This window comes from Crinia signifera, chromosome 1 (genome assembly GCF_055691185.1).
Source record: "Crinia signifera chromosome 1, ASM5569118v1, whole genome shotgun sequence".
NCBI classification, from domain to species: Eukaryota; Metazoa; Chordata; class Amphibia; order Anura; family Myobatrachidae; genus Crinia; species Crinia signifera.
Window position 1 is genome coordinate 31,626,674 of NC_139217.1, and position 144,179 is coordinate 31,770,852.

At 48.4% G+C, this 144,179-nt stretch overlaps 1 protein-coding gene across 1 annotated transcript; it reads left to right on the forward strand.

Annotated features, from left to right (window-relative positions):
* The first annotated feature begins 13,396 nt into the window (after positions 1–13,396).
* Positions 13,397–110,715, forward strand: SLC4A11 (solute carrier family 4 member 11). Its single transcript, XM_083185923.1, is given in 23 exon segments — positions 13,397–13,549; positions 40,793–40,843; positions 49,165–49,199; positions 49,201–49,303; positions 49,306–49,323; positions 60,408–60,454; positions 63,140–63,371; positions 65,871–65,952; positions 72,813–72,936; positions 77,327–77,530; positions 78,045–78,083; positions 80,757–80,841; positions 84,924–85,049; positions 88,568–88,681; positions 90,833–90,965; positions 91,206–91,279; positions 93,548–93,797; positions 94,771–94,877; positions 95,959–96,127; positions 96,205–96,378; positions 98,711–98,906; positions 104,591–104,760; positions 109,244–110,715. Coding segments are annotated over 23 exon segments (2,634 nt in total). The 5' UTR covers positions 13,397–13,512; the 3' UTR covers positions 109,308–110,715.
* The last annotated feature ends 33,464 nt before the right edge of the window (positions 110,716–144,179 follow it).

Here is a 144,179-nt window from a genome sequence, read left to right on the forward strand (position 1 = left end):
CTCACGGGAGAGCCGCAAGTATAAGCCACGCCCCCGAAATTTGCCCCGCAGCAGCACCGTCCCACCTCCATCAGATCAAAAGTTGGGAGGTATGCAGTAGGAGTTATATAGTGGGAGGAGCAGTCCCCAGCAGCACAGAGTATATCAGGAGAGGAGTGATGTGTCAGTGAGGACAGGGCTGCATGTGACAGGGGCAGTGACATGATTTGAGGAGGGGAATGGAGGCAGCAGGAAGCCACAGACTGAGAGTTATATAGTGGTAGTAGCAGGGACCCAGCAGCACAGAGTATATCAGGAGATGAGTGATGTGTCAGTGAGGACAGGGCTGTATGTAACATGGGCAGTGACATGATGTGAGGAGGGGAATGGAGGCAACAGGAAGCCACAGACTGAGAGTTATATAGTGGGAGGAGCAGGGTCCCAGCAGCACAGAGTATATCAGGAGATGAGTGATGTGTCAGTGAGGACAGGGCTGTATGTAACATGGGCAGTGACATGATGTGAGGAGGGGAATGGAGGCAGCAGGAAGCCACAGACTGAGAGTTATATAGTGGTAGTAGCAGGGACCCAGCAGCACAGAGTATATCAGGAGATGAGTGATGTGTCAGTGAGGACAGGGCTGCATGTGACAGGGGCAGTGACATGATGTGAGGAGGGGAATGGAGGCAACAGGAAGCCACAGACTGAGAGTTATATAGTGGGAGGAGCAGGGTCCCCAGCAGAACAGAGTATATCAGGAGATGGGTGATGTGTCAGTGAGGACAGGGCTGCATGTGACAGGGGCAATGACATAATGGGGATGATGTATTAAGCCTGGAGAAGAGATAAAGTGGATATAGCATGCAAGGAGATAAAGCACCAGCCAATCAACTCCCAACTGTCATTTTAAAACACAGTTCATTGGCTGGTGCTTTATCTCCTTTCACTTTATCTCCACTTTATCTCTTCTACAGGTTTAATACATCTGCCCCAATGTAGGAATGGAGGCAGCCGGAAGCCACAGACTGAGAGTTATATAGTGGGAGGAGCAGGGTCCCCAGCAGCACAGAGTATATCAGGGGATGTGAGGACAGGGCTGCATGTGACAAGTGCAGTGATATGATGCGAGGAGTGGTATGGAGGCAGCAATAAGACAATAGTGCAGAGAAATAAACCTTCTGTCAAACTGATGCTAGAAGAATGCAGGATGAGGTGCAGCAAGACAAAATACTTGACAAAAGTCAATGGGTGTATAATGGGTGGATCCGAACCTTCTGTATGTATCATCCTGGCAGCCAGGTGCCCACAATACAATTACTGTGCTTATAGCTGTATGCAGGGGCTTTGCACAGTAGGGTGGGGATGATTAGGTCTACAGCATGGTGGTCGACAGTCAGGTCGACACCACTAGGTCGACATGCTGAAAGGTCTACATGGGTCTAGGACGACAGGTCATCAGGTTGACATTCAAAAGATTGACATGGGGTTTTTCACTGTTTTTTTTACCCATATGTCGACACAGTCGACATGGACACTGAAACGTAGCACGGCTGCGCTCGCCATGCTTCGGGCACACTATTTTATTTGACCACCATGCACTAGTATATGGTAGGGCTCCTCTAATGCGACAGATGCCCAACGTCTCCCTGTATAGACCCAATGGCCAAGTTTAGTCTATTGCAGAAAGCATCCTATGGCTTATGGCCTATGAATTGCTTGTACGGAACACATACAGCTGTAGGTTGCCATGATATAAATGACATGTATTACACACGCCATGATTTCACGTAAATACAACTGTGTCCCCACTTCTACAACATCCCGGCAATACTATACTATGCCATGTATTCCATCACTGAAGCCTTTTCATATGTCATTATACAAGTTCCTTGTTTACATTAGTTCAGTACATTAGTGGCCAATGCTGTTTCATGACCCCCCCCCCCCCCCAATTATATTACACATGCCAGCCGCTGGAAGTGCCGTATTTCCAACACAAAGACCTCACATGAGGTCAGCAGCAGACACGACATAAGAAAATCAATAGAAATGAAGACTTGGGGCGGACAGGGGAAGGCGGCTGAGAATCCCATTACAGCCCCTTACAGATGTACCATGGGGACCCCCAGCATCAGTACGAGACCTGCAGCCGAGCGGTTCTGCAATGAGAAGGACGGCGGTGACATAATGTGCATGAAGAAAGTGCTGAGTTATGAAAAATCGATGAGCCAAGAAATGGAGAAATCATTAATAACCATGGGCCGATGAGTCACCGAAGTAATGCCTGTAACCCTTCCCATGCCTTGGGGCCAGGCCACTCTGAAGGACAGCAAGAGGTAACAATTACTGAGACGCCTGGCAATGTGCAAATAACCCGGCATGGGATTTTATGGGGTAACCGGGATCAAGCGACAGCGATAGCTTCCGGTCACCCTGATGGTGCAGGGAACTAGTGCAGGTGTTGGCCATAGCAACCAGATTCTATGATGAAGTGGAATTTGAATGGTTGCTATCGGCAACATCAACACTTGTCCTGTGTACTAATTTTCTATAATCTTCACATCTACTTTATACATTGAGATAAATACGATATCCTGGCAGTGGGCAAGGACTACCCCATCAGCCCGAAACGGAGAATTTGGACAGGGGCTTCCGATAGTAACCCAACCCACCCTCCCTTGAAGCAGCCTAACCCACCCCGCCAGTGCCTAGCTCCTATACCCCGCCCCAAAAACCTAAGACCCCCAGCCTAACCCTAAATCTCCCACTAGTGCCTTCTAGGGATAGCCATCGATCATCGATGATTCAAAATTATTGATGATTTATGGTGGATGTAGAATATTTTTGGTTTCGATGTGGGACAACCAGAAGGTTTCCCTCCATCGATGTCAAGCATAAAGGAATAGGTTTTTTCTTTTTCCCCCAAGCGGCAGGGACACGGAGCAGAGCTCCGCCCCTGACACCCACGAAGCCCCACCCCATGTTTTTATTGGCCCACCGGCCAATCAGTCAAAGAGAATGGATGACCATCGACAGATAAAAACATTGATGGTCATCCATTGCATAGTATGCCACTACCTATGGCCAGTTGGACAATTGCCGTCGATGGCAATGATGGCCATGATGGCCGTCGATGGCTTCCTTGTCCGAATGCTAGCCCGCCCCAGATACCTATTAGGAGGCCAGCGGACGGTATTCCGGCGTCAGCATCCTCATCCTTTTCAAAGTTCCAGCGGCGGTATTCTGATGGAAGCCGGGATGCCTGTATTGGTATATTGAACACCGTCCTGACGGAATTCCTATAAATCCCTCCAGTAATATCCTTACAATGTACAGAGGGCAGCACTGCACGTATATGCATGACACTTATTACCTCACAGTGGGCCTTATTCTAGTTCACTCTTTCTGACAAAATCCTTCTTAGATGGACAAAACCATGTGCACTGCAGGGGGGGCAGATGTAAAATGTGCAGAGAGAATTAGATTTGGGTGAGTTATTTTGTTTCTGTGCAGGGTAAATACTGGCTGCTTTATTTTTACACTGCAATATAGAGCTCACTTTGAAGTAAAACCCCACCCAAATGGTTACATCTGCCCCACCTGCAGTGCACATGGTTTTGTCCATCTAAGAAGGAATTGGTCAGAAAGAGTGAACCAAAATAACCCCCCCGTGTCACTGGAAGAGAACTAGTGTGGGAGAGACAAAATTTACTATTGTGTATTCTACTTCACATGTGTTGTTGCTATGGGCAACCAATCAGATCCTGTCTACTATCATCTAGAGCAGGGGTGGCCAACCAGTCAGAGGTAAAGAGCCGAAAAATATCGGTAGTCAAGCTAAAGAGCCTACATCATGCGCGCGCCGAAGACGCATGCGCCAAAAAAGGGCGTAGTCTATTTTGACCCCTTGGGTGGGTGTGATACAAATATGCCTCCAATAGTGCAGTGCCATATATACATATGCCCCCAATAGTGCCAGACACACATATGCCCCCCACACGGTGCCAGGTATGCCCCCACAGTGCCACAAACTACTATGCCCCCACAGTGCCACAAACTGCTATGCCCCCACAGTGCCACAAACTGCTATGCCCCCACAGTGCAAATTTCCCAGAAGCAGCACTCACCGTTGCTGCTGCTGCCGGGTGGGGAGAGGACAGTCTGGCATCCACCTGCAGTCCTGTGATGTCACCGAGGGGAGGAGAGCACAGCACACCGCGCGTCTCCTTCCCCCTCACTTCCCTGTGACTGAGCCGTCTACCAATCAAAGCTCGCTGGCCGGCTCCTGATTGGCTGCTGGACCGCGAGCTGCAATTGGCAGACGGCCCAGTCACAAGGATGCACAGTAAGGGGTAGGAGAGATGCGCGATGCGCACTCTCTTCCCCTCAGAAGGAGAAGGGATTCAGGGAACCGGCAACAGGGGGGACTGGGACGGATGGTGGGCGGCGGGCAGCAGTGGGAGCAGGAGCCAAACTTTACAAGGGGGAGAGCCGCATAAGACTCAAGTGCCACGGGTTGGCCACCACTGATCTAGAGGGTGCTAAATAAATAGATAATAGACTTTTAATAGAAAAGTAGATTCTGATTGGTTACCGATAGCAACATCACATGTGAAGTAGAGTACACATCTTAGTAAATTTCCCCCAAACATTGTGACTGCTGAGCGAGGGGTGGGCATGGTTACAGGACACTATCACAGCGTTTGCATACAGTTCAATGCCCGGGATTACACATTTCCTAATCCCGGATAATATGTCTAATTGACCTACTTGTTGTCTAACACCGAAGTGGCTACATTTTAGGATTATACTAATAAAACCACTGCATTATTCATAAACAGCAAGGCTGTGCGAGTCTGTGATTCCAGCCATAGATTCACTTACTCCACCAAAACCAGATACACAAAATGTGTATATACAGAGAGACATCCGGGGTGAAATGTAATAGGGTGAGAGATTCAGAAAGTGAGAGATTTGGTAAGACATCTCCATTTTTTTAAAGCGGCAATCATTTACACTGCAAAATCAAACTGGTTTTGCCAGGTAAATGATTGCCGCTTTAAAAATAATAATTGAGATTTCTTACCAAATCTCTCACTTTCTGAATCTCTCACCCTATTACATTTCACCCTAGATACAGTATATGCACACCATAGTGTATGTTGTGGTGTACAAGGCTGGAGGCCAAGTGTTTTCAGGCACCCATGGGAGAAAACATTGTTCAGATTAGGCTATTTAATGTAAATGATTTGTAATAAATAAATAGTTAACCGCATGAAAGTGTAAGATAATAGAATAGTTGACATTTTTCTGTGAGGCGGAGATGTGCTGCTGTCAGTGAGGTGGGGATGTGCTGCTGTCCTGTCTGTGAGCCGGGGATGTGCTGCTGTCAGTGAGGCGGGATGTGCTGCTGTCAGTGATGCGGAGATGTGCTGCTGTCCTGTCTGTGAGGCGGAGATGTGCTGCTGTCAGTGAGGTGGGGATGTGCTGCTGTCAGTGAGGCGGGGATGTGCTGCTGTCCTGTCTGTGAGGCGGGGATGTGCTGCTGTCAGTGAGGCGGGATGTGCTGCTGTCAGTGAGGTGGAGATGTGCTGCTGTCAGTGAGCCGGAGATGTGCTGCTCTCAGTCAGACGGGGATGTGCTGCGGTCAGTGAGGCAGGGATTCGCTGAGGTCAGTGAGGAAGGAATGTGCTGCTGTTAGTCAGGCATCGATGTGCTGCTTTCAGTCAGGCGGGGATGTGCTGCAGTCAGTAATACAGGGATGTGCTGCTGTCAGTCAGGCGGGGATGTGCTGCGGTCAGTGAGGCATGGATTCGCTGGGGTCAGTGAGGCTGGGATAGACTGCTGATTTTTGAGGAAGAGCTAAGGAGAACAGCACTTTAAACAGAAAATGGTGATGGACATTGCTTGCGCACTGGGATTTCTGTATACTTTATACAATCTATCTATATACACACAAAGTCAAAACATTGGTAGGCCCTGTGGCATGCAATGTTGTAATCTCACCTCTTCAGGCAAGCCTATCCTATTTAAGTACCACACACACAGAACCCTCTGAGGCAGTTATGTATTATATAGCTTCCCCTACTAGCGCCTGTCCTTGTGTTTCCCTCCTATGTCCCTTTATATTGTAAGCTTGCAGCAGGGCCCTCCTACCTCCAAGTCTGTCTGTTGTTACCCAGTTTGTTTTATCACTGTTTACAATTGTAAAGTGCAACGGAATCTGCCGCGCTACATCAGACGCTATAACGGAATCTGCTGCGCTATATAAGACACTGTAACGGAATCTGCTACGCTACATCAGACGCTATAACGGAATCTGCTGCGCTACATAAGACACTGTAATGGAATCTGCTACGCTACATCAGACGCTATAACGGAATCTGCTGCGCTACATAAGACACTGTAATGGAATCTTCTGCGCTATATAAGACACTGTAAAGGAATCTGCTGCGCTGTATAAGACACTGTAACAGAATCTGCTGCGCTATATAAGACACTGTAACGGAATCTGCTACGCTACATCAGACGCTATAACGGAATCTGCTGCGCTACATAAGACACTGTAATGGAATCTGCTGCGCTATATAAGACACTGTAACGGAATCTGCTGCGCTATATAAGTCACTAACGGAATCTGCTGCGCTGTATAAGACACTGTAACGGAATCTGCTGCGCTATATAAGTCACTGTAACGGAATCTGCTGCACTACATAAGACACTGTAACGGGATCTGCTTCGCCACATAAGGCGCTGTAACGGAATCTGCTGAGCTATATAAGACGCTGTAATAAGACACTGTAACGGAATCTGCTGCTCTATATAAGACACTGTAACTGTAACGGAATCTGCTGCTCTATATAAGACACTGTAACGGAATCTGCTGCGCTATATAAGACACTGTAACGGAATCTGCTGCGCTATATAAAACACTGTGACGGAACCTGCTGCACTATATAAGACACTGTGACGGAATCTGCTGCGCTATATAAGACACTGTAACGGAATCTGCTGCTCTATATAAGACACTGTAACGGAATCTGCTGCTCTATATAAGACACTGTAACGGAATCTGCTGCTCTATATAAGAAGCTGTAACGGAACCTGCTGCACTATATAAGACACTGTAACGGAATCTGCTGCACTATATAAGACACTGTAACGGAATCTGCTGCACTATATAAGACACTGTAACGGAATCTGCTGCACTATATAAGACACTGTAACGGAATCTGCTGCACTATATAAGACGCTGTAACGGAATCTGCTGCACTATATAAGACGCTGTAACGGAATCTGCTGCACTATATAAGACGCTGTAACGGAATCTGCTGCGCTATATAAGACACTGTAACGGAATCTGCTGCGCTATATAAAACACTGTGACGGAACCTGCTGCACTATATAAGACACTGTAACGGAATCTGCTGCACTATATAAGACACTGTAACGGAATCTGCTGCACTATATAAGACACTGTAACGGAATCTCATACCTCCCAACTTCTGACGTGCGCGATGCGGGACACTGCTGCCGCGCGCCGGAGGCGCGCCTTGAAATTTTGGGGGCGTGGCCTATGCTCGTGGCTCACCCGCGAGGCCACGCCCCCATTTTGCCGCTATGGGGGCATGACCCAGAGGCTCTGTGAGCCTCTAGCCATGCCCCCAGCCCCCTGGCTGCGGGAATAGACGCTGTGCGCACAGCGTTTATTCCTCGCTGCTTAGCAGCCGACAGGGGGGACTCCCAACAGCCCCCCCTCACCGCGGGACACTGCCACCCCTGCGGGTGGGACAGCGGGACAGGCCCTGATAATCGGGACTGTCCCGCTGAAATCGGGACTGTTGGGAGGTACGGAATCTGCTGCGCTATATAAGACGCTGTAACGGAATCTGCTGCGCTATATAAGACGCTGTAACGGAATCTGCTGCGCTATATAAGACACTGTAACGGAATCTGCTGCGCTATATAAGACGCTGTAACAGAATCTCCTGCACTATATAAGACACTGTAACGGAATCTGCTGCGCTATATAAGAGACTAACGGAACCTGCTGCGCAATATAAGGCACTGTAACGTAATCTGCTGAGCTATATAAGACACTGTAACGGAATCTGCTGCGCTATATAAGACACTGTAACGGAATCTGCTGCGCTATATAACACACTGTAACGGAATCTGCTGCGCTATATAAGACACTGTAATGGAATCTGCTGCTCTATATAAGACACTGTAACAGAATCTGCTGCGTTATATAAGACACTGTAACGGAATCTGCTGCGCTATATAAGACACTGTAACGGAATCTGCTGCGCTATATAACACACTGTAACGGAATCTGCTGCGCTATATAAGACACTGTAATGGAATCTGCTGCTCTATATAAGACACTGTAACAGAATCTGCTGCGTTATATAAGACACTGTAACGGAATCTGCTGCGCTATATAAGACGCTGTAATGGAATCTGCTACGCTATATAAGACGCTGTAACGGAATCTGCTGCGCTATATAAGACACTGTAACAGAATCTGCTGCGCTATATAAGACACTGTAACGGAATCTGCTGCGCTATATAAGACACTGTAACGGAATCTGCTGCGCTATATTAGACACTGCAACTGAATTTGCTGCGCTATATAAGACACTGTAACGGAATCTGCTGCGCTATATAAGACGCTGTAACAGAATCTCCTGCACTATATAAGACACTGTAACGGAATCTGCTGCGCTATATAACACACTGTAACGGAATCTGCTGCACTATATAAGACGCTGTAACGGAATCTGCTGAGCTATATAAGACTCTGTAGCGGAATCTGCTGCGCTATATAAGGCACTGTAACGGAATCTGCTGAGCTATATAAGACTCTGTAGCGGAATCTGCTGCGCTATATAAGACACTGTAACGGAATCTGCTGCGCTATATTAGACGGTGTAACGGAATCTGCTGCTCTATATAAGACACTGTAACGGAATCTGCTGAGCTATATAAGACGCTGTAACGGAATCTGCTGCGCTATATAAGACACTGTAACGGAATCTGCTGCGCTATATAAGACACTGTAACGGAATCTGCTGCGCTATATAAGACACTGTAACGGAATCTGCTGCGCTGTATAAGACACTGTAACGGAATAATCCGGACACAGTGTATGCAGGTGACTCCTCGTGTTTACTAAACACACGTTAACTGTGCAATGTATTACTAGTTTGTTGGCCCAACAGTGTGTAACTGCTGGCAAACTGCTCCAATCATTGTCAGAGTGCGATAAGACTGACTGGAGGAGAGATAAGAGTCAGGTTTATCAGGCTATTAAGCTGCCATTCATGCTGCCCATACACATGTGAGATATTGCATGCAATCATTCGATTTCGGCCACATCTGTCCGATAAATCAAATGATTGCATGCATTTTTAAGCTGACATTCGACGCGATGCGCAGGCACGCCGTCAAATGTCGCATCGATAGATATTATGAGCTGCATATAATATTTATCGAATTGCATGAGCAATCGCATGTGGTTTTTAACCACATGCGATTGCTCGAATGCAATCAGCGGCGGGGTCGGGATGGGTACGCTGGTGGGGAGCTGGTACCTTAATGCTGGGGACCGGAGGGACTCAGCAGCAGCAGGGGAGGCATGGCGGTTGTGTAGCATGGAGCTTTCAGGAGGCAGGATGCAGCAGCAGATGAGAGAGTTCTCTCAGCCAATCAGCAGCCGCCTGAATGTGAGGCTGATTGGCTGAGAGAGCGCTATCTCAGCGGCCTCAACCCAATCAGAGGGCCGTCCCAGTGTTTCAAAGTCAACTGCTGCTGCTAACAAGTCCCGCCGCCTGAAAGCTCCACCGCTATGGTCCCCAGCTCCGGTCCCGCCTACACAGCCACACACCACCGCTCTTCCAGCACCCGATGTCCATCGCACGATGGCATGCGACATTGGGTGCTGCACTGGGCACCACTTGATGCGATGGGACATTGCATTGCGATGGCGAATCGCATCTGATCGCACATATGTATGGGCAGCATTACTCCTGCATTGTTCAGGATTAAGTGGCGGGTTTCAGGGGCAGAGCGCTGGCTTAGGTGGAGCGGGACGGATCGCTGGCTGAGGTGGAGCAGGGTCCGGAGAGGTGGAGCGCATCGCTGTGAAGGACCGCTGGCGGGGTTCAGCAGCGGTGGCAGAATTTAAAAAAATCTATTTAAAACACTGGGTGGCCCTCTGATTGGCTGAGAGGGCTCTCTCAGCCAATAAGAGGGCTGCCAGTGTTTTAAATAGTTTTTTCTAAATCTGTCGCCGCTGCTGAGCCGCACTGGGCACCACAAGATGTCCCATCTCATCCGATCGCATATGTGTATGGGCACCATTAAGGTTAGGCTGCGGAGTAGGATGGTTAGTCACTAGTGGGGAGGGTTAGGATGCGGCGTAGGATGGTTAGTCACTAGTGGGGAGGGTTAGGCTGCGGAGTAGGATGGTTAGTCACTAGTGGGGAGGGTTAGGCTGCGGAGCAGGATGGTTAGTCACTAGTGGGGAGGGTTAGGCTGCGAAGTAGGATGGTTAGTCACTAGTGGGGAGGGTTAGGCTGCAGAATAGGATAGTTAGTCACTAGTGGGGAGGGTTAAGCTGCGGAGTAGGATGGTTAGTCACTAGTGGGGAGGGTTAGGCTGCGGAGTAGGATGGTTAGTCACTAGTGGGGAGGGTTAGGCTGCGGAGTAGGATGGTTAGTCACCAGTGGGGAGGGTTAGGATGCGGCGTAGGATGTTAGTCACTAGTGGGGAGGGTTAGGCTGCAGAATAGGATGGTTAGTCACTAGTGGGGAGGGTTAGGCTGCGGAGTAGGATGGTTAGTCACTAGTGGGGAGGGTTAGGCTGCGGAGTAGGATTGTTAGTCACTAGGGGGGAGGGTTAGGCTGCGGAGTAGGATGGTTAGTCACTAGTGGGGAGGGTTAGGCTGCGGAGTAGGATGGTTAGTCACCAGTGGGGAGGGTTAGGCTGCGGAGTAGGATGGTTAGTCACCAGTGGGGAGGGTTAGGCTGCGGAGTAGGATGGTTAGTCACCAGTGGGGAGGGTTAGGCTGCGGAGTAGGATGGTTAGTCACTAGTGGGGAGGGTTAGGCTGCGGAGTAGGATGGTTAGTCACTAGTGGGGAGGGTTAGGCTGCGGAGTAGGATGGTTAGTCACTAGTGGGGAGGGTTACGCTGCAGGGGTGGGGGAGGTTTAGCTGCAGAGGTGGGGGAGGTTTAGCTGCAGAGGTGGGGAGAGTAAGACTGCGGGTGGGAGGGTATGTATACTTACAGGATCCCTGCTGGAACCTCCTGCATTGGGATGGGTACGTGGAAAGTAAAAAGGTTGACATATGACAAGGGTTGACATGCATTAGTTCAACACAAGCAAAAGGTTGACATGAAATTTTTTTTCCAGATTTTTTTTCAACCGACTTTACCATCCAACTAGGTATATAATATAATAGTGCGCCATGTGCAGCGAGACACCGTGCGTGAAGCATGGCAATACACTTATACCATGTCCATGTCGACCTAGACACCCCAAAAACATGAAAAACTAAATTCGACCTTTTGGCCATGTCGACCGAATGCTAACCATGTGTCAACCTTTTTATTGTAGATCAAATAATCTGCACCCTCGGGATGTCGGTGTTGCGGCTTTTACCACCTGCATCCCCAATGTCTTCTGTATGTATTCCTGCAGGTGCCCAGGATGTATAACAGGCAGTATGACCAATCCTCCCCACAGGGCCTGGTGCCCGCGCTGCATACCAGGCAGTATAAGCCGTGGCTCCTCTATCCTCAGGGCCGGGATCCGGACTGTATACCAGGCAGTATGAGCAATTCCCCCTCCTCTCCTCAGGGCCTGGTGCCCGGGCTGCATACCAGGCAGTATAAGCCGTGGCTCCTCTATCCTCAGGGCCAGGTTCCGGACTGTATACCAGGCAGTATGAGCAATTCCCCCTCCTCTCCTCAGGGCCTGGTGCCCGGGCTGCATACCAGGCAGTATAAGCCATGGCCCCTCCTCTCCTCGGTGCCGAGTGCCCTGGTATACAGCCTGGGCACCCGGACCCCTCCTCTCCTCAGGGCTGTATACCAGGCAGTAGGACCGGAGCCCCCTCGTCTCCTCAGGGCTGTATACCTGGCAGTAGGACCGATGCCCCCTGCTCTCCTCAGGGCTGTATACCAGGCAGTAGGACTGGTGCCCCCTCCTCTCCTCAGGGCTGTATACCAGGCAGTAGGACCAATGCCCCTTCCTCTCCTCAGGGCTGTATACCAGGCAGTAGGACCGATGCCCCCTCCTCTCCTCAGGGCTGTATACCAGGCAGTAGGACCGGTGCCCCCTCCTCTCCTCAGGGCAGTATACCAGGCAGTAGGACCGGAGCCCCCTCCTCTCCTCAGGGCTGTATACCAGGCAGTAGGACCGGAGCCCTCCCCTCTCCTCAGGGCTGTATACCAGGCAGTAGGACCGGAGCCCCTCCTCTCCTCTGGGCTGTATACCAGGCAATAGGACCCATGCCCCCCCTCTGGGCTGTATACCAGGCAGTAGGACCGGTGCCCCCCCCTCTGGACTGTATACCAGGCAGTAGGACAGGTGCCCCCTCCTCAGGGTTGTATACCAGGCAGTAGGACCGGTGCCCCCCCCTCTGGGCTGTATACCAGGCAGTAGGACCGGTGCCCCCCTCGCTCTGGGCTGTATACCAGGCAGTAGGACCGGTGCCCCCCCTCGCTCTGGGCTGTATGCCCCCCTCGCTCTGGGCTGTATACCAGGCAGTAGGACCGGTGCTCCCCTCAGGGCTTTATACCAGGCAGTAGGACCGGTGCCCCCCCCTCGCTCTGGGCTGTATAGCAGGCAGTAGGACCAGTGCACCCCCCTCGCTCTGGGCTGTATAGCAGGCAGTAGGACCGGTGCACCCCCCTCGCTCTGGGCTGTATAGCAGGCAGTCGGACCGGTGCCCCCCCCCTCGCTCTGGGCTGTATAGCAGGCAGTAGGACCAGTGCACCCCCCTCGCTCTGGGCTGTATAACAGGCAGTCGGACCGGTGCCCCCTTGCTCTGGGCTGTATAGCAGGCAGTCGGACCTGTGCCCCCCTTGCTCTGGGCTGTATAGCAGGCAGTAGGACCGGTGCCCCCCTTGCTCTGGGCTGTATAGCAGGCAGTAGGACCAGTGCACCCCCCTCGCTCTGGGCTGTATAGCAGGCAGTAGGACCGGTGCACCCCCCTCGCTCTGGGCTGTATACCAGGCAGTAGGACCGGTGCACCCCCCTCGCTCTGGGCTGTGCGGTGCCCCCTCCCGAGTCCCCAGTCTCCGGGCGGCACACACACACACACACACACACACAGGCGGCTCCGGGTGGCGGGGGGAGGGTGAGCCGGGGGAGGGGCGGGGGAGCCGGGGGAGGGAGGAGGGGGAGAGCTGGGTTTGGCTGATGAGCGGATCCTCCTGCGAAAGAAAAAAAAAAAAACTTAAAAGTAAGAAGATGGTGAAGATGGGGTGAGAGCGCGAGAGAGCGGGCGCAGCGGGCGGCAGAGATGGCAGCGAGACGGGTGTTCCACCTCCAGCCATGCGGTGAGTGTGAGTGCGGGGCCCCGGGCCCCTTCCGCCCGCCGTGCCGGGGCTCCTGCTGCTGCCGGGATGAGAGTCTCCTATTGCATCAGATTCCAGCCCAAGTCACTGGCATGTACCGGGAGCCCCACAGCACACATGTGTCACTGGCATGTACCGGGAGCCCCACAGCACACATGTGTCACTGGCATGTACCGGGAGCCCCACAGCACACATGTGTCACTGACATGTACCGGGAGCCCCACAGCACACATGTGTCACTGGCATGTACCGGGAGCCCCACAGCACACATGTGTCACTGGCATGTACCGGGAGCCCCACAGCACACATGTGTCACTGGCATGTACCGGGAGCCCCACAGCACACATGTGTCACTGGCATGTACCGGGAGCCCCACAGCACACATGTGTCACTGGCATGTACAGGGAGCCCCACAGCACACATGTGTCACTGGCATGTACCGGGAGCCCCACAGCACACATGTGTCACTGGCATGTACCAGGAGCCCCACAGCACACATGTGTCACTGGCATGTACCGGGAGCCCTACAGCACACATCTGTCACTGCCATGTAGCATGGGTGTATCTTGTAGAGTATTACACATGTAACATGTGTTGGAGGTATAAAGTATTACCAGTACATGTATGTAGCATGTGTTGGAGGTAATGGTATAGTCTGTATAAAGTATTACCAGTACCTGTATGTAGCATGTGTTGAAAGTAAGGGGATAGTCTGTATATAATATGACCAGTACATGTATGTAGCTAGTGTTGGAGGTAAGGGTATAGTCTGCATTAATTATACATACACTACATGTATGTAAATGGCATGTAGGATTAGCTGAGACTAAAAGTTAGGGTATAGTTTACATACAGTAAAGGTATATGTATTTAGCATGTCTTGGATGTCCAGGGGATTATTTTACAGGAAATATTAGCAGTTCATACATGTAACACACATGTAGTATGTGCCAGGGGCTGGGACTGATTGTGTACTGTATTAGCGGTGTATGTATGTAGCGGGCATGCAGTATGTGCCATGACTGACAGTACTGGGATGGTATACATACTGTATTATACGTATATGTGTGTAACGCTTGCTGGAGATTATGGCATGACATTAGCAGTGCAAATATGTAGTGTGTGGGGTGCACTGGCATAATCTGCACACACGGGTACCGCAGACTGTTACTGGAAGCATGTGCTGGATGTGTATACTGCGTTCCCCCACACATGCCCTGTGTATGTGGTCTTCATACCGCGGGATGCTGTATACAGTATATAGTAGTGTATGTGTATATGTCTGTAGTTACAGAATGCATGCCCTGTGTATGTGGTCTTCATACCGCGGGATGCTGTATACAGTATATAGTAGTGTATGTGTATATGTCTGTAGTTACAGAATGCATGCCCTGTGTATGTGGTCTTCATACCGCGGGATGCTGTATACAGTATATAGTAGTGTATGTGTATATGTCTGTAGTTACAGAATGCATGCCCTGTGTATGTGGTCTTCATACCGCGGGATGCTGTATACAGTATATAGTAGTGTATGTGTATATGTCTGTAGTTACAGAATGCATGCCCTGTGTATGTGGTCTTCATACCGCGGGATGCTGTATACAGTATATAGTAGTGTATGTGTATATGTCTGTAGTTACAGAATGCATGCCCTGTGTATGTGGTCTTCATACCGCGGGATGCTGTATACAGTATATAGTAGTGTATGTGTATATGTCTGTAGTTACAGAATGCATGCCCTCGTTGTGCACTGGAATCTGCTTCTTGTTATCATAGATCATGTTTCCTGGTTCCGTGCCCTGTGCCCGTGACCAATCGGTGGGTCAATGCATAGATATTCTGTGCCCATCAGTCAGTGCATAGATATTCTGTGCCCATCAGTCAGTGGGTCAGTGCATAGATATTCTGTGCCCATCAGTCAGTGCATAGATATTCTGTGCCCATCAGTCAGTGGGTCAGTGCATAGATATTCTGTGCCCATCAGTCAGTGGGTCAGTGCATAGATATTCTGTGCCCATCAGTCAGTGCATAGATATTCTGTGCCCATCAGTCAGTGCATAGATATTCTGTGCCCATCAGTCAGTGGGTCAGTGCATAGATATTCTGTGCCCATCAGTCAGTGCATAGATATTCTGTGCCCATCAGTCAGTGGGTCAGTGCATAGATATTCTGTGCCCATCAGTCAGTGCATAGATATTCTGTGCCCATCACTCAGTGGGTCAGTGCATAGATATTCTGTGCCCATCACTCAGTGGGTCAGTGCATAGATATTCTGTGCCCATCACTCAGTGGGTCAGTGCATAGATATTCTGTGCCCATCACTCAGTGGGTCAGTGCATAGATATTCTGTGCCCATCACTCAGTGGGTCAGTGCATAGATATTCTGTGCCCATCGGTCAGTGCATAGATATTCTGTGCCCATCGGTCAGTGCATAGATATTCTGTGCCCATTAGTCGGTGGGTCAGTGCATAGATATTCTGTGCCCATCGGTCAGTGCATAGATATTCTGTGCCCATCAGCCAGTGGGTCAGTGCATAGATATTCTGTGCCCATCAGTCAGTGGGTCAGTGTATAGATATTCTGTGCCCATCGGTCAGTGCATAGATATTCTGTGCCCATCAGCCAGTGGGTCAGTGCATAGATATTCTGTGCCCATCGGTCAGTGCATAGATCTTCTGTGCCCATCACTCAGTGGGTCAGTGCATAGATATTCTGTGCCCATCAGTCAGTGCATAGATCTTCTGTGCCCATCGGTCAGTGCATAGATATTCTGTGCCCATCAGCCAGTGGGTCAGTGCATAGATTCTGTGCCCGTGAGCTCCATCAGGAGCGATTCTGTATTTGTGTGACCTTGTTTCTGTGGTTGTGCGGCAGCCAGATAGTAATACTCGAATCCGTATCCTTTGCCCTTATCAGCATTAGATTCCGTGGATGGGAACATCTCGTTGAGTCATACATCTATGTCTTGTGCTGGTATTGCCACAGCAGCATATTACACAGCCCCAGCAATCCCTCGCTGCTGGACGGAATATTCTAGTGCCAGTTATGAATACCAAGCTGCTTATAATGCACAGGTGTGGGACCTGTTATCCGGAATGCGCTGTTCTGGATGAGAGCTCTTTCTGCAATGTGAAACTTTAAAATGAGCTAAATTGCCCCTGGCATTCCCTTCCTCGTTATATTATTAAGAATAATGCAGATTTCCTCCAGGAACCAGCTGGGTCAGAGATTGTGCAAATAGCGCCCATTATCTATCTCCCAGGAGGTGATGGGTGGCAGCATTAGAGGGATGGAGTCGCCAGCCTCTATATAATTGTGTCAACGTTTTCTGAGTTGACCTTATGCATGTTGAAAGTACAGTAGGCAAGTGCAAGATATGGGCGGGAGGTTATAGTTGTATTAACGTATATACAGTGGGTACCCCTGAGAGATGCCAGCAATGTCTTTGCCAGGGTACTGTACGAGCGTGTGATGGTCTGGGGAGATGGGCACCACAGGGTGAGCGCAATATCTCTCCATGACCTTTGTGTGCTGCTATGTGGTAAAGTTGGCAGAACTTAGAATGTACTAGGTCTGTTTACACGTGTGCCGAGGTCGCGAGCCTGTAGATGTATTTTTTAAATGAGCGATATGTTATCTAATTTCTGTCCAGTGTGCAGGGAAAGTGATATTTCCTGTTACAGACATTGACTTGTAAGGAAGAGCTGCCAAAGAGGATCCAACGTAAACATGTTTGTCACATGTTTGAGAGGGTGGGGGTGTAGGGTCAGGGTCCCCAGGGGGAAACCTTTCATGGTCCGTGCATGCTAAGAGGCTAAGGCATGGGTCCTCAAACTGCGGCCCTCCAGATGTTGTGAAACTACAAATCCCAGCATGCCTTGCCACAGTTTTAACACTCCCTTATAGCAAAACTGTGGCAAGGCATGCTGGGATTTGTAGCTTCACAACATCTGGTGGGCCGCAGTTTGAGGACCCATGGGCTAAGGTGTTAAAATCTGTACTGGACAGCTGTATAGATCAGGTGTATCAAGCCTCGCTCATACCGACCGATCTGATTGTCAGACGCCATTAAAGTTGGGTGCACTTTAAACGGAGGTGTATCGACACATCTGGCCGTATGTGTGGGCAGCCCGCCGACTGACTTTACACCCCCTGTAATGACCGCTGACACAGCTGGACTGGGCAAGCTTAAATTCCTGCCAAGCTGTGACGTAAGGGCGGCATATTGATTGGCCGAACGGTAAAAACTGCGTATAATTGCCTGAATCGGCGGTTCTGACGACATGACGGCGGGCCTGCTGACATGTCGTCCTTGCATGTACCCAACATTAGAAGCTTATTATTCAATAGGGGCAGCTTCTCCGCTCTCTCTCCAAGTTTTGATAAATATCCTAAATGATTGTTATTATTTTTTATTGATATAACTCTTTTGTCCTTCTTGGAGTTGTAGTCCAGCCTTAATGGGACACTGGAAAAATGTTTTCCTGGGCTATTCCGTAGCTTTTAAAATGTAAAGCGCCTGTCTCCTTAATCACCGCTCTATACCCCATAGTGCTGAACTCCAGCGTCCCCTGTGGATGAAACAGAAATAGAACACAATTTGCAAACAACATACATTGGGCTTGGCCCTGAGCCAGTAATAGTGACAGTGATGCTTGTGCACATACTTGTGTTCTGCATGTGGTGGTATGTGGTACCTTTTTTAGGGTGCGCTTTTGACATGATTTGTCAAAGAGTATTCTGCTTTAATCCAGAAAAGTAGCCCTGGACAATTAGGAACCAGAACAGACTGGCCAGAGATGGGGCTCCTAGCACGTTCGTCCCCATTTCTGATAAACTTTACCAGACAGACAGGAAAATCAGAATCTTTACTGCAGCCATGCACAGCTCGGCAGTGCAATCTGTCCTCCCCGTCCAGCGAGCTTCTACTGGAAACCCGTTCGGTAGGTACATTGTCTGCGATCTCTGCAGACTGGCTGCAGTTGATCAATTGGTTTGCAGCTTCAGATACAGACCTGTTGGGTGTATCTGGTGGGTGTTCACATTCGTTTTAACATTATATAATTTGTTTTTTTTATTTATCTGGCAGTAACTGACCAGTTCCATTAGTTGCAGCGACACTGCTGTAGTGTTGCTATTCCCTGGAGAAATAATCATAGTGCATATATATTACACTGCATATTCCTGCGACAGTATATGGGACATTGTGGATATCGCTGAAGAAAGAATTCCGTCTCTGGAACGTTGGGACACAAACGCTGACTCATCCATTTCACAGGCTCCCTCAGTGCCAGCACTGGCTTCAGGATGCTATTTACTATTGCATGAGAGCTTCTGGGCAAGTCCCTGTTTACGGAGGAATGACAGCGAGAGACTGATTATTTGCATTTCCCCTGCCATGCAAATTCATGGCCGGCTTACAGCATATAGGTTGTGGTTAGAGGTGAGGTACATACAGGTATGCATATATAGGGCGCAGACCTGTAAGGGACCGTGACCTGTGGTAGCGCGATTCTCCTGAATGCCAGGTACTGTGCAATTTGGCCACTTTTCACCCAATTGAATTTGATTACTATGATTGGATGGGATGTCGCCCATAACAACTAATGAGATTCTACTTGAATAGGTAACATCTGATTGGTTGCTGTCATCCCATCTCCAATAGAACTTGGGAATTCAATTTTCCTAAACTTTTTAACTTAAAAAGGAAGAGGGAAGGAATTGCTCTTAGCAACCAATGCGGATCTAGATTCTATTCTTTTTGAGACTGTATTATATATCTGATAGCTACAATGTGATTTGTCACTATAATCGTCCCCTGTAATTGTAGTATTATTATTTATATATTCTTATTTTTGTATTTATTTTTTAGATTTTAGTAAATCGATCTTCACTAGTCTCTGCTGATTTGGAAGCCCAGTCCTGATTTACAGGAATTTGCTGTTTTTGAGTTTTTGTATCCAGTAGGTAAGATTTATCATGCTTATAGATAGCTAAAGTACCAGCCAAATGGCCCCTAACTGTCATGAAAAACCACAAGCGGACAGTTGGGGGCCACTACTTCATTTCTCTCCCACTTTAACGGTTGGTGCATCTGCTCCCACAGAGTGTAACATGGTCCTTAGGAGCTGATTGGTTGGTACTTTATCTCTCTTAAGTACATCTGCTCTTACAGCCTGTGACATGACGGTTAGGAGCTAATTGACGGGTACTTTGTCTTTTCCCACTTTTACATTTTAAAGCTTAGTAAATCTGCTTCCACGGCCTCTACCATGGCAGTTAGGAGCTAATTAGTTTTTTTTAATGTGTCTCCAAGTTTTGATAAAAACCCCACAATAAGCCTGCTAAAGTGATAAAGTGAGAGGTTACAACAAACCACCAATCAATCAGTTTTCAAACAGCTGATTGGCTGGTGCATTATCACCTCCCACTTTATCATCACTGTACCAGGCTTAATACATCTGCCCCAATGTCTCTTATGTCCTCAGGCCCTGCAGCCTTAGGGGACTAGTCAGTTGTTATCTTGCCCGCTGGTAGTTATTCCATTACCTCTGCCGGGGAGCACGCTTACATTATTTCTGTTTTTCATTTCCTGTAGTGGCAGACAGAAATGTGCGAAACGTGACCCTTTGTGCCACCCGAACGGTACTTTTTGTGTCATCCCCAGAACTTTAGGGTGCGTTAAAACAATTTGCACCCAAGTTGAAATGCCAACTGGCCCCCTAGTCAGAGATGGGGCTCCCTCCACATCATCAGTCACCAGTCTGTACCCAGGAGGACGGCGCGCTGTACCAATCGCATTACTAGCGGTCTGACACATTCGTCTGAATGATATAATCATTGCATCCTAATTGTTTGCCAAATCTCATTACCGCCTGGACAAGTTTGTTATGGAGCCGTCTCAGTCTTGTCCTACGAAGGACGTTTTCTCTGCTTGTGGGAAATGATTCTGTGTCCTCATCACACAGGCGGCTACGGCAGTAATGACGGCGTTGCCACCAAACTTTTGTGGAACTATTTAAAAAAATTAGAAAAATAATGCGATGGGTTTACTGAAGGAGAACATTGTCCGTCGTCAGCATAATCACTTAATTAAGTTATGCTGTGACTTCAAACATCTTCCGCCGCTCCTCTTGATACAGGGGGGGGGGGTCCGCTTGTTCTGTAGGCTGTGAGCTGACGTTAAGGGTTAATAATTGGTTTATTTACAGACTAGTGATGATCAGGCTGTTGTTGTTGATCTGTTGGGATTTAATTCTCCATTGTTGCAATGGGTTGCAGGTACCGATAGACGTCCAGTTTTGCAAAATATGCACCTTTTCCTGTCATTACTGGTTAGGGTGTACATGGGGTATAAATAGTGGCATATAAATTGTGGGTAGGGAAGCGTATAGATTATGGGTATGGTGTGTTTATAATGGGTCGTTCCTGTATGCTGGTCCTGCCTTGCCACAATTGTGAGAGCCGCAATGGTTACACAATAGAGTTCAGTATTATTATTATTTTATTTATAAGGCGCCACAAGTGTTTTGCAGCGCCGTACAAAGGAACAGTACAGGGAGACAAAAACTTAACATTACAGTAAATAACAGAAATAGAGTACAGGTAAAATTAATGCCACGGTTCAATACACATTACAGCTTAAGTGTAAGTAGTACGGACTCGACCAACGTACTACTAGGGGCTGGTGGCCAAAGATGGTCACTGAGTGATTGAGTTTGGGAGAGTGTGAAGAGAAGAGGGCTTAGACGGCAGGAGGGAAGAGGGCCCACCTTTGATCGAGCGTCAGCATTTTAAACATGTCTGTATTTTGATCGGCAGTCATTGGTGGGTGGCGTTTTGACCATCTATGTTTTGGCTGTAGGTAAATTGACTGCATCGCGATTAAAATGAGCATAATTTAGTATAGGCTGGGACATGAAAGAGAAGCAGCCATGAATTGTGTATGGGACAGACCGGATTTACCTGCTGCTAATCTGCAGATTTATCCTACGCAGTGATCTGTGACTGTCTGTAACTTGGGGACATGTGCATATCTCCCAACATGACCCTCTCCAGGAGGGACACCATGCTCTGCTCCTGGACTTTCCTCCTAATTAATGATTGCCATCACCTGTGGTGCAGCACCTTTCTTATTAGTTAACCTGTTCAAAAACAGCTGATGGCAATCGTACATGAAGAGGAAAGTCCAGGAGCAGAGCATAGTGTCCCTCCTGGCCATGGGTCATGTTGGGAGGAATGCATAAGCCAGGATGCCTTGTACCTGAGGAGTTGGGAATGAAGATGGGATAGATAGTCCGATTGTTATTGCTGACCGGGCCAATGGATTGTTGGGTGACTTGTAGAGATGTTCAGACTTTTAACATACCCTGTAAATCATTGGCCCTTATTCAGATCTGATCGCAGTACAAACTTGGTCTCAAAATGGGCAAAACCATGTGCACTGCAGGTGGGGCAGATGTAACGTGCAGAGAGCGTTAAATTTGGGTGGGGTGTGTTGAAATTGCAGTGTAAACCTAATGCAGCCAGTATTTACCCTGCACAGAAACAAAATAACTCACACAGATCTAACTCCACGTTATTTAGCCTCCAGGCAGTCCCAGTGCCTGATGAGACCTAGTAGTTCTCACTTTGTGCATGTGTAATGAGTGCACGTGCATAATAAAGAGCCGCTCATTACATATGCGCAAATGTAATGAGCGGCTCATTAGTATGCACGTGTACTCATTACATATGCGCAAAGTGAGAACTACTAGTTCTCATCAGGCACTGGGACTGCCTGTACCCTGCATGGACCCCCGCTGCCTCCCCGCTGCCCTGCATCCCCGTGCAGGTAAGTACAAGGGGAGGGGAGGTGGGGGCACAGGGCAGGTACGGGGGTTAGGCACTCTTTACACTTGGGGGGGGGGGAGGGATTAGGCACTCTTTACACTTGGGGGGGGGGGGGGTTAGGCACTCTACATTTTACACGGTTCACTGCAGTGGGAATGGTACTTAAATGGTATTTAAAATTGTAATCTGCTGCAGTGGGAATGCTAATACCGTTTTAAATACCATTTAAGATTACCAGTACTTTAAACTGGTCTGCAGTGGGAAAGCAGCATCAGTGTGCTCTGGAAAGTTTTTTACCCAAACATTACACTAACAAGTGAAGTCTGCCTTAGTCCTGCAAATTTGCGTAATGGGTTTAAAGCATTTTATTCCAGGAAGAGTCTGTAAGATTGTTCTCCTAAAGATATTTTGCAGCCTGTTGACAGATTCTGGTGTCCCGCGGGGGTCTGAATCCCAAGTGAGCGTCTGTAATAGCACACAGTGTGTCTGCGTGTTACACTTACCTGCCTGACATGCTCACCTGGTGACCATGGTAACCGTCCCTGAAGACGGCGGCCTATGAAGCTTTCTATCACATATTATTTTCTTACATCATGGAGTCACACTTTGCTGTATTTTCAGAATTCTCACCCCCAGCCAGAATGCCCTGGTGGGAATTCATTGAGGCATGTGCTGTCGTATAAGAAAATGAATCCAATACTCTGTGCGAGACACTCTGGGGCAATTCACCCTGGAGAAAGCGCCCTGCCCACATGCGCATTAAGCCAATATGCTGTGAGCATTATTGAAGACTTAGCTCATCTTGACTTTGAGTGTTCCTTGGTTTTCATGATGAAGCTCTTTCGTATGAAGAGGGCTAAGTGCGCGGGCCATCTAAAGACAGTGGATTGCCCCAATCATTAGTGTGAGGGCGTGGGTTTAACATTCCTTTCTTACAATGTGGAGGACATTAGTGCAATTCCTTGTCATGTTTGGAGTTTGTATGTTCTCCCCGTGTTTGTACAGGTGTTCTGCCAAGCTCCAAAAAAAACTTACTGGTAGGATTGATTGGCTTCTTCCAAAAAATTGGCAATAGTGTGTATGCGCCCGTTTAATAGGGGATATAGTGGGGTATATGTATGAAGCAGTGATAAGGGAGAAGTGAGCCAGAGGAGGAGTGGCCCATGGCAACCAATCAGCTGCTCTAATTTTATATTATGCAAATGATAGATGTTACTGCAGTGCTGATTGGTTGCCATGGGCCACTTCTCCTCTGGCAACCAATCAGCTGCTCTATATAATGTTATATTATGCAAATGATAGATGTTAGCTGATTGGTTGCCATGGGCCACTTCTCCTCTGGCTCTCTTCTCACTGCTTCATACATCTACCCCTGTGTTCTGAGCCGTGGAAGGAGATAAGGTAGCATCCAGTCATCTCCTAACTGGCATTTTCCAATAATAATCTGGTTGCTAATTGCAACATCCCCATCTTCAATAGAACTCTCATTTTAGTAAATATAGCCCTACTAGACGTTCTGACCATCTTTTCTATTCATTTTGTCGCTAGAACATTTATTACATGGTTTCTCAGGCTATGCGCCTTCAGACATCTTTAATCTGGAAGCACGCCTTCTTGTGACTTTTTTACTGCATACGTGGCTACTACGGTGCCAGTGGCTTTATATGGTGCCTACATGTTACACAGAACTTTCCAGAAAGTACTTCTTATTTAGCACCCTCTAGAACCTTTCTTGGCTAACCTTGACACTCTAGCTGTTGTTGAACTACACATCCCAGCATGCTCTGCATCAGATTTGGCATGGCCAAAATAGTTTCTGAAGCAGAGCATGCTGGGATGTGTAGTTTTAAAAACATCTGGAGTGTCCAGGTCAGCCATCGAGGCTCTAGAAGATATTAGACAGGATTCTGATTGTTTGCAATAGCAACCAATCATAGAATACACATCCAGTGTCTTTCCCATTGTCCGCCCCTGTAACACACTGGCACAGCGTATGGTCACGGTGCCCCCTGAGCTGATGCAGCAATAACAGGGAGGTGAATTGGAGTTTCTTATAAACAGAGCGCCCATTCATCCGGCCGGCCGGCTGCAGCAATAAAGGGGTCTCAGTTCCCCTGGACGGCAAACACCTAGCCACCAAACGAGGCCACGGGTTTGTGTGTTCGCTGCAGTTGCAAACACTCGCTCCGGGCCCGACATTCTGTGGTGATCTCCCTCACTGCAGCCATTCTGATGTTTCTGTGTATCATCCCACGTATTTATCTGTGCGCTTTATGTGTACAATAATAGGTGTCGTGTGTCCCCCCCCCCCCCCCCCCTTAGTATAAGAATCTGGGGGGGGGGGGACACGACACACACCTGCAGAAATCCCCAGCAATGGTGCACGTGTGGCCTTTACCGTCTGTCACGGACTACAGGCTGCAGCATTTCAACACCGGTAATCCACTATTTATTCAATTGTCTTGTTATTGGTCCCACAATTGGTCATATATTTTAGGCCTGATTCAGAATAATTGTTTTGCTCGAACGTTGAACCTTAAGACGTTTTCTGCCTGGAAAAAAAAAAATATATATATATATATATATATATATATATATATATATATATATATATATATATATATATATATATATATATATATATATATATACACACACACACACTTATGTATTATCTGGGCCCCCATGTTAAATGCACCCCATTTTTTCATACCCCTACTATCCAACTACGCATGGAGTTGATTTTATATAGTGTGGCGAGTCACCATGCCCGAAGCATGGCGAGCAGACGCGGTCTCACAACATACTCACCTGATCCCCTGGCCGTCCACAGTGTTCCCTGGTGTCCGTGACGGTCATCGGATTCCTCTTTAGTGGCATCCCCCATCCCAAGGATGCATTGCACGGGTGGTAAAGGTGAGGGAGAACGGGTGGGAACAAAAAAAAACAACCCAAAACCCGATATATTCTGAAAACCTAATTTTTTTTTTTTTTTTTATATTTTGGTTTTGGGATTCCTGTACTTTGTTTTTTATCTTGGATGGAGATGGCCGAAAAGGGGGTACGCACATGCACATATTCACCCATGCGCAAACCCCAAACGTCGGACAGGGGAGCAAATTCGGGCCGCTACGAGCTGGTCTGAATTGCCCCCTTTGTGTGTACATCTAGAACAAATGTGTTCTCTACAGGACCGATGTTTGTTTTGTACTAACTTGGGGGTAGCTTTTAACGGGCGCACTCCTTGAAAGGGCGTGGCCAGCAAAGAATGGTGCTTGTCCCCAATTTGTCACTCTTGGGGACAAGCCCAGCACGTCTGTGCTCTACCCTGAATGGGCATGGATGCGCACAGCATCTGTTTTCCCTGCTGGCATGTGATAGGCTGCGTTAGCAGGACGGCCTGATTAGTTCAGGGCCCATTTCACCACTTTACAACCGTGCAGGGTGCAGCGCCGTGCCGGAACAGCCAAACGTGACCACTAGATTTATTGAGCGAGAATGTGTAAAGTACCAGCCAATCAGGTCCTGTCATTTTTTGAACACTGCCCATAACATGGCAGTTAGGAGTTATTATATACTAATGTATCTGTTAGCAGTCATAGGCCTGTATTTACTGAGATGGGAGTTCTAGTTCTATTGGGGCACACAAAACGTTTCCAGATAAGTGCCCTTGTGCGTTGTGTGAGGACTGTGCGGCGGAGAGTGGGTACGTGCCCACCATCCTATGCCAGGCATGACGTGCTGTGTAACTGGGCAGCTGGGAGGGCATTGTATACATGATTGCAGTGTAGTCTTGTGTCCTTTTTGTGGATCCGTCACTGCAGGCTTGCCGGCCTTTGTAATAACGGGAAGTGTGGTATAAACATCAGAGGAAGCATGCTGGGAGATGTAGTTCCACAACAGCTAGAGATGTGCATGCATAATATATGTGTGTACTGCAATGTAAGTGTGCTTGAGCTGAATCCACCCGCTGGCAGCCGTGGCAGAGCCCAAACCTTGTCACCATTGTGTAGGAGGAAGGGAAAGTCACCCGGGCATGTGCATAGATGTCAGGTGTGTGCATAGGGTCAGAGATGGCAGGCTCTGGTGCACACACAGGATGTGTTCTGTGCCCATGGGCCGCACTACGCCCGTGTCTCCTAGGTGTATACAGACTGGGGCAGCAGCTTGTGCCATGGCTGATGCTGATATCCTGGATTTATCGGTGGGACTAGTCTGACGTTTCTGGGCGCACACACAACATCTTTACACCTCTCTACTGTATCTCTCTCTAAGGTTTGATACCTCTCCCATCTGGTGCCAAGCAGTATAGAATGGCAGCCTGGCACTTTATCATTCAGGGAGGTGTCACATTAGGGATTCGGGGCCAGATGCACCAACCAATCAGCTCCTACCTGCCATGTTACAGGCTGGGTTTGAAAAATGTCAGACAGGAGCTGATTGGCTGGTTGTTTATCACTCTCATTATTATCACTTTTGAAGCTTAGTGCATCTGACCCTCGGTCTTAAGGTTGACACGTGTAGCCCCCCCCCCCCCCCGCCACGTCCACCTACCTGCTCTTTGCTGATACCTCCACCTGCCTGCTCCACTGTATCCTCTCGCCGAAGGACGCTTTTTCAATCCTGAAACCCTGAATTGATAAAAATAGCCTGGGATTGGCCTCCCTAGTGATGTCCATCAAAGATTGTACCATCGATGTCAATGGTTTATAACTATTGCGCAAACCACAGCCATGGTGATGGCTTTTCTCTGTATCGGTGCCTCGGGATACGGTTATTAGGTCTACAGTTATTAGTTCAACAGTTATTAGGTTGACATGCTCAAAGGTCGACATAGGACACGGTCGACACAAGCATTAGGTTGACATGTGTTTTTTTTGAGCCGACATGTGTCGACAGGCAGTATTTAATGACCTACCATCCACTAGGGCTTGGTGGGAGAATAAAATAGTGCCCGAAGCATTGCGAGTGAAGCAGTGTGCTTTATCCTGTGCCCATGTCAACTGTGTCGACATTTGGGTCAAAACAGTGAAAAACTCCATGTCGACCTAGACCCATGTCGACCAATTTATGGTCAACCAAATGATCTATACCCAGTGCCTCCCATTGATGACATCCCACATGCAATCACTCACTGGCCATCCCTAGTGAATATAAATATATTGTTTTGCATGCAGGGCAACAACTGTCTGCTTTTGCATGCAGCCCACCCCTTCCGGGCAGCTCCCATTTTTACACAGCCATTTAGTTTTGAGTTTGGACACTGCCCAGCCAAATCTCTCTGCACATGTTACATCTGCCCCATCTGCAGCGCAGCCTGGTATTACCAAGGTGCACAGTCACTTTCTCTCTTTTTGGCTTTGCTTCTAACCCAGAATAATCCCCTGTGTGCTTTGTGCATATCTGCTCCGTCCAGTGAAACCCAGCACAGGAAGTGTTGCATCTTTAAATAGCCCAGCTCTGTATGCTGTGGTGTGCTGCTGATTTGCAGAGAGAACGGAGTGCTGTGGGCCCGGTGCACGTGTAGTAGAACCAGAGAGACGGGGGAACAGAAAAGGGTTATGTCAAAGGGAAGCTGACAGGAAGATCCGGCCTCCATAACCTCAGCAGGCAGCACGACCCTGACATCTGGGGTGTCAAAACAATCCTGTCATCTGTCATCCCTGTGTGCTGTGTTGTGGCACTACACATCCCAGCATGCATTGCCATAGTTTTAGCATTGCCTTATAGCAAAACTGTGGCAAGGCATAATGTGACTTGTAGTTTTACAACAGCTGGATGGGCCATAGTTTGCCCATGCCTGGCATAGGGGCACCCAGGGTGTTTCCGTGGCAGAATGAAGAACCTCCAACCTTGCTATATAATCTGTCCCGTCCCATTAAGACGGATCTATAATTTATTTACAGTGCATGCTCGAGAACTGATCAGGCTGGCAGGGCATGCTGGCGTTTGTAGTCCCAGCTGGTTAGAAAACGTCATCCCAGACCGCTGGGCACACAATGAGCCACATTGTCTCCCAAGACTGTCATGTTCCATGGAGGTAACCCATCTCTCTGTGCACTGTGGCTAATTACAGGCCCCACGCGAGATGTACTGAAATAGATCTGTGTCCTCCACACACCCCAATTACACTATACCGCCGCACTGACCCGCATTGCGCGCTGCCCTGCCCTGCAAGGGCCGAGCGCCCATTTCTTGGTCATTTTGCAGCTGTCCGTTTATCGACACCTTGATCTAATTACCGGCCACATCTGCACAATGTATATTTTTATCTTTACTTACTCGCAGCTACACTCACGCCCGAGCACGGCCCTTATATTGCAGGACCCCCTGCGGGCGCTCCTGTTTTTTGTGGCTGCAGATCAAGCCCCCCTTCTCTCCTCCTCCTCCTCACACCCCTCTGTGTTGTAGTTCTGGAACTTATCCGCGCAGGGAACTGGTGTCAGAGCATAAAACTAGCTGTGAAGTAATCCTTTTGGGTCAACTAGTGAGGTCACTGAGGTTTGAGGCACTTTGTAGCTGCTTGGAGGGGCTGAGGGTGGTGCCTCCTGCTTCCCCGGTCGTTCCCTAGTTCCGTGCAAAGTTCCTGGGATCTACTGGCTAAACCAGTTATGGTTAACTTGACACTCCAGCTGTTGTTGAACTACATATCCCAGCATGCTCTGCTTCAGTCTGACCATGCTCAATCTGATTCAGAGCGTGCTGGGATGTGTAGTTTAACAACAGCTGGAGTGTCAAGGTTAGTTATCACTGGGTTAAACCAATCTTAGCTCCCAGGTGCATTGCTGAACCTGCAGATTGGGCATGACTTTGCCGGCATTTCTGCTGCCCCCCCCCCCCCCCCCATTGTGTCCGTTCTGTAGAGGACAGCGCTATAATCCGTGCCTATGGGGGCAGCCCCTCGCTGTCTGTGTCTTTATGCTTCGGTCCGAGAGGTTTTTTTATTTTAAGCATATTCTTGTTTTTAGGTTAGTAAATTATGCCAACCTCTCCCTGGTCTCTTTCATGCCAATGCACACAAACACTGGCAAAGGTTCCCCTCCGTTATACCTGTGGGGAGGCAGAAATCTTCCTAAAGAGCCCATAGAAAAATGTTCTGCTAGACAAATCCTATAGATTGTAAGCTTGCGAGCAGGGCCCTCCTACCTCCATGTCAGTTTGTGTCTACCCAGTTTGTTTAATCACTGTTGTCTCCAATTGTAAAGCGCAATATAAGAAACTGTAAATAAATAAATAGACAAAACAGAAAGGTTTCCAAAAAACATTGAAAAGTCAGTGAAATAAATAAAGCCATGCGGGTAAATAAGAGTTGCCTGTTTTGGGGTACCTGCCTGTACCTGTGCCCTGCGAGCACCTGTCTGGGGCAGGTAATGTGTTATGAAGCTAGATGCCAACAGCGCTGCTGCAACACGGTGACTGCCATCTATTAGGCCTCTGGGATTTGTCCCCTGCTGTCCCTATTATACCAGCATGCCGATAGCACGCCAATGGCTCCGCTCTGTGATGTGTACTCTAGGTCTGGTTACCTGCGATGCTGCCAGTCTCCCCTGTGCACAGCAATGGGCAGCTCCATCTTTCCGTGGTGTAGCCGTCTGTCACTGTGCTGCCCCTCCCCGCAGGCTGGGGTGCCCGTACCCCCTGGTAACAGCCTGCTGCCTCTGCTCCTCTCCGTACTCACGCACTCTGCGGGCACACGACTCGCCTGGCTCCTGCTCTCTCCCGCATCCTCTGTGGAAGCCGCGACAGTCAGACGAGCTGTCCCTGGAATGTGCCTTTCTCTGAGTTCCTGGCTCTGACTGCTCCAATGTGTTTTTATTATTCTATATTGTCACCGTATCCCCAGCCCTCCCTCCCCTTCTTCCTGGTCACTGGTCGGGGCTGGCAACAGACGCGTGTTATTCCCTGCTCTGACTCCACCTCATCTCCCTGCACACCAATGGAGCGCTGGTCAGGGACGCCCCCCCACCCCAGCACCACTGTGGACCCTTAATTTCAAGTGTTCTTTTCCATCCACCAAGTTTTTTACTTGTCTGTGGCAGCCGGCGTAACCTATACCGTCGCTACCATTCTCCTGCGCCGCCTCCTCCCTCCGGGCCGGCTCACTGTCCAGAAAGGTGAGTTAACTATATTTATATTTATTTATTTAATATGCAACAATTGCATTGGTGGGTTGCAGAGAATATTTGCAGATGGGTCCTAATTATAATTGTTGCAACACCTTGCGCGGAGACCTTGGTGCTTTGCATCGTGATCCGAGAGGCGAGCGCAACACATTGGTCCGGTGAGCGATGAGGGTTCCTGCCACGCAGGGGACGAACGGGTAGACCGGCGGTTGCGGTGTTTGGTAGCATGAGATGATGATGATGATTTTCGGAGCCAGCTCCTGCTCCCAGCCTTGCAGTATTCCTCCATTGACTATGATTATTAATAGCACCAGGCTCCGCAGCCTTGGAAGCACATCGCTTTCGGAGTGTGCACTTGTTCTTTAATTGGATTCCTTTGATCTTTGGATTATTTGAGATGGCCGAGGGAACAAAATCCCTGTTCTCCGACTCCCTCGTTGTGTATTTAGTTGCTGGGTATTGGTGTTATTGTATAATGCAAGGCAGCGCTCCAAAAGTAATGGGCTCTGTGCTGAGATCCTGCCGGGGAGATAGCGGTGGCAGGCACAGAGTTCATAGCTGTTTGGCTTATTGCTGCAGGGTTGATGGGCAGGTGACACGTGCCTGCCACCCCACCCCCTATTGCCAGCACCCTGGCGTGCTTGTAATCGGTAGTGCTGCGTTAATAATACATTGGCATAATGGATGCATAATGCATCTGACAGGTCGGGATTAAGTGTACCTGTGAAGGATCAGGAAGTTCTTACTGTACCGGTCACTCAGGGTTACAGAGCACAGAGAGGGCACGAGATGTGTGGGTGCTGATACAGACAGCGGCGGCTTCCCTCTGTGTGTGTCTGCAGTGCTGCTGTGTCCCGCACGCTGCTTCCCACCAAGCCTCTGTAACACAGGAGGGAGACATTGTCTCTGGGAACAGCTGTGCTGCTGGAACACAGGGCTGCCCGCTCCGTGCAGCACAGATCAGTGGTACCTTGGGGCAGATGGATTAAGCCTGGTGAAGTGATATTGCAGCAGCCAGTCAGCCCCCAACCATCATTTTTCAAACCCAGACTGCAATGCGATAGTTAGGAGCTGATTGGTTGGTGTGTTATTACCTTCCACTTTGTCACTCCACCAGGATATAATACATCTGTCCCCTCTCATCCTACAACCACCTCACCGTAGCCTGGGGCTAAGTGTAGGTGGACGTAATGCTGCAGCCAGGATGTCCCAGGATCCTGGAGTTACACAGATAGAAAACTTTGTGGGACCAAATGCTGCGGTCACTAGTAGCTGTCTATACAGAGCGCGCCTGGTGACGCGTCCATTCCCGGTACGTTTTGACACCGGGAGCGGATAACTTACTGCAGGCAGTCCCTGTTTCTGCTTTGTGAAACTACACGTCTCACCCCCCCCGCACTACACTCTGGGTGCACTTTGTGGGGATTAAGAACAGTGCGATGGGGATGTTAACGTTTTAGAATTTGGAATTTAGAAAAAATGGGCGACCTGTTAAACTGACTTTGGAACATACTGTATATACTCGAGTATAAGTCGACCCGAGTATAAGCCAAGGCACCGAATTTTACAACTAAAAACTGGGAAAACTTATTGATGCAAGTGGGACCCTCACTCGAGTATAAGCCGAGGGGGGGCTTTTTCGGCATAAAAAATGTAGAGTAGGCTTATACTCGAGTTTATATGGTAACCACCATTATTCCACTGCCGGGTGTTGTAGCCTTATACATCACTGTGTAAGTTTCCAAGATATTTGTGTGACAGGGGAACCCCCCCCCCAATTTAAGGCCCCCATACACTACAGTGACTTGGGACGATTTCACACATTCCTGACGTATCGGGCAGAGAAATCGTCCCAAATCGGATGAGTGTGATGTTCCATCGGGTCTGATGCTCGGTTCCGTGTGTGTTGGACTTCCGACTCGGACCCCCACCCCGGCCACGGGGAAACAGGGATCGTATGCTGTACATCACATGACCAAGGACAGCAAGCTTCCTGGGCGGTTAGTGGGGGATCGGATGGCCATACACCGCTGCGATTCATCGCAGTAGTGTATGGCCAGCATAAAGCAACGGCAGATTTGACGCTGTGAGGAGCACCCGCCACTTAACAATGAGACGTGGGAGGGTATAGGTGCAAACTGGGGACTTTCCCAATGACATTATGCAGAATGTATAGAATCCCCAAGCGCCATGCATTCTACTTAGTAGATCACATGTCTGTATATTGTAATATTACATAACCCGAAACTCTCCGAAGTTCCAAGTTTCTTGTTCTGCTGTGAGCAGCGAGTGAGCTCTGTGAATGTCTGCATTGTACCGACGCGTGAAATAAACGGACATCCAGGGAATGATTACCTCACGTCCAGAGCTGTACCAGCAACGAGGGAGTGCCACTGTACCTACAGTATGACCAGGAGATCCCTCACTGGTACACGTGCTAATGGATGCATTCATGTTTGTCACATACTGTGATCTGTTTTACATCATCTGATCACACTTATCACCGATCTGAAAATATCCCATCCAGTACCCCATTATGTGATGATTTATTTTCCCATAACATTCAATAGTCCAGTCTAATACAATACTGGAAGTCCCAGAGAAAATTACCACTAATACCACTTTCACACTACCTAAACGTTTTAAAAACCGGTATTTTTAAACGGTATTTAAAACTGGCCTGAGCCTTCACATTGCAGTAGATTACCGTTTTAAATACCGTTCACATCAGTCAACCCGTTTAATCCCCTGAACACATTTCAAGGCAGCGAGCCTATCACAGGTCTGTAATCTGTTGATTTTGCTAAATACCGTTTCAGAGCCATTCTCACTGCATAAAAAACGGCTCTGAAACGTGTAGGACTCTGCTTTTTAAACGTTTTGAAATACCCACTGCAGCATTAAACGTGTTGAAATGGAAAAAAACGGCAATATACCGTTCAACAAGTGCAGTGTGAAAGGGGTATAAATAAAAAGCAATGGATCTGAAGATTTAAGCTATATCACAACATGCCTGTATATATCTAATGCTGTGTACACACAGGGAGAGTCGGAGCACCTAGTGAGGGCGTATTGTGGCTGCCAGAAGTGGAACCTCTATTCTCTTACTACGCCTTCCCTGCGGTGACAGAAGCCCTTTAATATTAATTTACACTGCATTATTTTTCAATTTTGTTGTGTTCTATATTACACTAGTTAAAAGCCTGTCATAATGACGGCTTCGGCGATGTCAATTTCACTTTCAGCTGTGACAGTTTTTAGCCCACAAACTTTCCAAATGTAATCCAAAATCTCCCGCTCTGCAGCACATTGGAGTAAGTACGGGAGTCTGGGGGAGTCGGTATCAGCCCTGAATATTGGTCATTTTATACACTGGACACTGTATGGAATACAATATTAACATTTAACAGTACAAATGGTTTATAGTACAGGCTATTTCAAACATTAAATTTCGATAAGTGATCAGGAAAAGGTTAAACATATAATAAATACACAAACATAATCGAAACAGTACTGCACTTTCTGAGCTCACAATCTCCCACTTCATGGTGAGGCTCCTGTCTCTTCCTCCTGGCAGCTGCTCTCTGGTCCATTGCGATGTTTGAGGGCTCAGATCCACACATACAGTAAATGTGGTAGAAGAAGTTGGTAAACTGGGCATGAGCAGTAGCCCAGTGTACCACTTGGCACATGCCAAGATGAAGGGGGTTTCTGGTCAACCAGAACCCCCCCTACCTGCGTTTACCTATGCCCAGTCCCTATCTTCTCCTACCCCCAATCTCTCTCATTACAGCTCCCTCTCTCCATATCCAACAAGTCTGGAACAAATCAGTGTCTCAGCAAAAATTGCAAAGTAATTTTGGTCTGTCGAGTGGCCTCTAGTGGTCATTTTCTGTACTTCACCTCATAGAGGTGAGGAGTAGTTAGACTTTATATATAGTCCGTGTGTTAGGCAGCGGAGCTTTTGGAGTGCTGACTTCCATTATGGCTTATCGCATTCTATAAAGACTTTATCCTCAGAAGAATGTTAGATAAGTTCTATCATCTAACGTTGGATGATGGAACTTACAAGTCCCCGGCTTTACTCTCCTGACGATTAATCATCCATCTGCCGTTCCTTTTCTCTGCGTGGCGCGATGTCGAGATCGCGCAATTCCCTGCCGTCTCCTAGATGCCAGACTCATTCATTCATTCACTTCTCTATAATTGCAATCAGGTTCCAAGCAACATCATTCACTCGACTTAATGATATTTTAAATAAACCTGTTACCAAGTGCACGTTAGCCTATTACCTTAGCAATACTCCTTACCGAGCCTCATCTGGTAATGAATACGGAATTGGAATATTCAGATTTATCTATGGAGTGTTGCAGAAGTGAGAGGCGAGGAAAAGGGACAATGTAGCGGCTTCCCGTTCTGTACGTCAGTGTTATATTATCACTTCTGAATGCTGCTAATAACAGGAGGGTCAGAGTAATGTTCCTACCCCCCCCCCCCCCCCCCCTCCTCTCCCACCCCAAGCAGACTGAACACTCTCCCCATCCCAGCATTAGTGATCATTTTAGCCCCCTGCATCTTTAAAAACCTGTGCGGTTCCTCTTCCCTGCCTGGGGGCGTTGCTCTCTGCTGTCGTGACTTCTAGCACAGTGTGGACTGTATTTCAGCATTGATGCAGGGTGTTAGAATGAGCACAACAGTGCTATTCATAGAAGGATGCATCTAGGTAGCAAAGTAAACCTGGTCTTCTCCTGGCTGTGTATTGTGACCCTTCCCCTGATATGTTTGTGTTATTTTGAGTCTGTCCAGCTAATTACCCAGTTATTAGTTGTCTTTTATGATGAGGCCGCCTCCCCAGGCTGTTATGTGACACTTAGCTTTTGGGAACACTTAACCCCCCCTGTGATCTACCTTGATTGATAGCCAGGTTCGGGGCACAACAGGTTCTTTGTACTTGACGTTGCTCTTTGCCAAAACTTCTCCTATCTTGTCAGCGCCACTTGAGAAACTTTATACCTGCAATAATTTAATCATTGGAAGTCAACAAAGCCTAATTAATTCCGTGCCTGTGACGTCGCCTCACAGCACAGCAGCAGGTGGATAAGCAGGGAGATTGCAGGTTAATTGTAGGGTGAGCGGTTCTCAGACTTCCTGTGTACCGCGAGGCCAGAAGCTGCGGCAGAAATGTGCACTAAAGTTTCCTTTATTATTTTCCTGTGTAATGCGGCTGAGTGGGGTCATCTTGGTTGTGTGTTTTTTTTTAATTTAGAATATCAATAACCAGCATGAACTAGTAATCAGAATTTTAATTTAACATTGAGTAAAATGAGTTTCTCAGCATAATTTTTGGCCTAAAAATATGGGTCTGCCCGCCACGGCCAGGTGACCTCTTCAGGTGGGTCTCCAACATTCCTAAGGTTCATGTTGGAAGCATATGACCCCCCGGGCCAGCACAACCCCGCCACCCCAAGGTGAGAAGTAGCAGCAGCAGCAAGGGGGGGGGGGGGTAGACTATATACTGTAGTACAGATCTGTACTATACAGTGTTGCCTGCCAAGACCATTTTTCTATTCAATTTACACTACACAGGAGCACGTATTGGGATTGAAGCTGCATCGAATGTAGAAAAACCATTCCATGCCCATTCGATTTTCTATTCTATTTACTTCTATAAGGAGAATCGAATAGAAAAATAGTGCGTAACTCACCGTGTGTACCCTGTATTTATTTACCTGAATTTTGCGTCACCTGCTTATCGAGGCTACTTGGGTAACCCTAGGCGATTACCTGTGATCAGTGAGCGCAGGTAATTGGATACCACTCTCTCTCTTGTGTTTTAAAATGTGTTGCAATAATAAGAAGCAGCATCTCAGTGTGCAAAGTGTTACATATGTGAGAAGTGCACTCGCTGTCGCTGTGTTAACGGACTTGACAATGCTGGATCGCCTCACTAACGAGGTTGTGTTGGGTACACATTGTCTAGTGCAGGGGTTCTCAAACGCGGTCCTCAGGACCCCACACAGTTCCCGTTTTCCAGGTCACCCAGAAGGTACACAGGTGCACTCATTACTGACTGACACATTTTAATAGATCCACAGGTGGAGCTAATGACTTCACTTGTGATTATGTGAGGAGACCTGCAATACATGCACTGTGTGGGGTCCTGGGGACCGAGTTTGAGAACCCGTGGTCTAGTTATGCAGAAAATAACCACGGACGAGCGTATCGGCCGGGAACGTTCCATAACCTGATAGTAGGTGGATCTCTGTACATGAGCTGGGACAACGTGGCCTCATACCGGCATCGTGTGCAGGAAGTTTTGTCTCTTACACAAAGTAGAAATGCAGAACTGCAACCAATCCCTGTACAATGACGTTACTGCGAGTCTCAATAGGAGAAGTCCCGGCTCTGGGTTTTGTCAGCAGTTGCAGTTCTGCCCCCATTGCCGGGTACTTCCTCCATCACGTTCACATTATGACTCCATATTCTCCTGAGATGGGGAAGACGTGGGTCTTGTATGTGGGAGAGCAGTCCAGATTGCTGCGCAGGCTGTTCCTTAGCAAAGGATGTCCGGAACAAAAGTAAGGACCGAGCAAGTCCTGGTTCCCTCCTGCAACTAGTGTCCTGCTGTGATTGCGAAGGAGTCCTTCTGTACCGACTGTGAAACCAATCGGCACAGCGGCAAGTGGTAATAAAGTTCCCCTCCAGGCACGCTTTCTGGAGAGCAATTGCGGAAGTGCTGTCGGCGGTCAGAGACTGCAGAATCACTTCAGGGTTAATTGAATACCATGGGTATCGGGAGCGGAACACGGTCATTTGGTCTACAGTATGTTGGTCAACAAGCATTGGGTCGACATGGGTGTAGATCTGCATGGGTTTTGGTCGACAGGACATTAGGTCGACACAAGCCCTAGGTTGGCTGTGTCTAGGTCGACAGTCAAAAGGTCAACATGGGGGTTTTCACTGGTTTTTGACCCGAATGTCGACACAGTCGACATGGACACAGTTTGAAGTGCACCGCAGTCCCTTGCTATGCTTCCGGCACGGTGCCACGCTGCACTCGGCACACTATTTTATTCTCCCACCGCGCCCTAGTGGATGGTAGGGCATGAAATACAGCCTGTCGGCACATGTCGGCTCAAAAAACAGTGAAAAAACCCATGTCGACCTTTTGACTGTCAACCTAATGCTTGTGTCGACCTACACCCATGTCGACCTAGATGCATGTCGACCTAGTGGTGTCCTGTAGGCCAAACGATCCCAACCCTCGGGAGCTCACATCTTAATCCAAAATTGGGCATAAGGACCGCAAGTTTTTGCAGGTGAAACCTCATGCCCAATTTAATTTCTCTATTAGAGCACAAAATGTAGAGGAGAGTGCAGAAGGTGTATAATCCTTTCTGTATGCGCAGCCATGGTCTCCTCTGTCTTAGCAATACCATCCTTTTGTATATGGTGCCACAAGGGGTCTGCAGCGCCTTCCAAAGTCCAGAACGGGAAGGAAAAACTGTGCGAGGGAAGAGGGCCCTGCTTGTGAGCGCTTCTAGTCTACACTAAGGGTGATGTTAGTTTTTTCTTTGATTGGGGGGGGGGGGAGGGGAGACAGAGACGGTGCCAGCCTGCTACAGCAGCTCCTCAGTGTACAATAGCGACTATGCCCAGACCGCGTCTTCCCAATTAAACGCCTGCGGCCCATCATCTGGTTCCAGCTCCGAAGCATCCGGGGAATGTGTGTATTTTTTTGTTTTGTTGTTTTTTTGGGGGGCACCGCCTGTGATCTGTAATCCAGGAATAAATGTCTGCTGGTGGGTTTATTACAAGCCTTCAAGCATATGAATTTAATAAGTCTATCTGAGTACGAGTGCCGCTCGTGGAGGAATGCAGCCAGCTCGTATAAATGATTTGCTGGAGTTTCCTGTAAGCGCTGAGGCCGTATCCCATTAAAAACAACCAGCGTTCTGGAGGGAGCTCGAGGAGATCTGCGTCTCGCTTGTCGCGTACAAGATGTTTGCGAAGTTACCAGGATTTTTTTTTATAAATCTCTTTGCAAATGAATGGACCGTTAACATTTTATCGTTAATCGGTTTTTGTAGCCATGGTATTGCCCAGCCCAGGGTTTCTCCTCCGCCCTTTGACCTCATTGTTTGGCCCGATGGTCTGTGGACAGATTTTTGGTGAACATTGCGCCCAGCCGGCAAGCAATTGGGACCCTCAGCAGAGCATGGGGATGGGGGCAGAGCAGAGGGCGGAGACCCACGGAAATAACCCAAACAGTTTATTTTATTGTAAGGGGTTAGAAAAAAAAAAATGAAATGATATTTTACTTCAATATCCAAATATTTTAATCCCTGAAATCCATCATGGAGTCCGGTGCGCTTTTGGGGTGTGTGTGTGGAGAAATCTTCGAGGATAATAGGCGGAGATTGAGCAAACGTAAATGGCAGGTGGAGAAGTTGGGCCATCGCAACTAAATGGATTCTAGTTATCATTTTCTAGAATGATAAATGGTTGCTATTGGCAACACCACTACTTGCGGTCCTAATGCCCCTCATCTATCTACCGCCACCTCTTGGAGGCTCTCGCTTTTGTCTCCTGTTCTGGGATCATTTAACCCCAAGCTGACCTTTTGCACCTTTCTTGTGTTTGAGTGCAGGCTCTGGCTGCAGGGGGCGCTGTACTCTGCCTCTAGCTGTAAAAGAGACTATAGACCAGGCATGTCCAAACTGTGGCCCTCCAGCTGTTGTGATACTACACATCCCAGCATGCCTTGCTACAGTTTTAGCATTCCCACCAAAACTGTGGCAAGGCATGATGGGACTTTCACAACAGCTGGAGGGCCATAGTTTAGGCATGCCTGCTATAGACCCTGACACGGGATGCCTGAGATAGGAAGTAACTGTAGGCTGAGGGGCAAGATCCGACTGAGAGCTACACATGGCCCCTGGCACGGGGAGCATACTAGTTCTGACTGCAGGGGTGATGTGGAACTACTGATCCCAGCAAGGAGTGTCCCTAATGTATATGAGATACCAATGTTTCTCTAGGATCACTTGTTGTAGGAGACCTACATTTTATTGTAAATATAACCGAAGTAGTCCTGACCGATGAGAGAAGCTGGAGGGGCTGATTTGCATTTTGGTCTGACTCAGAAGGGTTGTGCCTTGTCCTGCATGACCATACACCACAGTGACCGGTTCTGTGCCCGGCTGGAAGCGTGGGCTCTCTGGCTGCAGTTCACCTGTGTTACCAGTCACCAGAGGGCGTGCGGCTGTGGCCCTGAGTGCTAGGGGGTGTGCTTGGCTCTACGGCAAAGGTACGCAGGGTGGTTGGTGGTGGCTGGTGCACAGGGTGATAGTGCTGTCTGTGGTTTCTCTGGCACAAGGTGCTAGGGTGAAGGTGGCAACTGTGGCACTAGGGGGTTTTCCCTGTTGTGATGCGGTATGATAAGTGGTTCAGGGTGCTAGGGATGTCTGTGGTACTGGGGGTGGCAGCTGTGGCGCAGGGTGCTAGGGATGTCAGTGGGTACTGTGGCGCAGGGTGCTAGGGGGTGTCTGTGGTGACTGTTGCTCATAGTGGGGGCAGATGTATGAAGCAGTGAGGAGAAGTGAACCAAAGGAGAAGTGGCCCATGGCAACCAATCAGCACTGAAGTAACATTTATCATTTGCATAATATAAAATTATACAGAGCAGCTGATTGGTTGCCATGGGCCACTTCTCCTCTGGCTCGCTTCTCCTCACTGCTTCATACATCTACCCCAGTGTGCGGACGTTGGTGGTAGCAGAGGGCATATGGGTGCTGGCTATAGCATATATCAGTCTTAATAAGGTCATAACAGTCAGAGAAGGGGCCAGATGCACCAAGCTTCAAAAGTGATAAAATGGAGAGTGATAAACAGCCAGCCAATCAGCTTCTACCTGCCATGTCACAGGCTGTGTTAGAAAAATGTCAGACAGGAGCTGATTGGTTGGTTATTTATCACTGTCCACTCTCTCACTTTTGAAGCTTAGTGCATCTGGCCCAAGGTGAGAAAGGGGTGACCGGGGACTTGCAGGTACCACCTGGTATTCTTTTTCTGGGAAAAAAACATTCTATTATTTGACACCCTATTGAAGGATAACTATTATACTGTATGCTGGTTACAGAATGATATACCCGGTCAGGTCCTGCGCAGGACATAACACTTGCAGATAAACCTACAAAATAGAACATCTTGGCATATTTTTAAGCAAATAACCAACGTCTTACTCCCTGTCTCCTCTCATTTCCGCAGAGTCCCCCCCGGCAGCGATGTCCAGGAATGGATACTTTTTTGAAGAAACCGGTAAGTCCTCTGCCACCTGTTATTATATATAATAATAGGGGTTATTGTAACTGGCCGCAGACAATGCAAAATAAACTGCTGGTGCCAGACTGTTCCTGGTCCTCTCTGGACCATCAGTGCGGGCACCAGGTACCTGTAGTCGTATGGGCTGCAGCTCTGCATCCGCAATGTCTCCAACTCCTCTGCAGAGTCTCCTCCATCTGTTCTTCAGACTAGTAATCTGTATTAATCACTAGAATATGGTTAACACAGACCCATTCGTGACCGATGAAGTTCACGGTTTCTGTTCCCGTTTCCTAAAATAGTGACAATTGACCGCAAGCGCTGTAAAAGCGATTACTGATGAGAGCGTAAACTGTTGGCGGGAGCTTTCCCGTCTTTATGTGGTGTGAGAGTTTGCTTTGATATGGAAATAGCTCAGCCGTCGCGCTGCGTCTCCCAAGCTTTCTCCTCCGTGCTTTTTCCATGTAACGTCTGTGAGAGTTTCTGCACGGGACGAAGACGGGAGATGAATGCCGACCGCCGGCCTTTTCAAGTTGGCCGAGCGAGCTGTAAAGTGTCTCACTAATTATAAATAAAGGCTGAGACTTTCGCCAGGCCCATCAACTGACGACAGATCAAAGCCCATGACAGCATAGACAGATACTTTTAAATGTTGGCTTGAAAACAAATTTATACAGTTTGTCTCCCTCACACAAACCATCTTCCTGGAACAAGTAAACCCACCATAGGTCATTGTTTTTATTCGTAGAGGAGATAACTGTTATAAGTAGAGAAAAGTGTTTCATTTCACTGAGTAACGCAGCTTTTTTTCATTAGCAGCGTCGGAGTGCTCGGCTTGCAGTCTCCTAGGTAACCCAATAGTCAGTTGGAGTGTTTAAATTATTATTATTTTTTTAAACACTCTTTTGGCAATGTTCAGTGGTTTGTGCCGGTGGGCACAAGTAACTGGCCGCCCCTTAACGTTCACACGCCGCACCCAAATGCAGCGGGCTTAGTCGCGTAAATTGGCTAAACTCATCTAAAACACCGGGCAAGCTGCATTTGGGTGCCAAAAAGTCAGATTTTTCACACATTTCTCTTCCTGTGAGTGTATGAAAAGATCCTCAGAACAACTAAATTGTACCGTTGTATCTAAAAATGCCTTTTAATTTAGACTTTTCCATGGCTGGTGATAACTGGCATGCCATACTTGGGGATTTTAGCTTTTTATTCGGATGCAGAAAGGTCATGGGGCCCTGCTGGCAAGCACACATTGTATAGGCATTGTGTAAGAGATGAAAAAGGCTCTCATAATTTTATCTTACATTTACATACAAAGTAATTACAGGCTCTGCCCCTGTCTGTGATTGCACTAGCCCGCACGGTGCTATCTGTAGCATAGGACTGGTATGTCGCTGACACACTGCTGGGTCTGTTATACCCCTTTCACACTCAAAATATCCCGGGTTTTTGCACATGAACGCGCATCAACCCGGGATTTAGCTCAGTGTGAAAGGGTCTTGAAAGAATATCCCGGGATGAACATCCCGGGATTGCTACCTAGGTCCTGACCTGGGTAGATTCCTTAATCGACCCGGGATGCGGTCAGTGTGAATGGTCCTGTACCTGGGATTGGGTACACGGGACTTTAAAAAGCTGCTGATTGGAGCTTTCTTGGGCTCACAAATGGTGATGTCATCTTTCAGAGCGCTGGAGTCCATCCCGGGATCAGTGTGAATAGGGCTGTCCCGGGTCGATCCCAGGTCTGAGTGCAGTGTGAAAGGGTACATTCCCGGGTAGAGTCCCGGGAAGCTTCCGGGAACACATTGCCGGGTATGACCTGGCTCTGCGAGTGTGAAAGGGGTATTAGAGATGTGAATCCTGGCTTCACTTCCTATTTCAGTTATTTAATGACATTTGTCGTTATTTAATGCTCTGAAGACGCAGGGAAGGTCTTGGTTCTGCGAGGCCCCGGGTTTGCCTCTGTACCACATTTACAAGAAGAGTTCAGTTTAACCATTTGAGTGCCAACATCTGAGAGCTATTCCAAATGTCTGCTTAAAATGCCAGTGTCCCTCACATTTGTTATATAAATTCAAATATGAGGGACACGCATATAAGTACTGGACAGCTGACGGCGCTTTCAAATTGTTTTGGCACGATTGTTTTACTGATCTTAATTGTTGCGGCCAAAATGCATCCTCCTTAGATGTGTTAAATTGCTAAAGCTGTGCAATTAATTGGGCATAGTATAATCCAATAATTCTTAAAAAAGGAGATTTATTACCATATAATACAGTGGCCCTTGATTCCAACATTTCGGGGGTCATCAGGGACATTTTTTTGTCACGGTAGACCCACAAAAACCGCTGGCGTGAAGGAGCACTGGGGCAGATGTATTAAGACTGACGAAGAGATAAAGTGGATGGAGATAACGCAGCAGCCAATCAACTCCCAACTGTCATATTTCTAACACAGCTGATTGGCCGGTGCGTTATCTCCTTTCAATTTATCTCTTCGCCATGCTTAATACATCTGCCCCTCTGTGTTATTTGGTAATGGGTAATGGGTCTCCTGAGCGTGGAACTTTTACAATGGGGCATTGCAAGTTACCGGGTAACCAGACTGCCGTATACCGATCCTGTGTTCTATGACTCTCCTGGAATCGTAATAGATTTATGCTGCAAATAACTTTCATCCTCATTTACCTTCTGGCGTTTTGTGTGATTACAGAATGTTTTTATTTTTCACCTCTTATATTTCCACGTTTTTACACCGGCGTGGAACCCTTCCAACATCATGTAAGGACTCCGTCACAACACTCTGACTAATGCCAGCAATGCCCTTTGCTCTATTTAATAATTGCTCTGTAAGCGTACACACAGCTCATGTGGGTGCAGCCGCGCTGAGGCCCGTCCTATGTACTTGTACACGGAACTTCCTATTTTATCATCCATGCGTCTCTGCAAACAGGTGGAGCGGGTTTTTCATCAGCGTTGCAGCATCATTCTCTAAATTTAGATTACTATATGCAAAGCATTCCTTGGAATGTCTCGGCTGCGTTCCTCTGCTGCCTAAAGGGGTGTTAAAACCGCAGCGGGAGTGTGCTTATTGTGTACCCAAGCAAATTGTGAAGAACTGAATGGAAGCCAAATGATTATTTCTGATCATTTTAACATGAAGTGTAAGATGTGGTTTCATTAGGAGCATTGCTGGAGGTCTCTAGCGCTTTGTGTGAAAAACAGTTTGATTATGGGGCGAAACGCGCGTGAGGGAGCGAAACGCGTCTGACAACATTCTTGCCTTTGTTTAGGGAATGATTGCAATTTATATTTGATAAGTATCACGCGGATTGTTAGAATATCGCGCTCTGCTAAAATTACGTTTTGAGATGCCGCCTATTGGCATTTTCACTAAATACTTCCAGAAATGGGTCGACGGTGTGTCGGCCGACAGTCACTAGGTTGGTCGACACATAAAAAGGTCAACATAAGTTTTTCACAGTTTATTTTCTTTCTTTGGACTTTTTTCATTCTTTACGATCCACGTAGACTACGATTGGGTAAACCAGGGGTGGGGAACATTTGGCCCTCGAGCTGTTGAACTACACATCCCAGCATGCCCTTCTACAGTTTTGCCATACGACCATGCTAAAACTGTTGCAGGGCATGCTGGGATTTGTAGTTCTAAAATACCTGGAGGGCCAAAGGTTCCCCATCTCTAGGGTAAACCGTAAAGCACGCCGAGCGTACGTGCTACACTAACTGGGGACCCGACATCTGTCCTCTCTAATATTGCCAGCAGTAACTGCGCTCCGAGCATCAGGGAATATATTTCAGCATTTCTCACTGCCCCCAGGTCTGCACTTTGCCTCCTTGTCCCAGAGAGCTGCCAGCGGAGGACATAGCCCTGCAGTATCCCGGCTAGTGTCGCTACGTGCACCAGGCTCTAAGCCTGCTATTATACTACCTCGGGTTCTGGCAGACAGCTGTACTTGAGTCTCTTCCAGCTATGTCTTCATTGTTCATAGCACTTAAAGTACACCCCCCTCCCCCCCACTCGGTGTCTCCCTGCAGTCTTCCCTGCTGGGCCGCACTACACCACACGCAGTCACAGCTGGTGCAGGGGAGGGAGATCTCTCGCTGACTATTGGTCTGCACAGACATGTGGCAGAGCTGGTTTGGCGTCGGTCGCTACTGTAATGCTGTCCTACAGGATGACAGTGGATTCTGATTTTATTTATTATTTCCAACCCTTCTATTTTTGCTTCTCTCCAGCGCCACGGCAGAGTTCAGGTGCGACTCTCCTGGGGGCTATCTCTCAGGCAGCCTGCAGCATATTGCATAGAGAATCAGCCTCCTGCTGTAACGTGCTGTCAGGGAAGGGGGACATGTGCAGGGAGGATGCCGGCTGCGTCTCTGTTCTCTGGAACGATCCTTCCTGCATCAATGACCTGCTCGGTTCTTAAGAGCCCTGTCACTCATATCATCACCTGTGCTGGTATCCATACAGGTGAAGCAATGCCAGGGGAATTCCGATGGGCCACAGTGTAATGCCAAGTCAGGTATCCCTTCTGACCACTCCCACAATGCCAAGGTGTTGATTTAAAAAATCGGTACTTGTGTATTTTAGCGGCGCCCATCGCATCGCATACCAAAAGGCATGCGATGTTGTACAATGTCATACAATTTTAAAATTGTATGACATTGTATATGGCATACAATGCCATACAATGCAATGCGATTAAACATTGTATAAGCACCCAAATGGGTGCTTACAATGTTAAATGCACCCCCCACGCCACCCCCCCACTATAAACGTGAACCCGAAGCCTGGCGAGTGCAGCGGTACGCGTCCTACGACCTTTTCATACCCCCACTATCCACGTCGGCGTGGAGTTGAGAATTGAATTTGTGGCGAGCGCCGTGAGGGGACGCGGATACCTGTGAAGCCCGCGAAGGGACGCGGATACCTGTGAAGGTATCCGCTGCGCTCGCCATGCTTCGGGCTCGGTGGCTCGCTTCGATCGCCACACTTTCTATTCTCAACTCCACGCCGACGTGGATAGTGGGGGTACGAAAAGGTCGTAGGACGCGTACCGCTGCCCCTCGTGGGATCGCTGCGCTCGCCACGCTTCGGGTTCACGTTTATAGTGGGGGGTTGGCGTGGAGCTGCATTTAACATCGTAAGCACCCATTTGGGTGTTTAAAAGCACCCTTTAGGGTGCTTATACAATTTTTAATCATATAGGGGGCCAAAATCGTGTTGCATCGCATGGCATGCCATCTGGTACACGAGATCGGGCACAGTCGCCTGGTTGCACGAGATCGGGCACTGTCACCTGGTTACAGGAGATCGGGCACCGTCGCCTGGTTGCACGAGATCGGGCACCGTCGCCTGGTTGCACGAGATCGGGCACCGTCGCCTGGTTGCACGAGATCGGGCACCGTCGCCTGGTTGCACGAGATCGGGCACCGTCGCCTGGTTGCACGAGATCGGGCACCGTCGCCTGGTTGCACGAGATCGGGCACCGTCGACTGGTTGCACGAGATCGGGCACCGTCGCCTGGTTGCACGAGATCGGGCACAGTCGCCTGACTGCACGAGATCGGGCACTGTCACCTGGTTACAGGAGATCGGTCACTGTCGCCTGGTTACAATGTGAGGGGGTCTATGTTCTAAGCATTGGAGAGAGATAAAGGGTTTTATGTACTAAGCTGTGAAGAGATAGAGCACCAGCCAACCAGCTCATAACTGTCATGTTACAGGCTGTTTGAAAAAAATGACAATTAGGAGCTGATTGGCTGGTACTGGGGGGGGGGGGGGGTGATTTTGATGCCGCCGTCTGTTGTTCTGTTTTTGCAGAACATCACATCAGATTACACAAGTCTGGAAAGCAAAAGCTGTACGACACCACCCTTCTATTTATATCCTAACCTAGTGGCTCACTCATTTGCACATTGTATGTCATGCAAATTATAGGAGCGCCCTGAGTCGTTAAAACAACATTCTGGAGCCTACATGTATGTCGCTCAGTAACGATCCCTAGTAGCACTTCTCCAGGTTCCCCCTTATCCTGTTAGGGTTAATGCTTGCTCCAGATTTATCATAATCCAATCAGCACAGTGCTGCCTCTCCAGCAACCAGCTCATCCCACCTGCCAATCAGCACAGTGCTTCCTCTCCAGCAACCAGCTCATCCCGGCTGCCAATCAGCACAGTGCTGCCTCTCCAGCAACCAGCTCATCCTACCTGCCAATCAGCACAGTGCTTCCTCTCCAGCAACCAGCTCATCCCGGCTGCCAATCAGCACAGTGCTGCCTCTCCAGCAACCAGCTCATCCCGGCTGCCAATCAGCACAGTGCTGCCTCTCCAGCAACCAGCTCATCCCGGCTACCAATCAGCATAGTGCTGCCTCTCTAGCAACCAGCTCATCCCGGCTACCAATCAGCACAGTGCTGCCTCTCCAGCAACTAGCTCATCCCTGCTGCCAATCAGTACGGTGCTGCCTCTCCAGCATCTAGCTCTTCCCAGCTGCCAATCAGCATGGTGCTGCCTCTCCAGCAACCAGCTCATCCCGGCTGCCAATCAGCATGGTGCTGCCTCTCCAGCAACCAGCTCATCCCGGCTGCCAATCAGCACGGTGCTGCCTCTCCAGCAACCAGCTCATCCCGGCTGCCAATCAGCACGGTGCTGCCTCTACAGCAACCAGTTTATCCCGGCTGCCAATCACTACGGTGCTGCCTCTCCAGCACCCAGCTCATCCCGGCTGCCAATCAGCACAGTGCTGCCTCTCCAGCAACCAGCTCATCCCGGCTGCCAATCAGCACAGTGCTTTGAGAGCTCTTACCATGAAGATTCCACGCAAGGCTGTGCGTAAAGGAACATATTCAGACCATGCAGGGTTAATACGAGAGCTGAATAAATATGAATATTAATTTCCCTAAGAAAATTGAATAGATGCAGTATACAAACACAGAACTCCCTGCACTGGGAATACCTCCTACGCTGTGACTTCTCTCCCCCCCCCCCCCCCCCCCAGCACCTTCAAAGCGCCCAGATCTCACATGTTACTGCAGTTCTGCCCATATTTGGCCCACTTGCTTTCCTTTCCGCTGTGCTATTCATATTAATTGCACACAAGCTCCTTTGATCGCCTAACAGCCAGCCTCATTAGAGGACTCCACACTATTCCCCCAAATAAGAGGCCGTCGCTGAACGCGACACTGAATATTGCACTAATGAATGCAGGCTGCGGTCTAACGTCCCGCTCTCCTCCTACAGTTTCATTATGGTGTCATTAAAACGGTGATTCTGGGTGGAAGGAAATAGGATTACCCTAATAGAGGAACAAAGTAAGAGGGGGGATGAGACACTTGTATAATAAAGGGGAAAACAAACATTAGAAAAGCCATTTTCGGGGCAGAACTATACACTTGCGACAATGCCAGCGCTGCGTCTAATTAGTTCCTATCGGGCTGTTCGGTGAATGGTTCTGGCTACTGGTTCATTGCACAGAGATGGCGCCAGATTCTGTTAAGTGAAGGGGCGGTGCCGATTGGTTCAGCATTTGTTTCCCGTGTTCTCCTCATTCAGAAATTGACTCCGTGCAAGGGTTAAAGTCTCTCGCGTGGCCTGTGTTTCTCTTTTGGCCGGCAGCCACATCTTGACATGATGAAGTGAGCAAACCATTGCTATAGTAAAAGGGGGGGGGGGGGGGGGGGCGCTGAGATGCGGATGCTCGCTCACTGGTATCGTTGGAGCATTTCAGCTGGTGGGGGGAACAAATGGCCAGATTCGGTAAAGCAAAAAGGCAAGTCATGTTGTGTCTGCTCCAAACCATGTTGCTATGCAAGGGAAGTAATTATTGTTCCTGTGCGGGGTAAATACGGGCGCTTTTGCATTTAGCTCACAGATGTTATACATCCCCTTTTTTCTTTTCTTTACAGTGCAATTTAGATTTAATTTGGACCCCCCCTCCACTAAATCTGAACTCTCTGCACAACGTTACATCTGCCCCACCTGCTGTGCAACATAGTTATGCCCAATTCCGTGCTTTTTTTTTTTTGCTTTTCCAACAAAGTTTAAAATCAGGCTCAGTTCGGATCTTCCGGCAGTTCGAGAATTCGGATGCATGTACAGTGCATGATGTATCGCGCAGCTCCTGCTTAGCGCCAGGTATATTGGCAGCACAAAGTATCTCGTACAGCACACCTCGCTATACAGCGCACCCAGCCTGTGGCGGGAGGAGGTGTTCTAAAGAGAGGCGTCATGTAAAGGACTGATCTGTAATCCCCTTCCGAGCACCACACCCAACCTAACCCATGTGCTTCACTTGCAGGTTACCTTAAGTGCGACACTGACGATGGCTGTGACCCCCAAAGAGGAGGAAGGAGGAGGAGGCGAGGAGCTGTTTGATACTGTCCACTCCTCCATCGTGTCTGGGGAGAGCATCCGCTTCTTTGTAAACGTCAACCTAGAGGGCCGCAGAGCACCACAGGTGGGTGGCTGTCGTCATGCTGGTACTGTGTGTGTGTGTGTGTGTGTGTGTGTGTGTGTGGGTGTTCACATGGGTACACGGACGGGGCGCACACTGCAAATGTAGGCCGTCAGGGCTGACTTATTTTTGGGAGAAATCATTTGATGGATGTGTACGCTAAGCATCCATTCACAATGCAGCAGGGGCGTTGCCATGGCGGCGGGGGCTGCGATGCTGCATACCAAGATGGCCTGTGAATCAGGCCCATAGTGCGCTCATATCGGTTCTCTGTAGCCACTGCAGATACAGGCTGAGTATCCCTTATCCGAACGCTCGGGGGCCGCGAGTATTTTGGAGAAGGGATATTTTTTGGATTTTGGTATATATTTTTTTCATGCTTACCTGGTCCCCTGATGGTCCCCCGACGTCCACGGCAGCCTTCAGTATCCTCTTCAGCGGCATCTCCGGTCTTAGGGGAGCATTGCGCGGGTGTGCGTGCACGCTGGTGACGTCACCACCGCGCCCGCGCATTCACGCAATGCACCCCTGGGACCGGAGATGGCGCTGAAGAGTGGGAACATTCATGTAAAACATTTAGTTAAGAACTGTCCTTTGTGTGTCCCCCCCCCCCCCCACGCCTAATCTACCACCCGGCTCCGTCATCAGGTTCCCGAGCGGTACCACTCTCGGAGTCCTCGCCGCAGCTCGCTGGCATTTATTTATTCCTTTGTGCTGTTTACCCTTGGCACTGATCAGCAGTATAAATAATGCAGTAATCCTGCGTAGTGGCAGATGGAGAACACATGCAGACAGCAGGCTGAGATATGTGTCTGTGTGTCTGCTTTCACCCTATCCCGAGAACCACGCTGGAGGTAACGCTGATGCCGCGTTCTGGGAAGGAGCGTGGGTGCGGTGTAGCATTACCGCGCGGCGCAGGCTTTCCTTATTACCGGTAGGCCGGCGGTGTCCTGTGTACAGCGATTGCTCGCTGGTACCTAGCACAGAGACCGGCAGCAGCTTCACTGCACGGGCAATAACCCTGTGAATAACAACCCGTCCTTCTCACAGACTTCGTGTATTAATATGTATTGCGCTCCAGTCTACACCGACATGCACAGCACAGAGATGTTCCACCGCTCAGTGTGCAGGAGACTGCTCTATTCCTCCGAGACCGCTGACTAGCGGCAGGAGGTCTGGGGCTGGTGGAGACACACTCAGCACACAATAGATTGGCCGCTTCCTCACATGAATGCTGTTTATGAACCAGGAGACAATGAAAGCCGCGGCCTCACCTCTGGCTGCTGCCGCACAAGGGGCTCGCTCTGTATGTCTTCCTGTACTGATAAGGCACCGCGCTGGCAAGCCTGCAAGACGGCATGCCTCTCCTATGTAACATGCATTATTGTGTGTGTGTGTGGGTTTCATTCAAACTGTAGGGTCGCACTGTTCCTCTGCGTTATACACGTACAGTTTATATGGCTGCTGTAGGGTCAGGACTGTTCCTCTGCGTTATACACGTACAGTTATATGGCTGCTGTAGGGTCAGACTGTTCCTCTGCGTTATACACGTACAGTTATATGGCTGCTGTAGGGTCGCACTGTTCCCCTGCGTTATACATGTACAGTTATATGGCTGCTGTAGGGTCAGACTGTTCCTCTGCGTTATACATGTACAGTTATATGGCTGCTGTAGGGTCGCACTGCTCCTCTGCGTTATACATGTACAGTTATATGGCTGCTGTAGGGTCAGACTGCTCCTCTGCGTTATACATGTACAGTTATATGGCTGCTGTAGGGTCAGACTGTTCCTCTGCGTTATACATGTACATGTTATATGGCTGCTGTAGGGTCAGACTGTTCCTCTGCATTACACGCGTACAGTTATATGGCTGCTGTAGGGTCGCACTGTTCCTCTGCGTTATACATGTACAGTTATATGGCTGCTGTAGGGTCGCACTGTTCCTCTGCGTTATACACGTACAGTTATATGGCTGCTGTAGTGTCAGACTGTTCCCCTGCCCTATACACGTACAGTTATATGGCTGCTGTAAGGTCAGACTGTTCCTCAGTGTTATACACGTACAGTTATATGGCTGCTGTAGGGTCACACTGTTCCTCTGCGTTATACATGTACAGTTATATGGCTGCTGTAGGGTCAGACTGTTCCTCTGCGTTATACGCGTACAGTTATATGGCTGCTGTAGGGTCGCACTGTACCCCTGCGTTATACACGTACATGTTATATGGCTGCTGTAGGGTCAGACTGTTCCCCTGCGTTATACACATACAGTTATATGGCTGCTGTAGGGTCAGACTGTTCCCCTGCGTTATATACGTACAGTTATATGGCTGCTGTAGGGTCAGACTGTTCCTCTGCGTTATACACGTACAGTTATATGGCTGCTGTAGGGTCAGACTGTTCATCTGCGTTATACACGTACAGTTATATGGCTGCTGTAGGGTCAGACTGTTCCCCTGCGTTATACACGTACAGTTATATGGCTGCTGTAGGGTCACACTGTTCCTCTGCGTTATACACGTACAGTTATATATCTGCTGTAGGGTCAGACTGTTCCTCTGCGTTTATACACGTACAGTTATATGGCTGCTGTAGGGTCAGACTGTTCCTCAGTGTTATACACGTACAGTTATATGGCTGCTGTAGGGTCAGACTGTTCCTCTGCGTTATACACGTACAGTTATATGGCTGCTGTAGGGTCAGACTGTTCCTCTGCGTTATACACGTACAGTTATATGGCGGCTGCAGGGTCGCACTGTTCCTCTGCATTATACACGTACAGTTATATGGCTGCTGTAGGGTCAGACTGTTCCTCTGCGTTATACACGTACAGTTATATGGCGGCTGCAGGGTCGCACTGTTCCTCTGCGTTATACACGTACAGTTATATGGCTGCTGTAGGGTCACACTGTTCCTCTGCGTTATACACGTACAGTTATATGGCTGCTGTAGGGTCAGACTGCTCCTCTGCGTTATACACGTACAGTTATATGGCTGCTGTAGGGTCAGACTGCTCCTCTGCGTTATACACGTACAGTTATATGGTTGCTGTAGGGTCAGACTGTTCCCCTGCGTTATACACGTACAGTTATATGGCTGCTGTAGGGTCAGACTGTTCCTCTGCGTTATACACGTACAGTTATATGGCTGCTGTAGGGTCAGACTGTTCCTCTGCGTTATACACGTACAGTTATATGGCTACTGTAGGGTCGCACTGTTCCTCTGCGTTATACACGTACATGTTATATGGCGGCTGTAGGGTCGCACTGTTCCTCTGCGTTATACACGTACAGTTATATGGCTGCTGTAGGGTCGCACTGTTTCTCCGCGTTATACACGTACAGTTATATGGCTGCTGTAGGGTCAGACTGTTCCTCTGCGTTATACACGTACAGTTATATGGCTGCTGTAGGGTCGCACTGTTCCTCTGCGTTATACACGTACATGTTATATGGCTGCTGTAGGGTCAGAGTGTTCCCCTGCGTTATACACGTACAGTTATATGGCTGCTGTAGGGTCAGACTGTTCCTCTGCGTTATACACGTACAGTTATATGGCTGCTGTAGGGTCAGACTGTTCCTCTGCGTTATACACGTACAGTTATATGGCTGCTGTAGGGTCAGACTGTTCCTCTGCTTTATACACGTACAGTTATGGCTGCTGTAGGGTCACACTGTTCCTCTGCGTTATACACGTACAGTTATATGGCGGCTGTAGGGTCAGACTGTTCCTCTGCGTTATACACGTACAGTTAAATGGCGGCTGTAGGGTCACACTGTTCCTCTGCGTTATACACGTACAGTTATATGGCTGCTGTAGGGTCAGACTGTTCCTCTGCGTTATACACGTACAGTTATATGGCTGCTGTAGGGTCAGACTGCTCCTCTGCGTTATAAACGTACAGTTATATGGCTGCTGTAGGGTCAGACTGTTCCTCTGCGTTATACACGTACAGTTATATGGCTGCTGTAGGGTCACACTGTTCCTCTGCGTTATACACGTACAGTTATATGGCTGCTGTAGGGTCAGACTGTTCCTCTGCGTTATACACGTACAGTTATATGGCTGCTGTAGGGTCGCACTGTTCCTCTGCGTTATACACGTACAGTTATATGGCTGCTGTAGGGTCAGACTGTTCCTCTGCGTTATACATGTACAGTTATATGGCGGCTGTAGGGTCGCACTGTTCCTCTGCGTTATACACGTACAGTTATATGGCTGCTGTAGGGTCAGACTGTTCCCCTGCGTTATACACGTACAGTTATATGGCTGCTGTAGGGTCAGGCTGTTCCTCTGCGTTATACACGTACAGTTATATGGCTGCTGTAGGGTCGCGCTGTTCCTCTGCGTTATACACGTACAGTTATATGGCTGCTGTAGGGTCAGACTGTTCCTCTGCGTTATACACGTACAGTTATATGGCTGCTCTAGGGTCAGACTGTTCCCCTGCGTTATACACGTACAGTTATATGGCTGCTGTAGGGTCAGACTGTTCCCCTGCGTTATACACGTACAGTTATATGGCTGCTGTAGGGTCAGGCTGTTCCTCTGCGTTATACACGTACAGTTATATGGCTGCTGTAGGGTCGCACTGTTCCTCTGCGTTATACACGTACAGTTATATGGCTGCTGTAGGGTCAGACTGTTCCTCTGCGTTATACACGTACAGTTATATGGCTGCTCTAGGGTCAGACTGTTCCCCTGCGTTATACACGTACAGTTATATGGCTGCTGTAGGGTCAGACTGTTCCTCTGTGTTATACACGTACAGTTATATGGCTGCTGTAGGGTCGCACTGTTCCTCTGCGTTATTCATGTACAGTTATATGGCTGCTGTAGGGTCAGACTGTTCCTCTGCGTTATACACGTACAGTTATATGGCTGCTGTAGGGTCGCACTGTTCCTCTGCGTTATACACGTACAGTTATATGGCTGCTGTAGGGTCGCACTGTTCCTCTGCGTTATACACGTACAGTTATATTCAGTGATGTTACTGAATACTGTATTGTTCTAGCTCCTTTCCATTATGATTTTTGCACCTTTTTGAATAAAGCAGGAATCCTATATCCGTTACATAATGGAGGCCGCGTGTGTCTGACTGATGGGGTGTTGGATAGCTGTCCGTGTCCTTTATTCTAATAATTGTACCATGAAATGGGCCATTTGCGTTAAACATCTCTTTATGGGGTGCACCGAGCCTACCTAACTGCCGCCATACATTATTAGTAACCAGCCGCAGATGGAGCGCAGTAATCCACCTGTATCCTCCGTGCCCGGATACGCTGCCTGTAATCGCCTTTGTGTATACTAGCTCTTATCGCGCCAGCCATCGGAGATTCCTGCGCCGCTCTGTGAGTGTGGTTTCTGGCGCTCTTACCTACCTGCCAAGCCAGTGTGACAAATACGATGCACATTCTGTGATTGCCTGCGGTGATGTGGATGAGACGGGTTCAGCGAGGTCTCGCTGCTAATCCACACAGGAATTCTCAATTGTGTGTGTCCTGGGAGGGCTGCGGAGGTTCTCTCGTCTGCGGAATGTGCTAGGAATGCTGCGATTGTGTTGTGTGACAATGTGTCAGCAGGCAGAGATCTGTACAACTTGCTTAACTATTACTAAGTACATTGTTTGTGCTCCGCACTGGCAGTGTACCACCCCAGTTATACAGCGTCACTTGCTCCGCACTGACAGTGTACCACCCCAGTTATACAGCGTTACTTGCTCCGCACTGACAGTGTACCACCCCAGTTATACAGCGTCACTTGCTCCGCACTGACAGTGTACCTTACCAGTTTTACAGCGTCACGTGCTCCGCACTGGCAATGTACCTCCCCAGTTATACGGCGTCACTTCCTCTGCACTGACGGTGTACCTCCCCAGTTATACGGCGTCACTTCCTCTGCACTGACAGTGTACCTCCCCAGTTATACGGCGTCACTTCCTCTGCACTGATGGTGTACCTCCCCAGTTATACAGCGTCACTTGCTCCGCACTGGCGGTGTACCTCCCCAGTTATACAGCGTCACTTGCTCCGCACTGGTAGTGTACCTCCTCATTTCTACAGCGTCACTTCCTCTGCACTGACGGTGTACCTCCCCAGTTATACAGCGTCACTTGCTCCGCACTGGTAGTGTACCTCCCCAGTTATACAGCGTCACTTCCTCTGCACTGACTGTGTACCTCCCCAATTATACAGCGTCACTTGCTCCGCACTGGCAGTGTACCTCCCCAGTTATACAGCGTCACTCCCTCTGCACTGATGGTGTACCACCCCAGTTATACAGCATCACTTGCTCCGCACTGACAGTGTACCTCCCCAATTATACAGCATCACTTGCTCCGCACTGACAGTGTACCTCCCCAGTTATACAGCGTCACTTGCTCCGCACTGACAGTGTACCTCCCCAGTTATACAGCGTCACTTCCTCTGCACTGACAGTGTACCTCCCCAGTTATACAGCATCACTTGCTCCGCACTGACAGTGTACCTCCCCAGTTATACAGCGTCACTTCCTCTGCACTGACGGTGTACCTCCCCAGTTATACAGCGTCACTTGCTCTGCACTGACAGTGTACCTCCCCAGTTATACAGCGTCACTTGCTCCGCACTGGTAGTGTACCTCCCCAGTTATATGGCGTCACTTCCTCTGCACTGACTGTGTACCTCCCCAGTTATACAGCGTCACTTGCTCTGCACTGGCAGTGTACCTCCCCAGTTATACAGTGTCACTCCCTCTGCACTGATGGTGTACCTCCCCAGTTATACAGCATCACTTGCTCCGCACTGACAGTGTACCTCCCCAGTTATACAGCATCACTTGCTCCGCACTGACAATGTACCTCCCCAGTTATACAGCATCACTTGCTCCGCATTGACAGTATACCTCACCAGTTATACAGCATCACTTGCTCCACACTGACAGTGTACCTCCCCAGTTATACAGCATCACTTGCTCCGCACTGACAGTGTACCTCCAGCGTTACTTCCTCTGCACTGACAGTGTACCTCCCCAGTTATACAGCATCACTTGCTCCGCACTGACCGTGTACCTCCCCATTTTATACAGCGTCACTTGCTCCGCACTGACAGTGTACCTCCCCAGTTATACAGCATCACTTGCTCCGCACTGACAGTATACCTCCCCAGTTATACAGCGTCACTTGCTCCGCACTGACAGTGTACCTCACCAGTTATACAGCATCACTTGCTCCGCACTGACAGTGTACCTCACCAGTTATACAGCATCACTTGCTCCGCACTGACAGTGTACCTCCCCAGTTATACAGCATCACTTGCTCCGCACTGACAGTGTACCTCCCCAGTTATACAGCATCACTTGCTCCGCACTGACAGTGTACCTCCAGCGTTACTTCCTCTGCACTGACAGTGTACCTCCCCAGTTATACAGCATCACTTGCTCCGCACTGACCGTGTACCTCCCCAGTTATACAGCATCACTTGCTCCGCACTGACAGTGTACCTCCCCAGTTATACAGCATCACTTGCTCCGCACTGACAGTATACCTCCCCAGTTATACAGCGTCACTTGCTCCGCACTGACAGTGTACCTCCCCAGTTATACAGCATCACTTGCTCCGCACTGACAGTGTACCTCCCCAGTTATACAGCATCACTTGCTCCGTACTGACAGTGTACCTCACCAGTTATACAGCATCACGTGCTCTGCACTGACAGTGTACCTCCCCAGTTATACAGCGTCACTTCCTCTGCACTGACGGTGTACCTCCCCAGTTATACAGCATCACTTGCTCCGCACTGACAGTGTACCTCACCAGTTATACAGCATCACTTGCTCTGCACTGACAGTATACCTCACCAGTTATACAGCATCACTTGCTCCGCACTGACAGTGTACCTCCCCAGTTATACTGCGTCACTTCCTCTGCACTGACAGTATACCTCACCAGTTATACAGCATCACTTGCTCCGCACTGACAGTGTACCTCCCCACTTATACAGCGCCACTTCCTCTGCACTGACGGTGTACCTCCCCAGTTATACAGCATCACTTGCTCTGCACTGACAGTGTACCTCACCAGTTATACAGCATCACTTGCTCTGCACTGACAGTGTACCTCCCCAGTTATACAGCGTCACTTGCTCCGCACTGACAGTGTACCTCCCCAGTTATACAGCGTCACTTGCTCCGCACTGACAGTATACCTCACCAGTTATACAGCGTCACTTCCTCTGCACTGACAGTATACCTCACCAGTTATACAGCGTCACTTGCTCCGCACTGACAGTGTACCTCCCCACTTATACAGCGCCACTTCCTCTGCACTGACGGTGTACCTCCCCAGTTATACAGCATCACTTGCTCTGCACTGACGGTGTACCTCACCAGTTATACAGCATCACTTGCTCTGCACTGACAGTGTACCTCACCAGTTATACAGCGTCACTTGCTCCGCACTGACAGTGCACCTCACCAGTTATACAGCGTCACTTCCTCTGCACTGACAGTGTACCTCACCAGTTATACAGCGTCACTTCCTCCGAACTGACAGTGTACCTCCCCAGTTATACAGCGTCACTTCCTCTGCACTGACAGTGTACCTCCCCAGTTATACAGCGTCACTTGCTCTGCACTGACAGTGTACCTCCCCAGTTATACAGCGTCACTTGCTCCGCACTGACAGTGTACCTCCCCAGTTATACAGCATCACTTGCTCCGCACTGACAGTGTACCTCCCCAGTTATACAGCATCACTTGCTCCGTACTGACAGTGTACCTCACCAGTTATACAGCATCACGTGCTCTGCACTGACAGTGTACCTCCCCAGTTATACAGCGTCACTTCCTCTGCACTGACGGTGTACCTCCCCAGTTATACAGCATCACTTGCTCCGCACTGACAGTGTACCTCACCAGTTATACAGCATCACTTGCTCTGCACTGACAGTATACCTCACCAGTTATACAGCATCACTTGCTCCGCACTGACAGTGTACCTCCCCAGTTATACTGCGTCACTTCCTCTGCACTGACAGTATACCTCACCAGTTATACAGCATCACTTGCTCCGCACTGACAGTGTACCTCCCCACTTATACAGCGCCACTTCCTCTGCACTGACGGTGTACCTCCCCAGTTATACAGCATCACTTGCTCTGCACTGACAGTGTACCTCACCAGTTATACAGCATCACTTGCTCTGCACTGACAGTGTACCTCCCCAGTTATACAGCGTCACTTGCTCCGCACTGACAGTGTACCTCCCCAGTTATACAGCGTCACTTGCTCCGCACTGACAGTATACCTCACCAGTTATACAGCGTCACTTCCTCTGCACTGACAGTATACCTCACCAGTTATACAGCGTCACTTGCTCCGCACTGACAGTGTACCTCCCCACTTATACAGCGCCACTTCCTCTGCACTGACGGTGTACCTCCCCAGTTATACAGCATCACTTGCTCTGCACTGACGGTGTACCTCACCAGTTATACAGCATCACTTGCTCTGCACTGACAGTGTACCTCACCAGTTATACAGCGTCACTTGCTCCGCACTGACAGTGCACCTCACCAGTTATACAGCGTCACTTCCTCTGCACTGACAGTGTACCTCCCCAGTTATACAGCGTCACTTGCTCTGCACTGACAGTGTACCTCCCCAGTTATACAGCGTCACTTGCTCCGCACTGACAGTGTACCTCCCCAGTTATACAGCGTCACTTCCTCTGCACTGACAGTGTACCTCCCCAGTTATACAGCGTCACTTGCTCTGCACTGACAGTGTACCTCCCCAGTTATACAGCGTCACTTGCTCCGCACTGACAGTGTACCTCCCCAGTTATACAGCGTCACTTCCTCTGCACTGACAGTGTACCTCCCCAGTTATACAGCGTCACTTGCTCTGCACTGACAGTGTACCTCCCCAGTTATACAGCGTCACTTGCTCTGCACTGACGGTGTACCTCCCCAGTTATACAGTGTATACAGTGAACCATGCAACAGTACACTAATTGGGGTCGGCATGCTCAGATGTCAACACTGACACCCAAAAAAACTAAAAATACTCATGTCTGCCTTTACATGTGTTGACATTTTCTGTGTCGACCTTGTGCATGTCACAGTTTCGCTGTTGACCTAGACATTGTCCCCAGACTCTACCATACCTGTTGCTAAGGTATAGGGTATGTGTACAGATGATCCAATATTAAGGACACTTCCCAAGTATCCGGTTAGTAAGACACCTATGGTCAGACCTCCAGAAAATGGGGATTATCCTGCAAGAACCACCCAATCTGATTTCTTAAATTGGAAACGCGTAATATTGTAATTGCGCTATTTCACTCTGTTAAATGACTGCATACATGCCGGCATGTGTGTGTATATAGGAAATATGCAGATCATTGGTTGTATGAGGTCTAACACAGGGTTGAGCCAATGTCCTTGCACTGAAAGCCACGGTTGCTAAGCAGCGCTTGACAACCTGGAGTAAACATGGCTGCAGCATTGCAGTTGCCTAGCAACATAAGCCTTGATGTGCATGCTCGCACTGGAATTAAACCAAGAGTGGCGGTGTATAACAAAAAGCACCTCTATGGGTATTGGTGTCACCTTATCTGGCTGACTTGAGCTGGAATACATTACATTATTATTTTATTCTGTGAAATGATATCGGTAATGACTATTCCTAATGCATCTGTGAAACGGCTGGCTCCATTGCTAATTTTTATAGCCCAAAATAATCTATTGCACCTACCCTTTGCTTGGTGGAACAGTCCCGCCTGAAATGTACATGTGTTTGCATCTGTGCATCTCAGAATAGGACCCGGCATTGGATGCGAGCCCACGCCACTCCCAGCACACAGCACCCACCCAGTTGACAACCAGAAACACCCTTTCACTCATATGGGGGGGGGGGGGGATTGCACGAGATCTGTCCCAATCGCCCATACGCAAGGATGTGTATGTTCACTATGGCTAGATCTCTTTGGTTGTGGCCATATTTTGAGCTGCGTTGCATTTCCGAATCTGCCTGAATTGAGAGAGATTGCCCCACAAGTGTTTCTGAAATTTTGCAAGTTCTTATTTGGTTTCTTGTTTTGTTTCAGCAGAAAATGAAAGCGCTGGCTGCGTATTACTGCATACTTCAAGGAAAGTAAGTCATGTTTTATTACGTTAATAGCACAAAGATAGTACATTATTCATTTGGATTTAATAAGATAGAAAGTCACAAAGTTTGCTTTAATAAAAATTGTGTCAACAAATTGTCACCCGAAGATCTATTATACAGAACCTTTTATTATAATAGTTCAACAAAAACCTAGAAATGGAAATGCCATGCTCATTCAATCTTCTATGCAGTCTACGGCTATGCAGAATGCTTAAGTGTGGACTGAACCGCACCTACCTGATATCTGTACTCTTGTCTGGACTGTCCAATCTCTATGCCAACCCTACCTGATCTCGCTGCTCTTGTCCTTGGACTATCCCATCCCCACCTGATCTGTGTTCTTGTCTGTGGACTGCCCTAACCCTACATGATCTCTGTGCTCTTTTTGTGGACTTTCTCATCCCTTCCAGATTTCTGTGCTTTTGTCTGGGGACTGTCCCATCCCTACCTGATCTCTATGCTCTTGTTCATGGACTGTCCTATCCCTACCTGATCTCTATGCTCTTGTTCATGAACTATCCCATCCCTACCTGATCTCTATGCTCTTGTCTCTGGACTGTCCCATTCGTACCTGATCTCTGTGCTCTTGTCCGTGGACTGTCCCATCCCTACCTGGTCCCTGCTTTTGTCCATGGACTAACCCATCCCTACCTGATCTCTATGCTCTTGTCTCTGGACTGTCCCATTCATACCTGATCTCTGTGCTCTTGTCCGTGGACTGTCCCATCCCTACCTGGTCCCTGCTCTTGTCCATGGACTAACCCATTCCTACCTGATCTCTATGCTCTTGTCTCTGGACTGTCCCATTCGTACCTGATCTCTGTGCTCTTGTCCGGGGACTGTCCCATCCCTACCTGATCGCTATTCTCTTTTCTCTGGACTATCTCATCCCTAACTGATCTCTGTGCTCTTGTCTGTGGACTGTCCCATCCCTACCTGATATCGGTGCTCTTTTATCTGGACTATCCCATCCCTACCTGATATCTGTGCTCTTGACCATGGACTATCTTATCCCGGTACTTGTGTAGTTGCGGGTCTCGCTTCGCTCGCCCACGCTGCGGGCTCAGTGGCTCGCTACGCTCGCCACGCTATTTGCAATCAACTCCATGCCAACATGGATAGTGGAGGCATGAACTATCCATGTTGGCATGGAGTTACGTTAGTTTATTTGACATATTTAGTGGCGAGCATACACCCGGAAGTAGCACGGCGCCATGCTGGCGCCGTGAAACTACACAAGTGCCCTTATCCCTACCTGATCGCTATGCTCTTTTCCCTGGACTATCCCATCCTTACCAGATTTCTATGCTCTTGTCCATGGACTATCCCATCCCTACCTGATATCTGTGCTCTTGTCTCTGGACTGTCCCATTCGTACCTGATCTCTCTGCTCTTGTCCGGGGACTGTCCCATCCCTACCTGATCTCTGTGCTCTTGTCCGTGGACTATCCCATCCCTACCTGGTATCGGTGCTCTTTTCTCTGGACTATCCCATCCCTACCTGATAGTCCATGGTCAAGAGCACAGATATCTTATCCCTACCTGATCTCTGTGCTCTTGTCCGTGGACTATCCCATCCCTACTTGATCGCTATGCTCTTTTCCCTGGACTATCCCATCCCTACCTGATCTCTGTGCTCTTGTCCGTGGACTATCCCATTCCTACCTGATCTCTGTGCTCTTGTCCGTGGACTGTCCCATCCCTACTTGATCGCTATGCTCTTTTCCCTGGACTATCCCATCCCTACCTGATCTCTGTGCTCTTGTCCGTGGACTATCCCATTCCTACCTGATCTCTGTGCTCTTGTCTCTGGACTGTCCCATTCGTACCTGATCTCTGTGCTCTTGTCCGTGGACTATCCCATGTTCTCATGTGTGTGGACTATTCTATCTGATAAATGAAAAAGCGAGGCACGTGCATAAAATACCTTAATATTAGGTCATGTTTGCTAACAATTTAAATCCATTAAGCCACATTGGAAAACCTTTATTTGTAGTATCTGTGGTGGCCCCTTTCGGTCAGTGTTCCCGTCTCGCTGGGTACTGTGTACGAACGCTGAACAAAACACATCTCTGGCTCGTACTAAGACTGGCCCCTGTTTGAGTGACATGTCTAATGAGCGCAGCAGTGTTCCTGCTCTTCATTAACTTGTTGATGTTACAGCGCAGACCACAAGTCGCGGAGAATTTATTTGTTTCTTACTCCAGTTGTTCTCTCTGGTCAGTTGCCCTCAGGACGTGTAATCTGCAGAATGTGGAATTCGTTTTAATTAAACCCATTTACATATACCAAGGAAACGAAGGCGGCGCTTAACTCCCCGCGAAACCGCATTTATCCATCTGCTAGATGCCTGACGCTATAAAAATTCATATATTCAGACTCAAAGGGGTTTACTTACTAAGATGGCAGTTGCCCATAGCAACACACCAGATTCTACTTTTATTTATTTCTAGAAGGTAATAGATAGTCTAGTCACCCATAGCAGCATCCCATATTCAATAGAACTCCCATCTAAGTAAATATATCCCAAAGTTTGTTTATATAGTCCTTCGGCAGAACATGGCGGCTTCCCCCTAATACATGTTTGGGAAGATCTCTGTATACGTCCTGCACCTCTGACGGTAACGTAGCATAAATGCTCTCTAAAATCTCCGTCTTTGTTTTACTCAGTACCTAAAATTAAAGAACTTTGAGGAGGAGGTGAGAGCTCACCGCGACCTGGACGGTTTCCTGGCCAAAGCCAGCATTATCCTGGACGAGGCGGCCACCTCCCTGGACGACGTTCTCCGGGATATGCTCAAGCACTTTGTGGAAGACCCAGAGAACGCTGAGCCCAGCTGCAACTTTGACAAAATCATGAGCACTTTATTCACGGACTCCGGCGCACCGAGGGAAGGCAACGGTGAGAATGTGTGGCGCACGCTTTGGTGCAATGGTTAGCATTGGGTGTCACAGTCTTTTCCCATGAGGCCCTTACAATGGGGAGTTTGTACCTTCTCCCCACATTTGCGCGAGGTTCCTCTGAGGGTGCCGTAATGTACTTTGGCGTGGGCGCAGTTTGACTGAGACAGATGTACAGTCGGATATTGGAGGTGATTCTGGCCCTGTCCTGATGTTTTGGGGACTGCGCATGGTCTATTACATGCATGTGCAGCTCCCCTTTGAGAATGGCTCACAAGCAATTAGGCGGGCCGGGGGGGTTCCCTTAAATGGGGGGGGGGTCCCATTAATTGGCTCTTCTGCCATAACATTGGCATCGCGTTCAGCTATGAATTGGGCCCTTGTTCTGTAAGCTCCAACTGGTTCACATGGACTGACACAAATGGTCACATATTCTCTGTAAAACGCGATGTAATATGTGTGTGCTGTAGAAATAACGCCAGGAATGATCAGCACTCTTAGCTTATGCCATTGCTGGTAACCTGCGAAATGCAGCCATGTACTGGGGAACATTGTGACTGCATACTGTCTGACTATACGAGGGCTCGGCAGGGGGCCGGGACAGACCAGGACAGTACGCTCACGTGTCGCGCTTCCAGGAGCGCGACTCCTGCAGGGCTTGCTAGCAGCGACATTGCACAACATCATATTGCTGTATAATGGTTCCCCATGCAATAATCTACTACTCTCGCAGTTTTTTGTGTTAAGACCTGTTTGGGAGAAATAAGAGAGACAGCCGCGCGGACAGATTATTTTTTTTTAAAGCAATAATAAATATGCAGCGTTCCCTTGTTTACGCTGTCGTATTGGCACCACGGAGCGTGCTTGGCATGGAGACGGGCTGCAGGATCTCCTACCAATTACCCTCTTGTTTTCTCCCTTCATAAATATTTCTGAGGTGACTCATACGCTTTTGGAGACGGGAACATAATTCCTTCCAGCGCTGGCTGAGGTAAAGCAGCTGTTGCAGTACATCTGACTAGGCAATAACCCTATTTACATATAGGAGCTTCAGCACGTGTCCTGCTGGATGCAGCGCTCCCTGTCATGTATCTGCAGCGGAGGGACTTGTGACTTGCTTTGCGGGGGTGTAGTGTCCCCCCGCCGCCCCCTGTTTTATGCCTATTGGAGGCAGGGGACAGAGTGGTTCGGTTAACCCCTTGTTTTCTTTGAGGAGCCAATACAATGAATAATATTTCCGCTTACACATTATATGAGCCGCGATCGCCAGACACAGGACTTTATGTGAAAATCAAAGCAATAAAACTGAATAAACATGAGGAAAAAATATGGAAATCCAACTAGGCCTAGGCTTATATAGGCTTTTACTTGACTCTAAACAGATGATACCACATGGATTCTCAAATATGACCTTCCTATGAGGGGGAAAAAAATATATATGTTCTGTGTCTGGAGATTGCAGACAAAATGGCTGCCATCCGTGCTCTTGTGCTGATTACCCAGCCAAGCGGGCGTGATCCGCCGACCAGATGCGCCAATCGGTGAGAACCGATGATCGCCGATCCGTCAGTTTATCAGAGAAATTAGTCATGTAAAAAAGTCTAGATTACACGATCCGCCAGGTCAGGGGGATTTGGATTTGTACACAGATTAAATATCCACGATCCCGCTATGTGACCTTCAGGAGATCAGGGATTGCCCCAGTACATATATCGCTGGTGTATGGGCCCCTTTAGACATGGAAACCTCTGGTATCATTGAAATTTTGGAAGCTGTATCTAAGTATTATTAAAGGGACATGGGTTTATGTATATGTTTTTAGTTTTCAGAACGCGAGCATGCAGATAAGTTCCGGATTTTGGTGCAAATAGTGTCCAGTGGGGTTTTGTGTGGCCCGGTCCTCCAATGAATCCCCCCCCCCCCCCTCCCCCAGACCCAGCTCTGCGTGCATGAGAGCCGATGGTGTGCTTTCATTTCGGCAGAATCTGTAGTCCTTTTCATGATTTTTAGCTAAATACCTGCATACATAAGCTGCACTGTCAGACTGAGAGAGAGTTTATACTGCTTACTGCCCTTGGAAAAGGCTTGGGAGAGGAACAGACTTTTTTTTTGTTGTTTACTTTTAAACCAGAATGTCTTGTTTTGTGCAGACGCATTCTCCTCTAGGATGCACCGCTCTGCCACAGATTCCCCCGCGCCCTGGAGTATAGTTACATGAATCCCATCCAGTAATATTACATAATACAGTTGTGTGTCAGTGCTGCGTTATATCTTGGCCTGTTGCAGCTTGTACAGTATAGTAAGAGATTGTGCTGCTAGGCTGAGCAATGCTCCCAGATACTCTGCTGGGGATCAACTGCTTCTGTCTGTAGCGCAAAGCTTTTAGCCAGTCGCTAGGCCTCTGGCTTGCCCAATCATATTCAAAGGCTCCCATCATATAAAGGAACGACGCATTGTTTTGTTACTTGAACCTAAACCTGTGCATTTTGTTGTCTTCCAGTTCATCTTCTTTCTGATACAATTCAAGGGGTCACAGCCACAGCAATGGGGGTTCAGTACCAGCAATCCTGGCTCTGTATAATGTGAGTATGTATGGATGCAAATGCCCAGTAATTCTGTTTTTGTGTACATTTTCTCCTGCGCCTGTTAGTACATACTGTTTATTCTTTCTGCAATTATTAGACAGCTCTGATGTTCCTGGCTGAGTGAATATTTGCAGCAGGTGTATAAAATGCAGCGGGAGTGTAGCTACTGCCGCAAGTGCCTTTGCATGCGACTTGTGTGGTTGGCTGGGGCTCCGTGTATACTGTCCCCTTGGATTTGACACAGGACCGCTCTATGCATCCAACTTCATCTGTTGTTCGAAAAAATAAAATGCTTTCTTCTGGTAATAGGTAAATAACGGCTAAAGCTGAATTTCATAAAAGTTTCAGCTGCCCATAATTTTTTCAACTTCACGAATAAAAAAACTTTTTAATGAATTCAGTGAAAGTTTAAAGAACCCAATAAAGCACGGTAGTTTCCTGTCCCGTGGGAGTGGGGGAAACCCTTCCTGATTCCATACTGGCAACCAGACAACTTCCTTCATCAAAGCACCAGAACAATCGCTGTGCAGCTACAGACAGCCCCCTGTCACTTTCTCATACAGATGTGTCCTCGTGCAATATCCCTGCAGCTGCGCCAAACCTATTTTCTGAGGAAGCCTGCTTCTGGCAACAAGGTTTGCACCGAGCGTCTCTTAAACAGTGCAATTGCTACAGATTGTACATCTGTGGGCAACGGAGCCTGAATCCGTCAGTACAGTCCCAGCCACAGGGTTTTTTATGCCGAGTTCCGTTGTATCATATTTAGGGGCTCATTTGTCAATGAGCAATTAAAACCCACTGTAAAGGATAAAACTCGATACATAAGATAAATGGTGCCCAGCTAATCAGTTCCTTCATTTTTCAAACTCATGGCATTTGGGAGCTATATGCTGATTTCCTGCCAGTTGGGAGTTGTACACGTGACTGTTGGGAGTTGTTCACGTGACTGTTTGGAGTTGTTCACGTGACTGTTTGGAGTTGTTCACGTGACTGTTTGGAGTTGTTCACGTGACTGTTTGGAGTTGTTCACGTGACTGTTTGGAGTTGTTCACGTGACTGTTTGGAGTTGTTCACGTGACTGTTTGGAGTTGTTCACGTGACTGTTTGGAGTTGTACACGTGACTGTTTGGAGTTGTTCACGTGACTGTTTGGAGTTGTTCACGTGGCTGTTTGGAGTTGTTCACGTGGCTGTTTGGAGTTGTTCACGTGGCTGTTTGGAGTTGTTCACGTGACTGTTGGGAGTTGTTCACGTGACTGTTTGGAGTTGTTCACGTGACCATTTAGAGCTGTATGCTAATCTCCTGCCAGTTGGGAGCTGTACACATGACCATTGGGACCTGCATGCTAATCTCCTGCCAGTTGGGAGCTGTACACATGACCATTGGGACCTGCATGCTGATCTCATACCAGTTGTACACATGACCTTTGGGAGCTATACGCTGATCTCATACCAGTTGTACACATGACCTTTGGGAGCTATACGCTGATCTCATACCAGTTGGGAGCTGGACGCAGAACTCCTGACCTCTGGGAGTGGAACTCCTTACTACTGGGAGAGGAACGCCTGACCACTGTGGGAGCCGATTGGCTGGAGTAACATTTATCGCACGCAACACATTATTTTTTGCATTCACAGTGAGTTTTGTTGAGCTCCTATATATGGTATCCGTTGCCTGCTAGTTATACTGTGTCCCAATAGGAGAAAAACATTTTGCTAAATTCCTCATGTATATGTCAATAAATGGAGATGTAATACCTGCAATTTTAGGATAATGCGTGTTTGCTGGACATCACCCTGTGTATGAGGAGGTGACAGACAGCAGTAGCTGACTCCTCCCACATCCTAGTACTGAGAAGGTGACCAACAGCAGTAGCTGACTCCTCCCACATCCTAGTACTGAGGAGGTGACCGACAGCAGTAGCTGACTCCTCCCACATCCTAGTACTGAGGAGGTGACAGACAGCAGTAGCTGACTCCTCCCACATCCTAGTACTAAGTACTGTAAATACATTTCCATTAAGATCTGCTTTACAGCTTCTGCTCTAAGCTGTGAGTAATGTTTGAGGTTTAATCTGCGAGGCAGAGATAAGAGCTGAACACGTCCGTGATCATTATTCTCCCTGATACGTCAGTAAACAAATTCAGATTAAATGGCACGCCAAATAGCTCATCCCGTGTAACGGCGCCCGTACAAGTACCCAGGCATTTCTCCTGGACAATGCTCACGCACGAAGTATCACCTTTCTCCCCGGAATTCTTATACGCTGCAAACCGAGACCTTGGTAGCATCTACTGCAAATAACAGCTGGCTTATAACAATGGGTAGCGGCTTTGTATCTGGGGCAACGATGTCACAATGCAAGATAAGAAGATGGAGAACAAATAGGAGCGGGGAGACGCTTTTTATAGGTGCTATTCGCTTCTCCGAAACTGGTGTCGTAAAGGAAATCTAAAGCTAAATAGTAAATAAAGAAGGATTGGAAGCCACCCACAACCTCGCTTTCTGCTTCCTCTCTCCCATTGTGGATCTAGCTCTCCTGTTTGTCCTCTCCTTGCTGAATAAATGGCATTCCCCGATCCGCCACTGCCAGTGTAGAGGACAATGCTGGTTTTTACTGGCCATTCTCCCTTTTGTGTTTTCCCACTCTTCCTCTCCCATCCATTAGATATCTTTGTTATCTCATCCACTCCGCGAGCAGATCTTTGAAGCGGAGCTAAAGTTTGGAACGAGTCGTTAGGAGTCATTGTTGCAGTTGCTGGTGGAAAGGTTTCCATCCTCCGACATGGGGCAGAATGGTCGGCGTTGTTGTTTAGACCTGGGGCAGCCAACTCCCAGTCCTCGGGATCTACAGTACCAACAGTTAATGTTTTCCAGGTCTCCTCACAGAATCACACGTGAAGTAATTAGCTCCACCTGTGGATCTTTTAAAATGTGTCAGTGAGTAATGAGTGCCCCTGTGCAGCAGCTAGGTGGTCTGGAAAATGTGAACTGTTGGTAGCGCTCAAGGACTGGAGCTGGCTACCCCTGGTTTAGACGATAGGTTTTGCACTTTGTGACACCGATGCCTGCTGCTGTAGGTTATGTGCCGCGTTGCACAGCAGGGGTGAGCTGTGTGCTTCGTCAGGGGTTTATTCTGTGTTGCGCTGATGAAGCAGAACATTTTTGGGGACAGTCGCTCTTAGAATCCCCTGTGCCTTACTGCTTAATGTGGCAGTAGTTCTATGGAATAATAATGAGCTATTATTCATAATATAAGGCAAACTGTCCCTACAGCAGTTAAGGGGCACATGGGCTTGCTGAGACTTGTAGTCCGCTTTGGACTCATTGCATCTCCCCCTTGCTTTCTAATAGGGTCGTGGCCTATATTATTACCGGCATTCCTCTATCACCGTCTTGCCTGACCACCGCTCCATCCACCTCTGAGTACATTGTGGTATATCAAGGCACAATGGGGATCCTTATATTTGCATATTATCAGAAGATTATCTATCTATCGTTGTGAAATGTTGACTGCTCACGTATATAAAACCCTCAACTTTAAAAAAAAAAAAAAAGTTCTGCTGCTTCTTGTCCCACGCTCAACTCTGCTTTGGACATTGGAAACAATCTAGCACTTTGTATAATATATATATATATATATATATATATATATCTAGCACTTTGTATAATATATTAAGAGCTCATTAATAATACTGGTGCAATAGGAAGGCATCACCGAGGTCTTTTCACGATGTATTTCTAAAAACCATAATCTACTACAACAAAGCCACAGCCGAACTCCACCGTGCTGGTCTAAATGACAAAACCTGCAGAATCTCAGTGACCGAAGCTTGGGAGGTACCAGCGCGTTTCGCCGCTGGCACTTGAGGGGTTGTGGCTCCCTGATGAAGCCCAGGTGACGAAACACGCCGAGTAATGTGAGGGTCTGTAGCCAGTGTCAGATTTGCTAGTATTTTGTAAACTGTGCTAGAGCGATGTGGCGGAATCGGATTGGACGGGTTACATCCTGTGTCTGTGTATGGTTACCGGTTTGTCTGATTATATACATTAATGTTCAATGTTTTACAGCTGTGAATTATTTATTACTCTGCTTTTAGCCTATCTCCCGACGTAATGACTGCAAAATAGAAGGTGTCTGGGTGTTTGTTACATTCTTAGGGAAATAAATCGCCCTGTCCTCCTTGAACCATTCTTCCGCCATGCTTGAATGCCACCTGATATCTTCCATTGTGCGCTCCACTGGGTCTTTAACGAGCCCCCCTGTCCTCTGTGCATGTAGTCAAATCATGACTATGGGGGTTACATTACTGCTTACTAAGCAGTGGTCCTTCGCTGCTTAGCAAGCGGCTTAACCCCTTCAGTGGCGTTTTTTTTAATTTTAGCGCTCCCTACTGGGCAAGGTTTGGAGGAGCGCTCCATAAGCACCCCCCCCCCCCCACATACTGCGTTTCCCAGGGCCGAACACCGCCGCTGAGCACTCCATCAGCCGCTGCCTGGCCCTGGTCCAGGCAACCCGGCTGTGTGCGGCATGACGTTAGCAAGGCACACAGCCAGGGGAAGGAGGCAGGGCCAGGCAGCAGGAGCCAGATTCCCCTTAGTAACATGTGAGGGGATGTCTTTGCAAATAAGTCAGTCTCAACCGACGTATTTACATGCGCTAGGACGAAGACGGGGTGGATGCCTGTTGTCCTGTGACGTCCGCCCCGGCAGACATCGGCCCATCAGCATACCCATGGGAAAGCCCAGCGTTTTCATGGGTGAGCCCCATTTTTGCCCCCGTCGCTCTCTCCCCGCAGCGAACATCCCAGCGAGTCTGTAACTTGCTGAAGCCGCTCGCTGTCGGCGTTTGCCCATGCGCAGAAATGCACACATGCGCAAACCCCGACCATCCGGGCAGGGGCAAATCCGGATCGCAGCAAGCGATCTTGAATCGGCCCACTATATGGGCATTGACACCATGTGCGGAGCCGTGTCAGGATGACGTCACTGAATGGTATCGTTTGCCCAAATGACGTTGCTCTACGGAGCCCAGCCATCAGGTAAACCCCGCCCCGTCACAGTGGCTGCCCGTCCCTGGGCTCACAGCCGTGCAAACGGGGAAATCCATTCGCAATCGCTCACCATTGAATGGATTTCTCCCTGTTCGCAGCTGCTGAGTTAGTGTAGTCCTGCGACGGCCATGGGGAGCTGGAGAATGCTGCTGATGTCGGTGGCCACAAAAGGACCCCAACTGTCAATTCTCTTGTGAACGGCTCGCTGGGAGAACCGCGTGCAAGTGTACTGTGTAATGTGCGCATTCGCGGTCGTGTCAGGGTTGTGAATGGGTCTTAAGTCTCTGCTTGTGTGTGTGTGTGTGTGTGTGTGTGGGCCCTTTTCTGTTCACCCTGGATGAGCCGATATCTACAGCTCGGTCGCTATCAGCCTGGAAGGAAACAGGACGCGTAGAAAGTAACGTTTCTGAAAACAAAGTGGAATAATGTGTTGGCGCTCGGGGAGTTCCAAATGGATTACAGATAACAGCGGAATAAACATGTTACATCGCAGCGAGCAAAGTCTCCGGGCTTTCCGTCTGTTTGCCAAAAGCGTTCAGTTGCATAAACCTGGCAATTTAACTATCGGAGGGTCCATCAAACAGATCCGTTCACAAGTAAAATCCCCCATATGGATCTGCTTACCGGCTAATTGTTTAGGCCTGCACAGAACAATGCGTTCATTCATATCCCCCCCCCCCCCCCCCTCGTGTGCCGTCTTCTGCTCTGCACAGGCATATATGCCCTGTGCAGGCTGGTGTCTTAATTATGATGGCTTCTACAGGTCCATGAGGATGACACCCTATTAGGTAAGTACCACGTAACAGCATTGTCCCAGAAGAGGCAGAACTCCTGTGAGTCTTATTTTAGAAATGTTCTATTTCCTATGGGTTAATCGCTACAAACTAGGGATAAGCCATCAATGGATAACAACCATCGATGGTTAGCCACTGATGGTTTATGGTTTCACCATCGATGGCACAAAGACCCCAGTGTTTTCTTGTTCTATCCCCTTTGTGCATGGGACACAGCCTACCTCTGCCACAGATGCGACACCACCACACCTCTGATTGGTAGTAGAGCAGGGATGACCATTGGTGGGTGTAAGTATCGATGTTTCCCTTACTGATGGTTTCATACTATCAATAGCTGTACCCACCGATATCCATACTACAAAGTCTATCCCGCAGGCCTGGCTAACCTGTGGATCTCTAGCTGTTAAATGAAACTACAAGACCCAGCATGCCTTGCCACAGTATTGCTATGAAGGGATTCTAAAACGGTGTCAGGGCATGCTGGGATGTTTAGTTTTAGAATCGGAGAGCCACAGGCCTGCTATATAGCGACATTAGGTAATGGTGCACAGGACTAATGTCGCTGTAACGTATAGCAACCAGTTGCCATTTTTAGGCATGATTTAATTGCATCAGGGCAACTATTGCAGTCGTTCTGCCTCGTAGGATGACCTGGATATTAATGCTTTTATGTGCTGGTACAGTTCATATGTCTCTGTGCTAATACTGTGCAAGACTAGCATTAGTACAGTATCTAAGCAGGCGGTGCTGGAACGTCATGTAGAAAACCAATTTGTTAAATTGTAAACTGCAGCACAGAGTGTTTTCAGCCAAGCCAAACGTAAGTGTGTCCATCGTTCTTATGTAATTCTGCTGAACTGAGGCAGTAACAGAAATATATACATTTGTGGTAAGGCTGCAGGAGTCTGGGAAGGTGCAGACATAGCCAGGAGTGTGCCAGTGTATTTTGTACCACGGTTGCTGTGCACTGTTGGGAACCAGCGGTGATGCCATCTCTGTATTATCCACAGTTGCACTATAAAGTCCCTTCAGCGACGGCACGTTTGTATCAGCCGTTTGGAGAGGCCGCAGAATTGGGGGGAAAACTCCTGCGAAGTCCGGTTCGTCATCCTGGTTCTAGCGCCGCCAAAAATGGTGAGTACACAATACTTTTGCCACGTACAGACGATAGGTCTTGTTCCCAAGAACCGCCCTTATAGCTGTACGGTTGATTAACCCTTCGAATTTAGTCACTCACATTTGTTATATAAATTCAAATACAAAATGTTGTGGGAAAAAAAAAAAGATTATTTTTCCTATATAAAGTAAACATGGCAGCGCATTATAATAATAAGAATGTTTGTTTGGCAAATGTCACACCTATTTTGAAAAATTCACTTGGCACTCAAAGGGTTAAAGTATTATATTACACTTAAAGAACCGGTCGCATTCACCGATTTCACTTTTTGTTCCTTTTTCATGGGACTGCCCGGTATACGTCAAATCACTAACGATAATGGCGATTAATTATTAATTTCATAGTAATGAAATTGGTTGGAACTGCCATAATGACGCGTTCCGGGGTAGATTTGTATGCGTAAGTCTGTCACATAGCTCCTCGCTGGTCATGTGACTGCAGAGGGTGTTGGAATGCTGTGTACATTCTAAAGCTCCATGTCATGTGATCGGGAGACTAAGGGAATCACATGACACGGAAGCGGTCATCTATTAGAATGAACTTTGGTCTACAGTCATTAGGTCGACCCCACTAGGTCGACTGGCAGGAAGGTCGACCTGACTTAAGGTCGAATTTGCATAAAGGTCGACATGAGGAAGGTCGACTGGTCATAAGGTCGACATGGGTTTTTCACTGTTTTTTGAGTCGACATGTGCCGACAGGCGGTATTTCATGCCCTACCATCCACTAGGGCGTGGTGGGAGAATAAAATAGTGTGCCGAGCGCAGCGAGGCACCGTGCCCGAAGCATTGCGAGCGAAGCGAGCGATGCGAGGGTCCGATTCTCATTGCCAACTGTGTCCATGTCGACTGTGTCGACATTCGGATCAAAAAACAGTGAAAAACCCATGTCGACCTTATGACCAGTCGTCCTTCCTCATGTCGACCTTTATGCAAATTCGACCTTAAGTCATGTCGACCTTGGCCCATGTCGACCTTAAGTCAGGTCGACCTTCCTGCCAGTCGACCTAGTGGGGTCGACCTAATGACTGTAGACCTAAGTTCATTCTGACAGATGTACCGATTCCCATGACACTTAGGCCCTTATTCTGGTTGGTGCGGCCAGAGCCGCACACGGGGCTCCGGCCGCACAAACCAATCCCCGCCCACCCTACGGATCGCCACGGCCGTCCGTACACGGACGGCTGGCGATCCGCATTAAAATGGTGGAGGCTACGCCTCCACCATGGTGGGAGCTGCCCCCTGCATTCGATGGTCGTCGACCATCGAAGGCAGGTCCGCACGCCGCGGCAGCTCCCGCAAGCTAAGACCACACGGACAATCGTCCGTGTGGTAGCTTGTATGGGGGCTGAAAGCTGACATCCGGCGACGTCAGCTTTCCGCCCCCATGAGTGGCGTCATGCCCTCATTACCATGCATACGCCCCGCGTTTGCATGGGAACGCCCATGAAACGCGGGGCGTACACATAGGGAAATGAGGGCATGATGCCTCTCACGCCCCTATCCGCCCCCTTTGCGGCGGACGAAATCCGTCTGCGGCGAAGGGGGCTGCACATGCGCAGATTCACCTCTGCGCATGTGCAGACCAAAAACATCGGCGGTACGGCCGCACGCGGGCCGTACCGTTCCGATCTGAATAAGGGCCTTAGTAAGATGCAAATCGTTGATCGCAACCGGAGGGACAAATTCATGATGTGTTGTTTTTTTTTAAAGCAAACTAAAGTCATTTATGTTAATGATCGGCAGTGAAGTAACGGGACTGTCCCTTTTATAAAATGTATTTTGTCGTGTAACTGGATTAAATGTGAGGGTTATATAGTCTTTATCTTGTTTCCGCATATGTGATTAATCCATATGAATGTTTTGTTTTGGTACTTGTTTCCTAGCACGGCCACACCGATTTGCATCGGGGTGATCGTGTCGGAAAAATTGCGTCGGTCGCATCACATGCGACCAAATTGCATGCGATGCGATCGACCCGATTTTTACATTGAATCAAATGTAAATAGGGTCCCTGGGATTCAATGTAATTGGATTCAATGTAAACTATTCCACAGACCCCCAATTTTAGCCCCTGAACGCCACCCCACGATTGACGCCAACCCGAAGCGTGGCGAGCCCGCGAGGGGCGGCAGTGCGCGTCCTCTGACCTTTTCATACCCCTACTATCCACGTCGGCGTGGAGTTGAGAATATAAAGTGTGGCGAGCGCAGCGAGGGGACGCGTATAACTTCACAGGTATACGCGTCCCCTCGTGGGGCTCGCCACGCTTTGGGCTCGGTGGCTCGCTGCGCTCGCCACACTTTATATTCTCAACTCCACGCCGACGTGGATAGTAGGGGTATGAAAAGGTCGGAGGATGCGCACCGCCGCCCCTCGCGGGCTCGCTGCGCTCGCCACGCTTCGGGTTGGCGTCAATCATGGGGTGGCGACGGGGCCATATACAATGTGAAATGGGTCATATTGGCCCATTTCACATTGTTTCCTATGTGAGATGGACTTAATCAAGTCCATCTCATCTTGTGCCATTATAATGGCACAAGACCGACGCGATGCTCCCGATTTCAATGTTAAAAATATTTTAACATCGAAGCCTATGGCAAAATCGCGGACATCGCTTTGGGGGCCATGTTAATGCATGCGACCGACGTGATTTGCCTTTGCCGGCAAAATGGACCAGATTTCAAAGGAAATCGGGTCCATCGCGGGCATCGTGTACCTTAACTTTAAGGTACACGATGCCCGCGATTGTGGCCGTTCTAGGAAACAAGTACCTTTTTGTTTTTTTTTTTGCCTAATTTATATCCTACTTATTGCCTTTAGTGAAGTAATAATATTGTAGGCAATCTTTTAATTAAAAATAGAAGCCATTAAAAACATATTGTGGAACTACAAGTGTCAGAACACCCTAGCAGTCAGTCTGCTGGGTCATGGAGCGAAGTGGTGGAGTGTAGCCGGGCGGCTGGGCCGTGCAGCGTATACAGTGACATCAATTATCAATATCATTGTGGGCAACATAGCACGTGTATACAAAACATTAGGAAAACACTGGCGCTGTGTTTGACACTTAAATATGTAGGAGTTCTCTGACTTTCTACTTGGGTGTCGGTCAGCAATCAATCAAATGAAGGTGATTCTCAAAACTCGCAGGCGGACAGACACTTACTTATAAGTTCTGACCCGCGTGCACATAAAGGTATTTTTTACCGGCTTCTACTGCATACAAGTGTAAGGGAAACACTAACACTTACTTAATGGTTCAGTCTCGCGTTCATGTAGCAGGTCCTTTAAATCCACCGACACGATGACTCTTAGTCAGGGGGAACAGGTTTATTCATACACGGTAAAAGCACCACACGGGGATATGTACAGACGGTAAACAGAAAAAGGCACTTGCAGACGAGGAACTCCAGGATTTATCAGATGACCCGGCAGACAGACGCTGCAGACGTGATGCTGCGAATGGAGAAATCCTTAGAGATAAGCAGGTATCCTCGCTGCTGGTGCGCTGTCCTAGTGAAACGACAGGGGGGCGGCGATCAACGCGTTTCGGAACAGCTGTTCCTTTTTCAAGATCTCGGGATCTTGAAAAAGGAACAGCTGTTCCGAAACGCGTTGATCGCCGCCCCCCTGTCGTTTCACTAGGACAGCGCACCAGCAGCGAGGATACCTGCTTATCTCTAAGGATTTCTCCATTCGCAGCATCACGTCTGCAGCGTCTGTCTGCCGGGTCATCTGATAAATCCTGGAGTTCCTCGTCTGCAAGTGCCTTTTTCTGTTTACCGTCTGTACATATCCCCGTGTGGTGCTTTTACCGTGTATGAATAAACCTGTTCCCCCTGACTGAGAGTCATCGTGTCGGTGGATTTAAAGGACCTGCTACATGAACGCAAGACTGAACCATTAAGTAAGTGTCAGCGTTCCCCTCATACTTGTATGCAGTAGAAGCCGGTAAAAGATACCTTTATGTGCACGCGGGTCAGAACTTATAAGTAAGTGTCTGTCCGCCTGCGAGTTTTGAGAATCACCTTCATTTGATTGATTGCTGACCGACACCCAAGTAGAAAGTCAGAGAACTCCTACATATTTAAGTGTCAAACACAGCGCCAGTGTTTTCCTAATGTTTTGTATTCTGTGCCTTATCGTTTGAGGAGGTTGATGGTCTCCTAGGAATTCACAGGCTGCCCACCCCTTTTTGCGCCAGTTCATAATACTGTGTTTTTTGTAACATAGCACGTGTGTACGTGTGTGAGTGTGTGTGTATAAATGCCCCATGAACAGAGGGCAGCATGGTCTGTACTGGGCACTCTCTCTCACCGCCACCTCTATTCTTCTGCCCTTTGCCCAGAAAAGTACCAAAACTGCCTCAGAAGTCGGGAGGACGTTCGCAACAATGTTCTCGGACATAGCGTTCCGGCAGAAGCTCTTAGAAACCAAAACTGAAGAGGAGTTCAAGGAGGCTCTGGTACATCAGCGACACCTCCTCACCATAGTCAACAGGCATTCCTCCTTGAATGACGGGCACAAAGTCAATAGCCACAAACCATTAAAGGTAAGTGTCACAGTCCACTGCGAATGTCCTGTCGTCTGATGTGCGCCTCCTCATGTTCTGCGCTCTGAAATAAACAGCGCCTCCTGCCCACTGGGGTTTTTAATGGCCGATTGGGTATCCGACAAAAAGCAACACCCTAAACAGCTTTGAATGTGTCCCCATTGCCCACCAGATATTCTTTTTTTCCTGTCCTGGCCCATAGGTCCACACCCACACAGTTGTCCCCAGGTATAATAAAGACACACCCACCAACCGCCTGTTTCACCAGGCCACACCCACAATTGTCTTCGGGCATAATAGTGACAAACCCCCTGAAAGTCTGCCCCTTATTCCTTTAACACCAGGCCACACTTACCAGGTATAATGCATAATCAACTTTTTAGGTTGAAATGTGAATCAAAAAACTCTTTAGCCTTTAATTTATTTATTATTTTCATTTTGGGTTATTTTTGTACTGTGTATTATCGCTGGTTTATGTCTATTTTCTTTTTGCTCCTTGCCTCTGCCTCTGGAGGATCTGCTACTGTTCCCAAGGGCTGGGCCTCCCAGGCAGGTCTGCCACAACTCCTTCTTCTGTCTGCTGGTCTGTGTCCGAGATCCGTGGGCCGGCCTATCTGCGCTAGTGACCGGGGGCCGTCTGGCAGCCGCACCTGGGGGCATCACATCATGGGCTTCTCGCTCTATATTTCTACTGTAAAAAAGGCAGTCGGCAGTGGGGAAGCAGAATTCTGTGCGCTCAAGGTAGACGAACGCCTGTGGGTGACCAGGTTGTTGAAGGCTCCTTGGGAAGGGGACGGTCAGTCTCCTGGTGAGCACCACTGGGGTTCACAGGTCTCCAGTGGTGGAGTGACGTACATAAAAAAAAATATATCTAATCGCTCTGTATAAACCAGCCGGCCCCCGGCACTAGCAGCGGATAAGCCGTAGTAACCTGTTTTACCTTTCTGACCTGTTGTGCTTCATTTCACTCCGTTTCCGCTAAGTTCCATGCAAGCCGCCTGCACATCGGATAACTTCCTGCGATTATACCGCTATCCTCACATAATACCTGTAATATCCAATCTAGCAGTGTTTGGACAGGACTCTGCCAAAGCCTCAGAATACTCACGTTGATGACCTGTCTGATTACAAATGTACAGTGCTATGCATGTAATATAACATATGTAGCGTCCATCCTAGCACCCTGCACCGGTCACATCCCCTGCAGTTCCTCTCTCCTGCTGTGCTGCTGACCAGAGTGTGCTAGAAGCACCAGAGCAGCGAGCCACACCCCCAAGGATCTGAGCGGTGCAGGGTTCTAGATTGAACACGAGTATGTATATTTTGTTTGTAGCTCTTATCACACCCATAAGCTCTCCATTATTGGCTTGTATGAGGTATTTGCATGTTGATTGCGCATAGTCCATCCGTGTTTGCCATCCATAAGCTGTGCTGCTGTGTTTGACACACCAGGTTATGTGTTCTCTTGCCATGAGGTGCAGCAGTGCCACACAACCAATGAGAAGTTTGCATTCACTCTTTAATCTGTACTAGATAAAGGCTCTTCGCTGATTGGCCGCCGTTGTCCTGCGATGCCTTGCACCATTGGGCAATGTTAGTGTATTACGCTCAGCCGGTGGGTTTGCGGTCAGGGCATCATATTAACTGACTTTTACTGTATGTCCGTGGATGAGGGATTTCTGCAGTGACATACATTCACATGGTGTTCCTGTAACACTGTCTCCGTAACTAGAGGACTGATCATAAAAATCAAAAACCACAAAGACTGGCGAGAAGTATTTCACCATAGCATTCAGCACGTATCACGTGTTCCGTATCAGCACTTTCTATAACAAGCTTAGAGAGAGATAAAGTACCGAGAGACACAGGGACAGTTGTACTAAGCGTTATAAAGTGGAGAGAGTGAGATAAAGTACCAAGCAGCCAGCTCCGGTCATTTTCGAAACCCTTCCTGCAACATGGCAGCTAGGAGCTAATTGGCTGCTACTTTGTCCCTCTCTGCCGTATCACTCTCCGTGTAATCCCTTTTTCAAGGCTTAGTACATCTGGCCCAAAGTACCAACCAACCTAACATTTTTTTTCAAGCAAAAGCCTGTAGTGTGTCAGTTAAAGCTGATTGTTGTATACTTTATCTCTCCCTAAACTTTGACATATCACCAATTTGATCAGACGCTATACATTTTTTGTGAATAAATAGTATGGGATAGTAAGCCGTGGCAAGCACAGTGGTAGCAGGGCGTGCCAATTTGCCCTATGTGGTTTGTATATGTCAACCTAATGCGTCGACTATATATTGACGGTCTACCTAGGCATTATATATGCAGTATACCACGTTTCTCATAGCTGCCCTGCTGTTTCGTGCGTTATGTGACTCCTATTGTACTGAGCGCAACCGCGTCTGAATGCTGCCGGTAATGTGTAAAGAAACGGAGCCATGTTTACCAGGAAGCGTCCGTACACCTGATACTTCGGGGTATTGGAGGTAGAGCACTGAGAAGAAGCGTATAGCACATAAACTGTGCGAGGCCTCATTTCCTGAGGTGCAGATGTTAGATTTGGTGCGTTTGCGACGGCGCTCCTGGGTACTCCTGTGCGTCATTTGCCGCACTAAGGGCCTAACTCGGACCTGATCGCAGGGCAAATTTGTTCTCAAAATGGGTAAAACTATGCTGCGCTGCAGGTGGGGCAGATGCAGCATGTGCAGAGAGAGTAAGATTTGGTTCAGAAGGAAATATGTTTGGTCCCTGGCTTCGTATATGAACATGGTCGCTCGCATTATTTACTCAATGTATAGTAACCAACTGAGGGCGAGGGCCTTCATCAAGTTCGTTCGGCCCTGGGCACGGACCTTATTCTGCATTTCCTTGACACTTACGTAAATCTGTACATATTTTGACTTCTGCTCATGGCGACCAGCAGATTTAGCGAATGGTATCAATACGATTGCAGAAATCTGACTGTGATCCGTGACTTCCGATCATAGACGCGGTCCTGACCGGATCATGGTAAGAGGACTGGCGACTGACGGACAAGGCGAGCTTTGATGTGTTAACTGCCGTTTGTCACCTGCCGCTGTCCAGGACATCCTGTGAGCATTGCTTCAATTATGGTGCTGAAAGGGCCTCATTCGTTGTCTGTGACCTCTGTGGCAGTCCCTGTGTGAGCTGTGGTGGAGGTGAGTGGTGCGGTCACAACTTGTCTCTCATGGTTTCCTTCCTCTCTCCAGCTGCAAGAATTTTTCAATGTGGGAAAGGGAATTTTCGATGACATTGCACGTAGACTGCCGGTCTACCCTCTGGATTTCACAGACGGTAAGAGAACCCTTTCTCTCTCCTACATGTAGTGTGTTCCGTCCTGGCTGAATCACTATGCTGTATTGGTCCATGGCAAGGAAGCAGGGGCTTACGTTTTGGACAAGGTTCCTGGTTTATAGGTCCGTCCATGACACTTTCCTGGCCTACCTTTTGGAACTGATGGAGAGCTTATTCCTCCCAGCTGTCCTAGAGATATCTCAGGAGGAGTCCTGGTCCATGACCGGGAAGAGAAACTGTAGTCGGTATCCAGCCGTTACCAAGATGAGATGATACGAGACCTTTGGTCAAACATAGGGAAAGGACAACCCATGCTAGGCAGATGTCTCCTCAGTAACCCAAAAATACCCCACGGATCAGTCATGCCACGCAATAATAAAACGTGTTTGCTTTGAGCATAAGCTGCCCATCACAAATGAAACCATAGAACAACACTGGGTTACTTACATTGGTAGTCCCGTTGGAACTACATTATTGGTACATTGGTGGTGCCGTTGGTACTACATCAAGGATGAATGTCTTCTAGCCCCATGCCCCAAAACTTCAATCTCTCCCGGGTGTCTGCAGACCAAGCCAAAGTCTCCCTACCTTTGGCAGGCCCACAGCTGCAATCCTGGCCTAACACTGGGCACCCGTGTGCCTCTGAAATTAGTTAGTCCACCGTTGACACTGGTGCAATCTGTAACCAAGTGCCCAGGCTGGACTAACCTAATTTAACCAAATGCCCAGGCTACACTAATCTAATATAACCAAATGCCCAGCCTGGACTAATCTAACATTACCAAATGCCCTGGCTGGACTAATCTAACATAACCAAATGCCCAGGCTGGGCTAATCTAACATAACCAAATGCCCAGGCTACACTAATCTAATATAACCAAATGCCCAGGCTGGACTAATCTAACATAACCAAATGCCCAGGCTGGACTAATCTAACATAACCAAATGCCCAGGCTGGACTAATCTAACATAACCAAATGCCCAGGCTGGACTAATCTAACATAACCAAATGCCCAGGCTGGACTAATCTAATATAACCAAATGCCCAGGCTGGACTAATCTAACATAACCAAATGCCCAGGCTACACTAATCTAACATAACCAAGTGCCCAGGCTGGACTAATCTAACATAACCAAATGCCCAGGCTGGACTAATCTAATATAACCAAATGCCCAGGCTGGACTAATCTAATATAACCAAATGCCCAGGCTGGACTAATCTAATATAACCAAATGCCCAGGCTGGACTAATCTAATATAACCAAATGCCCAGGCTGGTCTAATCTAACATAACCAAACGCCCAGGCTGGACTAATCTAACATAACCAAACGCCCAGGCTGGACTAATCTAACATAACCAAATGCCCAGGCTGGACTAATCTAACATAATCAAATGGCCAGGCTGGACTAATCTAACATAACCAAATGCCCAGGCTACACTAATCTAACATAACCAAATGCCCAGGCTGGACTAATCTAACATAACCAAATGCCCAGGCTGGACTAATCCAACATAACCAAATGCCCAGGCTAGTGTAATCTAACATAACCAAATGCCCAGGCTGGACTAATCTAACATAACCAAATGCCCAGGCTGGACTAATCCAACATAACCAAATGCCCAGGCTGGACTAATCCAACATAACCAAATGCCCAGGCTAGTGTAATCTAACATAACCAAATGCCCAGGCTGGACTAATCTAACATAACCAAATGCCCAGGCTGGACTAATCTAACATGACCAAATGCCCAGGCTACACTAATCTAATATAACCAAATGCCCAGGCTGGACTAATCTAACATTACCAAATGCCCTGGCTGGACTAATCTAATATAACCAAATGCCCAGGCTGGACTAATCTAACATAACCAAATGCCCAGGCTACACTAATCTAACATAACCAAATGCCCAGGCTACACTAATCTAAAATAACCAAATGCCCAGGCTGGACTAATCTAACATAACCAAATGCCCTGGCTGGACTAATCTAACATAACCAAATGCCCAGGCTGGTCTAATCTGCTGGGGTTTTATCCTTGGCAAAGGAAGCGCCGCACCCCAGACATAATAATTTTGGGGGAGTATCCAGTGTGATTAACTCTTCCTTTATGATGTCCTGGTAACTGGCGTAGGGGAAGATTTATCAAAGCTTGGAGAGAGAGAGATAAATTACCGACTGGTAGCTCCTGTCCATTTCCAAACACCGCCTGTAAATATGATCTATACCATAGGGCATGGCTGGGCAACACCGGCCCTCCAGATGTTGATGAACTACACATCCCAGCATGCCTTGCATCAGTTTTAGCATGGCCACATAGCAAAACTAATGCAAAGCATCCTGGGATGTGTAGTTCACTAACATCTGGAGGGCCGGTGTTGCCCAGCCCTGCCATAGGGGCTGATTGGTACGCTATCTCTCTCCTCTTTATCTCTCTCCGCCCCCCCCCCCCCCCCCCCCCCCCCCCCCCCGCTCCTGCTCAGCCTACCTTGGTAATTATATTACTGGAGGCCATTGAGTCAAACCTGTGGATAAGTATCAGCCAGCGAGGAGAATGCTGCGATCCCACTGGTAATAATGCTGTGACCCAGTTATTGCTGAAATCGTCTCCGCTGTTGAGATATATCATGTATGTAAGAATTGGGTCAAGCGGCTCTCTCTCTGCACAGCACTAATAGGCTTTCACCAGGATTCCTCTCTACCTGTATCTATTTAATGAGTAATGGTGTCATTTATCCTCGGGATAAGTGCTTAAGTGATATATTCTTATATGACCTGAGCTTCTTTTGCAAAACCAATTAGGTTCTGTCTGGCCTCCAGCGACGGCTGGGCCTTATTTCCGGAACCCCTGCGGCCTTGCTGATCACAGCCTAAGCTGCCACTCTCATCATTCAGGTCCCTGCCAAATTGTCCTAGGTCTTCCGGTCCCTTACTGATGAGTCAGTTGGTCCCTTTGGAATTCTAGTGCTACTTCTGATCCAGAGGTTGCCTATATTAACTGTGGAATGACCACATACAGGACGGGTTATAGACATAACAGGACAGCATGGATGGTGTAGTGGTTAGCATTACTGAGGTTATGGGCATGATCCACACCACTGTCCGAATTGGGCGGAGTTTGTATATTCTCCCCCGTGCTTGGGTGGGTTTCCTCTGGTTACTCTGGCTTGCTCCCCACTTCATAAAGATGCCGGTAGGTTAATTGGCTCTTAGTTTAGAATGTGTATGTCCACGGGCAGACTCGATGGGCCAAGTGGTTCTTTAGCCGCCATCACAATCAAGGTATACAGTATGTCTCCAATGTTAAGCAGGGAATCCTAAGAGTTCATCCAGAAACAGGACCTAGGAGTCAATCCAATTGGGACAATAATTGCATGCCACTTTTTTGGGTGAACATAAAAATGGCCTCAAATAACCCCCAAATCAGCTCTTCATTGGATCATGCAGCCCAAATTTGACACCTGTTTAAAAAGCGTTTGATTCTGCTAACAAAAGTGTCATTTTTCTGGGGTACAGAGAGGTCTCCCCACTTTTTCATGCACTTTTCCCATATCACAGAACGTTTGCACTATTACCAGATGACCGAATTCCACAGGTGACCGTTCGTTCATCCCAAGCACTTACAGCCATGTATTTTATCATTTGCCGTTCTCCCTCGCATCACAGGCAACGGTTCTGTGTTCTAGATCAGTGATGTCACTGGTCCCCTAGAGAAATGATAGCCTGTCTGCTCATCGGATCAGTCACCATGCTTCTGAGTGGTTCCTAGTCACCAATGGGCTGCAATGTCATAGGTATTGGTTCAGTATGGCTTAGATTGTAAAGCACTTGTATTGCCAATGAGATAAGCTGAGCTAGACCTGCCTACAGTATATATGGGTTGATGTATCAAGCAGTAAAAAGAGTGGACCAGTGGAGAAAAGTTCCCATAGCAACCATGGTTGCCATGGGTAACTTCTTCACTGGACCAATTCTTCACTCTGGTCACTGCTTGACGCATGAACCCTCTGATTCATGATGAGTACCTTAGGTGAGACCAGATGTCCTTTAACTACACTCTACCTTCATCTGATTCCCGCACAGGTATTATCGGACATAACAAGGCCATCGGAAAGTACATTACAACTATGATTTTCTTGTACTTTGCTTGCCTCCTGCCCTCTATCGCCTTCGGCTCTTTGAATGATGAAAGCACTGGCGGGGTGATTGGTAAGATTTTCTTTGAAGATCATTTGTTTTGCAACTATCAACTTGGAAGAGATTGAACAGGTGGGTAGCAGAGGTGGCATCAGGCAGCAGTGCTACTTACTTACCCACTGATGAGACGAGTGGGCGAGTAGACATATCACGCCTTTTTTATGGGCATTGTCAACGAGTTCCTTGCCTGGATTCTGAGTGTTCCCTTTCGTGTATGGTCCTTTTTTTTGACCAGGCCAAGACCATCTTTTGGTTAGATTACGGAGATGCTACCTTCCAGTAGACCATGACGCGTCTCATAGGGTGAATGGCCGTACGATGCCCTAGCCACCACTTTCACAAGTTGTTTTTGTAAGACCTTGACCTTGCTGTGGACAGTGTTTCTCCGAATCCAGACAACCGTAGGAGACTTATTGGAACACATAGATGAGCGAGTGTCTGCTTGGCCACCATTCTCACGGTCGCTGAGTAAGTGTCACAGCTGTTTCTTCCCCAAAAGTGCAGGGCCCTCCATCATTAAGGAAACACGTGCCCAACATTTCCTTAATGCTCGAGGGGAGAACTGCAGAAATCTGTTCTTGTCTAGTTTGTTTTTTTGGGAGTAGGGAGCGGGTGCTGGTGATTAGGTGTACATCTCCTTCCTTCCACTTACTGGTGCAAATATAATTCATGATACATCTCCATCTATCCATCTTTCTCTGTCTCTCACTTTGTTCCCTCTTCCTCTCTCCCCTTTCTATGTCCCACTTCTCTTCTCACTTTGTCCCTGTCTTTATCTATTGTTGCCTCCCTATATCTCCCTTTGCCTCTCCCTTTCTCTAACTCACTCGCCTTCCCCCCTCTCGCTGTCATTGTCTTTACCTATCTGTCCCTCTCACTCTCTGCCACTATATCTCTTTGCCTCTCGCCCCTTCCTTTTCTCTCTGCTTCTGTTGTCCTTGCCCCCTCTACCTCTGACTCTATTTTCCTTTTTCATCCCCCCTCTCTCTTCCTCCAACCCCTCACATTTTCTCTTTCTCTAGCCCCTTTCTCTCTGTCTGCCTCTCGACCCTTCCCCCCTATCTCTATTTGCCTCTCTTGAAACAATCTCTCTCTCTCTGACTCTCTTGTACCTCCCCCCTCTCTTTGCCTCTCACCCCTTTCACTATTACTCATCGCCTCTCGCTCTCACATCTTCTCTCTGTTTGCCTTTCTCTTCCTATCTCTGTGCTTTTCTCACCCACCCCTTATTTTCTGCCTCTCTTGTTCCTCTCCCTCTTTGACTACCATGCCCCTCTCTCTCTTTGCCTCTCCCTTTCTCTCTTTGTCTCTCACTCTTCCTCTCTCTGCCTCACACATCTCACCCTCTCTATTTGCCTCTCGCCCCACTCTGCCTCTCTTGTCCCTCCCCCCATTTGCCTTTCACCCCTCTCCCTGCCTCTTGTTGCCTCTAGCCCCTCTGTCTTCTCCCCCCTCTCTGCGCCTTTCTTGTCCCTCTCTATCTTTGGCGCTCCCCCTCTCTCTTACTCTCTCGACCCCCATATTTTCTCTTTGCCCCTCTCGCAGGACTTTTTTGTCCCTCTCTTTGCCTCTCACCTCCTCCCTGTCTCTCCCCCCCCCCCTCACTCTTTTGTTTGCCCCTTTAACCCCTCTTTACCTCTGTCTCTACTCCCTCTCTTTGCCTGTCAACCCTCTCTCTTACTTTCGACCCCCATTCTTTCTCTCTTTGCCCATTCGCCCCTTTCTCTCTATGCCTGCCTCCACCCTCTCTGTCTCTCTCTCTCTCTTTTGCACCACAAACCTCAGGTAACCCCAACAGGTCAGGTTTTGTTGATTTCAGTCTCAGAAAACAGGAGGAAGTTTACTGACCCTGCAATATAGACAAACTCATCTGTGCCTGAATAAGGAAATCCACAGAACATGACATGTTGGGGAAACCTTTGTATTAGTGTTGAGATCCCCTGGTGTACAGTATAACAATGTTCTATTTTGATTGTACAGTATATATCTCTGTAGATGTAGTATAGTTATGCAGATAAACATATAACCGTATGTAATGTATAATGTATCTGTATAAATAGTGAGTTCTAATCTAATTACCTATAATCTCTCAGTTGTGATGTCATCACTTCAGTGACAATTCTGAAAACATTGGGTTATGAAGACTAATGTCGTCTAATGTAAATGAGTCCTCCTTAGTTGTGTGATTATACTGTGGTGTAATATATATTGTTACAGAAGGGTGATTTTTTTTTTGATTTTTTTTTTGTTATTCATTGGACATATTTTTGGAGACTGGACTTATTTGCCTGTTGCACCCCCAGATAGTTTTTCATGTTAATCACCAATTCCATCGTATATGTCCTGGTGATCAGACTCTACTCTACCTCGCCATGTGGTTTCAGTATGGCTACCCAGTCCAGCATTTGGCAAAGCTGCTTAAATTAAAGCAGTATTGAAAACCAAAGAGGAACCGAGACCTAGAAGTAATATATAGTCTGTCTCATGATCCTGATACATTCACGCTCTGGGAGACTTGTCTAGCTGTAATTATACAGTATGTGTCCTGTCCAGACCTTTCTATCTGTGGCTTTGTCACAGATACTAAAAGAGGACTAGAGGCAGCGCCTTACCGGCTAAACTAATAATCCTAAAGAAGCCTATCCATTTATTGCAGCACAATCTACCTAAGTGATGTCAGTGGCTCCTGGTTAATGTATAGGCTGCACTCTGTGATGTCACGGGCTCCCAGTGAATGGATAGGCTGTATAGTGACATCACTAGCTCCCAGTGAATGGATAGGCTGCACCTTCAGTAATCTAACAGTCTCCTATTGACTGGATAGGCTGCTCTCCCAGTGATGTCACTTGCTCCCAGTGAATGGATAGGCTGCTCTCCCAGTGATGCCACTGGCTCCCAGTGAATGGATAGGCTGCTCTCCCAGTGATGTCACTGGCTCCCAGTGAATGGATAGGCTGCTCTCCCAGTGATGTCACTGGCTCCCAGTGAATGGATAGGCTGCTCTCCCAGTGATGTCACTGGCTCCCAGTGAATGGATAGGCTGCTCTCCCAGTGATGTCACTGGCTCCCAGTGAATGGATAGGCTGCTCTCCCAGTGATGTCACTGGCTCCCAGTGAATGGATAGGCTGCTCTCCCAGTGATGTCACTGGCTCCCAGTGAATGGATAATGATTAAGCCCACATAAATGCTGCCTCTCCTATTAGGTCTACACCTCTATAGTAATTACCTGGGGCACCTCTTGTGCGGCTGATTGCAGCAAGTTCATGGCCATTGGTCACCACCATTAATGATGCTTTTTGAACCATACAGTATATCTCCATTACTGCCCTCAATACAATCCTCTGCTGTTACATTTTAAGGTCATCTCTCTTTTTGGGGTTTTTAAATATTTTTCAGAATGTCACTGTATCTGTATCAGAGTGTCTAGCGCCTTATTTTATTACATGTTTCTAGAAATGTCCTAATATTTCATGAACACCGATATACGGAGCGCGACCTAACGCTTTCACCACTTTTACTCTCGTTACAGATGTGCAAAAGACGATAGTCGGTCAGTGCATTGGGGGCGTTATTTACGCCCTCTTTTCTGGGCAGCCTCTGGTTGTGTTATTGACGACCGCACCTCTGGCATTATATATCAACGGTACGTATAGAAATCCAGCCTATAAATTCAGTTTGAAAATCATTCTTTGTTTAATTGGAATGGCGAGTATGGATGAGTTCCTTTATCACAATGAGAAAAGTGGCTTTTATTTATATATTTATTTATTAGCAGTTTCTTATATAGCGCACACATATTCCGCAGCGCTTTACAGAGAATATTTGAACACTCACATCAGTCCCTGTCCCAGTGGAACTTACAATCTATATTCCCTACCACATGTACACGCACGCACAGACATTCTAGGGTTAATTTTATTAGGAGCCAAATAACCTACCAGTATGTTTTTGGATTTGTGGGAGGGAACCGGAGCACCCGGAGGAAGCAAGAGAAGTGGTGCTGTGCGTTGTACTTTATCCCAGTATACACAAGCCAAGTGCCGCTTTGTCAGATTTCTCAGCATACACAATAAGAGAAGTGGTGCTGTGCATTGTTCTATAACCTACCATACACCACAAGAGAAGTGGTGCTGTGCATTGTCCTATATCTCAGTGGGTTGGGATCATTAGGTCTACAGCATGATGGTCGGCAGCCATTCGGTCGACATGGGTCTAGGTCAATATGGTTCTAGCAGGAAAGGTCATTAGTTCGAATGGTCGTTAGTTCGACAATGTCTAGGTCGACAGTCAAAAGGTCGACATGGGGTTTGTCACTGTTTTTTTGACCTGAAGGTCAACACAGTTGACATGGACACAGTTTAAAGTGCACCGCATCGCTCGCTATGCGTCGGGCACACTATTTTATTCTCACACCATGCCCTAGTGCATGGGTCTTCAACCTGTGGCCCTCCAGATGTTGTGAAACTACATGTTCCAACATGCATTGCCACATTTTTTCCTATAACAGCATGCCAAAACTGTCAGGGCATGCTGGGACATGTAGTTCCACAACATCTGGAGGGCCACAGGTTAAAGACCTGTGCCCTAGTGGATGGTAGGGCATGAAATACCTCCTGTCGGCACATGTCGGCTCAAAAAACAGTGAAAAACTCCATGTCCACCTTTTGACTGTCGACATAGATACTGTCGAACTAATGACCTGCCGAACTAATTTTTACAGATGTGTCCTCCTACATCTAACCTTTATACCCCGCGCCGCAGGAGAAGCGTGGTGGGAGCAAGCCGGCGGGTCCTGTGTCACTCGCAATGGATGTCTTTTGTCTTTTTGTGAATAATGCGTCCTATTCGCATGATGTGATCTGGACGCACCAGGCTACTGTACGAATGAACTTTGATACACTTGTATTTCTGTGTGTGACTAAAGGCCCCCATACACTTGGGCGACTTCCTAAGGACAAGTCAGCCCCGATTTACCCGGAGCTTCCCCGGCAGCTCCCCAGGGGAGCTTGATCACATTTGGCACTTGATGAGAACTCAGCCAATCAGCGGCCGCCCAGTCCTTTGAATGGGATTTCTTTCTATTCTCGCGCTGCGCACCCGGTCTCTCTGCATCTGCGGTCCCCGCTCCTGACCCTGCCTGCCGCAGCGCCGCTACATCTGAAGAGGCTGAGGCTCTCCCAGTGCACAATACAGATTACAGCCTCCACCTACAGGTACCCAGGACCGGACCCAGCCCCCAGCCTGCTCCTGTCACTCCCCCGGACGGCTGCACATGATTAATCTTATGTGCAGACCGTCCGACATCCGGATCTGATCCGATGTACACGGGACCGCGCATCGGATCAGATCGGATGTCATACACTACGCAATTTGCCCAGTTTCACCCGATTTCTAGGCCCAATCCTCCAGAATCGGGTGAAATCGGGGCCAAATCGCGTAGTGTATGGGGGCCTTAAGTCTGTATACGTAGCACAGCGGAACTTGGCTTTTAAAAAGTGGCAGTGTCATACAGATTCTGAGACTCAGTCACACACAGCAAATAAATTGGCACAGTCTCCTGGTGCGGACTAGTCACACTTTGTTTCGACTAAGACACGGTTTCCCGAAAAAAGGATGCCAACGTGTATCTGTACATTATTATAAACTTACGTTTAATTGTTTCCCATGTCCACCTAAATGTGTCTCTGCCAGGTGCTTGCAGCATTGAGTGACCACAGTTGACTGTTATGTATATGGCCAATTTATGTATGTATTACGGATGTGCCATGTAACCTCCGCTCTCTTCTTCCCGCAGTTATCCGTGGAATCTGCGACGACTACAAACTGGACTTTAAGGCGTTCTACGCCTGGACGGGGCTGTGGAACAGCTGTTTTCTTGTCATCTACTCTCTGTTCAATTGTAGTCTACTGATGAAACTCTTCAAGAGGTGAATTTCCCTTTAATATGTGAATGAATGCAAAAGCGGTTGCATCCCGAGATCTAGTGTAATCTAAATTCCGTGTACTGTATTCCACCGGCTAACCTGGTCAGTGGCTTATAACCTTATCTGTATAATATAGACAAGAAGTATAATGCAGCATGGAGTTAGCTGTGAGCGCTGTTATGGCGTAGTCGCGGAACACCATGTGCGCGGATTCTCATTTCATATTGCGTCCTCTCTCCCCAGGTCCACAGAAGAAATCATAGCACTTTTTATATCCATAACGTTTGTGGTGGATGCACTTAAAGGGATTAGCAAAAGTAAGTGTCTGTGTGATGTGCATTTATACACCTGACAGGTATGTGCTGGCTCGGACAGTAACGAGCTGGGCTGCGGGAGAGGCGGTGGAGGGTCGCGACTGTGTAACCGGGGATCTAAGGGGCAGATTTATTAAGCTTGGAGAAGAGATAAACTGGAGATAAAGCGGAGAAAAGGTAAAAGGAGATAAAGCACCAGCCAATCAGCTGTGTTTGAAAAAGACAGTTGGGAGTTGATTGGCTGGTGCTTTATCTCCTTTTACCTTTTCTCTGCTTTATCTCCAGTTATCTCTTCTCCAAGCTTAATAAATCTGCCCCTAAGTGCCAGGTGATCGTAGTGTTGTGTATGTCACGCGGCAGGGGGAACAGAGTCTGATGGAAAGAACAGGGTCTTTTTCTGGCTTTTATGAGGATGTACCAGGATTTGCTGGAGCCATCGAGTGGTGATAAATTTATTTTGGACACTTGTTATTGCGACCACGAAGCCTCCTGTTCACACAATTCCCCACAAGCCTGACTGTGAGCTTTTTATACACATGTCCCCTTCATTATTACTGGGTCTGTGCCACAGAGCTGGCAGACATTACCGAACAAGCAAGAGAGGCCGGACCCTGACATTACAGGTCCGTGGCTCCTGTTGTGGATAACTATTGGGGGGGCCATGGAATATAGGGGGTTATTCTGGTGGATTCACAAGGCTGCAAATTCGCAGCCTTGCGAGTCCACCAAACCCCGCCTTGCGAATTGATTGCCACCCATTCGCAAGCGCAATTCGTATGAAGGCCACGTGAATGAATGTTACACAGTAGCATCCATCCGCAGACCAGGCGGGAACACCCACATCTTTCCATGGTTGCCGACCATTGAAAGACGTGTTCCGTACACGCATCTAAAAGTGACCATGAAACGTTGGGCGTTCCCATATGCTAATGGGGCTGTCCCACGCCCCCCTCTGCCCGCTGTCCTGGGTGCGTGCACTCGGCGATCAGACTGTTCGCCGTGGGTGCGAGCACCCTGCGTATGCACATGCGCAGAAATGTGCACAGCGCCACCATCGGTCCCCGTGCGAATGCATTCTGGTTGTGAAACAACCAGAATAAGGGCCATATTGTGTAGCCAATGTCCCGATAGAAAAGGACGCGTCACAGATCTTTTATAAATACCGCGTCCTATGTAGAGACTGGTGCATCACGTGTTCCCAATACGAAGTGCCGCGCGTCATCAGTATCCGAAGCTGCCCTCCTTTCCTGCCATAGAGAACAGGGCTCTGGCATTAGCAATGCAGGTCAGGCTTTTCCACGGGAGATGACACCTCTCGTCCCCTCTCACATGGCTGGTTGGTTGGGACAGCAGCCGCGCTCAGGAAGCCGGAATCAAACATCTGGATCCCACACGGCACAAGAGGTCACCACACATGAAACGGCCCTTTTCTCTCTTCCACACCTGCCCTGCTAAATCCAGCTCCGCTCGCTGTCACTTCCCGGAGGGAACTTTCCCCAGTGATCATCGTTATCCCGCTACTGTTATCTTCACTGATCATAGAGAGGAAAAAATACAAGGAAATGGCCCCATTGTCTACGGCAGATGTGGGAGACCACCCACCCACTTCACAGGACCCCCTACCTAGCTCATATACCCTCTGACCAGGAGAGGTCCCGTACAAATGCTCACACAGTCTCCCGGCTTTCTGCTACCTAATTATCAGCCAATTAACAGGGGTTCTCCAACCTCGTTAAGCTGATCAGCTGCCCTTTAATCATGCTATACACATTACCCCACATTATCCCTTTAAACCAGGACCCTCAAGAATTACACAGGTTCTGTGGCTGGTCTGCATTTCACCTGGACTTTATCAGCCGCAGAACCTGTATAATCTAGAAGTGTCCAGTGTTTATAGGGATGGTATGGTAAATGTAATCATAGGTCATGTTCCCAATCTTGTTGGAGTAGGAGAGAGATGCTCACCCCTAACCTGCGGTTAATGATCAGACATGTGCTAAATGCAGCCTTTATCACTCTTGCGGTTTTAAATCCATGTTTTTCTTATGACAAACCACGGCTCAGTAATTCTACCCTGTGTCCTTTCCTGATACATATTGGTGGAACACTGCTTCCTACAGGCTGCTGTGCTTGTACCTGCTTTCCGAAGTGCTTGTTTTTATCCATAAGGCACCTGACCAGATCATTACAGTTAAATATTTAAATTTTATTTATAGAGTGAATTGGTTTTCGTGTTTCTCCTCCTCATTCTCTTCAATTCTCCTCTTACAGTTTTCAGTAAGTATTATCTGGAGTCGCCAGGGAAGCAACTGCATTACCAAATAGGGTCTTACGACACCGCACCAAACGTGGGCTTTACTATTGACACCTTAATAAATGCCACATTGAACAACTCATTGATGAAAAACCAGAGCTTGGATCATGACGACGATCAGCACGGCAAGGAGTCTGCGGTCCTCAGTCTCATGTTGATGCTTGGGACTCTGTGGTTGGGACACACACTGTACCAGTTCAAGAAAAGGTACGGGAGATCCTCCGGTGGCGGATGGGCGGATAGACCCTCCGGTGGCGGATGGGCGGATAGACCCTGCGGTGGCAGATGGGCAGGGAGACTCTCCAGTGGCGGATGGGCGGGGAGACCTTCGAGTGGCGGATGGGCGGGGAGACCCTCTGGTGGCGGATGGGTGGGCGGGGAGACCCTCTGGTGGCGGATGGGCGGGCGGGGAGACCCTCTGGTGGCGGATTGGCGGGTGGGGAGACCCTTTGGTGGCGGATGGGCGGGCGGGGAGACCCTCCGGTGGCGAATGGATGGGCGGGGAGGTCCTTTGGTGGCTCATGGGTGGGGAGATCCTTTGGTGGCGCATGGGTGGGGAGATCCTTTGGTGGCGCATGGGTGGGGAGATCCTCCGGTGGCGGATGGGCGGGGAGGCCCCCCGGTGGCGGATGGGTGGGAAGACCCTCCGGTGGCGGATGGGTGGGGAGGCCCCTCCGGTGGCGGATGGGTGGGGAGGCCCCTCCGGTGGCGGATGGGTGGGAAGGCCCTCTGGTGGCGGATGGGCGGGGAGGCCCCCGGTGGCGGATGGGTGGGAAGACCCTCCGGTGGCGGATGGGTGGGAAGGCCCTCCGGTTGCGGATGGGTGGGAAGACCCTCCGGTGGCGGATGGGCGGGGAGGCCCCCCGGTGGCGGATGGGTGGGAAGACCCTCCGGTGGCGGGCAGGAAGGTTAGAATTAGACTGCGGAGAGGGTTAGGCATTTAGAAGGGAGGGTTATAGTTTCGCCAGGTGGTGGAGGCTGCGAAACAGATGTGTCCTTTTAATACATCTGCCCTTGTATGAGAACACATCTGTATACTGCTCCTGGGAGTCTCTTATTAGTCTTCTCCCTTGTTCGTCACCTGTCACATTGTATTGCTTAGATCTAAGGACTCTGTCCGATTTCATTGTTACTTAAAATATTCCCAAAGATGATTAACCTTCATCTGTGCCGTTTTCAGCCCGTACCTGCATTCGCGAGTGCGTGAGATGCTGTCCGATTGTGCCCTGCCCATATCCGTCCTGACCTTCTCCGCGGTGGGATCGTACTTCTTCCAGGACATACGCAGTAAGTGCACAAGTCTGTTTCTTCTGTACCATTTCTTCTGTTGACATAACAGTAGTTGGCTCTGGATGAGATGCCGGGGGCTGATCTCATGGGGGGCTGCAGATTAACGTCACAATTAAAGGGAATTAAAGATCCTGCTTAAGACCGTTTTCATGTTCAAAGAACACAAGCTCCTGGTGCTGTTTAATTTGTGCATCTTTCACCAATGCAAGTGCAGGAATGGTGAAATGAAATGTTTCCCTGGAAACCGCTGTCAGATACAGTAGGTTCCACAATAAACTGTGGTTCCCGGTATCAAGCCTTGTAACGAGTTGCCTTGGCTAAGTTGCCCATGTGACCAAAAATGGCTTCTGCCTCAGGCAAACTCATCCAATGCTGGGACCAGATTGGCCGATAGAGTCTGAATACCCCTGTGACGTAGTGCAACGTATTTATTGACCCCCTTTCCCCTGTGACGTAGTGCAATGTATTTATTGACCCCCTTTACGTTACAACGCAGAGTACAGTATTTCCAGATCATTGTTCTTGTGGTTCCATGCTGCGTGAGATTGGTTGTCCCTCGTTTCTCTGGCTCAGTAAGTTCACGTAGCCTGAAGCCGTTTACAATCAGTGGACGCACGTCTGTGGCATTGCGTGTCCACCTTTATCTCGTACCGTGTCCTGATCACCATCGCCGCAGCAAAAATGATTCCTCTAAGGATTTTAATTGTTCTCACCCACATAACAGGAAGGGGATATGTCGCCTTGTCTGCAGGTGTTTGGACCGTGTTGTGTTCTCTCTTCTTTCCACATTTGGTACAACCCGGCCACCTCTGTACACAATGGGCTCATAGGAACTGAATCAGATCAGTTTGGCAATGGGGGTGAGACCTTTCCGCATCAGGAAGAACCATGTAGGACAGCCAGGAATTCCCACCGTCCCATGGGGCCGTTCGCAATTGAATGGGAACATTATTGTCTTTCACTCCGTTCTCAATGTCCACTTGTTTTGATGAAATTCTTTGGACTGCGCCCATGGTGTCACCTGGGGGGTCAGAGTTCAGGTTTGGTCACAGACATCTGTTGGGTTTCTGTTTTGCAGTTGCCAAGTTTAATTACATTGAGACGGAGAGCCTGTTCGTGCTGGCTCCTATCGGGACCCTGTCCATGGGGTCCATCACCAGCGCCATGGGGCTAGGCTTCCTCCTGTCCATGTTGTTCTTCATAGAGCAGAACATCGTGGCCTCTCTCACCAACGCCCCGGAGAACAGGTAAGTCCACATGTAAGTTCCTGCATCCATACCTCCGCCAGCCCTTGCTATAGTCCTTATGTTGCTGTCTTCTGCAGGCTGGTTAAGGGTACGGCCTACCATTGGGATCTCCTGCTGGTTGCACTTATTAACACAGGACTGTCTGTCTTCGGGATGCCCTGGATTCACGCTGCCTTCCCACACTCTCCAATGCACGTCCGAGCGCTGGCCAACGTGGAAGAGAGAGTAGAACATGGACATATCTATGAGACGTAAGTCGGTGTTCTCCAGTGCTGGCTGTAGGCTATATGATTACTAGGATGGAGAGCGTTGCCTGTGCTCTGCTAGCTGAGTGCCTCTCTGTCGCTGTGAGTGTGTGATAGTGTACCCATGTTCTTAGTATATGTGGTGCTGTTCTACAGAGGTCACTATAGCCATAGACATGTGCTCCTTAGTGTTGGCTGGGACAGAGGAAGTTATGCCAGTTGGCAGGTGGGCATCTCATGGTGCCATCTGAAAACCCAAAAGATATAAGTTCATACTGTACTTGTACCTGATATTATGAGTCCTTGTACCGGATTGTAATACCAATGGGGAACAGAATCATTGTCTTTTACGCTGTGCTCTATGAGGCGCACATAAGCCAATATAGAAGCCGCATGGATGGACGGAGATGTGTACCATGAGCGGAAAGGGGGGGCCATCGCTATTGTGTCTACCACAATGGGGGGCCATCGCCGGTGCACAAATAAGAGGGCTTGTCCGCAGCCCAGGTTGGGTGCTGGCATCCCCATGATCAGAATCTCAATGGGTTGCGGTATTTTAACCAAACTGGTAACCCACCCATCCGGTAACCTAACCTTAACTCTCCCCACCTTAGCTCATCCCTGACTTCCCCTGAAGCCAAACTCTAACTCCCACCTCCCCTCCCCACAGTCTAATCCTATCCTCCCTCACTTCTGCAGCCTTAAGGGGCCCATACACGGTCCGTTAAACGGATCCGTTTGGGTCTTAATTAGCACGCTTCGCATCGGATCGCATGCCTAGTGCATGCGGTGTGCATGCAATGCGATCCGATGCAAAGTTTAGCTAGTACAAGAAGTATGTGCAGCACATACTTTTTGTACCGTACTATGTGATGCGCGGGAGCGCGCATCGCATAGTACAAAACGGACGGTCTGGGAACGGACTGTCTATGGGCACCTTTACCCTAACCTCCACCCCTGCAGCCTTACCCTAACCTCCACCCCTGCAGCCTTACCCTAACCTCCCACACAGCCTTACCCTAACCTCCCCCAACTCTGCAGCCTAACCCTAACCTCTCCCACAGCCTAACCCTAACCTCTCCCACAGCCTAACCCTAACCTCCCACACAGCCTTACCCTAACCTCCCCCAACTCTGCAGCCTAACCCTAACCTCCCCCACAGCCTAACCCTAACCTCTCCCACAGCCTAACCCTATCCTCCCCCACAGCCTAACCCTAACCTCCCCCAACTCTGCAGCCTAACCCTAACCTCCCCCACAGCCTAACCCTAACCTCCTCCACCTCTGCAGCCTAACCCTAACCTCCCCCAACTCTGCAGCCTAACCTCCTCCACCTCTGCAGCTTAACCCCTAACCTCCCCCAACTCTGCAGCCTAACCTCCTCCACCTCTGCAGCTTAACCCCTAACCTCCTCCACCTCTGCAGCCTAACCCTAACCTCCCCCACAGCCTAACCCTAACCTCCCCAACCCCCGCAGCCTAATCCTAACGTCCCCCACAGCCTAAACCTAACCTCCCCCACCTCTGCAGCCTAACCCTAACCTCCCCCAACTCCAGCCTAACCTCCCCCAACTCTGCAGCCTAACCCTAACCTCCCCCACAGCCTAACCCTAACCTCCTCAACCCCCGCAGCCTAATCCTAACGTTCCCCACAGCCTAAACCTAACCTCCCCCACCTCTGCAGCCTAACCCTAACCTCCCCCAACTCCAGCCTAACCTCCCCCAACTCTGCAGCCTAACCCTAACCTCCCCCACAGCCTAACCCTAACCTCCTCAACCCCCGCAGCCTAATCCTAACGTTCCCCACAGCCTAAACCTAACCTCCCCCACCTCTGCAGCCTAACCCTAACCTCCCCCAACTCTGCAGCCTAACCTCCCCCAACTCTGCAGCCTAACCCTAACCCCCCCCCCCCACAGCCTAATCCTAACCTCTCCCACCTCTGCAGCCTAACCCTAACCTCCCCCAACTCTGCAGCCTAACCTCCCCCATCCCTGCAGCCTAACCCTAACCCTAACCTCCGCACCCGCAGCCTAACCCTAACCTTCCCCACCTCTGCAGCCTAACCTCCTCCGCAGCCAAACTGCACCCTAACCCCCGGTACTTATCGTTGGGATGCCACTGTTGGCGTTCTGACAATCAGGATACCAGCCCATTGAGATCCTGGCCACACCCGAACAGGCACCAGAGTGACATTTCAATTCAACCAAGACCTATCTGCAGCGTTGTCCGGAGCTGCTGTATAATTGCTTGCCTTCCCCAAGTCGTCCCTTTTATAACAAAGTATCTCTTCTACTATGTTTTCATCCTAAATCACTAAGCTTTCTCTGTGTCTGTCGCAGGATCGTCAGCGTTAAGGAGACCCGCCTGACATCGCTGGTGGCAAACGTGCTGGTGGGCCTTTCCCTCTTCCTCCTGCCTCTTCCCCTGCAGTGGATCCCCAAACCGGTCCTGTACGGGCTCTTCCTGTACATCGCCCTGACCTCCATTGATGGCAGCCAGCTCTTTGAGAGGGTGGCCCTGCTGCTGAAAGAACAGGTATGTGTGCTGGGCTGATGAAAGTGTGCGCAGGATGTGCGGCAGGTATAGAATCGCTATCTGCATCCTGAGGAAATGTATCACTGACACATCAAAGACGCTATTGTGCTGTACACAGCCTATATCTCCGCACTGCTGTCTTCCTGTCTGGGTTACAGGGTCAGACGTGGCTGCTTTACAGAATTCATCACCAGCCGAGAAATCTGATCTCATTGTGTAGTTACTGAATGGTGATGGAAGATGGGCAGTGTAAATAAGAGGGGCTGCTGGGTAGAGGGTTGTCCAATCCCCCAACACTCACCTTAAGTGTAAAACTCTAACCTATGTTGATAAATATGCTGGTCCGGGATTAGGGATGCCAATCCCGGGGCATTTTTTCAATCCCGGGATCCGGGATTGAAAAACGCTCAATCCCGGGATTCCCGGGATCCCGGGATTGGCATCCCCAGCAAAAAAAACCCCATTTTTAGCATAGTACCCACCCCGGCCGACCCGCACATCTACTTACATTAGGGTGCGGGCGGGCGGCCGGGAGTGGGTTTGGAGGTGCACGGTGCCTCCCGGCAAGTGCACCTCCATAGAAGACGGCAGGCGGGCGGCGGAGACGAGGCTGGCAGGCGGAGGCGGGCGGAGTCAGGCCGGCGTGCTGTCGGGAGGCGGGCAGGCGGAGGCAGGCCGGCGGTCACTGGTGACGTGTGGCCTGCGCAGCGTGACCTCTACTGTCACGCTACGCAGGCCGCACGCCGGGTCAGGCTACGGGAACAGCCGGGCAGCGTCTGAGATAGTGCTCAGACGCTGCCCGGCATTAGACTGCGCATGCGCAGTCTAATCCCGAAATCCCGGGATTGGATTCTCCAATCCCGGGATTGAAATCCCAGACTTTTTTAGGCCAAATCCCGGGATCCCGCCGATCCCGATCCCGGGATTGGCCACACTATCCGGGATGGTGTACAGTGAATGGATTGGAAGTGACAATTAACCAGAAATAGTATATGAATAAAGCAATTTTATTGAATGCTAACTAAATGCGCCTGGTGAGCGCTGTGTATAAATGATTTATTTCTTAGTTACGGAATGTGTTATACAGCGCATTGTTATTCTATACCCTGGTATCACTGTTACCTACCCTCTGTACATTACACCTGTTATATATATACATTCATACACACTGATATCACTGTTACCTACCCTCTGTACATTATACCTGTGATATATACATTCATACACACGGATATCACTGGTACCTACCCTCTGTACATTACACCTGTTATATATACATTCATACACACTGATATCACTGGTACCTACCCTCTGTACATTACACCTGTTATATATACATTCATACACACTGATATCACTGGTACCTACCCTCTGTACATTACACCTGTTATATATACATTCATACACACTGATATCACTGGTACCTACCCTCTGTACATTACACCTGTTATATATACATTCATACACACTGATATCACTGGTACCTACCCTCTGTACATTATACCTGTAATATATATACATTCATACACACTGATATCACTGGTACCTACCCTCTGTACATTACACCTGTTACATATACATTCATACACACTGATATCACTGGTACCTACCCTCTGTACATTACACCTGTTATATATACATTCATACACACTGATATCACTGTTACCTACCCTCTGTACATTACACCTGTTATATATACATTCATACACACTGATATCACTGGTACCTACCCTCTGTACATTACACCTGTTATATATACATTCATACACACTGATATCACTGGTACCTACCCTCTGTACATTACACCTGTTATATATATATACATTCATACACACTGATATCACTGGTACCTACCCTCTGTACATTACACCTGTTATATATACATTCATACACACTGATATCACTGTTACCTACCCTCTGTACATTATACCTGTTATATATACATTCATACACACTGATATCACTGGTACCTACCCTCTGTACATTATACCTGTAATATATATACATTCATACACACTGATATCACTGATACCTACCCTCTGTACATTACACCTGTTATATATACATTCATACACACTGATATCACTGGTACCTACCCTCTGTACATTACACCTGTTATATATACATTCATACACACGGATATCACTGTTACCTACGGACATGGCGGAAACACAGGAGATGACTTTGTCTACATCCTGCGGCTCCTCCCCCCGAATAGCGATATTGGCTGCCTAGCAGCCAATCAGGAGCCGCTGGCGCTCTCTTTGCTTAATTAAATTGTTTTTTAGTAGTGCCACAGTGAACTAATTGGGAGCTGCTGAGTGGATAAAAAGGTACTAATTGGTTTTATCAAAGAGACACTAGATGCATACAATTAATTAACTGTCCCTACAGAATCTTATTGCCCTTTTATGGACAAATTATATTGTATATACATTAATATGCATCACATTATATTTTGCGCCTGAAACTTGTTTTTATACTGCTGTCTTCTCCCCCGTTTACATGTTGCCTATACAGAACACTTCTTATAGCAGGCATGTCCAAACTATGGTCCAGCTGTTGTGAAACTACAAGTCCCATCATGCCTTGCCACAGTTTTGCTAATAGAAAAATGCAAAAACTATGGCAAGGCATGCTGGGATGTGTAGTTTCACAATCGCTGGAGGGCCACAGTTTGGACATGCTTGTCTTCTAGCCTTTGCTCTGAACCTGTAAATCCGCTCTGTTGGGGAGCGTCACAGATAAAGGCCGGGGTTCAGTTACTCTCTCGCAAATGCCGGGTCAGTTACTTGATCACTGGAGCAAATAAACATACAAACCATTATATAGTCATACACTGGCCACTGCTATTGGGGTATTACAGTCAGTGTTTGAAGGATACCCATGCTTTAGCGGGTTTTAAGGATATCCATGCTTAAGCACAGGTGATTTGATGACTCGCTCGTTGCTCAATCCCTGCTTGGGGCGGGTGGGTGACGTCACACGACAACATTTTTGAGTTTAAGACATTTATTCACATTAACCCAGGGGATCCCAGAGTATATCATAAAAGGCGATTTAATCTGGAATCTGTTATTTATTATGAACCCTGTCGTTCATTATATATACTTCTACAATAGACTTATTCCATACGTTGCTCTGAGCCTGTAAATGTATGGTATATCCCAATTCTATATACTTCTATTTCCTGCCCGCTCTGTCCCCCGGAATCGTTCACTCACAACACGTTCTGCAGTTCCATCATCTGGCTCCCAACCAGTCCCTGTCCCGTCATCGCCATAAATTCGGATGGAAGACCAGGGGCAAAGCCGTTATCACTGTAATAAATCTTATCTAACAGCAATTCCCTTGTAATTGTTATCATCCCTCCTGGCGCCTTCCTTGGCCTGTGTCCCTTAACTCTTTCCTCACCACTGTCCGACGCTCCCTGCAGTATAATTCTGTCTCGTCCTATGTCTCCTGCGCCCGGGAACATTTTATATCTGCTCCCTTGTAGGATCTGAATGGTTGCAGTACGGATCCCGGATACAGAGCGATCCAAAATGTTGTTGGTCCCTGGAGCCATTCTACTTAATGCAAATCCATTGTTTCCCTGACTGTCTCTGCTGACCGACTGCTCTATGTACCCACTACTCCCGATTCGTAATATATTACAATGTGATATAACTGAGCGATCCTGAAACATTTCAGGCACAGACATCCCCCCCAAATATTCCTTCCTGTGCTATACACGTGCTGATTTTGTTGCACAATTTGTGTTGACGCCTCTTTGAATGCCGACCATTTTTGGACATTTCCCTTTCCGATCCAGCAGTCGTATCAATTGTGATGTCATTGTGTCCCGTTGGTGCAGGTGGTGGGTGAACCGGGGGGTGGTATAGAAGATCTACATGGACTAGATCGACACCATATTAGGTCAAAAGGTTTCAAAGCTCCACAGATAAAGTTGACAGTAGTTAGGTCTACAGGGTCAATAAGTTGACAAGGCGATGGACGACAAATGTTTTTGTGGGGGTTGTTTTGGCCACGTCTTGTATATTTCATGTCCTGTGATCACCAACTGTAGTAACGCAGAGGCTCGTCATGCTTCGAGACCGTTACTATTCCCAATTTTTGTCCGTGTGGGTAGTTAAACAAACAGTGTTGGGGGAAAAATGGTAAAACCCCAAATTCCCCCTTTGTAGTAATCCTTGTATGTGTGCGTGTGTACATAATACGGTATACTGTATCTTATACTGGCAATGTCTTATCCTGGGAAGACGCCATATACAGTATGTGTGCGCCCTCCGCACCAGACGTCTGCTAATTGCTCATTTACTGCTTGCTGTGCCACAAGGTCATTAGTAGAAGGTTAGGGAGGGGTCCCCCCCCTGCATCAAACAAGCTTCGTTAGGATGTCTCGGGCCCCAGAAGTGATGTCACATGTCAGAGAAGGATGCGGTTAAGTGGTTCGCAGAAATGTCTCTGCTAACAAGCTGCTGCCGCCTCATTAGAGGTGTTGCGTAAAGGAGGGTTATTATTGCAGCTATTAGTGTTACGCGGCAGAGTCATGCGGGCCGCAGTCGTGTAGCAGAACTGAGCGATGGCACATACAGTGTGTCCTAATAGAAGGTACTGTGGCTTCAGGTGGTTGTAGGGAAATGTTTCCTCCTAACTGGTGTCCTTCAGTAAAGCCAGGTACACGCTCTACGGTGTGTACCCAGCCCAACATCGGCAGCGACGGGACCAGGCATCTGCAGGTGTATTTACACCTGTCGATGCGGGCAGCAACGGTAGGGGGGGGGGGGGGGGGGGCATGCTTTGTTAGAATGACTCTTGTTAACATCGCCCCCATCGGACATGTAGCGCCAACGGATGACAGCCCGTGGGCACGCACAATGTCAGCAACATAGCGGGTAGACAGTAGATGTGTCAGCCCAGACCAGATACAAGAGGTAGATTTTTACAATCACTATGCATCATGTTAAAGGGTAAACGTATAAGAACCATCACAACAATTCAGAGATTACCCAGGAGCACTGTGAGCATAGAGTGTTCCCAAATCTACCCTCTTACCTCACCTGTGTTCTACCCGCTTACCCCACCTGTGTTCTACCCGCTTAACCCCCCTGTGTTCTACCCATTTTACTCCACCTTTGTTCTACCCGCTTACCCCACCTGTGTTCTACCTGCTTACCCCTCCTGTGTTCTACCCGCTTACCCCACCAGTGTTCTTCCCACTCACCTCACCTGTGTTCTACCCGCTCACCCCACCTGTGTTCTACCCGCTCACCCCACCTGTGTTCTACCCGCTCACCCCACCTGTGCTCTACCGGCTTACCACACTTCTTTTATGTTCTGTCCGCTTACCGTACAGCTATTTAATCTACCCCTTACTAATGCTTTATTTTATTCTATCCCCTTAACTTTCGTCTATTCTACCATTAATGTTGATGTGGGTAGAGAAGCACCACCTTGCACTTATCATAGTCACATATCCGTCAGCTCAGTAATGCACCACCATGGATATATAGAACGGCCAATAATTTCATTTTGTTCTGTTTTTTGTAACCATTATGTGATCCTGAATTTGCTGACAATTGCACAGGAGAACTGGACACGTTTTGTGGCACCATTTCAGCAGATCACTGTGCTGTATCCACATTTCCTGCGCTCACTCTGTTGTGTATTCCTCCCTACAGACGGCGTATCCTCCCACCCATTACATCAGGAGGGTCCCACAGAGGAAGATTCACTACTTCACGGGGCTACAGGTCCTCCAGCTGGTCATCCTGTGTGGGTTTGGCATGTCCCCTCTCCCTTACATGAAGATGATCTTTCCCCTGATCATGATCGGAATGATCCCAATCAGGTATGTAACTACATGCAGATATAACAGTAGGCGAAAGTACGTGGTTTATGCATGTTGGGATTGCCACATCATCAATGAACCCTGTACTGGTTCTGCAATTTATGGGATCTGTTCACTTTAATTTTCTTTTTTCTCTTTCATCCATAGGAGTAGTCATTACTATTGGGTATAGATGGGAGACCTTCCCCTCTATGCCCCTCCCCCACAGACCATTTTTCAGACTGTGCCCGAGAGCCTGTCACTAACTCTGGGGCCCCAAAGTAATTTTTATTTGAATTTCAACAACAGGCCAACTGTTGCACCTACACCAAGGCGCCCGTACACGGACCTTCCTTTTGGTCCTTCCAGGTCTCTGGGTAGAGGGTGAGAAGATCCTTCTCAGCCGCTGGCAGGTCCAGAAGCCGAGGTAGATCTACAGCTCCAGTCTCTCAATTGGATACAAATGCCATGTCCAAGCCTTCCAAATGACAGCCTACTCACTCACCTTGGGGATCCCAGAGCGGGCGCTCGGCTGCAAGCTTTTCGTCTAGTATGGGATCAAACCTGCGGAGATGCTTGGGTCAGGGAGCTCATAATTTCGGGTTACAAGCTGTGGTTCAAGGTGCTTCCTCCTTGTTTTTTTGCTCAGCCTTTACAACAGGGGTGGGGATCCTCAGGCATGGGGCCATATGCGGCCCCCGTAGCCGGTCTGAGTGGCCCGCCCACCCGGCTGGCGGCTTTGCCGGGAGTCAAGTACAAGGGAATTCTTGTGAGAGGTCGGTAGTTCTTGCGAGATTCCTCTTAATCAACAGCAGCCGGAGACTGTCAGTCCTAGTCAGCGGCAGCCGCCGGAGCGTGGGACGGCTGCAGCGGGACAATTTGTAAGAGAAATTTTTACATATGGCCCCCAAAGGATTTTTTCCCCATACAAACGGCCCTTGGCACAAAAAGGTTCCACACCCCTGCTTTACAACTTCCACCAAAAACCGCCGACTTCTTCAGGCTACCAAAGACAAGTTGTTGGAGGCCCGGGTTATCATGCCAGTTCCTGTTGACCAAAGGTTTTCAGTCTTTTTCTGGTTCCAAAACCAGACGGTACAGTGAGACTAATCCTGAACCTAAAGTAATTAAATATCTATCTCTGGGTATTCAGGTTCATCGGAGGTATGGAAATGAGGGAGTTCCTTGTGTCCTTGGACAAAGGATGCTTATTTCTATTTGGCAGCCACATAAACAATGTCTGTGATTGACGATACTCCACATCCACTACCAATTTCAGGCCTTGCCTTTCATCCAAACAGCGCCTCCTTCACAACATCCTAGTTACTCAAGAAGCTCTCTTTCAAATGGAGGAATGATCAATGTAGCTAAGTCACAGTTGGTTCCCACTCCGAGGATTAAGGGGGTGATTCTGTTTGGCTCGCTAAGCAGCGTTAATTTGCTGCTTAGCAAGCCTTCAAAGGACGCCTGCCTGCCATACGAATACCTGCCCCACGCTGCCCAGCGAATATCCCCGCCGCACTGCGAATGGATGTTTTACCAAAACATCCATTGGCAGGCTAACGTGCGGTCCTGAAATCTTTCAAATGTATTCTACAGTGCTGGCAAATCTAAGCCAGTCTCTGCTGACTTGCGGCGTCCTGGTCCGAGCACTGGGCGGGTTGCTGATGTCCTGCAACGTCAGCCTCCCGCACCTGGAAGCCAGGTGTTCACCCGCGTTTGCATCGGGACGCCAAACGTTTTCCCCTGTGCGCACCCAGCGTTTTGGTGGGTACACCAAGGAAACGCATGCGAACACCCCCTGCCCGCCTCCAATCTGCCCCCCACCTGTGTGAGCGCCACGGAGACTATGCAAGTCTCTGAAGGCACCTGCACAGAAGCCCTAAACATGCAAATATGCAGAACAGAAACATCAGTCCCTGGTGCGAACACGCCCAGAATGATGGCCTACATTTTTAGGTATGATCATAGATACCGTACTACAAAAGGTATTTCTTCCCGTAAACAAAGCACATGACATTCAGACATATGTTCACCAGGTCCTGCAGCCGAAATGGGTATTGGTTAATCTTTCCATTCGGTTGCTAGGAAGATGGTCACAGCCTTTGAGCATTTGGAATTTGAAAGGTACCATTCCAGGCCATTTCAACTGGATCTTCTATCCAAGTGGACAGGGTCGCATCTGCATTTGCACCATCTTGCCAGATGGGCTCCTCAGGCTCATCTTTCTCTCTTTTGGTGGCTGAATGAAACAAATCTGGTGGAGGGTCTTCAGTTCGGACCCATGCAGTTGGTGCTTCTGACGACCAACATGAATGGGGCGCGGTGACCCTTCAGAACACCTTTCAGGAAGTGGTACTACCCATAAATGTGTTAAAGTTGCGGGCAGTTTACCAAGCGTTGTGTCATGCCACTCCTCAAGAGATAATCCGTACAAGTTCCGTACGATAACACCACGGCCATGGCATACATGACCAAACATATCGGAACCAAGAGAAAAGCAGCCATGAAGGAGGTCATACCAATCCTTCGGTGGGCCGCAAGGAATGCACAAGCGCTCTGTGGTTTTCTTACAAGGGGTAGAAAATTAAGAATCAGACTCTCAGCAGACAGTTAATCCATCCAGGAGAATCTGACCTTTATCCCACCATTTTCTCCAAGTTAATAAATCAGTGGGGGGATGCCAGAAGTGGATCTCATGGCTTCGCAAAACAACACACTGCTTCCAAGTTACTATTCCAGTACTTATGATCCAAAGGCTCTGGCAGTAGTTGCATTGACGGCTCCGTGGCCGCTCCAGCTGGTCTAAATGTTTTCGCCATTCCCGCTTCTTCCACGGTTCCTTAAGAGAGTAAAATGGGAACAGGTGATGGTCATCCTCATTGCTCCAAATTGGCCTTGCAGACCTTGGTATGCTTATGTGCAACTTTTACTAGCAGACAAGCCTTGGACTCTCCCTTTTTCGCTATCGGGACTTCCGTCGGCTATGTTTCACGGCGTGGCTCTTGAACGGACGTTGCTACGAAAGTGTAACATATAGTCAATAGTCATTCCAACAATGATTCGAGCATGCAAAGCCGTTACTTCCAAACATTATTATCCTATTTGGAAGGCGTATGTCTTCTGGTGTGAGAAAACGTCTTTCATCTGGGACTTTTCGGTTAAGTCTTCTTCTCTGGTTTCACCAATCAGGATTGGAAGTGAGTCTTCGTCACTCTTGTTCCTGCAGCCTCCACTTTTTAAACCACTTAAGTCTGCAGATCTTGAGTAGACAACGGTGTTACTTGCCCTCGCATCGGCTAGACAAATGTCTGAATTGGGCTCCCTGTCCTGCCGTTCTCCTTATCTGATCTTTCATGAGGACAGGGCTGAACTTCGAACTCGTCAGGATTTTCTACCTAAAGTGGTTTCGGCATTCCACATAAATCAAGCTATTGTGGTGCCGGTGTTACCTGAGGACTCTCCAGCTGCAAAGTAACTAGATGTTGTAAGGACTCTTAACATCTATGCCAAAAGAATGGTTTCTATCTGTAAGACAGATGCTCTTTTTGTTCTGTATGATGCAAATAGACAAGGTAGGCCTGCCTCAGAACAGACCTAGTCCAGATGGATACGTCTTACAATTTGTCAGGAGTACACTATGGCGGGTTCCGGTATCAGTATTTGCTCATTCCACCCGTTCTGTGGGTCCCTTTTGGGCTACTGCCTGGGGAGTTTCAACTTTACAGTTGTCATGAAGATACTTGGGCTGACAGGCCCTTGTTCATAATACGTTTGCAGCTACTGAATTTCTTTTCGGCCATGCAGTTTTGCAAGACTACTCAGCGCTCTACTGCCCGTGTGAGAGGCTCTAGGTGATCCCTATCGTAATGACTACTCCAGCATCTAATGTGGATGAAAGCGAAAACAGCATTTTGGTACTTTCCGATAAATCTCTTTCTCTGATTCCATAAGGGATGTTGGACGCCCAGTCTGCGCTGTTCTTAGTAGCAATTTAAGTACAACCACTTTCCTTCAGACTGCGTTCTGGGTTGCAGATTGTTTAATTTGTAGTGTGTACGTCTGTTTCATGTTTCTAATGCATCACCTCTTCCCGTTCTTCATTCTCCCTTCCCTCCTCAGGCACAGTGGTTATCTGGTCTGTGGGAGGGGTATCAAGGGGGAGGAGCCAGAAACACACATTTATATCATTTAAAGTGCCTAGCTCTTTTAGTTACCTGTCTGTACCCCATCGTAATGACTACTCCAGCGTCCCCTATGGAATTCGAGAAAGAGATTTAGTAATAAGTACCAAAATCCTGTTATGTGATCACTAATTGTACCCCCTCTGTAGGGCAGACCCTTATATATAAAGGTGACTATATATATATATATATATATATATATATATATATATATATATATATATATATATATATATATATATATATATATATATATATAATATTATTTCTCAGGCTCCATAACCACTTCCTGACTAATGCAGTTTTGTTTCCTTCTCTAGATACAACCTTCTACCGAAAATAATTGAATCCAAATACCTGGATGCTATGGACGCTGAGCATTAGAGGGGGCCTTACTCTGCCCGCATTGTGCTGACATCCTTCTGCGACGACGGAGGAATTGTAGGGCTTTATCCTTTTTTTTACTTTTTAAGCTTTATTTTGAGTCGTCTACCCTTGTGGATGTATATCGGAATGATTGACAGGAGTGGAAACGGGTGCACGCGGAGTTCAGCAAGTTGTCCTAACCATAACTGGAATACACCAAATTTGTGCTCTGCTGAGCCGGAGGCGGCTTGTGTCACCTCTGGACCGGACGTGACCGTTATATATCCAGCGACCCAAATGTCAATTTCCGAGGACTACAGATTTCTGGGGTATGATACGGTGAGGGGGGGTTTCCAAAAATATATTTTTCTTCCTCCGATGAGCCAGTGTTTTTAAATGACTTTACGTGAACTGTGGCTGTAGGCAAGGAGAGCAAGGACATGACTCCGGCACGGATAAGACCTGTTTATAATTATAAATATATATTATTATTATTTTTTATCTTATTTTATGGAGTCGGGTTGAAAAACAAAGGACTTACACAACTATGTCACTGCGCACAGCAATGGCAGACGATGTCTACAGATCAACCAAAAGTGTTTCTTGTGATTCTCCCCGTTTTGTAGCTAAACCAGCCTTAGAATTTAAGCTATTTTTATCTGTTTGAACGGTTTTCTGTTTTTTTTTTTTTTTTTTGTGTGTGTTTTTTATTTTTATTTTGAAAAATAAGTAAAGAAATGTTTAATTGGAGTTGTAAATTTGCACAGCGCGACTTGGCATTATGCACAAATTCACTCAGATACCAGCACTTTTTCAACTCTAAAGCTTTTGTGTATTATATATAATATATATATATATGTGTATGTGTGTGTTGACAAACCTCCACGCGTATATGCTCAACCGTGCATTGAAAATGCATGTTTTATGTATAATGTTTATACAACACTAGTGGAAGGTGTCACACTAGCGTTTCAATATGACCTCCTTCTGGACGTCCAGCGATGGCAATGGTCGGCTTTCACTCTTCCCATGTAGTCAACCATTAAAGGTCAAGGTCAAACCCATGGACGACTGCGTTGAGATAATCATTGACTGGACTATTTCTGCTGCACTTTCTTGAAAGACGGTCCTATCCCATGCACGACATTGGAACCACCACTGGTCATACCTACAAGACCATCTGCTCCATCTTCACGTGTTCTCTGATGGCTGGCATCTCCGATCTCTGGTTCATATTGGCCTTTTACATGTATGGATGATAGTTAACGTTTTTGAATGTAGTCTATATGGAGAGGTGGAAGATCTTTGTTCCCGTACCATGCCACCAAAGATACGCTCGTGGTCACCTGTTACATTGCTGGCGTTTCAGCTGAAATGCTGAGTTATTTCCTGCAAAATGCAGGGTCTGGTTTTCGCTTGTCCTAAACCCACCCCCCACCCCAGAGCAGAATCTGGGGAAGGTCCTACCTCTAAGCAGACGGGGCTCTTCCACGGCATCTCCAGAGTCTGTTGTATCTGACGTGAATTTTTGTATGATGTTTTTGACAATGTGTCCCTGATATTCTAATGGGTTAAGTTTTATGAGAGAAAAAGGCTATTTTTGTACATACGTATATGTTGGTTTCAGGCGCTCTTTATGACCTGGAGACGAAAAAAAAAAAAATGTTGTCAACGATTTGTTCTGCCTCTCGTTTGCAGTGATATTTTTGTTTGTTTTTGCTATATCTTATTGTGTTTTTAAACCTTGCATGAAACCTGGTTATTAAGACAGCAGTTCCATGTTCCGGGAGGAGAAGAATAAAGAACAGTTCCCCTTGTTTTTTGACTTTGCGCGTGCTGCAGCCTATATGGATACTGAGTATCACTATACGCACTTGACTGCACAATATCTGAAAGCAAAATACCATCAGTAAGTATGTAGTATTTCTGTAGGCGCCATCCTAGCAGATATAGACGGGATGGGCTGTCGTCCGAACGAGACAGAAGTGTTCTGTGTGAGCAGCGACAGGTGTCTCCGGCGGCAGCTGCCTCGCGAGGCAGACAGCTGATCCTGCAACGTGTCACATTGAGACTCATGAATGTATTTCGAGAGCTGCACAGTGTCTCCCTTCCCCGTTCAGTGTAACCCTGCTGTGCATGCTCCATGACGGACGGGCCCTGGAGGACACTGGCTGCTATAAGTCTAAAGTTTTGGTTATGAGCAGGGCCTTTTATTTTTGTAAATATTTGATATGTCTGGAATCAAAGAGAACAGAGCACCGAAGAAAATTCTATTAATAAACAATGGTTTAAAACAAAAACGGAGTGTGATGGTGACAATTACATGTTACATTGTTATAGCGGCGTGTTTCTAGGCCTGTATACTGTAACACATTAGATGCATGAAAAGTGTTTAGTATTCGATTGACACCACGGTCATAAATCATGTCTGTGTTTAGTGCTGCTGGAGACCCTGCACTTCCCACTATAAAACTCAGTCTGTGGCTTCCTGTATTCCCCTCCTCACATCATGTCACTGCCCTGTCACATGCAGCCCTGTCCTTACCGACACATCACTCATCTCCTGATATACTCTGTGCTGCTGTGGACCCTGCTTCTTCCACTATGTAACTCTCAGTATGTGACTTCCTGCTGCCACCATTCCCCTCCTCACATCATGTCACTGCCCCTGTCACATGCAGCCCTGTCCTCACTGACACATCCCCATCTCCTGATATACTCAGTGCTGCTGGGGACCCTGTTCCTCCCACTATATAACTCTCAGTCTGTGACTTCCTGCTGCCTCCATTCCCCTCCTCACATACTGTCACTGTTCCTGTCACATGCAGCCCTGTCCTTACTGACACATCACTCATCTCCTGATATACTCTGTACTGTTGGGGACCATGTGCTTCCCCTACATAACTCTCAGCCTGTGGCTACATCTATTCCCCTCCTCACATCATGTCCCTGATCTCCTGATATACTCTGTGGTTTACTGCAGCCTCCCCACATCATGTCACTGTCACCTGTCTTCTATCCTTGCATTAACCCAGCCACAAAGGAGACAGATTCCTGCCTCTCACATAATCATTGCTATCCCCTCTTTAAACACTCTAGGGCAGGCATGTCCAAACTATGGCCCTCCAGCTGTTGTGAAACTACACATCCCAGCATGCCTTGCAATAGTTTTAGCAGAACCTAATAGCAAAACTGTGGCAAGGCATGCCGGGATGTGTAGTTTCCCAATAGCTGGAGGGCCATAGTTTGGAAATGCCTGCTCTAGGGGGTATATTCAATTGGAGTTGGATCCATTCCAAGAGGCATTTGTCGGAATAGACAATGTGGCCAAATCCGACTGTCTGATATGGCTGCTGCCAAGACCAGGTGAGCGAAGGGAGGACGGCTGGTACTGGGTGAGCAATGGGAGGATGGTGCCATGTGAGCTGCTGCTGCTGCTCACCGTGCTGTCCTTCCTGCCTCCTCTTAATCCGACCATTTTTAAACCCGTCGAATTTTGCCCCGTTTCTGACAAAAGCAGGCGGATTGGCGGGTATTCAGGCAATCCAAGTGGTTTCTGTCGGGTCGGAACAGTATGAAAAAAATTGAATAGGTTGAATCATGGATTTGACAAAAAAAAAAAAAAGACAGATGCTGCTGTTTTTCGACAAATGTCAGTTTCCGACTCCAATTGAATATACCGCTATGCTGTGGAGTAGTGGCATGGAATACAAACTATACTCTGGTTTTCCCCTTTAAAACGGCAGCATATAGAACAGGGGCTGGAGAACCTGCAATAGACTTGGTACGAGCCATCCTACACTTATAAAAGGTTTCTGAACTGTTTGGGAAATCTCCAACCGTTCCATCCGATATTCCCAGTCCTATAGAGCGGCATATGATCGCTAGGTCGACATACATTCGGTCAAATGAAACCTGGATATTAAGACTGCCTATGGTATGGGTCATAGGGTTGACTGACGGTCAACAGGGCTTACGTCGATGCATGAAATAGATCAACATGGTTAAGGGCATTAGGTCAACGCAAGCATTAGGTTGACGGTAAAAGGCTGACATGGGGTTTATCACCTTTTTTTGAGCCGTCATATGCCGACAGGCGGTATTTCATACCCTGCCATCCACTAGGGCGTGGTGGGGGAATATAATCGTGTGCTGAACGCAGCGAGGCACCGTGCCCAAAGCATGGCGAGCGCAGCAAGGGGACGCGGTACGCTGATACAGTGTCCGTGTCGACTTACATTGAAATTCGGGACAAGAAAAAGTGAAAAACTTGCATCAACATTTTGGCTGTCTACCTTCCCATTGCCGACCTAATGCTTGCGTCGACCTATTTCATGTGTCGACTTAAACCCTGTTGAGCTAATGTATGTTGACCTTCATACAGTTAACCCTATGACCCCTACCCTATAGGGCAGTGATTTTCAACCTTTTTACCTTGCGGCACACTAAATAAGATTTTAAAATTGCCAAGGCACACCATGAGATCTCCACAGGGCAAAACACATTGGCCTCCATAGGAAAAAAACAAACCTATTGGCCCCCATATAAAAAACAATCACACTGGTCCCCACAGGTAACACAAATACAATACATTGGCCCTTTACATGAAAAGAAGAGACCAGTTAATAACAGTTGAACTGGTGCTGGCTGTAAACTGGTTTGGGCATCTCTTAAGGCCCATACACACTCAAAGATTTTCATTTCAAAAGACTTTGCCAAAATCTTTGAAAGATATATTTGTCACCTAAATAGTGCATACACACTGAGCTATTTTCCCAAAACGCAAGAGATTTTCAGGAGGGAAAAGACTTTGCTGAAAATCTTTTATATAAAAGGCTATTTACATAATGGGCGGGGTTTGTATTTCAAGGGTGGGAGCAGAGGCCATTTTATTCAGTGCATTCCTGTTCTTGGGGCCTGATTCAGAACTGATCGCTGGGCTGTGTATATTCGGAGCCAAGCGATCAGGTGAATTCCCGAAACGCCATTGGCAGCGCAGTAAAAGTACTGTACGTTATGGAAGAATTGAACTGTACGTTATTTCTTCCATAATTGTGTGTGTATGTGTGTGTGTATATATATATATATATATATATATATTTCATTGGTGGGTAGTGGTGCCAGTAATATATACATTGCTGGCCTGTGCCAGCAATGTATATATTATCACTGGACAATATATAAATATTCATTGGTGGGTAGTGGTGCCAGTAATATATACATTGCTGGCCTGTGCCAGCAATGTATATATTACTGGCTAATAGCATTGGTGGCCAGTGTACAGTATGCTCCGTGTGGAGCAAGTTGGAGGCAGCAGGGCGGATGGAAGCCGGGAGGGGCGGGGCGTCAGCTGACTCAGCCTGTGGCCGGGTGGGAGCAGCTGCAGCCTGGAGAACTATGGAGCCGGGCAGAGCAGGGCACACGAGTGGGGCGGTGCTTCAGCGGCGGTGAGTATGATCTGCAGCCGGCGGGGGGAGTAGGGGGAGGGAGCGGGGCGGTCAGCCGGGCTGAAAGTGTATCATCTTTCAGCCCGCGCTGCGTACACACCTGGCGATGATGGCTGAAAAACCAGCCATCATCGCTAGATGTGCTGGTAAAACCAGCAGACTGCCCACCTCGCTGGCGATGATGCGGGAGCGCGCATCATCGCCAGTCGGCAGTCGGGGGGGCATACACACCAGGCGACTTTCAGGTGAAAATCGCTCAAAACGGCTGTTTTGAGCGCTTTTCAGCTGAAAGTCGTCTAGTGTGTATGGGCCTTAAATCTGGGGGCACACTTGAGAACAGCTCAAGGCACACGTGTGCCACGGCACAGTGGTTGAAAAACACTGCTATAGAGTAACATCTAGAACAGGCATGTCCAAACTATGGACCGCCAGCTGTTGTGAAGGGTAAAGTCGAGCGTCTTGCTCCTTGCCTTGCTCGGTGTCCAATGGTGGCAGGTTGAGAGTGGAACCAGGGCTTAAAGTGGTGGAACTCATCCCCCCCCTCTCATTAGATCCAGAATGAAACAAAATATTATGATCAAAACCGCAGCTAATCTACACACGCAAAAAAACTTAAACAAGAACTGACCCACAGTTTTCTGAGCCTCGAAGACCAAGCTAAAAGAAATCAAATGGCTTCTCTCCATATCTCACCTGTAAAAGCTGCAAAACAACAAAGAAGAAAACAACAAAACCACTTCTGATCTTCTCAAACAAAAACAGAATACAAACAAAGACAACAAATCGCCTGCAACCCAAAAGGAATTATATATCAGTTAGAATGCCCATGTGGGCTTCAATACGGGGGCCAAACAAAAAGGTGCCTGAAAGGTCAATGAAAACTGGAGAGAAGGTGACCACATTACAGCACTAAAAAAAGTGAAACAAATGGGGTACTCCTTACTATGTTATGACACAAACAGTAATGCCCCTTATTAACATTATGTCACTCAGTAGTGTCCCTTGTTCATGTTATGCTACACAGTAGTACTCTTTAGCCATGTATGTGATTCTGTAGAGTTGCCTTATACTCAATGCCCACTGCATACTTGCCTACCTGACCCTCTCCATGAGGGAGAAAATGCTCTGTTCTTGGACTTCCCTGGTAATGTAGGATTGCCATCATCTGTATGGAGCTAGGAACTTGGTAAGAAAGGTGTCACCACAGGTGATGGCAATCATACATTACCAGGGAAGTCCAGGAACAGAGCATTGTCTCCCTCATGGAGAGGGTCAGGCAGGCAACTGTAGCCCACTGTAGTAGTGTCCCTTACACATAATGCCCACAGCAATAGTACCGTGTGATGGTATGACATCACATACACTGTGCCAGAAAAGGAAGCTGCTGGGACAGGCTTTCTGTTGGAATTGCTGTGCAGTGCTATGATCTCACCTGTGCATAATGAGAGAAATCCGGATGATGTGAACTGTTGTGGGGTCTATGAGGTACTTGAGAACCCCTATTCTAAAAGATTACAGTCCTAGTGGTGGACATGTTCGTCTGAGACCTCATACACATGGATGGCTCTGGTTCTAATGCCAGTGATTAGGATTGAGATGTTTTTAAACAACCCCCATGTGAAAACTACAAACTTTCAGGGCTGCAGATATTCCTCTGGTTTCCCGCTACTGGGACCACCCTAGGCGGACTGGGATACATGGCCATTACACTATTGCTATACCAGCCTCCAGTGCTCTGGTTTCCTGCTACTGGGACCAGCCTAGGCGGACTCGGACACATGGTCATTACACTATTGCTGTACCAGCCTCCAGTGCTCTGGTTTCCCGCTACTGGGACCAGCCTAGGCGGACTGGGATACATGGTCATTACACTATTGCTATACCAGCCTCCAGTGTTCTGGTTTCCTGCTACTGGGACCGGCCTAGGCGGTCTGGGATACATGGCCATTACACTATTGCTATACCAGCCTCCAGTGCTCTGGTTTCCTGCTACTGGGACCACCCTAGGCGGACTGGGACACATGGTCATTACACTATTGCTGTACCAGCCTCCAGTGCTCTGGTTTCCTGCTACTGGGACCGGCCTAGGCGGACTGGGACACATGGTCATTACACTATTGCTATACCAGCCTCCAGTGCTCTGGTTTCCCGCTACTGGGACCGGCCTAGGCGGAATGGGATACATGGTCATTACACTATTGGTATACCAGCCTCCGGTGCTCTGGTTTCCCGCTACTGGGACCAGCCTAGGCGGACTGGGATACATGGTCATTACACTATTGCTATACCAGCCTCCGGTGCTCTGGTTTCCCGCTACTGGGACCAGCCTAGGCGGATTGGGACACATGGTTATTACACTATTGCTATACCAGCCTCCGGTGCTCTGGTTTTCCGCTACTGGGACCAGCCTAGGCGGACTGGGACACATGGTCGTTACACTATTGCTATACCAGCCTCCGGTGCTCTGGTTTCCTGCTACTGGGACCAGCCTAGGCGGACTGGGATACATGGTCATTACACTATTGCTATACCAGCCTCCAGTGCTCTGGTTTCCCGCTACTGGGACCAGCCTAGGCAGACTGGGACACATGGTCATTACACTATTGCTATACCAGCCTCCAGTGCTCTGGTTTCCCGCTACTGGGACCGGCCTAGGCGGACTGGGATACATGGTCATTACACTATTGCTATACCAGCCTCCGGTGCTCTGGTTTCCTGCTACTGGGACCAGCCTAGGCGGACTGGGACACATGGTCATTACACTATTGCTATACCAGCCTCCGGTGCTCTGGTTTCCTGCTACTGGGACCAGCCTAGGCGGACTGGGACACATGGTCATTACACTATTGCTATACCAGCCTCCGGTGCTCTGGTTTCCCGCTACTGGGACCAGCCTAGGCGGATTGGGACACATGGTTATTACACTATTGCTATACCAGCCTCCGGTGCTCTGGTTTCCCGCTACTGGGACCGGCCTAGGCGGACTGGGACACATGGTCGTTACACTATTGCTATACCAGCCTCCAGTGCTCTGGTTTCCTGCCACTGGGACCGGCCTAGGCGGACTGGGATACATGGTCATTACACTATTGCTGTACCAGCCTGCAGTGCTCTGGTTTCCCGCTACTGGGACCGGCCTAGGCGGAATGGGATACATGGTCATTACACTATTGGTATACCAGCCTCCGGTGCTCTGGTTTCCTGCTACTGGGACCAGCCTAGGCGGACTGGGATACATGGTCATTACACTATTGCTATACCAGCCTCCGGTGCTCTGGTTTCCCGCTACTGGGACCAGCCTAGGCGGATTGGGACACATGGTTATTACACTATTGCTATACCAGCCTCCGGTGCTCTGGTTTTCTGCTACTGGGACCAGCCTAGGCGGACTGGGACACATGGTCGTTACACTATTGCTATACCAGCCTCCGGTGCTCTGGTTTCCTGCTACTGGGACCAGCCTAGGCGGACTGGGACACATGGTCATTACACTATTGCTATACCAGCCTCCAGTGCTCTGGTTTCCCGCTACTGGGACCGGCCTAGGCGGACTGGGATACATGGTCATTACACTATTGCTATACCAGCCTCCGGTGCTCTGGTTTCCTGCTACTGGGACCAGCCTAGGCGGACTGGGACACATGGTCATTACACTATTGCTATACCAGCCTCCGGTGCTCTGGTTTCCCGCTACTGGGACCAGCCTAGGCGGATTGGGACACATGGTTATTACACTATTACTATACCAGCCTCCGGTGCTCTGGTTTCCCGCTACTGGGACCGGCCTAGGCGGACTGGGACACATGGTCGTTACACTATTGCTATACCAGCCTCCAGTGCTCTGGTTTCCTGCTACTGGGACCAGCCTAGGCGGACTGGGACACATGGTCGTTACACTATTGCTATACCAGCCTCCAGTGCTCTGGTTTCCCGCTACTGGGACCGGCCTAGGCGGACTGGGATACATGGTCGTTACACTATTGCTATACCAGCCTCCAGTGCTCTGGTTTCCAGCTACTGGGACCGGCCTAGGCGGACTGGGATACATGGTCATTACACTATTGCTATACCAGCCTCCGGTGCTCTGGTTTCCAGCTACTGGGACCAGCCTAGGCGGACTGGGACACATGGTCATTACACTATTGCTATACCAGCCTCCGGTGCTCTGGTTTCCCGCTACTGGGACCAGCCTAGGCGGATTGGGACACATGGTTATTACACTATTACTATACCAGCCTCCGGTGCTCTGGTTTCCCGCTACTGGGACCGGCCTAGGCGGACTGGGACACATGGTCGTTACACTATTGCTATACCAGCCTCCAGTGCTCTGGTTTCTTGCCACTGGGACCGGCCTAGGCGGACTGGGATACATGGTCATTACACTATTGCTGTACCAGCCTCCAGTGCTCTGGTTTCCCGCTACTGGGACCAGCCTAGGCGGACTGGGATACATGGTCATTACACTATTGCTGTACCAGCCTCCAGTGCTCTGGTTTCCCGCTACTGGAACCAGCCTAGGCGGATTGGGATACATGGTCATTACACTATTGCTATACCAGCCTCCAGTGCTCTGGTTTCCCGCTACTGGGACCAGCCTAGGCGGACTGGGATACATGGTCATTACACTATTGCTGTACCAGCCTCCAGTGCTCTGGTTTCCCGCTACTGGAACCAGCCTAGGCGGACTGGGATACATGGTCATTACACTATTGCTATACCAGCCTCCAGTGCTCTGGTTTCCTGCTACTGGGACCAGCCTAGGCGGACTGGGACACATGGTCATTACACTATTGCTGAACCAGCCTCCAGTGCTCTGGTTTCCTGCTACTGGGACCAGCCTAGGCGGACTGGGACACATGGTCGTTACACTATTGCTATACCAGCCTCCAGTGCTCTGGTTTCCTGCTACTGGGACCAGCCTAGGCGGACTGGGACACATGGTCGTTACACTATTGCTATACCAGCCTCCAGTGCTCTGGTTTCCCGCTACTGGGACCGGCCTAGGCGGACTGGGATACATGGTCGTTACACTATTGCTATACCAGCCTCCAGTGCTCTGGTTTCCTGCTACTGGGACCAGCCTAGGCACACTGGGACACACGGCCTTTGCACTATTGCTATTCCATCCTCCAGTGCTCTGGTTTCCTGCTACTGGGACCACCCTAGGCGGACTGGGACACATGGCCATTACACTATTGCTATACCAGCCTCCAGTGCTCTGGTTTCCTGCTACTGGGACCTGCCTAGGCGGACTGGGACACATGGTCATTACACTATTGCTATACCAGCCTCCAGTGCTCTGGTTTCCCGCTACTGGGACCAGCCTAGGCGGACTGGGACACATGGTCATTACACTATTGCTATACCAGCCTCCAGTGCTCTGGTTTCCCGCTACTGGTACCAGCCTAGGCGGACTGGGATACATGGTCATTACACTATTGCTATACCAGCCTCCGGTGCTCTGGTTTCCTGCTACTGGGACCAGCCTAGGCGGACTGGGATACATGGTCATTACACTATTGCTATACCAGCCTCCAGTGCTCTGGTTTCCTGCTACTGGGACCAGCCTAGGCGGACTGGGACACATGGTCATTACACTATTGCTATACCAGCCTCCAGTGCTCTGGTTTCCGGCTACTGGGACCACCCTAGGCGGACTGGGACAAATGGTCATTACACTATTGCTATACCAGCCTCCAGTGCTCCGGTTTCCCGCTACTGGGACCACCCTAGGCGGACTGGGACACATGGCCATTACACTATTGCTATACCAGCCTCCAGTGCTCTGGTTTCCTGCTACTGGGACCTGCCTAGGCGGACTGGGACACATGGTCATTACACTATTGCTATACCAGCCTCCAGTGCTCTGGTTTCCCGCTACTGGGACCAGCCTAGGCGGACTGGGACACATGGTCATTACACTATTGCTATACCAGCCTCCAGTGCTCTGGTTTCCCGCTACTGGTACCAGCCTAGGCGGACTGGGATACATGGTCATTACACTATTGCTATACCAGCCTCCGGTGCTCTGGTTTCCTGCTACTGGGACCAGCCTAGGCGGACTGGGATACATGGTCGTTACACTATTGCTATACCAGCCTCCAGTGCTCTGGTTTCCGGCTACTGGGACCAGCTAGGCGGACTGGGACACATGGTCATTACACTATTGCTATACCAGCCTCCAGTGCTCTGGTTTCCTGCTACTGGGACCAGCCTAGGCGCACTGGGATACATGGCCATTACACTATTGCTATACCAGCCTCCAGTGCTCTGGTTTCCCGCTACTGGGACCAGCCTAGGCGGACTGGGACACATGGTCATTGCACTATTGCTATACCAGCCTCCAGTGCTCTGGTTTCCTGCTACTGGGACCAGCCTAGGCGGACTGGGACACATGGTCATTACACTATTGCTATACCAGCCTCCAGTGCTCTGGTTTCCCGCTACTGGGACCAGCCTAGGCGGACTGGGACACATGGTCATTACACTATTGCTATACCAGCCTCCAGTGCTCTGGTTTCCCGCTACTGGTACCAGCCTAGGCGGACTGGGATACATGGTCATTACACTATTGCTATACCAGCCTCCGGTGCTCTGGTTTCCTGCTACTGGGACCAGCCTAGGCGGACTGGGATACATGGTCGTTACACTATTGCTATACCAGCCTCCAGTGCTCTGGTTTCCTGCTACTGGGACCAGCCTAGGCGGACTGAGACACATGGTCATTACACTATTGCTATACCAGCCTCCAGTGCTCTGGTTTCCGGCTACTGGGACCAGCTAGGCGGACTGGGACACATGGTCATTACACTATTGCTATACCAGCCTCCAGTGCTCTGGTTTCCCGCTACTGGTACCAGCCTAGGCGGACTGGGATACATGGTCATTACACTATTGCTATACCAGCCTCCGGTGCTCTGGTTTCCTGCTACTGGGACCAGCCTAGGCGGACTGGGATACATGGTCGTTACACTATTGCTATACCAGCCTCCAGTGCTCTGGTTTCCGGCTACTGGGACCAGCTAGGCGGACTGGGACACATGGTCATTACACTATTGCTATACCAGCCTCCAGTGCTCTGGTTTCCTGCTACTGGGACCAGCCTAGGCGCACTGGGATACATGGCCATTACACTATTGCTATACCAGCCTCCAGTGCTCTGGTTTCCCGCTACTGGGACCAGCCTAGGCGGACTGGGACACATGGTCATTGCACTATTGCTATACCAGCCTCCAGTGCTCTGGTTTCCTGCTACTGGGACCAGCCTAGGCGGACTGGGACACATGGTCATTACACTATTGCTATACCAGCCTCCAGTGCTCTGGTTTCCCGCTACTGGGACCAGCCTAGGCGGACTGGGACACATGGTCATTACACTATTGCTATACCAGCCTCCAGTGCTCTGGTTTCCCGCTACTGGTACCAGCCTAGGCGGACTGGGATACATGGTCATTACACTATTGCTATACCAGCCTCCGGTGCTCTGGTTTCCTGCTACTGGGACCAGCCTAGGCGGACTGGGATACATGGTCGTTACACTATTGCTATACCAGCCTCCAGTGCTCTGGTTTCCTGCTACTGGGACCAGCCTAGGCGGACTGAGACACATGGTCATTACACTATTGCTATACCAGCCTCCAGTGCTCTGGTTTCCGGCTACTGGGACCAGCTAGGCGGACTGGGACACATGGTCATTACACTATTGCTATACCAGCCTCCAGTGCTCTGGTTTCCTGCTACTGGGACCAGCCTAGGCGCACTGGGATACATGGCCATTACACTATTGCTATACCAGCCTCCAGTGCTCTGGTTTCCCGCTACTGGGACCAGCCTAGGCGGACTGGGACACATGGTCATTGCACTATTGCTATACCAGCCTCCAGTGCTCTGGTTTCCCGCTACTGGGACCAGCCTAGGCGGACTGGGACACATGGTCATTACACTATTGCTATACCAGCCTCCAGTGCTCCGGTTTCCCGCTACTGGGACCACCCTAGGCGGACTGGGACACATGGCCATTACACTATTGCTATACCAGCCTCCAGTGCTCTGGTTTCCTGCTACTGGGACCAGCCTAGGCGGACTGGGACACATGGTCATTACACTATTGCTATACCAGCCTCCAGTGCTCTGGTTTCCTGCTACTGGGACCAGCCTAGGCGCACTGGGATACATGGCCATTACACTATTGCTATACCAGCCTCCAGTGCTCTGGTTTCCCGCTACTGGGACCAGCCTAGGCGGACTGGGACACATGGTCATTGCACTATTGCTATACCAGCCTCCAGTGCTCTGGTTTCCTGCTACTGGGACCAGCCTAGGCGGACTGGGACACATGGTCATTACACTATTGCTATACCAGCCTCCGGTGCTCTGGTTTCCTGCTACTGGGACCAGCCTAGGCGGACTGGGATACATGGTCGTTACACTATTGCTATACCAGCCTCCAGTGCTCTGGTTTCCTGCTACTGGGACCAGCCTAGGCGGACTGGGACACATGGTCGTTACACTATTGCTATACCAGCCTCCAGTGCTCTGGTTTCCTGCTACTGGGACCAGCCTAGGCGGACTGGGATACATGGTCATTACACTCTTGCTGTACCAGCCTCCGGTGCTCTGGTTTCCTGCTACTGGGACCAGCCTAGGCGGACTGGGACACATGGTCATTACACTATTGCTATACCAGCCTCCGGTGCTCTGGTTTCCTGCTACTGGGACCAGCCTAGGCGGACTGGGACAATGGTCATTACACTATTGCTATACCAGCCTCCAGTGCTCTGGTTTCCCGATACTGGGACCAGCCTAGGCGGACTGGGATACATGGTCGTTACACTATTGCTATACCAGCCTCCGGTGCTCTGGTTTCCTGCTACTGGGACCAGCTAGGCAGACTGGGATACATGGCCATTACACTATTGCTATACCAGACTCCGGTGCTCTGGTTTCCTGCTACTGGGACCGGCCTAGGCGGACTGGGATACATGGTCATTACACTATTGCTATACCAGACTCCGGTGCTCTGGTTTCCTGCTACTGGGACCGGCCTAGGCGGACTGGGATACATGGTCATTACACTATTGCTATACCAGCCTCCAGTGCTCTGGTTTCCTGCTACTGGGACCAGCCTAGGCGGACTGGGACAATGGTCATTACACTATTGCTATACCAGCCTCCAGTGCTCTGGTTTCCCGATACTGGGACCAGCCTAGGCGGACTGGGATACATGGTCGTTACACTATTGCTATACCAGCCTCCGGTGCTCTGGTTTCCTGCTACTGGGACCAGCTAGGCAGACTGGGATACATGGCCATTACACTATTGCTATACCAGACTCCGGTGCTCTGGTTTCCTGCTACTGGGACCGGCCTAGGCGGACTGGGATACATGGTCATTACACTATTGCTGTACCAGCCTCCGGTGCTCTGGTTTCCCGATACTGGGACCAGCCTAGGCGGACTGGGACACATGGCCATTACACTATTGCTATACCAGCCTCCGGTGCTCTGGTTTCCTGCTACTGGGACCAGCCTAGGCGGACTGGGATACATGGTCGTTACACTATTGCTATACCAGCCTCCGGTGCTCTGGTTTCCCGCTACTGGGACCAGCCTAGGCGGACTGGGACACATGGTCGTTACACTATTGCTGTACCAGCCTCCAGTGCTCTGGTTTCCCGCTACTGGGACCAGCCTAGGCGGACTGGGATACATGGTCATTACACTATTGCTATACCAGCCTCCGGTGCTCTGGTTTCCTGCTACTGGGACCGGCCTAGGCGGACTGGGACACATGGCCATTACACTATTGCTGAACCAGCCTCCGGTGCTCTGGTTTCCTGCTACTGGGACCAGCCTAGGCGGACTGGGATACATGGTCATTACACTATTGCTATACCAGCCTCCAGTGCTCTGGTTTCCTGCTACTGGGACCGGCCTAGGCGGACTGGGATACATGGTCATTACACTATTGCTATACCAGCCTCCGGTGCTCTGGTTTCCTGCTACTGGGACCACCCTAGGCGGACTGGGATACATGGTCGTTACACTATTGCTATACCAGACTCCGGTGCTCTGGTTTCCCGCTACTGGGACCAGCCTAGGCGGACTGGGATACATGGTCATTACACTATTGCTGTACCAGCCTCCAGTGCTCTGGTTTCCCGCTACTGGGACCAGCCTAGGCGGACTGGGACACATGGCCATTACACTATTGCTGTACCAGCCTCCAGTGCTCTGGTTTCCCGCTACTGGGACCAGCCTAGGCGGACTGGGACACATGGTCATTACACTATTGCTATACCAGCCTCCGGTGCTCTGGTTTCCCGCTACTGGGACCAGCCTAGGCGGACTGGGATACATGGCCATTACACTATTGCTGTACCAGCCTCCAGTGCTCTGGTTTCCCGCTACTGGGACCGGCCTAGGTGGACTGGGATACATGGTCATTACACTATTGCTATACCAGCCTCCGGTGCTCTAGTTTCCCGCTACTGGGACCAGCCTAGGCGGACTGGGACACATGGTCATTACACTATTGCTATACCAGCCTCCAGTGCTCTGGTTTCCCGCTACTGGGACCAGCCTAGGCGGACTGGGACACATGGTCATTACACTATTGCTATACCAGCCTCCAGTGCTCTGGTTTCCCGCTACTGGGACCAGCCTAGGCGGACTGGGATACATGGTCATTACACTATTGCTATACCAGCCTCCGGTGCTCTGGTTTCCTGCTACTGGGACCAGCCTAGGCGGACTGGGACACATGGTCATTACACTATTGCTGTACCAGCCTCCAGTGCTCTGGTTTCCCGCTACTGGGACCAGCCTAGGCGGACTGGGATACATGGTCATTACACTATTGCTATACCAGCCTCCAGTGCTCTGGTTTCCTGCTACTGGGACCAGCCTTGGCGGACTGGGACACATGGTCATTACACTATTGCTATACCAGCCTCCGGTGCTCTGGTTTCCTGCTACTGGGACCAGCCTAGGCGGACTGGGATACATGGCCATTACACTATTGCTATACCAGCCTCCAGTGCTCTGGTTTCCCGCTACTGGGACCAGCCTAGGCGGTCTGGGATACATGGTCATTACACTATTGCTATACCAGCCTCCAGTGCTCTGGTTTCCCGCTACTGGGACCACCCTAGGCGGACTGGGACACATGGTTATTACACTATTGCTATACCAGCCTCCAGTGCTCTGGTTTCCCGCTACTGGGACCAGCCTAGGCGGTCTGGGATACATGGTCATTACACTATTGCTATACCAGCCTCCAGTGCTCTGGTTTCCCGCTACTGGGACCACCCTAGGCGGACTGGGACACATGGTTATTACACTATTGCTATACCAGCCTCCAGTGCTCTGGTTTCCCGCTACTGGGACCAGCCTAGGCGGACTGGGATACATGGTCATTACACTATTGCTATACCAGCCTCCGGTGCTCTGGTTTCCAGCTACTGGGACCAGCCTAGGCGGACTGGGATACATGGTCATTACACTATTGCTATACCAGCCTCCAGTGCTCTGGTTTCCAGCTACTGGGACCAGCCTAGGCGGACTGGGATACATGGTCATTACACTATTGCTATACCAGCCTCGGTGCTCTGGTTTCCTGCTACTTGGAACAGCCTAGGCGGACTGGGATACATGGTCATTACACTATTGCTATACCAGCCTCCAGTGCTCTGGTTTCCTGCTACTGGGACCACCCTAGGCGGACTGGGATACATGGTCATTACACTATTGCTATACCAGCCTCCGGTGCTCTGGTTTCCTGCTACTGGGACCGGCCTAGGCGGACTGGGATACATGGTCATTACACTATTGCTATACCAGCCTCCGGTGCTCTGGTTTCCTGCTACTGGGACCGGCCTAGGCGGACTGGGATACATGGTCATTACACTATTGCTATACCAGCCTCCAGTGCTCTGGTTTCCTGCTACTGGGACCAGCCTAGGCGGAATGGGATACATGGTCATTACACTATTGCTATACCAGCCTCCAGTGCTCTGGTTTCCTGCTACTGGGACCAGCCTAGGCGGACTGGGATACATGGTCATTACACTATTGCTGTACCAGCCTCCAGTGCTCTGGTTTCCCGCTACTGGGACCAGCCTAGGCGGACTGGGATACATGGTCATTACACTATTGCTATACCAGCCTCCAGTGCTCTGGTTTCCCGCTACTGGGACCGGCCTAGGCGGACTGGGATACATGGTCATTACACTATTGCTATACCAGCCTCCAGTGCTCTGGTTTCCTGCTACTGGGACCAACCTAGGCGGACTGGGATACATGGTCATTACACTATTGCTATACCAGCCTCCAGTACTCTGGTTTCCCGCTACTGAGACCAGCCTAGGCGGACTGGGATACATGGTCATTACACTATTGCTATACCAGCCTCCAGTGCTCTGGTTTCCTGCTACTGGGACCGGCCTAGGCGGACTGGGATACATGGTCATTACACTATTGCTATACCAGCCTCCAGTACTCTGGTTTCCCGCTACTGAGACCAGCCTAGGCAGACTGGGATGCATTACACAGAATGGCCATTACACTATTGATTAGTTTGGTTTCAGACGGACGTTATTATTCGGGATTACAGTAGAAATGAATGGTGCCGCTCATCAAACCAATAAAGGTATTAATATAGCAGCTCAGAAACATTTCCGGTGTTGTCTATGGATACAGATTGTGGATCAGTTGCCCTACACCTTGGTGTCGCCCTTGGAAGGGATGACACCAATGTGCCGGCACCTCTGCAGTGACAGGAGTCAGGTGTTGCAGTGTGATACTCTCCAGCAGCACTTTGCTCCTATTACAGTGCAGAGCCGACACTGCAGACAGCCTCAACTCTGGAGGGGGGGCGGAAGCATCCTTGAAAGAGGGTGGTCCTGGGAGGTCGATGACGCAATGAAACTTTGATCTGCTTCTTCTTTACAATGCCTGTAATCTGGGTAGTGAATAGCTGGGGATTCAGTAAATGAAGCACATCGTGCCAGATTCCGAGTGTACTGTACGTACACAGGCGGTATTGCGTGCGGACTGTTGGTATCGGAACCAGAGGGGCGAAATCATGGGCAGCCCCGGGCATTGCCTTAGAGGCTGCCTGAAGCAAATGAAATACAATGCAACTTGTGGGCGTCTCTGGTCAGGCCCATCCACTCATAACCCAATGTCAAGGGTCACTGTGAGCACCCACACCACCACCCCATTATTGCACCTTGGTTGTGAGGTGAGCGTACAGGAATTAGCTGCATTAACAGTATATGATGAATGAAATGTAGGTAAGTAGGTATGTGTGCAGGTAGGTATGTGTGATGAATGAAATGTAGGTATGTGTGATGTAGGTATGTGTGATGAATGAAATGTAGGTATGTGTGATGAATGAAATGTAGGTATGTGTGCAGTAGGTATGTGTGATGTAGGTATGTGTGATGAATGAAATGTAGGTATGTGTGATGTAGGTATGTGTGATGAATGAAATGTAGGTATGTGTGTGCAGTAGGTATGTGTGATGAATGAAATGTAGCTATGTGTGCAGTAGGTATGTGTGATGAATGAAATGTAGGTATGTGTGCAGTAGGTATGTGTGCAGTAGGTATGTGTGATGAATGCAATGTAGGTATGTGTGCAGTAGGTATGTGTGATGAATGAAATGTAGGTATGTGTGCAGTAGGTATGTGTGATGAATAAAATGTAGGTATGTGTGCAGTAGGTATGTGTGATGAATGCAATGTAGGTATGTGTGCAGTAGGTATGTGTGATGAATGAAATGTAGGTATGTGTGCAGTAGGTATGTGTGATGAATGAAATGTAGGTATGTGTGCAGTAGGTATGTGTGATGTAGGTATGTGTGCAGTAGGTATGTGTGATGTAGGTATGTGTGCAGTAGGTATGTGTGCAGTAGGTATGTGTGATGTAGGTATGTGTGCAGTAGTTATGTGTGATGTAGGTATGTGTGCAGGTAGGTTCTCATCTACCTGCATGTTTTTGTCAGAATGTGAACCAATACCTGTTTATGTCATATGTTGGATTGTAAACATTTATTGTACATGGAACTCCCAGATTACACAGCACTATACAGAGAACATATAAGCCAGACATGTCCAAACTGTCCCTCCAGCTGTTGTGAAACTACAAGTCCCATCATGCCTTGCCACAGTTTTGCTATAAGGGAATGCTAAAACTATGTCAAGGCATGCTGGGATGTGTAGTTTCACAACAGCTGGAGGGACACAGTTTGGACATGCCATGGCCCCTGCGGCAGTGGAAATCTAGCCCATCACCCCAGTGCTGTGAAACACTGATGCAATTCTAACCACTGTGAAGCTGTCCTCGTATGACAACATATAAATATTGGAAACAAACATACTAATGTCCTCTTAGGAAGGAGCCGCAGAGCTGTTCATTTTTAAACATTTCAATGGTGGTTGTTTTTAAAGAGGAAAAAAATACCATTTGTGGTGACAAAAACAGTCCCAAATATGATGTGTGGCCTTCTGCTGCCATCTAGTGCCGAAGGGCAGTATTGCGACTGAAATAAAAACACATTTCAAAGTTGCATGAACATCAGGATTAGGATGATAGGATTAGAGGCATACTTACTTTACAATCCAGGAGGCTTCCGGAAATCGGGTCCATCTCCCGGCCTACCGGAAAGGAGGGTGAGTCCACCGCATTGCCATCAGTCTCTTGCAACTCCCCCTGCGTGGGGGGTCCGTGGGGATCAAATGACGGAAATCGCATCATAAGGTTGGTTTACAAAATCAAACTCTTTCTTTAATGGGAAAAAAAACAATGCTGCACTGCAGGTGGGGCAGATGCAACGTGTGCAGAGAGAGTTCGATTTGAGTTATTTTGTTTCTGTGCAGGGTAAATACTGGCTGCCTTATTTTTACACTGCAGTTTAGATTTCAGTTTGAACAGACCCCGCCCAAATGTAACTCTCTGCACGTTAGATCTGCCCCACCTGCAGTGCACATGATTTTGCCCATTAGAGAGAGATTTTGCTTTTGTGACCCAACCGGAATTAGGCCCGTACCTTGCAGAGAGAGTTAGATTTGTGTGAGTTATTTTGTTTCTGTGCAGGGTAAATACTGACTGCTTTTTTACAAATTTAGATTTCAGTTTGAACACACCCCACCCAAATCTAACTCTCTCTGCTCCTGTTACATCTGCCCCACCTGCAGTGCAGTATGGTTTTGTCTATTTTGAAAACAAATTTGTCCTGTGATCAGGTCTGAATTAGGCCCATTGAGCGAGGGGGCCAGATGCACTAACCTTCAAAAGTGATCTTGGGTGCATAATCTGAAAACTATGAGGAGAGGGTGGACACTGGCACTCAGACAGTTGAGCCCACCTGGGAATTGAAATTCCCCTTACCCCTCTATGGGTCTGGGTTGCCTACCCTCGGAAAGGGGGGCAACCCTCCCGCATTGCCCTCTATCTCCCGCAACCCCCCCTGTGGGTCAAATGAGGCAATCGCGGCATTTTAGCCCCGTCCCCCACAGTGCAATGCCTGAAATACATTCAGGCATTGCACGGCGGAGGGCGGGGCTAAAATTACACAACCACTCTAGATACGCCCCCAATAGGGCAGCCCGTTTGTGGCCCCACCCTGAACCGCCCCTTTTTTCCTCCCGGCGATGTCCCCACCCCCCTGCTTCACTGAGCTGGCTGCCAAAAAGTCGGCAACTCTGACTGGCGGCCGGTAGAAGCCGGTGGTACTTGGGGTGATGAGAGGTAGCAGACAAGTAAGCAGTGAATAGGAGACTTGGAGATGACCGTTGAGAAGCTAAGAAACTCCCAGCATCCTTATAGTGTCAAAGTGTTGCTGATAGGCTAGGAAGGGGAGTGGGCCATAGGGTCGACTCAATGAAGGTTGACATACATTAGGTCGAACACTGAAGGTCGACAGAGCTAAGGTCCATAGGATAGGAAGGTTGACACAAGTATTAGGTCGACAATGGGCAGGTCGACAGTCAAAGGTTGACATGAGTTTTTCACACTTTTTGGGGTCACGAATGTCAACACAGTCGACACGGATACCTTCTACGTGCCCAGCAGCAGCCCCTCTTCCCATGGTCCTTTGTGGAGTCAGTCTGACTGCAGGCGCTACAGTCACGTGACTCATCACCAGACTCCTCCTCCCACTGCAACAGAAGAGTTCAGGGGCGGACCGAGGTGCAGCTCAGATTGGTTTCTATAGTAAGTAACCATAGCAGCATTCATGTTTTTATTTAAAAAAATTTATACACACACATTTGCACAATCTTTTATTGAAGGGCACCATGGTGGCCAAACATTATATACAAGTGCGCTTAGTTTATATTTTATTTCCAGGAGGGTCCCGGAAATTGGCCTCATTAAATGACCGCAATTCGTGGCTTTTCGTGGGGTGGCGGGGCTACATATGCAAATAGCACCATTTAGCCCCGCCTAGAGATGGGTCAGTCGTGACTGAAACTGATCTTTTGAATGGTTCCTTTACAAGAGACATTGAGCCATTGCTCCCTAAAAGGTGAATGGTCATTCTTTTAGTTTCCGTTTCGTTTTCATACACTGTATTTGTCTGAGCACAGCAGTGCCACACATGGTAGCTTAGAGTAACTGCACTGACTGACTCAGGGCTATAGGTCAGCCAACTCAGCAGAGTCCAATCCACACCATGTCTGAGCTCAGCACTGCCACCTGTGGCAGCTGAGATGTACTAACTCTGGAGAGTATTGCAGTGGAGGCGGAGCTGCTGAGTGCTGTATAACAACAGGGGCAGGGCTGCTGTAGAACTGTCTGGAAGCACCACAGGTCCCAGCAGAGGATTTGATACAGCTGTATGCTGCTCACAGGAGTGTACCCAGTACCAGAAGTAGCACAGTATCACAGAAAGGTGAGTAGCATGACCACACATCACCGCACTGGCGCACAGGCTTTGGCTAGGCAGTGCACATGGTTTTTTTTTTTTTTTTTTATCAGATCTGTGTTTGCTGGGCTGTATAGAACTTTTAACTTTTCAGCACCAGATTCACGAAGTAAAGATCATGGGTCAGATGCTTCAAAAGTGATAACATGGAGAGTGCAGTCTAACTGTCACATGTCCCAGTCTCCCTCGCTGGTGCAAAGGTGTAGTCATTACTAACTGTCACATTTCCCAGTCTCCCTCGCTGGAGCACAGGTGCAGTCATTACTAACTGTCACATTTCCCAGTCTCCCTCGCTAGATAACAGGTGCAGTCATTACTAACTGTCACATTTCCCAGTCTCCCTCGCTGGAGCAAAGGTGCAGTCATTACTAACTGTCACATTTCCCAGTCTCCCTCGCTGGAGCACAGGTGCAGTCATTACTAACTGTCACATTTCCCAGTCTCCCTCGCTGGAGCACAGGTGTAGTCATTACTAACTGTCACATTTCCCAGTCTCCCTCGCTGGAGCACAGGTGCAGTCATTACTAACTGTCACATTTCCCAGTCTCCCTCGCTGGAGCACAGGTGTAGTCATTACTAACTGTCACATTTCCCAGTCTCCCTAGCTGGTGCACAGGTGTAGTCATTACTAACTGTCACATTTCCCAGTCTCCCTTGCTGGTGCACAGGTGTAGTCATTACTAACTGTCACATTTCCCAGACCACCTAGCTGGTACACAGGTGTAGTCATTACTAACTGTCACATGTCCCAGACTCCCTCGCTGGTGCACAGTTGTAGTCATTACTAACTGTCACATTTCCCATTCTCCCTCGCTGGTGCACAGGTGTAGTCATTACTAACTGTCACATGTCCCAGTCTCCCTAGCTGTTGCACAGCTGTAGTCATTACTAACTGTCACATTTCCCAGTCTCCCTAGCTGGTGCACAGGTGTAGTCATTACTAACTGTCACATTTCCCAGACCACCTAGCTGGTACACAGGTGTAGTCATTACTAACTGTCACATGTCCCAGACTCCCTCGCTGGTGCACAGCTGTAGTCATTACTAACTGTCACATTTCCCATTCTCCCTCGCTGGTGCACAGGTGTAGTCATTACTGACTGTCACATGTCCCAGTCTCCCTAGCTGGTGCACAGCTGTAGTCATCACTAACTGTCACATTTTCAAACATGCTGCCTCCATTCCTAACCGATGCATTCTACAGATCCAAAGGTGGCCTGGAAAACCTGACCTGTTAGTAAATCTCAAGGACCGTATTGATCACCAATGCCAAGTGATATTAAAATACATCGCCGCCTAACTGTCATTTTTCAAACAAAGCTGTGATAAAGGAGCTGATTGGTGACTACTGTATCTCTCCTGAATAAATACATTCTCTGTATTTATTAATAATTCCCACCGGCCCATACCGTCCTTCTGAGAACAAAATACTCTTTTTTTCCTCTCTTTTTTTAACCAATCAGCATTACGGGTTTTATGGGGCATAATGTTCTCAACTCTAATTAGACTCATAAATGTTGTATTTATATTATAAATATTTAAAGAACCCGCGGCTCACACACTCCGGTGGCCCCACTGATCGGGGTCATCGTTACAGCGGCAGCCGTTCAGGCTGGCTTCCTGATTCATCTCCCCCTGGAACCTGCTCACTCAGCGCAGCCTGCTCTCTGCTAAGTGGATGTGGCAGCTTCGGAGATGACGCGCTGTAAATAATGGACGTGCAGCTTGTTGTTGTGTGACGCGCTAGCGGAATGCCTCTCCTGGCACAGCACTGAGATGCACAGACAGATATTATTATGGGACATAAGCTATGCTTCAGCAATACTCACCACTGTGTATATACGCCACATAATGGAACAGGAAACCAGGTGGCGTTTGTCACTGTTCCGGTGTTATCTTGAAGACATCATCTACTATCAATCTATCGAAACTATTAATATACCAGTCTGAGGGAGCGACCCCCCCCCGCCAATATTGCGTACATCATATATTGAGTCTGCCGTGATATTGTCATTTCCGGCACATAATCTGAATATGCCAGGAGCCGGACCACTTTGTTGGCAGAGCCACCTACCATTGTCTTGCCATCGGCAGCCACTCTCTGTTGGTGTATGTGCAGTGAAACAATGGCTTCAGAATTAGTAGAGAGGAAACAATGTGTGCAGTGCTGGTCAGCGCGTTTCGCCGAATGAGATCATTTGTTGCGGAATAGAGTGTAACCATAAAATCCATACTGGGGAATATCAATATTTGCAGACGATTGCCCGCATTACTGTAAATTTGCATGTGCCAATGATTTATTAATTGGTATTATCACAATTTACGGTTTTGTATCCCTGAGAAATTTGGGACCACCGGATCTCATGGAGGTGTGGCTATGACCGGTTGTGAAAGCTTCCCTGCCTGTGTGTGGCCACAACATCTTGTCTCTTTGGAAGCCCCACCCCCGCTGCTAGCAGGGCTGCCACTAGAAATTGTGGGGCCCGAGACTGATTTCTAGGCCTGGGCCCTCCCTCCCCCTCACTCACAATCTGGCTATGCTGGTCACTGAAGCCAAGGCTCCCCCCCCCCCTTCCACTGCACTTCCCTGCCCCATGCTGAATCGCACTGCTCCCAAAGTGCTTGTATAGGAGTGCAGTCTTTTCCTTCACCTCCTCCAATCATAGTTGCTGCCGGTAAGCAAGTTCTGATTGGCTCACCAGCCGGTGCCGTATTTTAAATGGCCACCAGCATCCGGAGGTGAAGGAGAAGCCTGCGATCTAGAAGCACTCCAGGAGTAGCCAGGGCCGGATTTGTGCCTAGGCCCATGAGGCACCGGCCTCAGGGCGGCACCAATTAAGGGCGGCAGGCAGGCTGACATTCTGTTAAATGGCACAGCGGGTGGGCAGCAGCGAGAGACGAGCGCCGCCGCAGACATGAATTATCATATGTCGGCGGCAGCGCCGCTCGTCACCCGCCACTGCCCACCCACTCTGCCATGCATATTACATCACCGCTTAGTGGCTGGGTCCGACGGTCCAGAAATGGCTCAGGCTCACTGCTGCCGGCTCCTGCCCATTGGCTACTCTACACACACACACACACACACACACACACACACAGTCTATTGTATCCTATTGCTGTGTATCCAGCAGCTGAGCGCAGATTCTCCCGGCGCTCAGTCAGTCACAGTGTGTGAGCCGGAGAGAGACTGATGGAGACACTGTGCTAATCACTGTACTAATAAGTGCCTCCCTCCCTCCGGGTCCTCTGTACAGTGAGCAGTCCAGAGTGCTTAAAAAAATATTAATGTGGGCTACAGTTAATTTTTTATGAAATATATAAATAACAATGTATAAACATATATGATTACATTAAAATAGGGGGGGGGCACAAATGTTGTGCCTAGGGGCAGCCTGACCCCTAAATTCGCCCCTGGGAGTAGCGGGCTTCTGTGGGGGCAGCTCAGCAAAGGCAGTCGGGCATGACTGCGGGGGTGTGGTGGGTGGATGGGCCCTCTCTGTCAGAGTGGCCAGGTCCGGGGCAGCTGTGCCCACAGTACCCTCTTGATGGCGGCCCTGACTTGTGCTAGTCCCACAATACGCCCTGCATTTCTGTGGTGTTTGGGAGTGTTTATTTGATTTGATGCGCAGATTATTCTGGATACATTTCCAAATGGTCTTTAGATAACACTGGTTTTGAATAATGTTGGAATGTCTGTGTACAGTTGCCGATGCTGTGACCGAGTGATACCAAATCTGGGTGTGGTATAAAGCATTTATAGTATTAAGGTTGATACTAAATTACTCATTGCAATCACATCACTAGATTGCATCTCCGCCCCTTGATGCCCGCCACTGTCAATCCAAGTGCAATGGCATCCTTCTGGGGAAATATGCCTGGCCGTGATTTTTTGCACTGAATTGTGGCTGGTGAATGCTCTGGTTCTAAGTCATTGTTCAATCTTCTGTGTTTGTGCCACCAGCTGTGGACAGGACATAGGGCCTTATTCTACTTCACTCTTTCTGACAAAATCCTTCTTAGATGGACAAAACCATGTGCACTGCAGGGGGGCAGATGTAAAATGTGCAGAGATAATCAGATTTGGGTGAGTTATTTTGTTTCTGTGCAGGGTAAATACTGACTGCTTTATTTTTACACTGCAATATAGATCTCATTTTGAAGTAAAACCCCACCCAAATCTATCTCTCTCTGCACAAGTTACATCTGCCCCACCTGCAGTGCACATGGTTTTGTCCATCTAAGATGGAATTTGTCAGAAAGAGTGAACCAAAATAACCCCCATAGTTATCAAACTATGTAGGAAACCAGAGATAGGTAACCAATCTACTAGCAATGACAGGATAGCTGGAGTCTATGTCACTGTATAATTAGACTATCATTGTAATAAATATATATATATATATATATATATATTTATATAGAGATAGTGGGTGTATGACTGGCACTTAGGTGACTTTAACCTGCAGGTAAAAGATGTATACAGAAGACTTTCAATGGGCAAAATGCAGCACAGTGAACATGAAAGGTGAGCAGAAAAAAAGATAATACTTCTTATATGCCAAATGGAATAATTTAAACAAATGCATAATAATACAAGCTGAAAACTGATGCTGACAATGGAATAATGGGTTAAAGCATACCATATAAACATGCAGCAAATGTAAAGTTAATCAAAAGAGGAATATTTAGCAAAATATCACAAAGACAGAAGTCAAGATAAGCACTACAAACATTAGTACAATCCTGCATATACATTTAACACAATTTATGAACATGCAACAAGAGAAACTCCCTTGTCACGACAGAAATAATTGTCGAGTTAAATTTGAGGGAAGAGTGATTTCAAACAGTCGAAGTCAGGTGAATTCTTTGACATTGAATAGTCTGCAGGAATTATCTTGACAGATTTTAACCAAAATAACTCGACAAGTTATGTTCAACTCGACAGTCTAGCAAACCGAAAACCAAATCAGGTGAGCTCTGCTCGACAAGTCGAGAAAACTAGACAATGAATAGGCGACCTCATAAATAACCAACCTCTCGTCGAGAAAACAACAAAGCTCGACAAACATAAGGACCTCGACAGACATTGAATACCCCCCTTGGTGAGAAATCTCCAGGTTTTTTTTAAAGCGGCAATCATTTACACTGAAAATCAAACTGGTTTTGCAGTGTAAATAATTGCCGCTTTAAAAAAAACCCTGGAGATTTCTCACCAAATCTCTCACTTTCTGAATCTCTCACCCTATTTAGGGGGGTATTCAATGTTCGGGTCACGGCAGACGAGCTTGCTCGCCTGCCGTGACCCAGTCCCGTTCTCGGTCAGCTCGACCGAGAACATGCAGGCGGGATTCAATGTCCCGCCTGCAGCGGGGCGAGAAGGGGGCGTGGCCGCGAGTTGCGGCCGGGAAGTGACGAGCTGCAGCCGGCAGCTCGTCACTTCCCTGCTGTTCTCGGCAGAACGAGCCCGACAGCTAGAGATGTCGGGCTCGTTCTGACAGGAAACCCTGTTCAATGCTGTCGGGCAAGACAGCATTGAATAGGGCCCGTCGAGCATCTCCCCCACGGGAGATGCTCGACGGCGATTGAATCTCCCCCTAAATCTCACCCTCTGTATTTTTTTATGAATTGATATTTAAATACATTTCTGAGTTATTTAAAGATAATTTATCAATTGATTATTTTTCTGAGCACCGATGCACCTCTTAAAGCAACAGTAACCTTTGTGCCGCAGATGCTATACAGATCTTGAGAAATGACTCTAAGTTTAGGCTTTACCATTAGGCAGCCTTGAGTCTAACACAAAATTAGGGATGACTCTGAGAGGTATATATAGTAAAACTCCTAAAAAGGCCATCACTTCTCAAAGGTTGCTGTGACGGACCCCTAACGAAGCCACTATTTTGGCAACTCATATATATATATATATATATATATATATATATATATATATATATATATATATATAGAGTAGAACTTGAGAACCGCACTCAGTTTACTTTCAAGTCAACACAGTGGTGCTCCACTCTAAAGGAGTATAAATCCCAAATATAGAGGAGAAGGTTTGAAGCAGGCACTCACCACAAGCAATAAAGCCACAGTTGAAAGGTTTTACTTAGATCATTATTGCAGCCGACGTTTCGATCCTCGACAGGGATCTTTGTCAAGACATATGCACATCAATCAACAAGAACTGGAAGCACCAGGCAGTGGTTTCCTTTGATAAAGCTGTACCTTGTTACAGCGAAACGCGTCAGGCGAAAGGCACTTTGGCGACCTTCTTGCTACCTTCTTGCTACCTTCATAACCACTTGGTTCCAGACCAGAGCTCACTATCTTCAAAAAAAATCCGCAACTTTATGGAACTCTATAAAGCTCCATCTGAAGACTTCTGCATTTACTGCTTTCCTCAATAAGGATTAAAAATCTTCACTTGGACATCCAACTGCAGTAATTATACATCATTTCTTGAGCTTAAACAGACTTATTACTGTATCCGGAATTTCTTCAAAGAACCATTGGCGTTATAATAGGAATGGACCCTCATATTAGGTAGCCATCAATAGGTGCCAGTGCCATATTGTTTCTCTTATTGTGCTTGTATTTTATTTGTTATTAAATTGTACTTCTAATTTTATATTGTCTAGCCCTACTACTTTTTCTGTCCCTTTTTTCTTTGTTTAAGGGACCCTGATCCCTTTTCCTAGTAGCAGCTCCACAATACATCCCACTACAAGCGCCTAATAGGTTGTTATTACAACCATTTCTTTCTATTTGTCCATTTGATCTACAGTCAGAGAATACAATGATGAAGAACACAAATTCATCTGAATCCGTGGGAGGCCTCCTGTTAATCCCTGCACTGATTTGTCCTGCGAGAGCCTCTATAAGTCTCTAGGGGGAGCTACTGCCACACTGCGGAGACCTGACGCGCTGAGCCTTCGGGGAGTGTTTATGTCACACTGACCCTGTTCTGTACAAGCTGCCATACGGCTAGAGATCACAGATCTGCTTCTAGTGAGTGTCACATAATAGCTGTGCCGGCAATCGCAGGGCGCTCCATTAAGACAAATGATTGTGTAATTATGTGTCCAACCTGTTACTCAGATACGTGTCATCTTCCGAGTCTGCCGAATCCTGAGCATATGCTATTTACTAAAGGTCTTCTATAAAAATATCTTCTGCTAGCGTACAGCCTGCCTCCCTGCACACTGCCGGTTACTGCACAGAGCTTTGATCCACTGATGTATAAGCTAAGAGATACTGTACTGTACAGCCATCTCTGGACTGGGGAACAGTATGTACAGTACCTTACAGTAATATATATATATATATATATATATATATATATTTCTAGAATATAATTATATTTCTAGCACCCTGCTCGATCCGGCTCTGTCCTATTGATGACTGACCCAATCACCCACAGGAGTATGATTATCTCTTCCAAATTGTGTATGTAATAGTGTTTATACTGAAGAGACTCCTGTCTTGAGCAGTTTCTTTGATATTTTAAGCGATACCCGGCAGAATTCCGGGCTTACAGAAGTCCAATATCTCTGCAGGACAGAGGTTTTACTAAGACTGACGTGGTCAGCGATTTTTTAAAAATTATTTTCTGAAGAATTTTTCTCTATGGTAAAGTTCAGATTGGATCCATATCACCCCTGATGAAGTCCTAGCGGACGAAACGCGTAGGTTTTTTTTTACCAAAGAAAATTGCTCTTTGAGGTTGGATCACCTATTGGATCATTTGATATCCACCTGAACAAATTGTACTTTGATGTTGGATTATCCATTGAATTATGAACTAAGTCTTTATTGAATGAATTTTGTCTATGTAAAGCAGGGGTGGGGAACCTTTTTTGTGCCAAGGGCCGTTTGTATGGGGAAAAAATCCTTCGGGGGCCATATGTAAAAATTTCTCTTACAAATTCCCCTGCTGCCGCCGTCCCATTCTCCGGCGGCTGCCACTGAATAGGACTGACAGTCTCCGGCTGCTGCTGATTAAGAGGAATCTCGCGAGAACTACCGACCTCTCGCGAGAATTCCCCTGTACTTTACTCCCGGCAAAGCCGCCGGGCGGGTGGGAGGGCCACTCAGTCCGGCTACGGGGGCCGTATACGGCCCTTGGGCCTGAGGTTCCCCACCCCTGATGTAAAGAATCAGAATAAATATAGTTTTTTATATCTGTACTATTATTGAAATTTAAAAGTGGTGAAACATATAGAGTGCACTTCTATTCCTTCTTCCTTCTATCTTTCTCATTTGGTACCTTAAATAACAGCAGGGTACTATAGAAGTGCTGCCCACACGCTAGCGCAGAAAAAGGACCACATCCTCCACTTTTGATATATAAATTTATATATATATATATAATTATATTTCCAGCACCCTGCTGGATCCGGCTCTGTCCTATTGGTGACTGACCCAATCTGCGATCTGTAGCTATATGGGGTCCCACAATTGCACGGTTCTGGCGGACATAGGTGCAATGACCAAGCTGCGATAACCAGTAGCTCTCCAGCTGTTGTAAAACTACAAGTCCCAGCATGCCCGGACACAGTTTTGCTATTCAGGAATGCGCAGGGCATGCTGGGATATCTAGTATCACACCAGCTGCAGTGCCATGGATGGCCAGGCCTGTAATATATATATATAGATAATCAGGTTCCATACTATTTCCATTTACTTGTTCAGAGTGATCAATATGAGAACACACGGTAGAATCCATCCGGTATTACTAGAGAATGGCAAAGTGGAGCCAGTTCTGGACTCAAATAGGCCGTTAATAATTCTGTTTATCTGTGTTCGCCCCTCCACTATCCTTATAGCAAAATAACCATCCTTTCTTTACATAAGAAATCATATAAAATGCGGAGCATAGTAGCCTCCCCTCCTGCATTCTGCAGGAGACTCCCTGACATAGCAGCAATCTCCCTCTCTCCCTCATTAGTCTAGCAATCTCCCTCATGTCACCTAGCCCACATTACACTGTTACATCATAGTTACCACCCCCCCTGCATTCTGCAGGAGACTCCCTGAAACAGCAGCAATCTCCCTCTCTCCCTCATTAGTCTAACAATCTCCCTCATGTCACCTAGCCCACATTACACTGTTACATCATAGTTACCTCCCCTCCTGCATTCTGCAGGAGACTCCCTGACATAGCAGCAATCTCCCTCTCTCCCTCATTAGTCTAGCAATCTCCCTCATGTCACCTAGCCCACATTACACTGTTACATCATAGTTACCTCCCCTCCTGCATTCTGCAGGAGACTCCCTGAAACAGCAGCAATCTCCCTCTCTCCCTCATTAGTCTAGCAATCTCCCTAATGTCACCTAGCCCACATTACACTGTTACATCATAGTTACCTCCCCTCCTGCATTCTGCAGGAGACTCCCTGACATAGCAGCAATCTCCCTCTCTCCCTCATTAGTCTAGCAATCTCCCTCATGTCACCTAGCCCACATTACACTGTTACATCATAGTTACCTCCCCTCCTGCATTCTGCAGGAGAATCCCTGACATAGCAGCAATCTCCCTCTCTCCCTCATTAGTCTAGCAATCTCCCTCATGTCACCTAGCCCACATTACACTGTTACATCATAGTTACAGTACCTCCCCTCCTGCATTCTGCAGGAGACTCCCTGACATAGCAGCAATCTCTCTCTCTCCCTCATTAGTCTAGCAATCTCCCTCATGTCACCTAGCCCACATTACACTGTTACACCATAGTTACCTCCCCCTGCATTCTGCAGGAGACTCCCTGACATAGCAACAATCTCCCTCTCTCCCTCATTAGTCTAGCAATCTCCCTCATGTCACCTAGCCCACATTACATTGTTTCATTATAGTTACCTCCCTTCCTGCATTCTGCTGGAGACTCCCTGACAAAGCAGCAATCTCCTTCTATCTTTCATTAGTCTAGCAAACTCCCTCATGTCACCTAGCCTACATTACACTGTTACATCATAGTTACCTCCCCTCCTGCATTCTGCAGGAGACTCCCTGACATAGCAGCAATCTCCCTCTCTCCCTCATTAGTCTAGCAATCTCCCTCATGTCACCTAGCCCACATTACACTGTTACATCATAGTTACCACCCCTCCTGCATTCTGCAGGAGACTCCCTGAAACAGCAGCAATCTCCCTCTCTCCCTCATTAGTCTAACAATCTCCCTCATGTCACCTAGCCCACATTACACTGTTACATCATAGTTACCTCCCCTCCTGCATTCTGCAGGAGACTCCCTGACATAGCAGCAATCTCCCTCTCTCCCTCATTAGTCTAGCAATCTCCCTCATGTCACCTAGCCCACATTACACTGTTACATCATAGTTACCTCCCCTCCTGCATTCTGCAGGAGACTCCCTGAAACAGCAGCAATCTCCCTCTCTCCCTCATTAGTCTAGCAATCTCCCTCATGTCACCTAGCCCACATTACACTGTTACTTCATAGTTACCTCCCCTCCTGCATTCTGCAGGAGACTCCCTGACATAGCAGCAATCTCCCTCTCTCCCTCATTAGTCTAGCAATCTCCCTCATGTCACCTAGCCCACATTACACTGTTACATCATAGTTACCTCCCCTCCTGCATTCTGCAGGAGAATCCCTGACATAGCAGCAATCTCCCTCTCTCCCTCATTAGTCTAGCAATCTCCCTCATGTCACCTAGCCCACATTACACTGTTACATCATAGTTACAGTACCTCCCCTCCTGCATTCTGCAGGAGACTCCCTGACATAGCAGCAATCTCTCTCTCTCCCTCATTAGTCTAGCAATCTCCCTCATGTCACCTAGCCCACATTACACTGTTACACCATAGTTACCTCCCCCTGCATTCTGCAGGAGACTCCCTGACATAGCAACAATCTCCCTCTCTCCCTCATTAGTCTAGCAATCTCCCTCATGTCACCTAGCCCACATTACATTGTTTCATTATAGTTACCTCCCTTCCTGCATTCTGCTGGAGACTCCCTGACAAAGCAGCAATCTCCTTCTATCTTTCATTAGTCTAGCAAACTCCCTCATGTCACCTAGCCTACATTACACTGTTACATCATAGTTACCTCCCCTCCTGCATTCTGCAGGAGACTCCTGACATAGCAGCAATCTCCCTCTCTCCCTCATTAGTCTAGCAATCTCCCTCATATCACCTAGCCCACATTACACTGTTACATCATAGTTACCTCCCATAGCAGCAATCTCCCTCTCTCCCTCATTAGGCTAGCAATCTCCCTCAAGTCACCTAGTCCACATTACATTGTTACATCATAGTTACCTACCCCTGAAATAGCAGCAATCTCCCTCTCTCCCTCATTAGTCTAGCAATCTCCCTCATGTCACCTAGCCCACATTGCACTGTTACATCATAGTTACCTCCCCTCCTGCATTCTGCAGGAGAATCACTGACATAGCAGCAATCTCCCTCTCTCCCTCATTAGGCTAGCAGTCTCCCTCATGTCACCTAGCCCACATTACATTGTTACATCATAGTTACCTCCCCCTGAAATAGCAGCAATCTCCTTCTCTCCCTCATTAGTCTAGCAATCTCCCTCATGTCACCTAGCCCACATTACACTGTTACACCATAGTTACCTCCCCTCCTGCATTCTGCAGGAGAATCACTGACATAGCAGCAATCTCCCTCTCTCCCTCTCTCCCTCATTAGGCTAGCAATCTCCCTCATGTCACCTAGCTCACATTACATTGTTACATCATAGTTACCTCCCCCTGAAATAGCAGCAATCTTCCTCTCTCCCTCATTAGGCTAGCAATCTCCCTCATGTCACCTAGCCCACATTACATTGTTACATCATAGTTACCTCCCCCTGAAATAGCAGCAATCTCCCTCTCTCCCTCATTAGTCTAGCAATCTCCCTCATGTCGCCTAGCCCACATTACTCTGTTACATTTTTGGGTGAAAAAAGGAATGAGAGACAGATACATTTACATTGAATCATCAGCACCATTTCCCAGCACTTTACCAAGTATAGTAGCTCTTACTAACTGCTCTGGGGCTCATCTACATTTGTATATAAGTCATTACATGATTCCTCTCAGATGTAGCAGTACACACCCACGCTTCTAGGTGCCACGTGCACAATCTCTTTTCACATTCTCTTCATATATGGAACTAGACACGCCCTTTGGGAGGAGCAATGGGGCGCTGTGCAAAATTCTACGACCAACTATAATCTCCCTGAAACTAGTTTTCAAAAGTAGGCAAGTTTGTTACAAACTTTTGCTATAAGGCCCACATGTATCTAGTCACGCCACTACTCTGAGGCTAGCCTTGCCTCACTTCCGCATGCCGGATATTATAAAACATATAGATGGGTTTATAGAAATCAAACAGGCCCACCTTGACAGTTTGTCAGTTACGCCACTGGATCTACTGTATGTGGTCTATTTACAAAGCCACAAAAAGAGATAAAAAGGAGAGAGATAAAGTACCAACCAGCTGCTGTCATTTTTCAAACAGAGCCTATAACATGACAGGAGC